Source organism: Melanostigma gelatinosum (assembly GCF_949748355.1).
Source record: "Melanostigma gelatinosum genome assembly, chromosome: 1".
NCBI classification, from domain to species: Eukaryota; Metazoa; Chordata; class Actinopteri; order Perciformes; family Zoarcidae; genus Melanostigma; species Melanostigma gelatinosum.
The window spans coordinates 6,044,144-6,187,123 of NC_136634.1; the positions used below are offsets into that span (position 1 = coordinate 6,044,144).

At 43.3% G+C, this 142,980-nt stretch overlaps 7 protein-coding genes across 8 annotated transcripts; 2 read left to right on the forward strand and 5 right to left on the reverse strand.

The window, feature by feature from the left end:
• Positions 1-4,460: 4,460 nt before the first annotated feature.
• Positions 4,461-6,620, reverse strand: cdkn1cb (cyclin dependent kinase inhibitor 1Cb). Its single transcript, XM_079278994.1, has 3 exons — positions 5,921-6,620; positions 5,653-5,770; positions 4,461-5,165 (listed from the first exon to the last, which is right to left on the reverse strand). The coding sequence occupies exons 1-2, from the start codon at positions 6,453-6,455 to the stop codon at positions 5,655-5,657; spliced, it is 651 nt and encodes a 216-aa protein (XP_079135120.1). The 5' UTR covers positions 6,456-6,620; the 3' UTR covers positions 4,461-5,165; positions 5,653-5,654.
• Positions 6,621-12,927: 6,307 nt separating this feature from the next.
• Positions 12,928-27,763, forward strand: ptdss2 (phosphatidylserine synthase 2; the record flags this gene model as incomplete). The annotated part of the gene is made up of 13 exons (XM_079266970.1): positions 12,928-13,094; positions 13,526-13,897; positions 16,459-16,560; positions 19,391-19,473; positions 21,943-22,010; positions 22,579-22,713; positions 23,377-23,427; positions 23,966-24,079; positions 25,165-25,283; positions 25,665-25,779; positions 26,191-26,336; positions 26,611-26,796; positions 27,610-27,763. Exons 2-13 carry the CDS (start codon positions 13,659-13,661, stop codon positions 27,761-27,763), a joined length of 1,512 nt encoding a protein of 503 aa, XP_079123096.1. The 5' UTR covers positions 12,928-13,094; positions 13,526-13,658.
• Positions 27,764-30,196: 2,433 nt separating this feature from the next.
• On the reverse strand, positions 30,197-36,273 carry LOC306776695 (transmembrane protein 168-like). Its single transcript, XM_079267482.1, has 4 exons — positions 34,759-36,273; positions 33,923-34,065; positions 33,380-33,654; positions 30,197-33,064 (listed from the first exon to the last, which is right to left on the reverse strand). The coding sequence occupies exons 1-4, from the start codon at positions 35,887-35,889 to the stop codon at positions 32,517-32,519; spliced, it is 2,097 nt and encodes a 698-aa protein (XP_079123608.1). The 5' UTR covers positions 35,890-36,273; the 3' UTR covers positions 30,197-32,516.
• Positions 36,274-36,823: 550 nt separating this feature from the next.
• Positions 36,824-43,012, reverse strand: samtor (S-adenosylmethionine sensor upstream of mTORC1). The gene is made up of 5 exons (XM_079270149.1): positions 42,830-43,012; positions 40,258-40,399; positions 40,007-40,135; positions 39,581-39,695; positions 36,824-39,280 (listed from the first exon to the last, which is right to left on the reverse strand). The coding sequence occupies exons 1-5, from the start codon at positions 42,987-42,989 to the stop codon at positions 38,645-38,647; spliced, it is 1,182 nt and encodes a 393-aa protein (XP_079126275.1). The 5' UTR covers positions 42,990-43,012; the 3' UTR covers positions 36,824-38,644.
• A 2,432-nt stretch (positions 43,013-45,444) lies between these two features.
• Positions 45,445-52,315, reverse strand: LOC306776383 (protein phosphatase 1 regulatory subunit 3A-like). 2 transcript variants are annotated; one of them, XM_079267049.1, is made up of 4 exons: positions 51,226-52,315; positions 50,716-50,783; positions 50,515-50,612; positions 45,445-49,825 (listed from the first exon to the last, which is right to left on the reverse strand). In XM_079267049.1, exons 1-4 carry the CDS (start codon positions 52,104-52,106, stop codon positions 46,625-46,627), a joined length of 4,248 nt encoding a protein of 1,415 aa, XP_079123175.1. In that variant the 5' UTR covers positions 52,107-52,315; the 3' UTR covers positions 45,445-46,624. The 2 variants fall into 2 exon arrangements, with proteins under 2 accessions (XP_079123175.1, XP_079123176.1); XM_079267050.1 differs by having other exon boundaries at positions 49,594-49,819; positions 50,511-50,612.
• Positions 52,316-55,713: 3,398 nt separating this feature from the next.
• On the forward strand, positions 55,714-69,984 carry LOC306782964 (forkhead box protein P1-like; the record flags this gene model as incomplete). The annotated part of the gene is made up of 16 exons (XM_079276478.1): positions 55,714-55,869; positions 58,089-58,193; positions 58,680-58,766; positions 59,216-59,337; positions 59,937-60,104; positions 60,537-60,641; positions 61,614-61,701; positions 62,065-62,202; positions 62,949-63,138; positions 63,231-63,301; positions 64,017-64,118; positions 64,220-64,341; positions 65,060-65,129; positions 65,213-65,306; positions 68,410-68,578; positions 69,801-69,984. The coding sequence occupies 16 exons, from the start codon at positions 55,714-55,716 to the stop codon at positions 69,982-69,984; spliced, it is 1,971 nt and encodes a 656-aa protein (XP_079132604.1).
• A 3,481-nt stretch (positions 69,985-73,465) lies between these two features.
• On the reverse strand, positions 73,466-98,504 carry ankrd26 (ankyrin repeat domain containing 26). Its single transcript, XM_079276490.1, has 43 exons — positions 98,456-98,504; positions 97,390-97,655; positions 96,852-96,966; positions 96,539-96,712; positions 96,221-96,327; positions 96,002-96,139; positions 95,680-95,840; positions 95,241-95,277; positions 95,091-95,160; positions 94,964-95,015; positions 94,677-94,870; positions 91,956-92,124; positions 91,322-91,383; positions 91,138-91,237; positions 90,122-90,226; positions 89,681-89,745; positions 89,526-89,595; positions 89,377-89,421; positions 88,631-88,897; positions 88,382-88,483; positions 88,226-88,299; positions 86,465-87,436; positions 85,455-85,630; positions 84,934-85,152; positions 83,773-83,791; positions 83,537-83,678; positions 83,139-83,352; positions 82,835-83,018; positions 82,426-82,572; positions 81,664-82,126; positions 80,836-81,341; positions 80,542-80,694; positions 80,180-80,355; positions 79,915-80,008; positions 79,286-79,363; positions 78,166-78,300; positions 77,950-78,062; positions 77,308-77,455; positions 76,928-77,218; positions 76,465-76,700; positions 76,136-76,379; positions 74,414-74,459; positions 73,466-74,279 (listed from the first exon to the last, which is right to left on the reverse strand). The coding sequence occupies exons 2-43, from the start codon at positions 97,587-97,589 to the stop codon at positions 74,149-74,151; spliced, it is 7,194 nt and encodes a 2,397-aa protein (XP_079132616.1). The 5' UTR covers positions 97,590-97,655; positions 98,456-98,504; the 3' UTR covers positions 73,466-74,148.
• Positions 98,505-142,980: the final 44,476 nt, after the last annotated feature.

Consider the following 142,980-nt stretch of genomic DNA (forward strand, 5'->3'; position numbering starts at 1 on the left):
CGTTCAAAACGTATTTTTAAAGAACAGATGAGAAGAACAATTCAACCAACTTTTTAAAAGTATTTTTGTTTTGACATGAAGCTGCTCGTTCCATCACGTTGTGAAACACTGTAAAGGATCTGCTTTTCTTCTGCGCAGTGTTAAATCCGATCCCCTTGATGCGTGCGGAGAGCAAAGTGAATTAGAGATTGAGGTGGGAGGCTGATTACCCCCCCCCCCCCCGTCCAACTGAGACCAAAGTCGTGATGCAAAGAAAAGGAGGAGACAGAAAGAAGATATTTGAAAAGCTGCCACGAGTTCCCTGTCACACCGCCTCCTGCGTGGATTGAGCCGTGCTCTTTGTTATCCACAGGCATGAATACTGAGTGGATGTCAAGAGAAAAGGGCCCAACAGGGAGGAAAAAAAATACATCGGGGAACGTCTGCGTCTATAAGAACCCAAAACAAAACGAAGACCTTCAACATTTCGATAAAATTGGGCTCTTCTCTTATTGATACTTTATATACTGCCCCAATTGTCCCTCGTGCTATTTAAACTATTTGACATATTCTAAGAGTATTACTAATACTGAAGCTTCTGTGGCCTCATTGTAACCAAATACTGAAATACAAAGTATTCACCATCAACATTAGTATTATTATAACATCCCAGTCCTATGATATTATCATAAGACATGACTCAAAGAACTTCAGATGCTTCATCTGCTGAAATATTCGTACGACTCTATTGATGATGTAATTGATGTAATGTATTTTAATATTTACCATGTTGTTTGGTCTGTAATATTCCAATACGGACCTACATGTGTTGTTATGATTGTGCATTATTGTTTTTGCATGGGGCTTGTTTGGGACACATCAATTCGTTTCTGACACACACACTCTAGAGAGAGAGAGAGAGAGAGATGAGAGAGAGAGAGAGAGATGCACAGAGAGGGGGGAGAAAGAAACACACACACACACTCACAGAGGGATAAAGAGAGAGAAAGAGATAGCTCCCTCCTCCGGATACAATCACCTTTATGCAAACACGTGGGCCTCCTTCTGCCCATTTCAATCATGGAGTGGAGGGGGGGGGGGCGGCTGATTGAGGGGGGTCACAGGTGTCCACCAATCCAACAAACAACCCCCCCCCCTCCCACACACACACACGCACTTTTATGTCACTGCACTGGAGATCGTGCGCAAGCATTAAGGCAAAAACGAGAAGGAACCCGTCTGAAGGTTCCGTTGAGATCTTTATTCATTGTGAAATTAAAGCGAGGCTTGTGAAAGAAACGCGTCAAAGAAATATAAAAGAGGCCTTTTGATGCGTAAAGTAGCGAGGTCAAAGGCCATGTTTGGGATATCCATTCTCTCAGTTTGATTTTCAGTCATTTGAGTTATTTCATTCCTGAAAACAATTAAAGAGCAATGGGAAATAATTCGCTCCATCCTGCCTTGGTTTACCTTAATAACTCGCCTTTATTTCAAATTCTATGGAAAATAGGAAACTGTTTGATTCAATGAAGACTTTAATTTCGCCTAAACCGACCTGCAGGACGAGATTGTTTGCTCTTTTTCAATAACTGTTTTGATCTGCAGCTTCTAAACACACTCAGACCTGAATCGAGGCCTCCATTTGTTACGCTATAGGTTAAAAAAAGAAGTCTTTTTTTGGCGAGGGGGGGTAAAGGGGGTTAGGGAGCTTTAACTCGGTGACAAAGCCTCATTTGCAGGTCAATGCGATGGCACACTCGCCTCTCCTCTCCATCCAGCTCGCCTTTGTTCCCCGTCGCCTGCGCCGATGCCAGATGGTCATGGAAAATGCTAATTCCTCTTGGCTGATTTTCCTCCTTTCTATGTATAATTGCAGCCTCCGCAGACTCTCCCGTTAATTGTTGGTTCTGAGAGGAAAATGCGATTTCGGCTTGTTATTTTTTTTTTCTCTGAAATTATATTTTTTGTTGATACATTTGCATGAAGCCCCAAAGCCACTGTATGTCAAAGTGGCTGCATCTAAGCCGTCGTTGCTTCCTCCACATGGTTGCTCCTTTATGGGCATAAAGGAGCAACCATGTGGAGGAAGCAACGACGCATTTTACTGAGAACTGGGAAGATTTTATTCGCAGTCAATTCAGGAAGACAGAAATAACAAACTCTGCAAAGGCAAGTACAGAGGACGCACTGTTCCTGCATTTAAATGTATTTTATACGATCCATTTCATTTATTTAACTTAACTCATCACGTCTTTTATCACTGTGATAAATAAAGATCGAATTGACTCGGATGTAGAACATTTATTCGTTTCTCTTTGGCAAATGCACATTTTTGTCACTTAGTTTCAAAGTAGAATATAAGAAATAAAAACAGAATACTGCATTATTTGTAAATCTTGCAATGTAGATTTAAATTTGATCGAATTGAAATGAATGATATCCGGATATAAAGTATGGTTCTTTTAACGAAAGAAATAGTTGAAACATTTTTGGTGTTCACATTCATCTGGGGTTATTTTTTCAGGATGATAACAGATTAAAAGGTCCACTTCCTTTATTTTGATGTCATTGAAAACAGCATAACTCAGATGTGCTACATATGTCACAGCATATACATCATTGTTCAGGACATTTGATCATGGTTTTACTGATGACTGAAAAAAATGAAAGCGAGTTAAAGGTCAGATGGGAGACTACAGGGTTCGGCTGACTCTCCATCAGCAGCTGGTTGTTTAATTATATTCTATTGGGCTTGTTAATGAGGTCTATATGTTAGCTGTCATCTCTTTCCTTTATTTCCATCATGCAGGGCTGAATTGAGTTATAATTGTCATGCAACATATTCTGTGTCCATTTAAACTGTAAAAAATCCATCAGGGCATAAAATATTAAAGCTTTGGCATCGAAGCTCCTATTCCTTTAGACAAAGCTCCCTTATTATGCATGACAGTCTAATTCAAATGATTTACTGTTTAAAACACAATGTGTTTTTTATCCTGAAAGAAGCTCACATGAGTTGAATTTCAGGCCTTAACCTCTGACCTCTGCCGCAATGGCTCAAATTCAATACCTTTTTGAGGGAGCGAACGCGATTGAAAGTTCTATTTATGGGGACACATTTTATAGAGTTGCACAGCTGTAGATACAAATAAAGCCAGATGACCCTTTTAACTCTGAGGGGGGACTTGAGCCCTTGAATGTGTCCAGTCTCCAACATAGCGGGGACTTCATTAAAGTAACACACGAACAGCTGTTGTCTTTAACATGTAAACTATTGAGAATTTAAAACTGCACTGAATGGCCTCGCAGCTCCCCGTGGGCATATGGGCGTTAATTAGCTGGATATAGCCATAGATTAATTATAATATTTTTTTCGCCCATTCGTATCAATAGAGCAGCCAGACAAAGTGTCTTTTGTTCTCTGATGCAGGACATTCTGTGGCTGACTGAATGGGTCTTGGCTATGTCTACATGGATTTGCCATATGGCAACAAAAAGGAAAGAATGGAGCCGCAGAGCGCTTTGTGTTGGAAATCAGAACAAGCCCGTCAGAGCTTATGGCTGCATGGAGCTGACAAAGTCACCCTGGCCATCAAAAGTCTCAATTTTCATCACAACATTAATGTCAGATAGTCAAAGCAATTCAAACAAATGGAGAAACGTACAGAAAACTATGAAATGTGCCTTTTGTTTCCTGCGCACTGCACTGACTGGCCGCTGCGCGCACGGGGCCCGCGCGCATTCAGACGCTGCTTCATTTTGGCTTCTTTCAATTAAGGGTAAACTTGCAAGTATGACCTGTTGAATGGTTTGTTTCAATAGAAGATCACAATTACAAAGACTAGTAGTTCTCTTTTTCCAGCTCTGGCAGGTGGCCTCCACGCCCGGTGTATCCACGGCGGGGTAAACTGTGTGTGTGTGTGTGTGTGTGTGTGTGGGTCTTTAGAGGGCTTGTTGAGTGCGGGTGGATGTGGGGGTGTCTTCATGGCGGACAAAGCGGGGATCCAAAGGCAGCTGCTGCTTCTTTAGAGGGGCGAAAGGGCCTTTAAATCCCAGCCTATACTCCGCAGCTGCCATGTGGCTCAAGGCTGCACGTCTGAATGCGTTTTGCCCCCGCAAGGTATATGAGCCCGCAGAGGCAGACAGATACAGGCGGAGCTCAATGAAAAGTAATGTACCTGCGCCCCCCCCCCTCCCCCGGGGGGAGTCATAAACGTCTGCGATAACGCTGCGTGGATTCTTGGTGGTGTTTCTTGTGCTTTCCTCGCAGCAATACTTGTGTGAAATATAATAATTCATCTTTATAATTGCTGCCAAGTAGGCTATATAATGAAAGCTGCTGGTTTTGTTCTAGATTAACAACAAAAACCACAGAAGCCAGACAACACAACAAGTCTCTTTTCTCAGTTTCAAGTTTTGCTTCAAAACACACAGAGCAAAAACAATAAAGTTACCAAGACAAAGCACACCAACAAATCGGCTTAATGTTGAAGTGAAGAATATTTTATTCTCATCTTTTTACAAGACATAATTATGGCATTTGTATGCAAACACAAAGAAACGGCTCAGAAACACAAAGAAACCTATATGTTTTTTTCAAGTGTTGACTACTAAGCTACATGATTGCAAAACATCACAACACAAAATGGAAATAATCAAATGAAAACATGCCCTTTGGCTAAATCATGGCATTTGAACAAATATAAAGAAACATAAATAAATTATAAGTTAGAATAGACTTATTAAAATATACATATACAGAAAAAAACAGAACAGAAATGAACAATTATAGGCTGTTGTCTCTGTAAAGCTGTACACTTTTGGCCAGTGTAGACAATTATTTTTAAAGTAATTTAGGATTGCACAGATGTTAAAACATTTAACACTGTCGAGTGGCTGTATGCAAAAGCAACAATGGATGCTACATTTGTACTGGATAGAAGTCATTCGGTCGACATGTCCTCTCTTTTCCTCCCCCAAACCGTTTCAGTCCTGAGAGTTTGGTCCCGAGTGTTCAGGCTGCGCTCCGCCGAGGCGCACCGAGCCGAAGCAACCGGCCGGTCGAGCTTCTGTCTCCCCGTTTTCTCCTCTCTTGCGTTGAAGAAGCAGGGAGAAAAACATCCTCGTCTCGATCCTCCAAAAAAATGCGCAGGCAAATAGTGCAAAAAAAAAAAAAAAAGAAACACCTGGGAGGAAATAATTGAAACACGGTCAGTTTTTTTTTCTGTCGTTCCAAAGAAAGACGCGAGTCAGCTCTCCGAGGAAACCGGAGATGGGACTTCAGCGGCGGGCGTCACCCTTTACGCGAGACTTTTCCCGCCACATCGTGACGCACTTCACCCTCCCCCATCCACTGGTGTTACTACAGCTACTACTATCACACTACTGCGATTTCGCCACCGCAAACTCCCCCACCCCCTCCCAGATAAGACCGCCTGCCTTCCTGCGCTTTTTCTTTTTTTTTTTCCCCTTTTTTTTTTAGGCTCACGCAATCATTACCAATTAACGCAGGAAAAACAAAAACAGAAATAACAGATTATAAAACAGCCGTAGACTTTAACACGAGTCTTAATAATTAACAGTTGTATCGTCTGAGGTGTCACAAGACCCCGACCCGATTTAACGACTTGAAAATGGTGTTAACAGTTTAGAAAATACGAGAAATCTTCATACCTTCAACGGATCCTCTTTCGTGGAGTTTGTTCCACCGGGATTGGAGACTTGGAGTGGTGGCAAGCGCTCGTTTCATTCGACTTTTTATCAGCAGCCCTCTTTCGTTTCACGAAGAAGTCTGTGGGAAACGAAGAAATTAAAACCATTAACACACAAAAATCCACTTGAGGAGGAGAGCGACGCGCATCATTTGGATACAGAGCGCAGCCCTGAAGCCCAGAGCGCAAACACCCTAAACAGGGAGGTTTTTAAAGGGTCGTGTATTTACCTGTGATGTGTGTATTGTTGTTGTCAGCAACGGCCGTTATCTTGCGTCTAACACACGGGACTTGTCTGTGAGATGGCCTCCCTGAGTTGAGCTTGTCTGTGCGGTTCTCCTGGTTAACCTCCACCGGGCACGGAGCGCCGCTGCTCTCGGGCACGGCCAAGCGCTCCAGTACATCCATATCAGGGGTCTCCGGGAGAACAGAGTCCGAGGAGGGCCTCTGCTTGACGGGTGTCTCGGCTACCCTGGTCCTGCCGTTCTGTACAGAGTCCTGATAAAACACAGGGGTCGTATCCACGGGCACCTCTTCCCACTCGTAATCCCCGACCAACGGAGTGTTGGCCTCGAAATTAAAGTTCCATCTCTGCTGGTCCCGTTCAGAAATCTCCCGTTGCTTGTCTTTCATCTCCCGGCTCAGTTCGTCGTGATCCACCGGTCCGAATAGGTTGCGGCAGACGCTCGTGCGTCTGTGGAGAGGGAAGGTCCTCCTGGCCACCAGCCTCTCCAGCGCGCTGCACGATAACTGGACGTTGGACATCTCCAAGATCTTGCCAACGAAAGCAACAAAACACAGATTAAGATGCCCTATTCGGCTGACCGATCCCCGATGAGAGAGTATCAGCTGTTGTTGTTTTGTTGTGCCTTAAGTGCGCGTCTCTTTCTCCACTCTCGTCTCCGCCACAGAATTCGGTTTAAATGTACCTTCTCGGTGAGACGTGGAGTATATAACCTACCGACAACTCCTCTGTCAGCGCAGCCACCTCGGGAGACCATCTTATTGGTTGGTCTTAAGCCCAACCCTCTCCAAACGAAACCCTCAACCCCCACCCTGATTTCCCATCGGCCCCCGGTGCCCACTCGGCTGTGCGCGGGGCAGAGCGCAGCGATTTCGTTTTTCCTCCCGGAGAGTCAACCCTCTGACAACACTGAGCGGACTCGGTGTCAGCGTCAAACTGATGGAGCTGCATTTTTTTTGGATCACATTTTGGGTACTTACACAAGCAGCTGCTGGTTGTGCATCGATTATCGGACTTTATTTGTCCTCCTTCCGCACTATTGCTGCCGCGCTGTGCGTTCGATAATGAACTAACAGGAGATCGATCCTCTTCCGTTACATTAAAGCACTTATCGGTTGTTTAACCACTTTGCAAATCACGATCATTGTGTTTTTTTTTATATGCTAATACAATAGAAACAACTGTAAAGGAAACATAATCTCGCTGGTCACATTCTCTGTCTGATATCTGTCTCCATGTACATATCGGCTATAGTCACTCACAACACACACTCCCCTCTTATCGCTCTCATCACAATAACACTATGAGCTCCTTCGGGTCAGATATCTTCAGCACAATTGTTCTTCAGATGAAATTACTTTATTGTTTCTAATTCATCACACCCCTTTGTGTTTTAAACAGATTATTGTATTTCAAGTTAATTGGCAAATTTAAATTAAAAGTAAAAGTATGCGTAAAAATGCAGCCATGGCACAATCTGTCACCACTGACGTGTTCGCGTGGAGGATAAATATTGGTTGGTAGCAACAGATGATTCAGCATTGGTCATGCAACAATATGGATTTAGTTAATTGTGGTGTGAAATAAGCCTCCTATACGTGTCCTTGATATCAGAACAATTGATAACTTGGAGTGTCTGCAGAGTCTCCAGTCAGTCAGGACAGGCAGGCAACGCCTTAGTAGTGGACAATATGTGCACAGTGACCCCCAGTGGCTAAAGCCCGGTACTGCACCATGAGCTCGTTAAACGTGCAAAAGCAGCAGCAGGGGAATGAGTGAGTTTACCGGCTCAATAACGCACCGTTTACAGACACCTTCTTGTGGCACCATGATGTCACATTCGACATGTGAGAGTTGCCGAAGTCACATGATGTTAAGGTGCGAGACCACCCGGGGAGGCGCGGCAGGACGGCATTGTATGCAGCAGTATGCCTAAAAAGAATTCACTCGTTAAAAGGTCAGGTGCTCTCTGAGAGTGACGTCCCTTCATCCACGTGATGTTCGGTCCCCACGGGTTGGACACGTGATTCAGCTGTAGCGATGCTGCAGATGAATCTGCTTTTAAGTTGTACGCAGCACATGGGCACAAAGGACACATATGAGTGATCGATATTGAGTATTGTTTCATTGATTGAATTGGAAACAGATTTTCTGCCTAAAATCAATGAGTGAGGACGGACAATACACTAAAAGGCTATTTGGTTATTGTGGCATATTGCAATAAGACTTTTGGGGGAATATTGGTTCTTATGCAGCTCATCTGGTTTGATTTTTTCACGTCTTTTAAATGAATGTGACACATTTACATTGTTGCTGTTTTTTTAATCTAGAAAATGACAAGATCAAAATGGTTGGCCTCTTAAATTGAGCTGTGATTAATGCCCCACCTACCTGGTGATCATTCATCATTTTGGCCCTGATCATGATCATGAAAAAAGCATTCCCTCTCTCTGCTCAAAGCAGGCAGGAATCTCTATGTGTTGTTTGTTGGCTCCCTCTAGTGGTGAAAGGTGAGCACAGAAATGTGACATTTTTTATTAGCCTATTTCAAAGCAGTATGGAGAGAGAGCAAGTTGTATCTCACAAATTATGAATTAAAGAGCCCACTTTTGATCTTATTAATATTCCTTGTAATTAACAACGTGTATTACAGGCCATGCTGATTTACAGCACCTCAGTCCATCAGTCTGATCACAAGTATGCTTTTGTTCTGACATCAAACTATCCCCGAAGAGAAAATGATCTGACTTTTCACATCTCATTACTCAGTTTCAAACGGGTCACACATTTACTTTGACAAGTTGGAGTCGGACTTCTATTCCTCAGGCGCACCCTCAAACAGATATTATCAGCTAACGTTTTAAAGGCCGTTATAATGCCGGGAGAACGTCTGTATTAGTTATCTTTCAAAGGGAGGGTAATCTCACAGCTTTCATCGCGGCAGCAACAACGATCAGACCACGAGTGTGATGTCCTCCAGCCTGATTCTCTCTGACATATGCAGCAGTATGATTCTTTTATCTCTAAACTTACACACACACACACACACACATACTTCAACTGGCTTAACTTGCTCTTTGACAGAAATGGAAGTACCCAGAGGGCTAAATGCAAAGTTAAAAAGATCCAGGCTCTCCAGACGCGTATGTCGATAGCAGACGGAGACCAAAAACAGGTTTGGACTGAGTTTATTTGAAGGTGAAGTCCGAGAAGAGGTCTGAATGTGCTGCAGCTACCGTCAAAAGACTTTCTACATGTTTTCCTCGCCTGCTGTTAAAACACAGTCAACTTCAAGAGAAGTGGTGTTGCATGCTGTGAATGAATGTGGCCATTTCTCTGCTAACCACCACTCACCTGAATAAACTCATCCTTCAGCTGTTAAAGAGGGGCTGTAGGCATCACCACAGGCCCCCTTCAGAAGGAGGATGAATGGTAATTTGACCCCACAACCACATGCGACACCTTTTCAATAGTTTTCTCTGCCTGCTGCCTTTACCTTTGAAGCTGCCCATTGTTTGACACACCCGGCTGGAGTGATTTCCTGGATGAGTTACCCGCTGTTTCCTACCAAATGATCCACTCTGCCAAATTATGCGTGTGTTTCAGTGATCTTATTAGAACTTTTGCCATGTCCTCACTACTCCGTGTCTAGTTGGATGCAGAGTTGTCAAATAGAAACGATCTCCGTCCACACGGGAGTTTCAGCATTATTCTCAAGTTGATCTGCATCCACACGGCAGCCTTCGAAGGCGGACAGCACGTGACCGTTAACGTACACTGGGCATGCGCGTGACGGTGTAAACAGGAAGTGGATCGCTTGCTTAGTTAAAAAAAATACGACAGCGTAATAAAGTCGTCTTTAATAATGAAAGGTTGTATTTGATACTTAAGATCTTCCTCTAAAATCTTCCTCGATAAACTCAAACAGACACAGTTCGTGGAACGTTTTAGAAGTTTTATTTTTCAGACGTAGTTACAGCGCTGCGGTTCTCTCTCTCTCTCTCTCTCTCTCTCTCTCTCTCTCTCTCTCTCTCTCTCACATCAACTTTACTTTAAAATCAACACTTACACGTAAACAGTGTAAACGTAGCAAAGATGGAGTAAAACTGGAGTAGTGTGGACTAAGAGGTACACGAATACGTGATTCTTTCATTACGTCTTCCTGTTTGATGAAACTTCAGTTGTGCAGAAAGAAAACTGATGAATTTAAATTCTAAGCTCATTCAGTTACAGAATTCACACGATATCTGATACCTTTCTAATATCTTATAACAACGCATGTCTGCGGGGGTCTTATCAAAGCGGTTGATTCAGTGCATGTGTCATTTAATAAGGTCTGTAGTGCCAGCAACAGCAGTGTTATACGAGTTATACTGAAGACCTGCAGCTACATTTCTGTGTATCCTCTTTGATTGTTATTACATCATGCTTTCGTCTGGATGTATTAATATAACACATCGCGGCTTTGTTGACTGCTATGTTTATATTTGTTAAGCCTTAAAGATGTTCTGATAAATGGCAGCTGGCCACCTTCTTTTTTTAATCGTGTGTATTTTTGTTCTAAAAAAACTATTGTTATTTCGCAAAAAAATATGAAAGAACCACCAAGAATTATTCATTTATTTTTGGAGGAAAAAGGCAAGAATGTTATAAAGTCAACCCTTCTTTCTAACAGTTATAAATCAATCATCCAGTTGGCGATGTTTCAGCCCAAACATGCTCTGACATGCAGTAACCTGTGATCAGTTCTTTGACCACATTTTTAGTTGCTTGGTTAAAAATAGCTCTTGGAATGTTTCCGCTCTGCTGAAGCAAATACCCTAATTGAAATAAATGATGGAAAGCACTGTTTGCACCTGACTTATGCTGTTCCTTTCAAAATAAGACTTATACTTTATCGTCTTGCTCTCCCTTGAACTGGATTTGAACTGTGCCTCTCCATTATTTGTCGCTGCATTTTAAATCATGTAAAAATGGCGGATTTGTATTAACGCTTTGCAGTTTTTGACTTTAATGACTTTGTTGGATTTAAAGAGTTATACGTTGTGCTGTTTTTTGTTTGGAAACAATAAATGTCTTCAAAGGAGCAGCATCACTCAGGTTTTTTTATATTTGAATGCTAAGTGTTTTATATGCCATAGAGTCAAACATTATAAACTAAGTTTAGACAAATACTTAAAGCCTTGGGCTTCTCCTGACATTCATTTACCCGTACAATAACAAAACCTCTATCCTCGCAGTTTATGACCTTCAGTGGCCGTCTCAAGCCTCAGTGTGCCTCATCCAGACTGTGGTGTCTTTGGCTGTGTGTGCTAATACCCAACCATTCCACACACACACACACACACACGTTTATCTTTCCCTTCCTTTACTTTTTCACAAAATAAACTCAAAGGGTCAGCTAATCACGACAAAGCAATGTGCAAAGAAGAACCCAAATCAGAAAGTGTAAAAACAGGCACTTGCATCTTATAATAGCATTTACTGTATGATGTGACTTCTACCACGCTGTTTGATTAACGATCAATCACAGCATGAATCAATGTAAAACCTAATTTTGCAAAGTAGTTACCAACAGGCCGACGATAAGTTGAGATGCAGTTGAGTAAAAGCATTAAGTCTTCCGAAATGAAGACCGAGAAAAGATATTTTTTCCTTTGACCTCGGGCCTCTCTGGTTACACAAGAGCGAGATAAAGGTGGTTTTGCAATGTGCCGTCAGCTGAGGGATTTTATTCTGAATGTATCTTTGACAAGCCTAATGTGATGGAGTCAAAGGCTACATCCACACTACTTAGTTTTTGTTTCAAAACACATACGCAAAGGTTATGATTGCCCTTCAGCGACTGCTTGGAAAGACCTTAAAAGCTTCTCTCACAATAGTTGAAGAACAGAAAGCAGTTGCGCCATCTGTGGGCAAATCAAGCTGTTGAAGACCATTGGGTGACTTTACGCCACACTGACAGAGATTAGATCTTGTGCATCTTACAGTACGTAAGTCTTTGAATCTCTAGCTTTCTAAAGCATATAAATAATGTGACCACAGTGCTATGGTGCTACAATCATGTTTCCAAAAAGAAAGAAAAAAACATTGTAAAGTGCTTGTTAAAATGTAACTAATTAATAGCTTTTTGGATGGTCAATAACTTGTGCTTTATAGATCAGCAATGAGTCTTTAATAAGAACAATATTTAGGTTGCCAGGTTGTGAAGAATTGACAAGTGTTTATGCTCTACATGCACAACATTTGCTAACTCTTTAAGCAATCCGGTAGCAAACTGCATTGTACAACTTGACCATGCCTTGACTTTGCAATTATTTAGCTCCTCAAAAAAAAAATGTTCACAAATAAATTACCAAAAACATTATAATTATAAAATGTATTTTTTTATTATTATTGTTTTTTTGCATAATTTCGCTGAATATTTTTTTCCCACTTAAATCTCATTTTAGTATTATTTTTGCCAATTTCCTTATTTATCATGGCTAATGACCAGAACCCTGTCCGCTGATGACGACTGATGTGGCGTGAGCTGAACGGAAGTGACGACATACAAATTATACAAAACATGTTGAGACTGTTTATTATCACATATTTGAGCAGTTTAACCCATTAAACGGCGGAATGTGGCGGTGCTACTTGTACATCTACGGTACCTATTGTTGCTGTGGGATTTCAAAGCTTTCTCATCAACTGTCACAAACAAATCGTTTAAACGGATAAACCTCTGTTAAACCCGCCAGATAGGTCAGGCTGCCACTACAGCATTAGTGCGGAGAGTATCCGATGTTAGACTTCCGAGTTGAATATTGTGATTACAGAATAATTTCGTTTTCATCTCAGATTACACGACTGTCTTTTATTGTGAAGAACGTAGACCGGATATGGTGTTGCTGCTGTTGTTACCTTGACTTTAAATACACTCCATGCCCATGTGATGCGTGTCTGGAGCGTAGCCCGCACAGTCTACGGTCTTGAGCGGTTTATCTTTTAGTTGCAACAGTGTCAGACAGTCACCAGGCGGAGTATGTTCGTGTTTACTTTGTAATTGTTGTCAACACGGATTTCAAACGTTTGCACCATATGTTTGCACTGATGTAACGTCAGCCGCTCCCGAGCTCATCTGGACTCCAGTCAGAGTAATCCAATAAATCCAACTGGTACGTAATGTTAACTTAAACAGGGAAGAATGCATACTTTTACACTTAAGTTAAATGTTGGAACAGTATCTCGAGCAATGGTGTTATTTACGTTGCTTAATTGTTAACACGCTTGTAGACGAGTCACAACACAGCCTGCTAACCTTCACATAACGGAGGCTAACACGGTTAGCCATGCTGTCCGACACCAAGGCTTTGCACTAAACGCAGATCAGCGGTTGTGATTTGTTTAGCAGTTAATTAAATAACGTTGCGTACTGTGTTTACTTTAGAATAAATGCGTTGGTATGAGTAGGCTGTGTCAGAGAAGAGGTCATAGCTAACTATACGTCTCGTGCTTGTAGTTGCACACTGCACATGACGGGGTTTTCAGGTTATTCTCTCACCCCGAGTGCCGTCTTAATAACGTTATTTTCCTCTGACTACCCCAGGATGCTGATAGTCACTTGGGTGGGGCTTGACGCACAGATGACTGTACACGGGAGCCGGGCCCAGTGATAAACCCAGCACCTGCACGGTGTCACTTTAACGCACCGAGGTGCTGGTTGGTTGGTGCGTAAAGCCATGACCAAGCCCGAGTCGAGGAAAAGCGGCGTGGCCGCGGTCAACACTACCGGCAAGTGCGCCACATCCGCATCCGCCGCCGCCGAGCTCGGCGAAGACAACGTTTCGGTCGAGCCGGGCTGTCCGAGTCCGAGCACGCATATCAGAGGTAATGTGATGAAGCAGACTTCCAGGGAGAGCATGTATCGGAGAAACACGGAGTGTGAAGTCTATGACGACGGGACCAACACCTTTTTCTGGTGAGTGCCTTTCTGACAATGTCAACAGTGCAAAATGTCAAAGACTGAAACGCTGCAGCCTCGGAGGTTATTGTTTTGTTTTCACCAGTGAGTACACTTAAAAACTAAATCACAGTTCCTGCAGAAATATGAGCAACACCAAGGTTCGTTAGGCTTTCAAGGTGAACCGAAAGACAGGCCCCCAAGTGACCTCCATTAATCACAACAAATGCTGCAACCTTGTTCCAAATCTTTAAATATACAGGGATTTAAATAGTAGGTCTTATGTCGAGCTGCAATGTGTCTGGGGGACATTATTCAAATGTAAAATGATAGGAAGGATTCACCAAGGTCCACCGGGTCTCAGTTATATGAAGGCTGTTGTGCTGTTATGGATGCTTACATTGCACATCCAGGCGCAGAGCTTGTTGTTGACAAGCCAATAGCCAATATCCCAGCCTGCAGCTTCAGCAGAAAGAGATCCACGTCGGTTGCGAAGTCCAGACAGATATTCCGGCCATGCGGTAAACCGGAGGAGTGAGTTTCTGCACCCACTGACACAAATGCACACAGGCTGACGGAGCGCGTTGACGTGGGCAGGATGCAGGTGCTTGCGATGTGCAGGGCAAGGGGCTGTTCAGGGATAAGTGACATCCAGTTCTTCTGCTTTAATGTTTAGCCACCATGGCCCTTCAACCTGTTGATCCAGGAATACTTAAGCCTAAGTAAGTGTGCGTGTGACTCATCTCTGCTCTGTGTGTAAAGCAAGGGGCAGTAAGAATCTGCTCAGGTGTCCGGTATCTTTGACCACACAGGAGACCGGTCCTCCACCAAGAGCAACTTTAATGAGAATATCTCATTGCTATGTTATAGCCTTACCCTCTAGATACTTGTTAGTCTAATACTGGAGGCTGCAATATGTAGATATAGTATTCAAACTTTGTAATGATCTTGACTGACGCTAGCTCAGTTGAGCCACAAATTGACCAGCTGTGGTTAATACTGCATGTGATTTTTTTTTTTTTGTGTTTGCTTGTAAGGAATTTGGCCTCACAGCGGTGGGTCGGCACTCTCAGTCTGTTATAATGGAGAACTGATAATGAAGAATGTAGCTGTTTGCCTTGTGGTCAACTTGGAATTGTGGCCACAGTGAATCACATGGCATCCTGGATGCTTATGGGCTTATATTGCACGCATGTTAAAGGGGCGAAATACATTTTATTTAACATGTGTAGCATCCTAGACCTTCCTTCTTGTCATCACAAATGTACATTCAGCAGTTTATATTTTGTCAAATATGCACTAATTCCAACCACTACCTCCAATTACACCATGATGGCCATTTATTCTCAGCGCTGAATGTGGTTAACTCAGCTGGGAATAACGTGGGTGTTACTCAACCACACATCAGCTTTGAAATGGAGGAAGTCGGTGTGGAAGAGTTGGTTGCTTGTGATGGATTTCTGATCATGGAGTCGGTGCAGAAGCTCATCGGCTGAGTTGCACGAGCCTCCCAAGTGTTAGAGGTATGCCAACGAGCTGTTTGTTGACAGTGGCACCGTCTCCCGGTTTAGGAAGGTAACAATGTGCGATCTGCCTCATTAGCACAGACTGGTGTTGAGAGAAGTGTTGTTGTTTTTTTCACTGAGAAAAAGAGGAATAGCTTTGGAGAGATCCTTAAATAGAAGTCAGCCTGATGACGCAACATTTAGTGCTGGCACTCCACTTTGGATTTTTCCCTAAATAGCATTTGCTGCCCACACGTTTCAGTTCTGAGAGTCTTCTGAGGATGCTTTGTGCATACTGACCACTGGCACTGTCTTGGAAACGTTTAGTCAGAACAGAAGAAATCTTCAGCTGGAGACTCTTAACAGGGTTTAATGTTAAGCGTCTGGCCAGTGAACTTGTGATTCATTACAAATAGAGATCATGGAAACCAGAGGCTGCTGCGGTAAAATATATGAATCTGACAATAGCTACCGTGTTAAATAAAGCCACGCTTTTTTTTTCTTTTTATCTCAGTGTGGTCACAAACTGTATTTGACGAGTGCATTTCCACCCTGCAGGACAACATTAAGCTATATAATCGGTTTATGTTGCTTCTTTTACCTGGACATCTTAGTGGTGAATTTAAGCTCAGCCTGCCTCTCGGTTGTGCCGGGCTGCTGTTGTGTGGTTGTTAGGCAGGAGAGGAGTCAGGCCCTCCCCTGTGACGTCTGCCAAACAGGGAAGGAGGTGGAACACGGAGACGACGCTAATGACACCCGGCACGTCGTCTCCGTGACTCACTCTGAGCCAGAAGGGTCGGCAGAGGAGGTGACGGTCTTTAGGTTGACGGATGACGGCAGTGAGCTCCAAACAAAACAAAAAAAATTCTTTATCGCTATAATGAGTACCCTTACCTCCAAACCTATATCGGGAGAGAAGATGTTGCGCTGCAGCTCTAATCACGGTGCATTTATATTGCTAACATTCAACCTTTCTCTCTCCAGTGGCTTTTATTGAATTGTCCTCTTTATAAATGTTATTAATATCCCTCTCTTTGTTCAATCTCTCCCTCTTTTTATTTTTTTTGACTGCAGGCGAGCCCATACTGTGACCGTGCTGTTCATATTGACCTGTGCTCTGGTCTACGTCACGCTGTTGGAAGAGACCCCGCAGGACACAACCTACAACACTAAGAGGTCAGTAGGCTGCGCTCGTCACGTCCTCCGTGTCGTCAAAGCCAAAAAGCCTGCAGAAACCAGTAGGCTGCCCAAAGAAAACCCACTCAATCCACTGAGGCGCTTTGATCGGACTGAATAATCATTTTGGCTGCAGTTTATCTTTAGAAGAAAACGTGATTTATTAGCAATCAGCATCAAGGTTTATTCTAATTCTTAAGTCATGCCGGGTTTAGATTTTGATTAGTTTTCCTGCCCCGTACAACCAGAAATTGACCGTTTTTTTTTTTTGTCTTGTTGAGTTCTGTTCGTCCTATTTCAAATAGTTTGCCTATTTGTATGTGAAGTTTAAGGGTTTGTCAATCCTCTGTGGATTATGTCAGACTGACATTCAAAGCCTGATGAATAGGTCACATAAGAAAACCAGCTAATAAGCACCACAGTTCTAATTTCACCGTTACAGCCATTTGGCATAAAGCCACACAGCCACAGCCACATGGGCGAGGTGCTGAAGTCATTGATTCAAATTGAAGCTCTTACTTAGTAGCATTCACCTTGAACCAAGCTGGCCCTCCTCCGAGGAAAACCGAACCCTGATGACCATGAAAAGGAAAAGTGTCTGGTCACCCCTTGAGCAGACTTGGAGAGTTGGTTTAATGCCTTCATCTTTTAACACAGAGAAAAGCAAAAGAGTCACCATGTGAATTTATCCTTTGGGTGGATTTCATGTCGACAGGCTTGACAAATGTTCCTGCAAAGTTGTGGGTCATGCAGTGGCTACTTTGGGTTTTGGCTTGTTTTAGTCGTGGCAAAATTGATATGAAGACTAAAGCTCCGCTGGCGTTTCTTCAAATTCTTCAGAGCAGGATTTTGGAAAATTGATATAGTTCTTCCTTTTATTATGAACCTACTGGTTCTCTCTGTTCCCTCAACTGTCAAGTTGGTTAGCAATTGACTCAAGACTCTTTGTGGAAATTTAAAAGCACGAGTAAATCCACCGATTACAGCATTACGGTTGGGATTAATTGATTTTGGTGAGAGATGTGTCCGGATGTTGTTGATGTGGTCTGACATCACTCCACGGTGAAGCACCAAAGAACATCTCTCATTTGTAGTTACTGACTTTCGAACTGACCTGGATCTGCTCACTTGCACTGACTTGACTTCATCATGTTGGTCAGGACTTGTCATCTGATTCACGCTCAGTCTCATGACAGCTGTCTGAAAAAGGCCTGCTTTGTTTAATGGCTCATGTGAACTGAAAGTGTGGATAACAAGTTCCTTAACGAGTTTCTTTCAGTTTGTATAGATTCATTCGCTTTTACGCAATAGTGGCTGTTTGTGTGGGAGTTTAATTGGGAAGGTCGAAGCAGGCCAAGTACAAGCAAGCGGCATACATTTTGTGTGCGTTTGTGGCGGAGAGGCTGATTGTAGGTTGCGTTTGTGAGGGATTGTGGGACGGATCTTAACTGGATTTGCTGCAGTCGGCGTAGTCCGGCTCATCGGGATAAAGACCCTTGAGCTTCTTCCCAGCAGAGGAACACACACACACACACACACAGATACAGTCCAAATCTCGGTCATTGACACACTGTTGGATACACTCGTCCATTCACACTCATTTTGAAACATTGTCCTTTTAACTAATCTGCCACTAGTTAACACACCTGTACCCTCATTTTGACACGTGATTGTAATCACATCAACTCACTTTCCCACCTACACACACTCACTTGATCACACACACTTATGCTCCCACCTTTTATTGGCAAGCACGAGCTGAAATCTCATTGTGTGTCCAGTTGCTAAGCCTTCAGAGCAGCGTCCTTGCCTGGTGTCCTGGTTTACAGAAATCATCACAGCAGCGATTAAAGGCAACTCAAGCTGACAGCAGCAGGGTCAGATTGGCCGAATCTCTTAGTAAACACAGAGGAAATAGTAATAGGGAGTAATTATCCATGGTCAGCTGCTGAGACGGGTCACCCAATCAAATACTTTCCTCTTCCTGCTCCTGGTAGCTCTGTTTACGCCACTGACATCACGGATCTCTTTGAACGGCTTGGAATAGTTTTCAATCCACAGACACATTCTTATTTGTATATACAGACACATCTGGATTATAGGAGGAAGTAAACAAGCTGCCATTGGCACGTCTCTTGTAAACCTGCAGATGACGCTGTATTTCACTTGTGCCAAGAAATCTGTCCAGCAGATCCTGTAGAACTGGTTGTAAAGTATGTTGAAAATATAGTCATCGCATTATTATATAATCAGTGATGTAATCTACTAAATCTGCAGTTGTCAACGAAATTTAGTCCAGTTGAAAAAGACAGCTGGCCATTTGTTCTGTGCTGTAAAGTCCCCAGCTGCTTCAACATCACCCTGACAGACACTTTCGAAAAGAGAAAAGTTAATGCCACAAGCCTGTGCGCCATGAAATCTATTTTATTTTCCGAGCTCTCCATTATTATTATATTCTCATGTTTTGATCACGTTCTGAGCCGATTGCCAATAAAGGGCCCATCAGTGAGGGCCACAAGCGATCCGCCCTCACAGGGCCGACGGGGAGCTGCTTACGCTCTCATATCTCTGGCTCAGTACTACACGTTTCTGATTTCGGAGGTCGGACAGAACCTTGGTTTTTTTTTTTTTTTTTTTTTTTCAAATTCAGCATCATAACCAATTTCACGCTCGTGTTTTGAGCCTGAAGAACCTCCACATTCACACAGACCGTATGTATATATGTGTATATATATATATGTACATATATGTACATGTGTATAAATATATATATGTGTAAAACACAAACTTAAATTGCATTTGTTGTGTGTTTCTAATTGTGGTCCTGTAGGGGCATTGTGGCCAGCATCCTGGTGTTTCTCTGTTTTGGAGTGACACAAGCCAAAGACGGACCCTTCACAAGACCACACCCAGGTAGGACTGGCACGGGCCAAAGCTTCCTTTCCCAGTTGTATTTTAACATTTCATCAGCTTTTAAAAACTCCAGAATAAGAGTGCACATCTTGTGCAAAGGTTACATTTTTTTTTTTTAATTGAGTAGGTCAAGGTTTCGTAGAGCTGTTTGGTTGGATGGTTTTATTCCATGCCTTAAAAAGCACTTCTTTACAAACTGAGATGTTGAAAATATAATTTTCCATTACAGTAATTGACGGGAACTTTACACTGTTGTAAAGCATGCTGGTGGTGTTGAGTCTGACCCTTTAATGGTGCGTTATTTGTTCCCGTAGAGGGCTAAGAGTACCTGAGAGCCGTTCAATAGCAACATTTTAGAATCTCATGTTGGCTTCTACTTTAACATGAATATCCTCTCAGTGCAGGGAATCAATACACACAATGGATAGCTAAATGTAATTGTCAAAATGAAGGCGGTGGAGGGCTTTCCTGGCAGGGGTTAGGTCCAAGCAGATCCCTTAGAGAGCAACGTAAACACACTTGGGGAGCATGTAATATCGAACGGACTGTAGTGCTCAGTCAATAGTTTCAACATGAAAAGGATGCGCGCCCTTAAACGGGTCATTCTGAGCCCAGCTTAACGCGTAAACCTCTCCCACAGATCAGCTGCTGTTTAAATGCAGAAAAGGGGACTTCTGCTTACATAGCCTCCAGACCACTGCCATGACCCACTAGCAAGGCACATTTGCATTAATTAACTGCAGTGAATAAACACCAAGGATTAACGATAGTTGGCATTACATGGTGTTGTACCATGACCACAGGGAATTCAGTAACCGGACACCTCGCATGCAGGTGTTTGTTTCCAGTTCTATTTCAAGGTGCTGAAATTCAAACTGTAGGTAAGGACGACAACAATGGGGCTTAGATAAAGCGCTTGGAGCTCGTGTTAGGCTTTGCTTACACTCGTGCAATGCATCGTGGAACGAGCGCCTCGTTACAAAAATTCAGAGGGCCACGGCGCAGCGTCGCGACAACTTGCGGAGCCTTCGGATGTGATAGTTGATCGTTGATAAGAGTCTGCAGCAGGTTGGTTCCTGTAGCAACACGCCGGACTGTCCTGTGATGAGGACCCGCTCCGAACGTAGATATAAACGGATCATTCTAGGTTAACGAAAACACAACGATTCTTATTTTCACGTGATTAAACACTAAAGAAAACACACAGGCCAATATTCTATTCCATATCTTCCAATAGATCCCCCTAAATGTTACTGTTGCTTTAATTTGCTACATTATATAAAGGGAGGCTTCTATATATACAAGTGCAGTTCATAAAAGTAGTTTGCTATTTAGGTTTTTAACCAGGTCAGTCATGCAAAAGATGCATCTCATCTGTCGCACAACATGTTCCCACTGACATCAGAAGGAAAGGAAGGAAGGAAAGGCAAGAAGGAAGGAAGACAACAGGGTGTGGAGGTCAGATGGAGAGGCACACTCTGAATGTTGCCGGTTGTTGGTGGCGTGAAGTGGCCGGCCAAGAATTTGGGCTGCTGCTGTTGCATTATTTGTGCCTTTTTGTCCTCTCTTTTTGTGGACTGAAAAACAAGGGGGGGGGGGGGGGGGTGTGTGTGCTTTAACTGATTGCGTAATACTCCCTGACCTGTTGAGCCAGTAGGTTCAATTGTTGTTTTAGATTGTTGCAGTTGTGTTGAAACAGCACAGGTTTGTACCATGACAACACAGCCTTTAGGATTTACAAGCTGCATCTCATGCAGCCCCCCCCCCCCCCCCCCCGGCTGGGTGTGTTGCAGCAAACTGAGATAATACACAAAGATTCACAAGAAGTTAGTACGACAGCGGCTGTTGAATTGAACCCCTTTGTGTGTCATTTATTACACGGTGCTTTCACCACATCCACTAACTTTAACACACTGATTTATGTATTGTGAAAGTCTTCATTGTTACATCACCGTACTGTCAACAAGGTCTGTGTGCCTTGGACATAATGTCACTCACAAAATAAACAATCACTCCCATTCTATTTGGACTGTTAAGAATAATCTGTAAATGCCGCCTTCAAACAACAGACAAAACAAAAGCTGCAGTAATTTTAATTCCCAGATGGCCTCACTCGCTGGATGAAGTCTGTGGGTAGAAGTCTGCCATTGGCTGCATACCTGACGCTTTATTGTCCTCCCCTTCCGCTATCTTTGCTGTCTATTTTGCAAGGCCACCGTCGCTGCGTCCTGGTCTTATCTGAGACGACTGTGATTAGTTTCATGAAATATTAACCCCACTCTTTGTCTCTCTCTCTCTCTCTCTGTCTCTCTGTCTCTCTGTCTCTCTCTCTCTCTCTCTCTCTCTCTCTCTCTCTCTCTCTCTCTCTCTCTCTCTCTCTCTCTCTCTCTCTCTCTCTCTCTCTCTCTCTCTCTCTCTCTCTCTCTCTCTCTCTCTCTCTCTCTCTCTCTCTCTCTCTCTCTCTCTCAGCTTACTGGAGGTTCTGGCTTTGTGTCACTGTCGTCTATGAGCTGTTCCTCATCTTCATCCTCTTCCAGGTTGGTGTGTAGATGATATCAATACCTCGATGGGCTGAAACACTCACCCTTGAACAGTCACTGATGTAGGGAAACACGTATAGCAATCACATGCACACATAAAAAAAGGGTTTCATTTACAGCTCCTTCTCGGGTACAGTGACACAATCTCCGCTCCCAGAACAAGGCAGCAGAATTATTTTCATATTCACATTGAGCTCTTGGTTTAGGTCGTGGACTGGTGTCTACAAATCAAAGTAAAGGAGCTACACCCTGAGGACAAACATCTTAAAACCAGGATTACACCAATCTCTGTGATCCTCCCACATCTGGAACCCTGGAAGCCTCTTTTCTCTCCCAGTTTAATTATGTCAGAGCCAGACCCTGAAAAATAGCAACACAGTCGGCAAACTGTACCTTAACCAGGCCTAGACTCTGTTAAAATACTTACGCCATCTGCATCTTTACTCGTGCAAGGAAAATTAGAAGTGTAGCTCGGTGAAATCCTCCATTAAAATCTGTAATAAGCTCCTTCTCAGGGAGAATAAGCACTGATCGTTTCTGTACTTCTTCCTCGCCCGTTATCCAGACGGTGCACGATGGACGACAGTTCATGAAGTACATTGACCCAAAGCTTGGGGTTGCCCTCCCGGAGCGCGACTATGGAGGAAACTGCCATTTGTACGACCCAGGCAACACCACCGACCCCTTCCACAACATCTGGGTAAGACGTTTCATGTGGTGTCACAGATGCACCTGGTTGACAGGTTGTATGTCTCATTTGTGCGTGAACAAGTTTTCAGCTTTGTCGTTCTGTTTGAAACACATTTTGAGTATGCAGTAGGATTGAAGAATTAATTATTACTAAAAAGAAAAAAGACCCAGATCTCAAATAGCATGGCAGCCTAAATGAATCTGTTTCTTTCCCTCTTTCATCCACACTCTCTCCTTTTGTCTCTCTCACTCTCTCTCTCACTCTCTCACTCACTCACTCACTCACTCACTTGAGTTGTAGACAATTTTGGACTTACGGGTAAAATAACGTAAAACACCCTGAAATGACTCGGGATAAAAGAAATGAATATAAATGTGATGTGGTTGAACTCAGCTGTTTAAACACAGAGGAGAACTGGTTCTGGATGTATTTTATTCCTGTGCTTGATGATGACCGAGTACTCTCTGGGCTCACGTCTGGTTGGTACCAATGTGAACTCGGTGTTCTCAATGAGAACATAGAGACATGTAGTTAAGAGTAGCGCTGCAACGAATGAGTATTTTCATTAATGAGTCGTCTGTTGATTATTTTACAGATTTGTTGTTTGGTATTGAAACGTATTGTGTGTAAGGACTGACTTTGTTCAATGACCATGTTGGTTTGTCTCTACAGGACAAGATGGACGGCTTTGTTCCGGCTCACTTCCTGGGATGGTACATCAAGGTGTGTATGGCGAAGGCTTAACACAACTTCAACTACACTGTTATTGTCCAATGATGTATTAAAGACCAGCCTGTCTGATTTTCACCTGCTCAATCTTAATGAATCATGAAAGCAGCTGAGCATGTGACATCAAATAAGATAAAGCTTATATGCGTCAGTCAGGCTTGTTGGCATGGGAATGACAACAATCTCTTCGCCAATGATTACAGATTACACACATTTCAATACAGTGAAGAGCAAGAGATTTTCATCAAACTGACTCCCTAAGATTGCTAACACCTTAATCATTGAACACCAACTCGTGTGTTATTCATGCATTGGGATAAAACCTGTCATTTATTGTCTGATGTTAAAATAGACCTCCACGGTGTTGAGCCTGCTGCTGTGTGAAACAGACTGACAGCGCTGGTGTGCTCTGTTGCATTTTCAGCAATGAGAGAAGTTTCTCCCTACGGTATCTTGTTGACCGCCTCCCACTCCACACCGTTCACCCCCTCCCACTCGCCCTCCCCCCCTTTTGCTCTGTTTCCATCCTCAGACTCTGATGATTCGCGATTGGTGGATGTGTATGATAATCAGTGTCATGTTCGAGTTCCTGGAATACAGCCTGGAGCACCAGTTACCCAACTTCTCTGAGTGCTGGTGGGACCATGTACGTACCAATATGGCTGCTCTTCTCCTCTGCCCACCTCAGAATCAACAGGTCTGCCCTCAGAGTGGTGTTACATTTAAATGTGCTGCAGTGAACAAGCAAACTCCCGGTGTGTGGCCACATTAGCTGGAGATACTGGTGAGAAACGGACACAACTTGTCCAAAAACGTAGACGTAAACAAACAGAAATCAAACATGGTTGCATATTGACCAGTTGCAGACATCGGAGGGTCGGGGTGAAGTGAACGAGGCTGTTAGAAATTCTTCAGTCTGTCTGGAACTCGGCTTCTCACGAGCTCTTCAGCAGGACGGATTGGTCAACTTCTCACCGTGTATGGAAATTGCTCAACTTTGCAAAGGTCACTGTCCTCCTGAGCTGGTGAAAGCACAATGTGGAGCAGTGTCTGTCGCGGGAAGTTAAAGGAAGCGTGGATATGTTTGTGATATCCTGCTACCTAATGCCTGCCGGTGCAGTGTTCTGCAAATCTGCTGTTGAGATTTACGGGAGCAATTAAAGTGGTGATTTGTTTGAGTGACAAGAACCTTTTTATTGTGCAAGTGGGAAACTAGGCGGTTGAAGCAAAAACAAGTGATGGCAGAGGAAATCACATAAAGTATTCTAAAGCAACAGAGCGACATCATGGAATGTGAACAGATAAGTAGTGGGGTATTAAAGGAGGACGCGCTGTTGACTGTAATAACACACATTAGGTAGACCGCGTCAATAGAAAGTCATTTACTAAATATGGTTTGTCTTTTCAAGAGAAAGAAACAATTCTGCACACAAAGGTCTTTGGTGCCTCAGACGACGTACATAAACCAGGTTTCAGGTGTGAGAGGCGATGCTGGGGTTTATTTTCTAAGGTCACCAAACAGCAGGGTGTTAAAGTAAAGGAATGCTGAAGTGTGAATTTCCCCTCCCAGCCTGTCACTAAACTAGTGGGCGAGTCGAGGAGATCTGTTTCCGCCGTCGCCCACCCCGTCCTGAGAAAAGCTTTAATCTGGCAAACTTGTGTAGGTGGATCACAGGTGATGTTTTTTTAATGTTCTACTTTTCTTAAACCGTTATGTTTATCTCCCTCTAGTGGATCATGGATGTGTTGGTGTGTAACGGTCTCGGGATCTACTGTGGCATGAAGGCCCTGGCCTGGTTGTCGATGAAGCCCTACCAGTGGCAGGGCCTGTGGAACATTCCTACATACAAGTACGAGTTAACATTCGCTGCACCAAACACTGGAAACAGCCTTTCTGAAGGAAGATTCATTCAATGTGATGAACTCACCATCAGAACTCTACTCTTGTAGAACTGAAACCACAGCATTTTGACAATGTATGCTATGTATTTCACTATATTTCTTGAACTTAACTCCACACTTATTGTGTCTGTTGTGTGACAGATATAAGATATAATGTTCACGTTTAAAGATATTGGCTCGTTTTTGACAGAACGTCTTTGTTGCCATTTGACATATGGTGAGCTAGTGGGGTGGTATTGCCCCTTTAATTCCAGTAAGTCCTAGCGTTGCCGTGTTAGAAATGTATGTACATTTATTTCTCACCATATCTCCTCTGTGCCTTCTCTCAGGGGGAAGATAAAGCGTATCGCGTTCCAGTTCACGCCGTACAGCTGGGTAAAGTTTGAGTGGAAGCCTGCTTCAAACCTTCGTCGCTGGCTTGCTGTGCTAGGCATCATCTTTATGGTGAGACACATCCTGTTCTGTTTATTGACACGAGAAGAGGGGACAAGTTGTCGTCATGGAAACCAAGAATAGGACTCATTACAAGGACAAATAGTGAAAATGTAATATTGAGTTCTCATGAGCTCTAAGCTTCTATGAGCTGCACAGTCGAGGGTTTTAAGACGTCACTTTGTTCTCAGCTTCTTCCTGAAGCTATTTAGCCACATCGATTCTGCATTTGTCATTTTTGATTGATTCAATAACTTCAGTATTTATCGACACATCAAAACATGAGTCGCTTCCCACAGATAAAGATATACTTCCACAGCTGGTGCAGGGCACAAGCGACGTCCTATTCTGTTATCTTGAAGTCATTCCTTTCTTAGTGCTCCTAAATTAAGACGGATGTTATTCGATCTCCTCCTTTCCCAGTTCCTCCTGGCGGAGCTGAACACCTTCTACCTGAAGTTTGTGCTGTGGATGCCTCCTGAACACTACCTGGTGCTGCTCCGCCTGGTCTTTTTTGTCAACGTTGGAGGCGTAGCCATGAGGGAAATCTACGACTTCATGGATGACCCGTGAGTAGCAGCTGTTGGGGGATAAAGGGGTTCGTAACGGAGTGAAACCTTTCAACCACACATGGTCTTCAATGCTGATTCATAAAAGATACTTTTGTTGCATTCGGAGCTTGTTGGCATTGTATGTACAGTGTTGTATAGACGTCTTTTTGTGCAGGTGTGTAACTTTGAGCGCTGCTATGCAATAATGTGTCTCGTCGGTGCTTACCTGTAAACCGTGAAAAACATTCTCACTTTTCCATAAAAACACTTTTCTATGTAATTCTCTGCACAGGAAGTTCCACAAGAAGCTTGGCCAGCAGGCGTGGCTGGTGGCAGCCATCACGGTGACGGAGTTCCTCATTGTGGTCAAGTATGATCCCAACACCATCATGCTGCCCATCCCCTTCGTCGTCACGCAGTGCTGGTTCTTGGGAATCCTCCTCATCTTTACCTGGACCCTGTGGCGGTTTTTCATCCGGTAAGAAGTGGGGTGGGTTACTATGCAGAGAGGGGGAGGAGGAGGAGGAGGGGGGGGGGGGGGGGTACAAAGCTGCTGTAAAGACATAAGACGTGGAAATTATAAAACTCTGTGCTCATTCGATTCAGGTAATGAAATATTATAACAGCCATGCAAAGTGTGCGAAACAGGAAGAGGGTGTGAGAGATACAAACTGTAAAGACATCTTTCACACACTTCAGGTTCAAATGTTTCACATGTGTGTACAGTCGGGTAACACCGCCTTTAATAAATAACCATTTCTTCTCCGTCACTGTTGCAAAAAAATACAGTTTATTTACAATAATCAATTTAATTTCATCAACATGGTTTCATGTGCTTTTGATCCCATCCGATGGGATTTCTTTTATCACTTTTTCCTCATGACCTCATGCAGCAGTATATTTTAGGTGACGTGTGCTTTGGTTCCCTCTTCTGTTGAGTCGTGTTCCTGTTGAGCATAGCCCCCAGCCCCATAGCCCCCAGCCCCATAGCCCCCAGCATGTTAAGCTGCTGGTCTATTTTCTCCTCCCACATCCTTTCTCCTCCCTGCTCATGCTCAGCAGTAATGTCCGTGTAGGAGAGAGGCGCTCCCTTCTGTCAGCACTGTTGTATTGTACAAGTGAAACGCACTGAAATCAGCTTCCGTACCTGCAGATGATTTAGATTTCAATATTTGATCTCGTTTGTGAGGTCGTTTTGAATGAGGAGGAACAGAAAGCAGTCGGGAGGAACTGTTCCCAAAGTGGGTTTTCTATTAACAAGTGTGTCGACATTTCTTCACTCTTCTCACAGGGACATCACGCTCCGTTACAAAGAGACCCGTCAACGCAAACAGGAAGTGCCCGCGGACAGGGACCGTCCTCTGGGCAACGGCAGCACGGCCGCCCCGTCTGGGCGGAGCAAACTGAACGGCAGCTCCGAGACGGTGCGGCAGCGGAAGTCCTGAGGGGGGGGGGGGGGGGGGGGACGACGACGACGCCAGAGTCGTATCCGGTCGGTCGGGTGCGACTGAAGGGGAAAGGACAAGGTTTGATTGGGGGGGGGGGGGGGGGGAACGAGACGACTGAAGGAGATTCGTGACTAAAAGACACACGTAGAGCCAAACAGACGGACACGTGTATGTGCTGTGTTGACTTCTTTCTGTGCCTACATGAACCCAGTCGTCATTCAACAGAGGCGGGGGTTGGAATCGGGCAATTTTCATTCTGTGAATTGTCAAGTTATTGTCTTACTACAGGGATTTACCTCATTCTAATTTTTAAGAGCATTTGGGAAATTACACACTGATCCATTTTTGTTTTATTCAAACAGTTTGGGCGTCGGGTCAGCGTTGAGTCAAAGAGGGAAACTAGTGGCAGGAGGGATACAAGTGACCAGGGAAGTAGATCGACTTGTGCCCAATAATACACAGCAGTTCTTTTTCATTTTCTTCGTTGCCCTCTCTATCATTGAAGAAGAAACATGCCCGCCACTGTAAATATGCTTCGTTCCGTGTGTTCTGTGCATTTTCTTAGGTTTCGTTTACAGTCCAGGTTGTCATTCCTGGGAGAACCGAGCCGAGAGGTCCTTGTAGCTGCTGGGGATCCTCGCTCAGTCTGACGCAGAAAGGAAAAACTGGCGAAAGCCTTCAGCTCCTCTCTGGTTTTGTTCTTAAAAAAACCACAAAAAACGTTGTTTAGAATAAATCAATATGTACCAATATTCTAGTTATTTAACTGCTGATTATACTTGATATACGGGGTCATTTGTCAATGTTCTCTGATCATCATTGTTATTTCTTTAGGGTAAAGCGATGATGAACACTAGATTGTACTCAATTTCCTATTTTGGGAAACGAGGCACTGAGAAATCTGCAGCACTCCAGCGAACACATCGGTGACAATCGCAGGTATAGAAAAGATGTGCTCCGTTGTGACCCAGACGTGCTGCCTCCAATACGGCAAAGTAAGGATGTGGACCTTCCTCCACTGCTACAGGATTGAATAATACAAGGCTGGGCTCAACTGATTAAGTCACATCACACTGTGACTTTAATGCCAAATTCTTTTAATTTCTTTTAATTTAACTCTTGACTTTTATTAAAAATCTCATGCTCTGCTGTGTCTGAGTTAGCTGAAACAAAATGAAAACCAACCTTTCCATCAGTCAGAGAGGGAGGTGGGGAGAGAGAAGCGTCCTTTTCCAGCTCTGGATTTTCCATATTGCACATGCAGCAAGCCAAAGCTTAGATCCCAGTCTTGCTAAAGCCATAAATGCCACTCAGACCCACGTCAGCTGCTCCAACAGCTGTTAAACCTCATTCAGATTCCTGTTCATTTCAACTGAAGCAGAGCCCCAAAGCCATCGGGATCGTGTCACGTCAGCAAACGCGTTTCTGTTTTCCAAAAAAGAAATTGACATCTGGAGGTCAGACCTTTGAAAGCAAATTGACTTCGACTGAACTCCGACCTCAATGTCTCAGTCTAAGAATGTGTAATCATCTCGGTAGTTTTCAGTTGCGAAAGTTGTTATGACTGAAAGTTAACCAGCAACTATTTTGTCTAACTGTTTGACAAAACGAACCAGATATTTGAAGAGAACGATGAATCATTAAATGGACATTGTCCATTTCTGTCTGACAAAATGAGTTTAGAAAAGAATCTGTAGATCAAGCGCTGATTAGCTAGTTGCCGCTTAAGATGTTCTGAACTTTTCAGAATGCTCCAATGCTGGGGTTTCTCTGTGTACCTGCGTCCGTGCTTAAACCAGCGCACGCCGTGAATTTGCACATCAGCTCTGAAATCGCAACATTTGGAATTCAGAAACTGAACTCATTAGTGAGCAGGTGGGACGAAATAAAAAGGACATTTTCCTTAAGTGTTTAAGGGTTCAGTGTAATTTCAATTGCATCCACATGGGGGCGATAGCTGTTCTGTTGTCTCCATGGTCATCAATGTGAACATCGTAAAGATCTTAAAAACTGAAATATGCTGCTGCACCACATCATTTTATAATGTTTTCAATAAAATGTACTGAAAACCTGAATTCAGTGATTGATTTGTATGTTTCCGTGCTGAAGGCCACGTCGTGCCAAGTCTCGTGAAAGTGATCTCTCGGGAGCACTTGGATGGGATTTCATTACATCTGGCACACACACTTGGGACTCAAGGATGAATTGCTTTGTTCAAATGTCACTGTGACCTCATAAAACACGCGTTTGGCTCGAGAACTCACACGCTGGTTATGACGATTTCATAGCGATGGCGAGATGAGGCTTCATGCGGTGAAGCTTTCCAGCAAATATTACTTTTGAATGACTTTTTCAACATACTATGATTTAAAAATATATACTTTGACTTTTTTCAACAGGGAGGGAAGGAGGGAGACACGCACAACCAAGCCAATTAACAAAACATTGTTTTATTTAAAGAATACCATAATAGGAAAACTAAACTAACAGTGACACGCATGAGTGTTAGTGCAAAGTTTTAAGGTGCAGCAACAAGACAAACATCCCAAAACCAAAAGGCTGTCTCAGGGAGGAGAGAGCCAGCAACTAAGCTTTTCCCCCTCGTGTGGTGATGACCCTCTTCCACTCTCACCGCCAGTACCTGCAGAGAAAGCAGCCACACACAAACAGGACAATACTATGACAGTGTCTATGGCATACGATACGATGTTTTTTTCATGCCTCTTCAAATTTGGCACAAGCGTCAAGTTGAATGAACAGATTAGAATTTGTCAATGTCACTGTGACCACACAGGAGATGTTTTTGGTTGTAACTAAAGCATTCATTCATTAGACAATTTGACAACAAGTGACTTATAGGATAAAATGAGGAAGTGACATTTTTGGAGTTAGTTGTACATTTTATGTCACCATGCAAGGCAAGGCAAGGCAAGTTTATTTGTATAGCACATTTCAACAACAAGGTAATTCAAAGTGCTTCACATAAAACCATTAAAAGCATCAAAACATAAGGCAAAAGAAAAGGAGATTTAAAAACAATTAAAGAAACAGTGTAAGAAATAAAATTCAGTCGTAAAAAGTAAAGGAGATTTAAAACATACATTGAAACAATAATTGATGTCTCCCTGAGACATTACGCTGCACGCAATCAACCATACACTGCCGCAATTCTGCAATTACTCGCACACAAACCACGTCTGGAAAAGATCTCTGCCGATCTGCGTTTTATAGTGTACGCCTTGCACGAACTCGGTCCCGGAGGAAATGGCGACATTTTGCAGAGAAATATTTCACTGACAAAGCAAACTGGTTGGACAGATGATCGTCATGAAAACCCAGAACCATGCACTCCACTTATACTATACCAACAGCACTATAATCAAGCTTACTGTGGCTGATTTATGTTAATATATTTTGGAGCAGTCTTGTCTTCGCAATAGTACAAAACGTTCCTCATTCTTTCAGCAGCTACAGTCCTTACCATTGAGCAGGTTTCCCATTGATCAAAGGGTTGGTGGTTCAATCCCCAGTCTGCGTGTTACAGTGGATTTAACCAAGACACTAAATCCCACCATTCCCAATGAGTGGGATGTCTTCAATGGTGATTGTGTGCATTGAATGAGGAACATAAAGTGCTTTGGTTAATCTTGGGGCTGGTAAATTGATTTTACAGTTCAATTCCAAAGGAAACTTATTGTGACGTGACTGTATAATTTGGCATTTGTTCAGTTAATGAAGCTGAAATTCATAATGTTTCTACACGCAAGTCAAAATGTATGATGATTAAATACTTACTTCGGTTTAAAAGGAGCAGTTCTTTAAAGGAAATCTCTGTTTAATAAAACAAAAAGTATAGATGTCTACTTTCCCTATAATCTGTGCCAAATGACATAGATATTGTTTTATGTATGGAAGATTAGTCCTAGTCCCCAAAACATGAAATAACCTGTTTTGATTTAGTTTATTGGAGAATGAATCCAACAAGGACTCCGTTAAATTAATGATTACATTTTGGCAGCGAAGTCCCACTTCTCCTTTATTGCATAGTTCCAAACATCTTCCACCTGAATAATCTTGCATAACCCGGTAAACTGCGATGAACCCCCACGCAGGCAGAACAGGGATCCCGTCATGAGACGCACTCAACTCCATAAATAGTTCACACAAAGCCGTGTGTAGTTTAAACTCGCTCTGGACTCCCTGAAGCAGCTGGAGAGCATTTAAATACAGAACCCCTAAAAGCATTGCAACATGCTGTTACAACAGACACAAAGCCTGGACATGAGAATGCATAGTGTGGTGCAGCGGTGTGTAACGGGAATCATTCCACAGTCACAATACTTACATGTTGGTTATCTGATTCATGCCACTTTGGTTAAAAGGTAAAAAATATATATATAATCAGCCTGGCCAGCTGGATATTCTTTGGTGATTTTCGAGTAAAAGGCACGACTGTTCTTAAAAACAAGGTGGAATCAAATCTAACAGGAAACATTACACAAATATGTGCAAAATTGAGTCAACTTGCTCAGGCTCATCCTACACCTTGAGGGATGTTAAGATCTCTAAATCACAGCTCGAAACACATTTATAGAAAAGTTTGCAGAATATAAAACCTGGCACTAAAGTAGACAAATTCCAAACCGACCAATCAGTAACTAAGTGATGGTTAGCGCGCGTTAACCATAAAAACTGCCTATTTTTCAAGGTCCAAGAAACTTGACTTTTGTAAGATAACTTCCTCATATTTCTATGAGCGCACCAGTTTGAAGCCTTGGCCAGTGTCCAGGATCGCTGGTGGAAACAAGTTTAGTTTGACTCTCTTAAGATATCGCAGCCAGATAGTGCAGAGCCACGGCTCGTCGGACTGCCACCCGCTAACCACAGAGCGTACCACTGGGTAGGTCATCCGAGGGAAGTACATGCTCCAGTAGTTGGTAACGTCGCTTCCTGTCGGTAGGTGCAGCGTGTAGTCGCTCCAGTATTTGGAGATACCGTAGGTGGCTAAAACCGCCCTGCCGCTCTCCGACCACTGGACGTTGCTGTTTGAGTTGCAGTTAAACTCCACCCACTGAGAGGTGAAGTCTCCGAGCCGCGGCGGATCCTGATGCTCGACATCGGTCACCAGAGTGAGCGTCGCTCCCTGCACGGCGACGTACAGACCCTCCACCTTCTTCACCGCGTCCACCCACGGCAAAGAGCGGTTACAGTCGAGCACAAAGATGAGGCGAGAGCAGAAGCTGCCGTTGCTCTCCCTCCACCACTCCAGGATCTGATCCAGGCGAAGAGTGTCTCCTCCTGATGAGCAACACAGAAACCAGCTCAGTCAAAATCACAATAATATTAGATACATCTATATTATATGTAGTCATAGTATAGTTTACCATAAACCACCATAGCCCAAACGCACTTGCCCCACTCGAATGAATGGGAGGACAGGATGCTGATCTGCAGTGACTGCAGCATTAGGCCCACTTAAGTTGGGCTGAGTTATTCTCATTTTATTGACAAGCTGCTCCTCTAAGTCTTGCACACTAACTTGTAATTGAGGTAACTCTGATCCGATCAATAAATCAACCTTTCTAACTGCTTCAACTTGATTCCCCCTCTCACCTGCCAGGACCCACTCTCCGGAGTGGTGACTGTGGCCGCTGTAGAAGATCACGTAGGTGTCGTGGCGCGGTCCGTCTGCCGTGCGAAGCTCAAAGAAGGCTTTGATCTTTGCCTGCAGAGCCTCCCGGGTCACCCCGCAGGTGAAATAGTCGCCGCCAAAAATCTCGATGAAGTGGTGGGCAAAGAAGCGCTGAATGTGGTTCAACATGCCCGTCGAGCGCTCGTTCAGCTCCTGAACCTGGCTTGGAGGCAGCAGCATGGGCTGGCCGTCAAGACTACGAGGCAGAGAAAAGGAAAACAGGAGGAGGATGAGTTGTGTCAAAACAACATTTTAATTATAAATATGTTTTTAAACTTGAATCACTCTTCAGGAAGCGGTACAGAATAGCTACGTCTTACTGTTATCTGACACTTCAAATATCAGGATTAATACAATTGATTCATAGCTGGGCGAACGGTCCTCATATTATGGGATGTTTTTGTGTCGACTACTACCCTGGTAGAGCCATACGGTACATCTGGCTTGTATGCTTCACACACTACCTGCAGATGTTGGTGGGGATGACCACTGCGTAGCCCACACAGGTTCCTCCGAGGCTGTTCCCGAGCTCGTGGAACAGCCCGTGAAACAGAGACTCCAGAGGCAGGACGAGCAGGAAGACGCTCAGAAAGATACTGCTGGAGGCCTGCGGAGCACAGTCACGAAGCAAATACATGTTGACGTTACACAGAGTAAGAAAGAAATACTGTGGAAGAAATGGCAACATGCATCTGCATTTACATGAAAACTGAATATAATTAACAGCTGAGAACAAGAATATGCTCCTAACTACACAGGTTCTGCATGTCTTTTAATAACATTAAATATAAATGTACATTCTTAGATCCTCAGACGTGTCCCATTGTCCAAACCAGTGGTTCCCAACCTGAGGTTCAGGACCCCGACAAGGGTTCTCAAGATAAACCTGAGGGGTCACAAAAAAATATTTTTTTCTGCTTTGCAAAATAACATTTACTTTTCAGGCTTTTCTGTCTTGTGGATTGATGGGAAATCATACAGTGGGTCCCAAGTAAACACTGGTGGTCTTAGAAGACAAAGAAAATACCCACACACTGCTAACGTGTTGTTCTTTTGTTCTTCATGGACAACAAAATTCGTGTTCATGTCCCTGTAGAAAGAAAAAGGAAAACTTAACAGATAGCAGTGTACTGGTATTTGTTCATTGTTTTGTTTAAATTCCCAATATCGTAATTCTGTTTTTGTGCTCACAGCATTTCCAAATTTGCCACAGATTGTATTTACAGAGCCCTGTGGTGTTCAGCTGATCTGAGGATCTCTGTACAAGTATAAGATATATGTCGTCTTGCTTGCCCCCTACCTGCCAACAAAGTGCGGTAACAGCAACAGTTGACACCAGCGACAACAACACCAGGTGCTGAGAGATGAGGCAGACATGTCTCATGCCCTTTGAGGCCATAATCTTGTGCAGGCCGCCGACCCCTGACCCCTGGGACAAGCACAGCCTCTGGCATTCACTGAGCTTGGTGTGAAAGCCCCACAGCGTGATGACCAACACCATGTGGCAGACGACCCAGAAGAGCCCACACAACAGAAAGCCCGGGATCGTCAGGTACCACCGGTCCAGGTCTCTCAGCTTCTGAGCGGCCAGAATGATGAAGATCACCTCCACCACCGTCAGAGGGAGGAGGGACAGCCGGCGCCACAGGCCCCGACACGCCAGGAAAGGCTGCCACCGCTCGGTCACAGAGAGACCACTGAAGAACACATCCAGCAGAGGGTCGCAGATGAGCTGACTGAAGAAGCAGGCGAGGGCGAAAGGGTTGGTGGAGCTGTTCACAGACTCGAAGAACAGCGCGGCGGCGACGGCGACGAAGCAGACCAAGTTGGGAAGAGCCAGGAAAGCCTTCACCCGGATGGCCACCATAACCGCGGCCAGCGCTGCCACCAGCACCGTCACGCTCACGGAGTCCCGGATGAGCAACGTGGTGCTGGCAGCGGCGAAGCCGACCATCTCCAGCCCCTCCGCTGAGGTGAGGAAGGCGGGACGGTACGTGGTGCATCCGAACAGTCTCTCCAGCAGCGCCCGCAGCGTCCTCAAACACATGCTGGCCAGCAGCAGGTAGTCGGCCGCCTGCGCCTTCACGTCGCTCTGCAGAGCCGGGCTGCTGAGGAAACACTGCAATCCCAGCAAGAAACCGAACCACAGGTGGAGGAGACTGAGGCTGAGCCTCTCCACGCGGAGGTAGCAGTACAGTACACTCGCTATTCCGAGGACGAGTAGAGCCAAAACGAAAATGACAAGAAGAGTGGTCTCCGCGGTCTTCTCCCACCGGGCATAGAGCCCCAACAACAGGGCGACCACAAGGGACAGGTAGCCGAGCCACCGGACAGACGGCCGCAGGCTCCCCTCCTCTACGTTGACATCATTGAGTCGGACCATCGCTGCACGGAGAGAGTGGCTGACACAGTATCGTAGAAAACGACACATCTTGACAAGAACGACTGACTATCCAAAGTCCCAAAAGAGGAAACGAGTTGCAGTCGGTTTATTCTCCGTTATGGCATTTTAAATCCGGCTCGTTAACTAACTTAACGTTAGCTGGCGACCCTGTTGAACGTGTGGCTAGCTTAACCACCGTTAGCTAATAGCGGTTCATTTTCACGCCGAAATATTTACATGTTGATGATTCACGTTGTTTATATTGCTTTTCATCTGATGTCCGATGTGGGTTTAATGCGTCTTCAGGTTGAAGCGCCCTGAAACCAGCTGTCAGGACAGGGAATACATTTCCGCTGAAAAGTTTGTCGCGTCAAAAGTTTCGAGTTGACATGACGCCATGACGCTGCCTGGCTTCGACTACTACGGCAAGTTTTAAGGGTCAAAACTGTTTTACCATCGGTAAAGGCATAAAGCGTTTTTAGATGCTTTTTAGCCCTTGACCGAAAAAGTTTAAACTCAATATTATCTCACATGGAGCTTGAGTGGAGATTTACTTTTACTTCATGCCACTTTATTTATGCCCACTGTTGTAGCACTGTAAATGGCCAATGTAAGCAGGAGCTGTTAAAGGCCCAGTCTGTGCTCAAAATGTAAGCAAATGGGGGCAATAGTGTGAATTCAAAAATAAAACCAATCCTACAGATCTGTAATCTTCTTACTTGTATTACTTAGTCTTGGACTTAAGTAAAATACTAGGGTAAGATTAATGTGTAATTTTTTTATCACCAAAAAAAAGTCTGTGTGAAAATGGCCTTAAAGTCTATGTATAGAAACAAAGTCATCCAGCCCCATATCACAACTGCCTCTTCATAACTCCATAAGCAGAGCAGAGCAGTATTGTAAGTGTTTAAAAATAAAAACAGAGGCACCATACATTTACATTCATTTATAAAAGAGAAATACAACCATACAATAAGCACACATTGTTCTGCATTGTTGAAAATGTTGATAATGAAGATGAAACAACTCATGCAAATGCGCCTAAAGACACATTGGAAGACAAAAGCACAGATTCTTCACAAAACTTCATATTCTGAATTTGTGTGGTACTGTGACATGTTTTTTTCTTCTGTTAATGCAGAGAAGATATAAGCAGAGAGATGTGCATTAACTAGGAAATGAGATGGGAACAGGAACAGCACACTGCATTACATCAACACTGGAAATATTTCTTGGTAATATGACAAAGGAGAACTGGACAGCTAGCTTACACTACGTGGCCAGAGAAACTTGATATCTTATCATAAAAAAAAAAAAGGAAAAAAAGAAAAGTAGGAGTTCCACTTTCTCCAGGGGCATGAAAATCCACTTGCAACATACAGTATATGCGAACAAAGAAGGCACCTTTTAGACTTACTGTTATCTCGCGGGCCCATCATATTGGTTGCAAAACGTCATCATAGGAAAATAATTACACTTTTGTGACACCCTTTGGGATCAATGATAAAGTGCCACTGACAATAACACAACGTAAATTCAGTCTTTCATTCACAACTGACAAATCCAACCACACATCCAGCCCGCTGAGGGACGGGCTGGAACACACACTGGCATCTCATCTGGTAGTGTCTTCAGCTAAGAACCTCCCATCGGCGGACACGGCATCTTCAGAGCCGTTCTCGCTTGCTATTGCTAAAATCTACAGTTTCTCCCCCGTCTGAGGTTCTGTATGACAAAATAGTGAATTAGTGCAAATCTCTCCTGTAAAGGAGAATTTTCTGTGAGGAGCTCATATCTGGATCATCTTGTTTAGTACTTAATGTAATTGCACATCAAAGTTACAAAATTGTGTCAAAGGATACTGGTGCTTTAAAGTCCGTTTGATGGTGTCACCGACTAGCAGTGTTGTACTACGTCTCCGCTAGAGATCACGGAAGCTAACAGGAGATAATTAAGTCGTAATATTTGTGAGGACAACGAGAGGCGGGGAAAAAAAAGTCTAATACCTACTTTGAAACACTCGTACCTTGTTACACAATGAGTAAACACAGTTACAGTTTCACATTAGTAAACCTAGTAATACTCCTACCGTATGGTTCTGAAAATGTTTAAAATGCTACAAATACCACTTTCTTGTAAAAAGATACACAAATCAGTCAGAGGATGGCAAGTTAAAATGGCATTGCCACACTTTACACCGGACAACACGTACTTATTTTTGTCTTGGAAAACTAAAACGCACATCAAGAATGTTCAGAAAGTCTAGCTGCATGACTGGGACAGAAGCAAGCGTACCAGTCCAGTCGTTCCATCTCAGTCTCTCCAGTGCAATCAAACTCCTGTCGGACTGCTGGGATTGCTGTGTATTTGTCTTTTGTACTAAGCAGCCTGCCACACTAGCTTATCAAATAGAGACCGAGGACAGAATGCAGACACGCTGACTTTAGTTATTGAAAGCTGATTGGAAGATTGCATGGAAATTAAGGAGCAGGGAGTTTAGATATCTTACGGGCATTCACTTTCCCAACTCTTTAAAAAAACCTAGATATTTATCAAAATATATCCATCTTAGTGTGTGGGTGTGTGTGTGCGCGTGTACTCTCAGAGGAGTGTGGATATGAGAAAATAATCTGTAAACTTCTCGCTTTCGCACTGTGCAAACTGCATTGTTTTGAGGAGAGGGAGGACAAGTGGGAGAAGAATGCAGCAGGTTAAATTTGGCAGCGCAGCAGTTGAAGGGGAGGTGACAGTTACGTAGAGAGAGGGGGAGGGGAGAAGGGGAGGGAGGGGTAGCTGGTTTAGCCTAGCTCTGAAGCAGGATGGGGTCTTCTAGCTCATGGAAGCCAGGCACTGAGCTGCTCTGGCTCTCCCCAGAATCGGAATCATAGGGAGCGTCGGGTAGCTCCGTGAAGCCCCACGCCATCAGGTCATCCTCGAACTCGGAGCGAGCCTGCACGGACACGTCGGCACACTCCTCCTCCTCCTCGTTGGAGTGGAAGTCCTGAGGGATGTAGAGCATCTCTGGGTAGTTGCGGGACACCAGGTCGCTGGTGGTGGCCAGAGACGCCTTACGGAAGGCGATGAGATGCATGTGGGAATACTTGACGTATTTGTACCGCTTGAAGCCCAGGGACTCCACCGCCACGCGCCAACTGCGCATCATGAGGGCATGGCGGTTTTGGTGCGAGGAGTCGGGCGTGATGATTAGCAGCAGGCCGTGCAGCTCCAGCAGCTCGTGGGCCTTCTTACAGCAGATCCAGCGCTGGTAAGGTGAGGGGAAGTAGGACAGAAGCAGAGAGAAGACCACCACGTGGAATAGCTGGGCGGGCAGCGTGTCGATGGGGTTGTGGAGCTGGCGGAGGAAGGCCTCGACCGCGTCGCTCGCCAGCTGGAGAGGCTGCTGGAGCTGAAGGTTGAGGAAGTCACACTTGTACACACTCTGAAGGAGAGAAAACAGGCAGAATGTCAGCCCTTTCAAAAGGGTTCCAATTTGATCTTTTGCTCCATTTGTCACGGTCATGTACTCTCTCTCCTTGCAGCTGCAGAATGCACGCCGCATTTTGTTCTGCTTTCTGTAGAATCTGTTCACACGTACTGTCTAACCACAACAGCATGAGTCATTGTCGGTCTTGCAGTTGCTCTGTAATGCCAGCACTGAATCACCAAGCAGGAACCCGATGCATTTTATGTGCGTCAACAAGGATTTACAACAAAGAAACAGCAGAATAAGCACCCGTACCTCAACTGCAGGTACTATGTCGATACCAACTGTAAGGAATTCATCAAACTTCAAGAAAGGGTTGAAGCAGCTTCCCACGTCAAGAAGGCGCATTTTCCCCAGCTGAGAGATAGAACTACAACACAAAAGCGGAACAAGCGTCAGTACCAAAGTGACTTTTGCATCAAAGAGTACCTCTTTGTCCCGCAACAACCACATCGTTAAAATCATCTTTTTTCCACAACAAACAAACACAACATCACAGCAAGGTCCACACATAATTTGCTAATATGACTGAAAACGCTTTATAAGAAACAAGAGAAAAACAAACGCATGTCTTATAATAAACATTGTTTTTCTGATCTATAAAGTAACATTCAGGCTAGTTACTGTAACTGTTGTCCTAGGTACTGGATGAGAGTGTAGTTGCTCTTGCACTGTGTTTACCTGGGGATGGTGCTGTACGGTTGGGCACTTACAGAGTCTGCAGCCAGACCCATGGTAAGCATGGCACTTTTCTTATCCTTTTCTACCATCCTTTTCATCCCGCCATCCAAAAAATATTCTTGACAGACACTGAAAGTAGAATCAAGACACAACTCAAACTTCACTGTGACATGTTGTGAAACGCACATCCTGCAGGTTTGGGTGAGTCAGACTTCATCGTCATGAGGTTCCTAAACTGCAGTGAGCCGTACCTGCGACACCATTCGATGCGTCCCTCTCCTTCGCAGTTTTTGGTCCAGTGGTTGTCGGCGAGATTCTTCATGGCGAGGGCATACTCACTCAACGTCTGCTCATCTTTACAGTGCTCATGCCAGATCTTGTCAAAATCGCCCACTGAGAAAAGACAAAAAAAACTAACATCAGGACAGAGCTGACAAATAAAAGACAATACAGGAAGTAAATCTCAGACCTGACAATATTGAAGTCATTTGAGACTTTAAAAGTTAGCTTAAGCTGCTGGCATCATCATGCTGAAGTCCTGTTTTTTTATCAAAAGCCGACATGTCCATCCACATAAAGTTACAGCAAACATTCACAACCTACTTGCCAACTTTGGTCCTCCTCTTTAGCACCAAAACATGACAGTAAAAAAGCTGCTGAATGAAGCTCAAGCCACATTGACGGCTGATACATTGCCTACAAACTCACTCGTCTCTGCCACCACAGGAGTGGAACTGTTCCTCTAAAAAGCATCCTCATGTAGCCATTTCACAGTCACAATAAAGTCCACGCAAAATCCCTTCAGCGTATCAAACACGCAGACAAGAGAGAAATCCCATGACTGCAAGAAAAGAAACTGAGTCAGACTTGCAGAAATGAAAGGACAACAAGAGGAGCGGTGGTAAACAGCAGCGCTCTAGAAGCATGACCACCGTGATTCTATGCCAAGCTTACCAGATCATGCTTTACTTATTAACCACTCATGAGGTCTGCTAGAAAGGACGACTTCTCCGTGCAGTTCTAGTCTCCAAAACAACCAACCAATCTCATTTATTGGCATTCTTTTTGATTTATTCAAAATAGGACTTGATCAATACATTTAAAAACAATACATCCTGGTTGTGTAGCATTTCTAAAAGGGGGAAAAGTAGGACAGAGCCAAAACTAATAACAGCAAAAACCTGACCTCTTTATGCATCGCTTTACATAACTGAGAATGTGGAAATATCCGTTACAGCACAACACTGACTCCACAAATATTACTGAAACTAATTTTCGGCATGATGGATTGTTTTAAACTAGTAACAGTTGTCCTGTGCTGCTTGCTTTATGATTTGAGGAGAGTGAAATTATCAGATGCATATTTTTAATTCAGAGGCCGTCAAATGAAACAAATGAGCCGAGCATTCAAACTGGAGACAAACTAATTCATGATATTTGTGGCTTTTATACTTGTAAAGTCAAATAAACCATAAGGCCTTCACCGTAAAAACTGAAGGCTGTTGTTCTGCTACACTAATGCTAAGCTAATGCTATTCTCAAGTTAACGGTTTTGCACTTGTCTCTTCGTGTTCCCCTCCCACACAGTCTCCAGTAGGACTATGCATTTCTTCAGAAAGAGAACGTGAGAGTCAACAACAGCACAAAGCCTCAGTGTGCTTACGCATCATAGCAAGTTTCTTTTTTTTTGTTTTAAATCCACTTCAGCAGTGCTGGTAGGCACTTCAAACCGTCTTTAACTTCAAGCTTCGTAGCTGGAATAAACCCCTCTGTATATTGTTTGAGCAGTCTGGCTACATTTCATATATCAGTGCTGATGTATTTTGAAAGGGTTTTCCCAAAAACTCCCATTTTAGATCTTGTCCAGATTGACTCATAATAGGAAAGAAGACAGATGTCCTTAGGACAGAGAGAGAGCGAGAGACACAGAGTCTTGTGGAAATCCAAACCTGATACAATCTTTACAGCTTTAAAAAGATCTATTAACGATCTTCATTTCAGTCACTGGATCTCTAGCACATGAGAGAATGAAGCTGCATCTTGTATCCGGAAGGTTCTACAGACAAATATTACATTACAGACAAATATGTGTGAGCTTGCCGAGTGAAGACAGATGAGGTGATCAGGAGCCACATCCCCCCCAGAGGAACATTGTTGTGGGAGTAATCGCAGTTTTACAGAAACAGTATCATCTTCAACTAGTTTTGCCTTTTTTTTTTGCACTTCCCCAAATAGCAAAAGCAGAAGTAAATGTATCCTGAGCTGGTATCCTGTCAGTTTTGGATCTTTATTTTACTTATGAGGAAAAGTAGAAATAACGAGTAAAAACGTCCCTCGCTGATGTACTCAGCAATGATGGATTGATTTGCCTTCAACCTTTACGTTTTATAGTTCAGAACACCACCAATACTCAGCTAATCTGGATGTAAAAGTCCACAGTTATCATTTATTGACAATGAAGAGGCAAAAGTAGGTCATTCATTGTCAACAGATAGTATCTCTCATTGGTAGCCATATAAAGCTGGATTTAGAAGAGACATAAATGCATGTTTACACTGGTGACTTCATGGCATTTCCAGTGTATTTAGCGCTACTGTTATTGTTAAGTAGCTTTAAAAGGCCTCGCTTGCTGCGTGGTGCCCTGTGGGTCCGCCTCCATAGCTAACGTTAACCGGACTCAACACGAGACAGAGTACCGTTACCGAGCACAATAACGTGTCTTTACTGCTGTTAACGGAAAGGATTTAGCTGTGTAACGTGAGTGCTAACGTTCAATGTTGGGCCAAAGAGAGACACAGAAGGGCCCACCGAGGCTCTGCTTACCCTCTCTGTATTTCCTGCGCAGTTTTCTGTGGACGTTTTTGACGACCCCGGACAGCTTCTCCTGCTCCCCTTTGCACGGCACTTCGTCTGGAATTGGCAAGTAGAATAGGTCGGTGTGGTTCTCCGTCTCCCCTGTCTCGACATTGTCCCTGAGGTCCATAGCACCGCGCCAGCCGATGCTTGCTTGCTGCCCCCTTCGTCAGTTGCGTCCCCTTTTTTCCTCAGCTGAAAAAAAAAACCGGCGAAACGGTGCAACAGGCCAACAAAACGTACGCTGATTGGTTGTCTTTGACAGACACGCTTCGGAACTGACAGTCCGTCGTCCAATCACAGACCTTGGAAGCCTACCTGTGACTGCGCGTGTCCCATGAAGCGTTCAAGTGCAGCTCGTACATTCTAAAACTAATGAAGTAATCCCAGCACCTCATGACATGACATAAAAAAGGGTTGTTTCTGGGTTGTTTTGTTAAATATGTTCTCATAATTAATGTCAACATTCATATTGAAACAGCTTCTTCCGCTTTCAACAAAAATACATTTTAACAGATGTAACTTATTTGTGTGAATGCATTTCTTAAGTTTATTTCTTAAGATTATTTTAGCTCTCACATGGTTTATTAATTAAAAATCAATTTTTATCTTTTATCTTTTTTATGTCTATTTACACAAGTAAGAGCTGAATAACATATATTCCTCTGTTGTACACATTTTTTACTCTGATTCTAAATATTATGAATCATTGCACCCGAGCCTTTTAGCACAGCATTAAGAGCATGCAACCCTACTTTTCAGTACACATATTGTTTGTGTATGTGACAAATGAAACCCTTGACTCTTTGGAAATATAATTTGTCCCGTGAACTACTGGTATATGTCTCCCCCATTATGTTCTACTGTTGTAACTTGTAAATATGAATACAGTTTATTTATTTCATACTGTAAACTGCATTTAACTGTTTTAAATGCCTTGATATTCATAACTCAGCAAAATTACACTATAAACAACATCAATTGTATACTTCTATACTTGCAAAATAGATTAGTCCAAGAACATGTTCATACAAATGCTCAGTACAACCTACGATCATTTGGCACAGATACAGCTACACAGCAAGGACGGCTAAAGGCTTCAGCAAGTGAGCTAATCAGATTCAGCCCAGAAATAGGATGAAGCATGCACAATAGATTTGGACTGGACATGCATCATGTTTTGTCCTGTTCAGAGGGATAGTGTGAGGAGAGGCACTTGGAAAGCCCAGATCAATTCTTTTTTATTCAGTAGCACTGTAGACACTTCTGGAGTCAAACTGTGCTATACATATATATATACACACAAGTTAATGAACCCAGCTAAATGTTGCTCAAGTAGGCCTTCAGTGCACGGCTTCTGCGATAAAAGTGCAGCGTCTTCAGCATCGGTGTATTCACTTGAAGTAAAAGAAAAACATTAAATATGAAAAAAAAAACATTTTACAAATCATAAAGGGTTATTTGTATTATGTTGTATGTGGTTGAAACGTTTTATTTCATTCTTGTGCATCACATTTGATTTGTACTGTGCCACCCACTGGTGTAGTGGTATGTGGTCCCCACATTTCCAAAGATTGATCTCCACTATACATATTCTTTTCAGTTTTCTAGTTCGATGACAATGTTAACATGTCTGTATATTTAAGTCTACAGTTGTCTCTCAAAAATTACACACAGCACATGATGGTAACTGTGTAGTTTTTTTTTTAGCTATATCTATTTTTGGGGTGGGATCATACTTTTTCGACAATCTTTCAGAACAAAATGTCATTCAATAAACTTGAAGATGTCTCTCATACTCTTTATGTGTAAAGACAGCACCACTGCTTCTTAGAAAAAAACTCGCTGGGTTTAAACATTGATCCACATACTCAAAGTACATTGAATTAAATGAACTGCACTCGAGCAATAAAAGTCCGAAAAGGAGGTCAGACATGTCGTCTGCTGCGGCCCGTTGGACTACATATCAGACTATGTATATATGTATATATCATATCATTTAAGGTCAGATAACAAAAAGATCTCATGTTTAAAAAAAGTAAAAATATATAACCACACCAAGTTTGTCAGATCTGATACTAAAACCTCTAAAAGAGAAGTTCATTATAAAATGATACTTGCGAGAAACCCTTGTTCCTGAACACTATAACTGGAATTAGAACGATGAGGAACGTATGCTCATTAATTCTCTTTGCACATACATGTACCAGTCAAAAAAGTTAGTGTGTTTCCTTTTGTGGCTACAAAATGTTTGAGTGGTAATCCTCCCAGTGGACTGCACTGAAATCCCATGGCCAGTACATTACTGCAGCTGTGTTCAGCTCTAAACAAAGCTAAAAGCCAAAGTTGGAATGGGGAGCAGAAGTACTTGCTATCGCTACAAGTGACCTGGTTTGTCATTATGTTCCTTCATACTAAGACACAACAACCCAACTAAAACCACTGAACAGGCATTGGAAGCTGTCTGAAGAGTTATCTGCCTCACTGGATTTATTGTGGACACTAAAGACGGTACTTTAGAAACACACATGGATCAGGCTCGAGGTTTGTTCTTTATTTGGATCAACTTTGTCAACTTTCCCGGAGAAAAGACAAGAAAAGGAAGTAATAACCCTCAAAAAACGATTGACTTCTACTCTGTTCCAGGATCTGTTTGTTAATGCGTAAATATTGATTTTCAGACAACACTTTGAAAACCCTGAACATGGCATCCAAACAGTATGAAAATACAGGTTAATACCTCTTATGGTCAGCTCGACACCTAACATATTTCAAGACTGATAAGTGGTGATAACGAGGCAGCTGATTTGCAGCAGAACATTTCAACACACTGAAAACACAAACAAGAATCCAAACTGTCAGGTCTGAATCCGGTTTCTGTGTTCTTGTAGAGTTTCAGGGTATGACCGCAGATCTCTGACAGGAAATTCCTCTCATGGCATTCATATTTCCATTTGAAAAGCACTGATTATGGGTTGGATTATCAGTAACCTTCAGAGCAAATAAAATCTATTCCAAGTATATTTGCATTGCTGCTTATTTGTTCGTGAGTAAATCTAAGTGCAGTCCGGTTGATTTTAGAAAACTCTTATGCGTGTTTGAAGACAAAATCAGTCTCTTTGCTGCTTTTCACTGATAAATGAACCAAGTTTTTAGCCACATAGACAAAAATATGTCAACATCTACCAGATACAATGCCATGACATTTTCATAAGAATATGCTAGAATGCCAGCACGCTACACTAAGATGGTTGTACTCTGAGCTGGCTACTATCAGTACTGTGAAATAATAAAAAGCCATTGTCCACATTGAATTGTTTGTCTTGTACAATTTATTCATTCCAGACTCATGAAAACTAAATGTACCCTCCACAGACACAGTGATCTATAAGTGGCATCCACATCACGGCACACTGATTGCTTTTTGCACCCCAACAATGCAATAACGTTCTGCAGAACTGATCAGTGTGAGCAATGGTCCACAGCCTGCAGTCTGAGTCGATGCTAAGTTTTATGTACAGTAAAAAATAAAGAAAATTGGTTCATACTCTTGACAACAGAGAGTTAGCATCCTCCCATAGGGAATATACAGCATTTATTCTCATATGTGTCATATTTACTTTAAATGAATGCCCATTGTTATTCACTTCTGGACATTTTATCTTCTTCTATTTAGACCATTATAGGTCTTTTTCAAATATCTTCAGATAAAGGGAAATATGAACTGACGGTATGACAGTATTACAGTTAAAAGTTTAATTCAACCTATTCTGTTGTTTTTTTCTGTTGCTTTGGCTGCCTCTCTCCTTGACAGTAGAGCCAAACCACTGATATCAAGTAGAGCCCCAAACAGGCAAGAAAATCATAACGGTAGGCCACAACTAAAAATACCACGAACAAGGTGGCGTATAACAGTGTTTTTGAGATATTGCTGCAGGAAAAAGTCTCTTTCCACCATGAAACACTTCTATCGATGCTCTCCTGTCCACTTGACGCTGGCAGAGCTGTGGGTTGGACGTCTGCTGTCTCCACGTCCTCGTGAGTGTCCAGAAGGCGGGCGGGGTGTTGTTCCTCCTGAGACTCACTGATGGATGGCATGGGTGTGGGCAGCAGTTTGCCTCTGCTTACAGAGGGCCTTAATTTGCCCTCACCAAAACCCGTGTCCTTGTTCCTGTCCGTCTGGGCCTGTGCCCCGGTGTGCACGACCCTGAGGCAGTGCATGTACAACTCCACCTCGTCGTCTGAGTCGGACTCTGCCGAAGCGCTGTCGTGGCTCGTTTGATCGTTTTCAGGTTCATCCGTGAAAATGAACGAACCTCCCTCTGCAGCAACGGATTCGTTCTCATCTCCCGCAGCTTTTGTGAGGTCATGTGTAACAGCCTCCTTGCTTTGGAAATCTTCCTCTTTGTACAGATGCATTGCAGTTGGGATGTGTCCATTTTCTCCGTCAATTACTCCCTTGTCCTGCTCATTGTTCACCGGAGCAGATAAACCATCCCCGAGCTTTTGTGTAATGTCTAACCTTACTTCAAAGCACCCTGCTTCATTTTGCCCGTCCTCTATCGTCACGCTCTCTGACTCTGCATCTATGATCTCTGACTCTCCCGTTTCAACAACAAAAATGTCCTCCTCGTAATCTGGATTCTCCTCTTCTACGTTTACCTCCCTTGGTTTTACCTGATCCTCCCACTCCACAGCTGCTTCATCGTCATCGCTCAGCTCTATTTCTATTTCTTCCTCTCCCTCTATATCCGCTTCATTTTGGACATTTGTCTTTTCAGTATCAACGTCATGTATCTCTGCAAAGTGTTTTGCTTTCTCCAGCTCAGTCTCCTCTTGTTTCTCTATTTTCTCTTCTTCAATCTCCTCAGCTAGATCTTCTTCTCCAGCTTCATTTGTGTCTTGGACATGTTCGAATTCTTTTGCAACTTCTTCCCCAACTTTTCCTGCCATCATCTCCCCAATTTCCTCTCCAATCTTCTGCTTGCCCTCTGAAACATCTGCATCCTCAGCCTTGTTATTGAACTCTCTTGCAGCTTTAATGTCCCAAACCATTGTGTCCTCTTTTTCCGCCTCTGTTGCATCTTTGTTTTCTAATGCTGTCTCTCTCCCTGCATCCTCCAACTGTCCTTGGTCATTCCCCACTGTTTTTAAACTTATTGCCTCACTTTCCTCTTCATCGGTTAATATGTTTTGCTCCTCTTCTTCAACCATCATTTCCCAGTTTACCTCAGTCGTGTCTGCTAAACACAAATCCTCCTGTTTTGCGACAGCAGCTTCTATTTCATGATGCTCTCTGTTTTGTGCGTCCTCATCTTTGAGCTCCACACACACGTCACCATGCATGTGTTGATTCATCGTTGCTTTTGCCGCTGCCTCAGCTACCTCACCAATTATCTCTTTGTCGGCTGAGTGTTTTCTTTTGTCTTTCGGCGAGTTGTTCGCTACTTTATGTTCTTCTTCCACATTGTTAGTTTCAAGAGATATCTCCGGTGCTGTGACATCCTTTTCCTCCACAATTTCAAAACAAGTAACGTAACTAATCTCAGTCTTTTCCGTAGCAGAATTATTCATGTGTTCAGGATTAAAATCATGCGAAGCTTCAAATGCTTTATCCTCTTCTGAAATGGCAGTGGTTGTTGATATAGTTACTGTTTCGCGAACGTCATCCTCTTTGTTTGATTCACGTACAAGCGTACAGTCGTCTGCTCCCCTACCGCTGGCCTGTTGGTCTGTCTCGTCACTAACACGCCCTGATGCACTCTTAGAAGGTTGAAGTGACATAAATGATGACATGACTTCTTGTGTTTCACTGTCTGCAGGTGTTTCATGTAGATTCGTCTCAGTTTGTGTACGTGTATGCTCTCGCAGTTTGGGGTCATGGGTTAGATTGTCTTCCTGTGCTTCTCCCTGGAGATGTAAACTCTCAGCGGGTTTTTGTGGATTCAACGCATCTGTATTTAAAATGTTTGCAGTATGTGAATGTACTACCGTGTCTCCAGAAATAGTTTTATGAACCTCAGATGTATTTGTTCGTCTTTGATCTGAACGTGTAACATCATCTGTATCCCGCAGAGTTTCTGTTTTGTCTGGGATGTTGTTTGCTGTCACGCTCAAACTTGTTTCTTCTTTTCCCATCGGAGGACTATTTGTAACTGAGCATCCTTGGTTTGAATGCGGACTCTTCATCACATGTCCCTGAACCTCGCCCTCGTTACCTCTCGCATCTGTTTTACCAGTGCAGCTCGTCTGTCTTCTTTCAGTGTGAGGGTATCTTAAGTCTCCAGCATGCAATGTAGCCTGTACTGGATTTCCCCAATCACTTTCATTTGCTACTCTGCCAAACACCTGATGGTACAACGGAGACACCACAGTTCCAAATGTGAAGCTGTTGGTCTGGCTATCAAGGCTTTCACTGCTCCCTTCTGAGATATCACTGCCAGCTGGCTGAGCTGCAATGTTGCCAATACATTCGTGACTCGTGCCTCGCCTCTGACTGCTCTCCTCTGCTTTCGAGACAGACTTGTTGATATTTTGACATTCTGCAGAAGCAGGCTCATCATTTGATGGGTTGTCCGGGATAACTGCGGCTCTCTCACCGCCTGTTAATGTGGCCGAGTCAGCCAAATTGACGCTCTCAGATTTCTCCGTCTCGCTGTCAGACGTGTGGTCGTGTGATGGTGATGTATCATGTGGAACATCAATGAGAGGTTCGCTGCATGCTTCCAGAGATTCCGAAACAAAAGGAGAACCTCCTGATTTACTGCTCCCCTCAGGAAATGATTGCACATCTGAGTGATTTTGCTCGGGGGTTTCTTCTTGAGCTGCCTGGTTTGCCTCTGGAGGGGATTCATGTCTTTCAGTTTCATCCGCTCCTCCATCTCTCTGAGAAAAGTAGTCCCTCACCCGAACCATCCGTGCAGCCTTTCTGCAACTTCTTTGGCTGCTGTTCCGTCTGCTCTCGGTCTGTCCATCAACAACAGGGATAGATTAGTTTCAGTTTGCTCACACAACAGTTGCTGTTTTAAGAAAAGGGAGTGAGGTTACATTTAAAATTGCATCTCACACAGAAACGTGCTCGGAGTCAATAATATCCTTGACTGCATTTTTGATTCAATACAAAAGGATAAACGATTAAGATAGTGTTAAAATAGCCTGCATGACAAAATATAACTCACTAAGTGTCCTTTAGCTGCACAGGACATTATGTCACCGGTGTCACTCAAGTCCTGGTCATGTGATATTCTCTCAGAAAGTGCACCGGGGGTCACGTCAAGTTTTCTGTTCCTCCTGTACCTCATAGACATATCGTGGTGAATTTAAGCTTGCGTTCATAGGCAATAAAACATCAAACCTGGCAAATCAAGTTTGAAAATAAGAGATTGTTTCATCACTGAAAAGGGATCTGTAGTGTCTGATGAGAAAGATTTAGGATTTCAGAACAATTAGATCTCACGGAACTTCAGTCAGTCTAGTATTCTGCTCTCTTAACCTGCAAATGCACTTGAGTTGCAAGCACACATTTACTGAATTGGAGATTAAATCTATATTTGGCTGTAGTCCAAAGGAAAATCATAAAATGTATTAGTAAACTGGACTGTTGTCCACAGAAATAAACAGAAATGTGGAGTATTTGTGCTTTTCTTTTTACTCGCCAGTAACGTCTGTCGATCCTCCTCTGAAGTTCCTGACTGGCCGTCGGAGATTTGCTCGGCTTCCGTGGTGTCCGCTATGTCTCCATGCTTTGACACATCTAGAGAAAAGCGCTATTTATACTGAGGCTGCACTATTTACAGTGTCTTTTTACGTTCCCCAATCATATTCTTAATTTCACAATCAGCAGAATAAATATTCACCTGTTGAAATGTTCTCCTGAGATGAAGCTTCCGTTGCAAAAATGTTTTCCACGGTGGAGAAGCTCTGACTGTGAATCAATGGAATTGTGATCAGTCAGACTTTTATGTGACAACAATGCTGAGGTACTGTCATGCTTTTGATAAAAAAACAAACATTTCAAATAGTTTTGCAAGAGGTGATAATTCATCATGGATTTTAAAAACCTTTGTCTATGTTCTTGTCAGTCTGGATTGGTTGCACATCCTCTGCACCTCACCACATTTGGTCAATCCATCGTTCAGCAATAACATAAAGGATCTTTGCACCAGTTCAAACTTAGAGAAAATACAGACCTCACGTCGTCTACACCTAGATGAACCTTAAGGCCCGACAGCTTTCATACAACAGTAATGAGAACAATTGCAGGCCACTATATCAGTTTTACAAGTAGCCAATACTTTTTCTGATCGTAAGGCAAAATCGTATTGAGCTTTAAAAATACTGATCAGTGAAAGACTTTATATCCTCACCTGACAGTCTTAAGGCAGCTTTTCTTGTTCAATCTTTCCTTCTGTGGCGTTTCTTTCCTCTCCTTCATTCTCCGGTGACAGAACAGCACGTAGTTCCTGTCGTCATTGTTGGCCCAGAATGTGCCCACCGAAGTCTCATATCGCAGACAAAACTCAACTCTGGCTCCCTGCTCTCCGAACGGGGGCACCAGGGTGAGCTTAAACGAGAAACGGTCCGTCAGACTGTCACTGGTACCGGGCATGTACTCTGCCAGGAGGTCAAAGTGGCTTGACCAGGTGTCCAAAGTGGTTCGGACGTATACCGCTTTGTTGAAGGAGATGTTGAGGACACGGATCACTCCTTTCAGTATCGTGGTCCCCGGAAGTAGCTCGATGGTCTCCAGTTCTATTTTCTGCTCCCGGACTCTGACAAACAGCTCCTCGGTAGACAACGGAAGGGAGAAAGTGAGAGGAGATAGGAAGTATACCTCTGCATCTGTACCTTCGCCCACAGAAGAGTCACATTGGGGCAGCTTGGGTACATCCCAAGTGTCAAACGCCTTCACATGCACCAAACTGAGGCCCTTGACATCTGCAAAGGACACTCTCCTGGAGGCAGACATGGGCGGCCCAGGCTCCGAGTCCTCGTCACTGTCAGAGCTCCTTCTCCGAGGGCGAGGAGAAGATTTGGGCCTGATGCCGATCACCACCTCACACTCATCGTCATCCACTTCCAGGGGGCTGAGGCCTGGCAGTCCTAAGAGGTTACAGGCCCCAGAAGGCCCTGGTTGTCCCACAAACTCCATGGAGCTCTCTGTAGGAGAGTCAGCGGGAAGTGAACTGCAATGCGTCTGCTTCAGGCAACTGACATTTAACAGATGGAGTCGAGTTACAGATGACATTGCTGCAAGGGTCAACACTATAAATAGGCCAGAGGGGACTTAAACTATGTACAGTGGCTCTAAGTTCAGGAAGAGACAATATCATCCAATTGCCTCTTTGAGGAAGAGAGTTTGTGTGATATAATCTACGATATCGATTGATAATCATCTAATTGTCTTACAGCAAAAAACAACTCCAACATCGAACCGTTTTGTGGACATTGTTCTGATTTAAATGTCTCCCTGGATAGTTGTAAAACAATTTGTACAACAAGCATGAGATTTACCACGGCAGCTATTTGTGTTTTGTTGCTTTTGGCCCACAGTGGGTCACATGAGGCCTGAAGCAGAACAAATACTGTTTACGCCTCCAACATAATTTCCACTGACCAATCCCTGACGGTGCAATGACTGCGAAAGCCTGATAGTATGAAAGAAACACCCATTCCACAGAAGCTCATTCTTTTATGTGCTTATAACGTATCAAGATGTGTCTTGTGTTTGAACTATTTCCTTTGTTTATCTCACACAGCTGTGACAAAGTGGCATGTCCAGCTCCAGCCATGACCAAAGCGGTTAGTCCTTAATCTTACTGAGCAAATAACATACATATTTTCACAGTGAGTAAGAGTGTTGTGTCTCAACGTGAGAGCGGAGAGCCCCTCCTGAATTGGTTATGAACAGCATAAAAGCATGTCAAGGCTGTCTGGAAGATAATAGTTTTGTCCAGCAATCAATGAAAACAGAGAGAGGAAAAACAAGTCAACATCTCTCAGATACTTCATACATGGAAGAAGAAGGTGCCTTGTGAAGGTGAGCCGCTGCGAGGACGGTCGGGGCCATTACTGGGGTGTCCACCAAGCTCGCCTGAGAGACTTCCAGCAGGGGGACTTCAGGCAGTACAAACAAAGCCAGGGAGAGGAGGAAGACGGATAGGGAGAGAACTGACAAAGCTGAGGGCTGTCTGCCTTGGATGGAGACCAGCTGCTTCCTGGGCAGGTTCTGTGAGTGCAGATCTGTGGGTTGTGTGGAGCCACAATGGCCCGTCCAGGAACAAAGGAGGTATCAGATGAGTTCTTTGGACTGGACCCCACCACGCCATCAGCCTTGGGGCGTCGAAGCGGGCCGGGTACAATCCTCCAGCTGGATGGGACGGTACTGTTTTCCAGAGAGGCTACCCGTATCAGGCTACAGCTGGGAGAGGGCACGGCAGTCAACCCATGCCCTCCAGTCTGCACAGCTTTCAGTCGAATGACCTGGTTGATGTACTGGGTGGCATGTAAGAGTCATATGACAGCAGGTTCACGACACCACCAGTGCAAGAGCTCAGTTTCCCTGGCTGCTTAAAGCAGCAATGAAAAGTAGAACAGGGACACTGCATGGAATGTTGTTTTTTTTACCTGACTATACAGAAGAAATTAATGTTACTTTTGTTTATCAATATAAAATGTAAGGCAAGTAAATACTAATCCAGTAGGTGGCAGAAGGTTACCTTTGTAACAATATCTACATTTCAATCATTAATTGCTCTATCATCTCTAAACATACAGCACTAATCCACATCTACATGCAGTAAATCTCTGCACCTTTAACATGGGTTGCGTTATTGTTGTGTAAATTCATAGCTATGCCGTGTTATGTCTTCATAAATTTTCCATGACATTGTGTGCAACTATATAAAAGGATGTACCGGTATTCTATGTTCTTTACCGTGATGTCCCTCTCGTCTCACCAAAGTAAAATGTCTCCTGATGCTATATGCAGCCTGGCCTTAGGTCCTAGTCATCTTCCTTGATCATGTACTTGCAATCTGTAAAAGACATTTTGAAATAAAGACCTGACATTACAGGAAGCCACTGCAGGAGTGTAAAAAAAACATGGTGTGCTTAGAGGAAGGAGGAAAGAATAAGAGATAAAATTGTAAATAAAATAAACGAATCGTAAAACAGAATGAAAACACGGAACAGAAATGATTAGAAAAACATGAAGACATGTTCTCCACAAAGTTTAATTTCAGTTGTTTGTCAGTGCAGCTGTGTTGAAGCTTGACACAATAGGGTACATTGCATTTATCACAAGCCACAATTAAAACACTTTATTTATTTTTAACAGATGTACTGATGTGCTATTCGAATACAAGTGTACTGTAAATAGCTCTTTGATAACCGTTTGACAGTTGTGTGGCTGCAGAGTTCTTTTCGTTGTTGACGCATATCTAAATAAAGTCACAGACAACTATACTTATCCTTTTCTCAAAGAGAACGCTTCGTTTTAATCATGAAAGACTAAATGATTTTTTTGAGGAATTTATTTATTTTATTGGATTGTTTATGTCTATGAATATCAACACATAAAAGCAACATCTGCAAAATAGGCGACTGGAAAGCAAAATATCATTTCTTTCACTATATGTTACAAATAGATTACCGGTATATTCTTTATTGCAATAGAAGTGATATTTATTGATTATGCAAAATGTAGAGGACCTTTTTGCAAATGCTGAAAAACAAATCATCACAACAAATGTGAAGACACAGCAGGTCAACTTTTAAGCCTACAATAAAAATGATTTATAGCTGAAGCTGATTTTCCGATTTTGCACATGCTGGTAATCAACAGCTATTCTCTCTGTCTAATTCACTGACGGACACGGTGACTCCTCCCCCTCAGGTAGACACACAACTCCATCAGATCGCTCCCATCCTCACTTCAAACTGCATGACGTGGAGACATCAACTCTGCCTGGCTGCTCTAAATTCGACTGTTCACCTTCACGGTATGTAGCTTTAATACGATTCTGGCAGAAATAGAGGAGTGGGAGACCTTTGAAGAGATTTGACTTTTTGTATGTTTTTAGGAGGTAATACTTCAAGTATCTGTGCTCAGTTGCAGAGGTAATAGGATGTATTTTATAGCTCTCTTGCGTACATGTTTTTTTACCTCTTAGTTTCTTCTTCATGCACCGCCCAGATAAGTTAAGACATGCAAAAAGTTGGATTTAAAAAACTCCATGCAAGCTTCCTGGATCTTCACGCCCTGCCAATAAGGAGCCACAAATACATTTACGGACTATATTCGGTGTCATACAACACAGATTTGAGGAAAGTGCAAGATAACTGTCGTGTGCATGTTCAACGTATCAAAAAGTATTTGTATGCATTTGGACACTTTCATTTAAGAAGCCACTGTAAACTTACAGTATGTTTGTTACGTTATTTGTGCATGAAATTTGATTTTGATGTAATGATGTAAATTAACAATGCTGAAATATTGACGCTGCTTTGCCCTTTCCACTCACACACAACAACATTGTAACATGGAAATCACAGATTCTTTAAGTTCTAGTCCGTGGTTGCATCTATAGAATCGCATCACATTTGAAGCCTTGTGTTGTTTACTGCAGCTGTGCAAAGGAACGTTTTGACTTTCTTATTTTTCTCTTTGTACGTCCTATTAGCCAGCACCTCAAAAAGCATGCCCATTATCTTTGGTATTTTTGTTCTTTCCATGTCTTTAACGCAAAGCCACACAAAGGTGTAATTCAGCAATGATGCTGAACTGCATTTGCAGTGTTTGAGTCTCACAGCTTATTTAGGGTTGACTGTTTTCTTTTAGGACCTGAGCTGGAATGCCTGTGTCTCCTCTCAGTCCCCCGACAGCCCGTCAAACCCCAGCCAGCAGCCTCCTCAGTCACACCGACGTCGCTGCAGGAGAGAGAGTAGCTAATGGGGACTCCTGCAGTGGAGTGAGTGCAGAAAACTGGCAGTGTCTACACCATAAACAGGTATCTTCATCCACCTCCTTCTCCCCAACCTCCCCCTCGCCCTCCTCTTCTTCCTTCGTCCTCCTGTTCATAAGCGGGAAATAGAACAGTGTTGGGCAAACAGCTGTCAAGAGAAATACACGACGGTTCTATATTGGACGTCCTCTGACAGGACACCAAACTCGCAGTCTGCAGCTCCGTTGACAGCGGCAGGGACTTCATCTGTGATCTGACCCGGGCAGGGAGTTGACACGCAGTTTGTCCTTCATCATTAGTTTGTGAGTCAGAGTCAGGGAGGAGTAATTGTCCACGGACCTAGGCCAAACAGATGCAAGTGAAAGGCAAATAAGCATGACCCAACACAATTTTATGGTTGTCCGTTGTGATTCTGTCCCTGGGAATCGTAATCTGGGGGATGAGTGAAACAACAAGATAATGAACGCCTTGTCACTGCCATTTCCTTCAGTCTGTTCCCTCATCCCGTTGCCCTTTTCTCTTAATTCACTTTCTATATCCGTGCAACACACTTAACTTGTGACCCTACAAAAAAACATTGGTGCTGTCCATTGTAAAGGAGCACTGCTAGCACAAGCTAGCGAGCAGAATTTTGAAACATGCTATTTTTCTTCTCTTTTTCAGCGAACATAGCCGGTGAAAATGTCAAAACGCCACCGATGCAAAGGCTGCCTGTCTGCAAGAGAGTGTGATTTCAGTCTTCAAAACATAATAATGGCTTGTAATATGAAAGCTCTTCAACCCGCAAACTCTGCAAAATCATACAAATGAAGAATGGTTTCCTCATTTAATGAAAGAGAAGGACCTCCATCTGTAATGTATTTCTTTTCCAACTGTAGCCTCCAATCCACACACCACGAATGGTTTCCCAGTGATTTATAAAGCATGATAATGAAGCCAGCTGGATGTCTTCTTTAAAACATAACAAGATTCAGGAAAGACACAAAAAAGGGTCAGACTGGGTTGGCAACTAGCAATTGTTTTCATTATGAATGAATAAATTGTCAGAAAATCCCAATTTATCAGATCCCAAAGTGACGTCTTTAAACTGCTTGTTATGTTTCACTAAATAGCGGAATCATGAAATCGGTACGTGGTGGGGTAAGGACATAGGTTATAGTACCCTGTGCATTTTTAGTAGACACACTGGGTTTATTGGCTGGTGTTAATTAGTTACGTGATTAGTTAGGTGAGGTGAGTAAGTTCATTTTGGCAAAGCCACTTTCTCTTTCCTTTGTATGATTTTTCTGTCACTGTCTCTGGTTCCTTTAGTCGAAAAAAATATTAGATTTGAACCGAAAAGCAGCAAATCCTCACATTTAAGAGGCTGTAAATGTAACGTCTTTCAAATTGTCAATTTCGACAATCGACGAATTAATTAGTCGACTTTTGTAAAAAATAAAACCAAATAAATAAATGCCTACAAGAAATGCACATGGTTACTGCTGCTGTGCCAAAGCATGAATCCATCATCTCATCTCCACCGTATCAGTCTCAAGAGGTATTATCTGATGACACAAATGACAAACTCGAGGTCCCTGAAGTGTTCCTCTTTCATTACATCCGCTAAGATATTACTCCAATAAAAAAAATAAAAAAAGATATTACTCCAATATAGACAAAAGGCTTCACTGTAACCTAGTCACAGCCTTTACACACGTCTGTATACAGCAAGTGACGTTTTGTATCTATTAAAAAAACGCATTGTTCATATAATACGTTTTATTTTCCCCAGCAATCAATTGACAGCATTAGTATTGTTTTTGGCAGTGTTTGTAATACAACATGTTGAATTTGTAGGTGTCGTTTCTTAATGCATTCATGTAAAGCATGATAATGAAGCCAGCTGGATGGCCTCTGTTTGAATACAAAAGGAGACAGCCGCTCAATCAGTAACAGCGCAGATCAGTTATTATTCTGTGAGTGTTTGCCTTCATTAATACCCATACACTTCTATTAGGAGTCACAACAAGCATGTAATTGTGTTGCTAATTAACTGGTCAGCCTATCTCCCATCTCATTTACGGTCAACGGCACAATCCAGCATGATGATGTTCACAAAAGGTTGACAGCACAGTTTTGTAATTGGATTGGAAGGAATCCTATTCGATGGTTATTACTGTTTAACACTTGACACTTGCCTTCTGTCTCGCTCTCGCGTCCTCCTGCCTTCACTCTGTAGACTTTGGTCCTCAATGATTTCATCCTTCCTCTTCTGCTCAAAGGTTTTTCTGGCTATGATGGCTCCTCAGCAGATGCAGCAGCTGCTGTCCCCCAGCCAGCTGCAGGCGCTGATCTACCAGAAGCAACAAGCCCTTCTGCTACAGCAGGTATTTATGCAATACTAAATATGGATACCTTACAACTAATAATAAGAATACACTGCACTGTGGTCAACCGGCCAATACCAGTGCAGAATAAAAGGTTTTTTTTTGTGTACAAATATTTATTGGACTGAAATTACTGTAACACAAGTTGTGGATGCAATAAAATGTTCACATTAAGTGTGTTGATTAGCTAGTTAGCTTGTCATTCCAAGTTCAAACAGTAAATGTTTTCATATAACAATCAAGGTAAGCTATGTGGTGAATTAGCTAACAGCTAGTCTGCTGAGGCAAACTAGCTGGCTCACACAAATATACTCTTACAAGAAAACGTGTTATTTTTTTTGGCGTACAATAATGCACACAAGTGTTTTTACTGAAGGCAATTGCATTTGCACTCTTTTACATATTTTACTGTAAGTTGTTTGAGAATTAAGCAAATGTCGATAATCATTTTAATGTAATAGAAATCGCCCGTCACCGTTTTTCCAGCAACATCTGAAAGAGTTTTACAAGAAGCAACAACAACAGATTCACCTGCAGCTGCTTCAACAAAAGCCCAGCAAGACAGTCACAGAGGTAAGTAGCAAGTAAGGAGTTACTTGTGGTCTGTTTTTTAAAATTTGTTTAACTGGTTTTGCACGATGTTTACATACCCATCTTAGCATCAACGCTCTTTTGAGTAAGATCAATACAATTAAAGACATTCAAAAACAATATCATAATATTAAAATAATGTGTCCTGAAAGTGACACAAATAATTTAAACATAGGAAGGTAAGGGATCCATCAGAAATGTCCAATCAAGAGAGAACATGTGTTTAACTTTTGTCACTTGTTTTTGAGATTTGAGAACAGTGATTTGTATCCAAAGTGAAGTAATCGTTGAAGGATGCAGGATGCAGATGCAGTATATGCTGCTGATTTTAGCCCAGGATTAAAACTGCCAGAAGAAAAGAAAGTGTGAGCAGAGCTTCACGTGAATACTATCTCACCCTTCTGTGGAATTGTCTCCCCTCCATCCTCCAGCTCCCTGCACAGCAGCTTGTGTTCCAGCAGCTCCTGCAGCTCCAGCAGCAGCAGCTGCAGCAGCTGCTCCGGTTACAGAGACCAGTCCTGTCCTCTCCTGCCCTCTCTCCAGGTCACTGTGTGTGCCGTGATGTCAGCTGCTGCATTTTGAATGTGCCGTGTTGCAATTGTCCGTACAGTATCTGTATTTTTAGCGTTGTAATTTGAGGGTAAAGTTGACGGTAAGGTTGCGTCATATCGTGAGGACACAAAAATAGACAAACGTGGACATGCGTCTGGTACTCGACCCAGGAAGATTAGTTTCTTGATTATTTTACGCTCTGTTACATAACTGCACTGACCTCAGAGGAGACGATGATGAAAGTGACACCTAAAAGTAGAAATTTGATCCTTGCTCATTTCGAAGCTGTGATAATTATTCCTGGATGACAGTGAGGAGGTAACAGCAGGTCACGAGAAAGAGTTCTGCCCCGACGCTTTGAGGTGCGAATGAGAGGAAACTGTGGAGCACAGATGAAAAAAGTGCAGGTGTAAAAAAGCACCAAGACACTTATTATAGAGGAAATATAATTCCAGAAAGACATGCCATTTAGTTGCTCCTAATGTGTTTTGAATAGATAATTAACCATGCATTGTTGTTGCCGATTCCTGAAGCAACATGAAAAGCACTACATTTACAATATACTGTATGTTTCTTGTTTTATGTTTTAGCCAGTTTCAGCCCTGCGGAGATGCAGCAGATATGGAAAGAGCTCACCAATGGTTCAACTGAAGATAAAACCACATCGAAGAGCAACCGGGACTCGTCTTCTAACAACATCGTGTCAACAAAGGTCCCGGGGAGGCAGACCGGCGACCAGCAGTCGTCTTCTCCTGACGGGGCAGAACGGTACGATCTGTCTGTTGGTGCTGGAAACTGATTGTGAGAACTGAGACGGCATTGCTTCTTTCTAAACATCAAAGACTTGTCATCCTCTCCCTCTCTCTCTCTCTCTCTCTCTCTCTCTCTCTCTCTCTCAAGGAGCGGGTGAGGAGCTGTTTGCTTTTGCAGCAAGACTAATTCCCCTCGGGACGTTATATTTTGTCTTGTTTGTTTGCTTTGTGTTCCACCACCTGAAGTGGTGAAGCAAAGAAAAAGTTTACATGAATACATGTCCCAAATCAAAAGTAAATAGTTGTCCATTTGTTTTCCACTTGCTCCCCTCCACCTCTCTCTGTCATTTCCTGCCACCTGAAAAAGAAAAGAAAAGCCTTTTATATCGGTTGTCTTGCTGTTGTCTGGCTGCTGTGGTTTTTAATCGTGACAATACTTTCACTCCAGTGCTGTCAAAGCCGATCGCGCCGCCACACACACTCTCTACGCTCACAGTGTGTGTAATTGGCCCGGATGTGAGTCGGTGTGTGAAAACTTCAGCCAGTTCATCAAGTAGGTTTTAATTCCTCATCTCTTCATTTAAACTCAGTTACAGATGAGATATTGTCTGAGTCATCAAGAACTCTTATAAACATCTGGATAAAAAAACATTGTCTACTGCACACCAGTTTGCCAAGTTGCAATTTTAACATCTTTAGGTCGTCATAAATTACATTTATCCTTGCTCATTGTGTGTGACACAAGATAAATATAAACATATTATTGTGTATTAAAATAGAAAATAAATGAAAGTAACAAAAATAGAAATAAAAGATCAAATGTAACTGATAATAACACTCTTTAACTTAATTAAAATGTCATTCCCTGCTACCACCTTTGTCCGCAAGAGATAATTATAGTCAACAGGAAATTATAGGAAACAGGATCAAAATAATTGTTTTCATTGAGCAGAAGATGGAGTATTATTTCACCCAAAAAGGACAGAATAATATTTGAGGATTCTGGAGATTCTTTTAAAGATTGCTGTAAAAATGACTTTTCTTCGTTCGGAATTTATCTTTCAGACAAAATGATGCTCATCTCAGTGACTTAAAAGTAAGAATAAGACGTGAGAAGCACAAACTGGGGCTGAAAGGTCACTCGGTGTGGCTTCATTGCATTTACAATGTATTTCAATGGTGAATAAAAGACGTTAAAAACAAACATGTCGTATCAAAACATCCATAGAAACCTCTCAAACCACTCGAGCATCATCATCCTCCTCTCCTCTGTTGATGCATTATGTCCAGAATGCTTCAAACAGGATTGTTTGAAGCGCTCGGCCAAGAAAATATCATGAAATTCATTCCTTCGCCAGCAGTTTGAACAGCAGTTTCCACAAATGTTTTGATAGATTTTGACACATTTTTCATTGTAGCTGCTGTGAATTCAAGCCGACTACAGTCACGATACCTCTGAGTATTTGATACTCAATAGACAGATTTTCAGGGGAGTGTCCCTTTAACGCCCCGCTGTGTGTTTCAGGCACATAGGCAGCGAGCACACTCTGGATGACAGAAGCACAGCGCAGTGCAGAGTGCAGATGCAGGTGGTTCAGCAACTCGAGCTTCAGGTGAGTGCTGGAAAGACAAAAGCTAGAGCTGCAGCTTGGATGTGAGCTGGTGGCCAATGCAAAGCTGACCCGTGCTGTTTGGGGTCAAACGGAATTTGAGGTTTTATGTCACAAAAATGTCACCCGTGATATATATAGTGGCAATATTAGTCCATAATATTCATTTTAGTTCGACAATATTAGTCTGCTAATGATAAATATAGTTTATTCATGTTGTGCCAACACCGCCTCCTCCCTCATGTTTGACACTTCAAGAAGTGCATTTTGCAAAATGCTTTTGGTTCACAGCGTTCCATTTCAACAATCTGTGTTCAGTGATGCTGAAGCGACACCCCCCCCCCCTTCCTTCATCTCCTCTAACAGCTCTGCAAAGAACGGGAGCGTCTGCGGGCGATGATGGCTCACCTGCATCTGCCATCTTCAGAATCTCAGTCGATCTCTGCACCCGGGAGTCTACAGCGGCCCCAATGTGATACGGCTGCTGACCCACGCGGCCTCCAGGTAGATGGCGTGCAGTAATAGCTGTGTGAACGACAGAGACAAAGCAAATGAGCCGTAAACTGTATGTGGCGTTTCGGCGCTGTAAGCAGAGCTGAGTGAAAGCAGCAAATGTCTTGTGTAGCACAGATGTAGATATCGCCAGTCTGTAATTGACCCTGGTCATCTTTTACAGTTGGATGAGCAGCAAACATATGTTGGCATTTTCATATAAACAAAAAAAACACAAGTACAGGACACACCTGCATCCGAAATATTTGAACCTGGTCAGAAAAGTGACGCCAGATCGGATCACAAATGTATTTCTTGAAAAAGTTTCATCATTTTGCACCTTTTCACCTTTACTCTCAAAATACTTTCCCACTTTTCCTTTGTTGAGATCTCCATTCTCACTGAGTGTGACTCACTGCACGATGTGAGTCCCGAGCGCTTCCTTTCGGTGCCCAGCTGTTGGTACCAGATGGCTGCCATTGTGTTTTCAGACAGCAGACATGCTCTCATAATGTGAAAGCTAATCAGTTGTTAATCTTGCAAATATTGCACCAGAATCAAAACACTCACCAAACAATTTCACCCTATAATTAACAATAATTGGCTTCCTTCCTCTTGCGATATTAGTGGAATCACCTCTGAGGAGGCGAATCAAATTGCTCTGTTACACTCTCCCGCTCTGTTTTTGTTTCTCTGTCAGTCTTTTCATTCCACTTGCTCCTTTGTTAACTTGTATCGTCTGCTTGCGTCGCTCTCAGCTCGGCTCGGTCGCTGCCCTCAACAACCTGCCCTCGCTGAGTCCGTCACACTCGCCCCAGGTGTCCCCGCGACCCCTGGCCCCCGTCAGCGCTCCATCCCAGGTGTGTGAAGAAGAGTCGCCCGCTCACACGTCGTGTGCCGGGGCCTTAAGACGTCGCCATCACCCTTTGGTCTACTCACTGTCTTCGGGTAAACCGAATACTGTCGTCATTTATATGTTCATGCAGAAGAGAAACACTTCACAGGACATTGTCCACTAACGATGTTTTGTCTTGTTTCAGAAAATGAATATGAGCTTTACAAGAACACCGATATCAGACCACCTTTCACCTATGCAACACTCATAAGACAGGTACGGCCGATGCATTGGAATAGATTTCTGTCTTTATTCAACTTTAAACATCGTATAGGTATTTTAGATGACATATGTTTATAATATTTAAATAGCTACGTAGACTAATTGCTTCATTTGCAATTCAAATGTTTTCTCGACAGTGGTTTTTACTGTTTGTTTTTATGTTTTGCATTCTCTGGTACTCTGGCTCTATGTTCTGTGTTTCTACATTCATGTTGATGGCCATGTGAGCTCATTTATTTGAATCAACTGTCTACAGCGGAAAATAGACAGAAAATAGGCAGCAATTTTGTCGATTTATCATGTTGATGAAGTAACTTTTCAAGCTAAAAATCTGCTGGTTCCAGTTTCTTAAATATGATTATTTGCTGGTTTATGATAGGAAACGTAATATCTTTGTGTTCATCAAACCAAAAAAATAAGAATATATTGGTCAACTTGGGCTTTGGGCTATTTACTGACATTTCTAACATCAAATAATGGATTGGATAAAGGATTAATCATACTTAGGCAGATTACTCAACAATGAAAATGAACCTTTTCATCTTAAAAAAAAGGTAGTTTATTCATAGAATTATAAAATAAAAAGACTGCATGACAGTTTTGAGTGTGAGACTCTTTCCTCCCTCCTTGGACCAGAGGTGAAGAGGTCAGGGCTGTAATCTGATCCTGCAATGTGCTACAGTTGTTTTTATTTCCTCTCCATCTACAGGCTATTATGGAAACAACAGACATGCAGCTAACACTCAACGAGATATACAACTGGTTCACACGGACGTTTGCTTATTTCAGACGCAACGCTGCCACTTGGAAGGTACACTGATAATTAACTCTGTGATCCCGGTGCGTGTCATACCTGATTTAGGCAGCATGTACTCAGTAATATCTCCTTCGCTCTGATTTTCTCTGCATCAGAACGCGGTGCGCCACAACCTGAGCCTGCACAAGTGTTTTGTGCGTGTGGAGAATGTGAAAGGCGCGGTGTGGACGGTGGACGAGTTGGAATACCAGAGGAGGAGATCTCAGAGGATCACAGGGTACGGTAGATGACTTCCTGTTTATCACAGGTTTGGTATCAGGTATCTGCACATACTTCAGTTCAAATATAATGATATTTAAGACATTTCTTTCATCCGTCCAAGATAATAATTGATTCCATTTCATTGGCAACACGTGCCGAAGCTAAGATACTCGAGGGTTTCTCGCTTTTCCTTTAGTATCCAAGCAGAATCACGGCGGTGTGTGTAGGTGTACGCTCATATTTATTGGAGTGTCGGCTAATTAACATGCAAATCCTTGTAATTGCCACTGTAGTGGGATTTAAAGACGGGATAAAAAACAATTGTCTATTTTATCAGACCTTTTCTTATGAATAATAATACTTTTAAATCTGTGATCGGTTTACACACCAATGTGTTGCCATCGAGTCAGAATTGACAGGATATATTGTCTTGTGTACAGCGCTGCACTGGGTGCTCCGGTGTCATAATAGTTTCATTATTGCACCCACAGCAGAGCAGGTGTGTTCTCCTTAATAAGCCTCAGGAAATGAATGATGAATAAGACTGGTGACAGTTTCAAGGTTGTAGTTGAAGGCTCCTTCTGACTTTCTGCATGCGACTGAATTATTTGTCATTATAAGTGACCTTGCCTCAAACTATTGCTGTTTACCACGTTGTGGCTTTAATATATACAAGGTATTGATTTGCTTGCCATGAATCAGACAAGGATTAGTTACCTTGGTTTATGCCACAGGAGTCCATCGCTGATGAAAAGCGTGTCCTCCAACCTTGATTTTGGGGCCGTTCTGCATGCCAGCTTACAGGTGAGAGGGTTAGCGCACACCTTCCTGATTAGAGGAGATTGAACCGGAGTCTCTGTTTGATTTCTTCCTCTTCTTCTTTGCAGACGGCGGTGGCTGAACTGTCAGGATTCAAGAAGGAGTGTGTCAGCAGAGACTCCAGGAGTCAAACACAGGAGAGCAACGCAACAAACAGCAACAGTAAACAAAACTTCCCTCCCGTGTAAGTCCAGCAGTGAGTTTTACTTAATGCGGACTCCAAAAATCTATGAAACGACTGATATGCTGAAATAATTGTTCACCCCTTGAAGGTCTCTTTTCCTGAAAGACGAAGCGCTGAATCTTGATGACCAGGAATCTCTGATGCCAACAGTGAAAGCAGCCAGTCTGCAGCACGACTCGGCTGAAGATGACGAGGAGCTTTTGTTTGGCCTTGAATGACAAGAGAAGGGCTTCAGACTTCCAGTCATCAGCTGCAAAGCAGTAAAGTAATCCTTCTTTGAACATTCAGGGATGTAGACCACAGTTTACATGTTATACCATCATGTTGATCTTCAGTGTGTTGAGCCAGGAGGCCTGAAATCAACACACCAAGACAAATATACATCAAAATGGACATATTCCATATGTGGTTTATTATATGTTTCATATATTCATACACATGAAAACTGATTTTGTTGACGTGTCTGCAGCAGAACACTTTTTCTTTGAAGTACAATATAATGCCACATACAAATTGATCATTTTCTGCTTTTATGATCAGCTGAAGAAAAAAAGGTTTAAATCTTTAGGTCAAACTTGTGATAAAAGAACTAAAAGGTGAGTGAAATATGAGATTCTATGTATTTAAAGCCGTACAGCTGCTCTCATTTGAACTATCAACATAGGAAAATTATGATTTTTTTTTTCAAAGGAGACGTGTCTAAGAAAAGTGCATCATGACAAGCATCAAGTAAACATTATAGGAGAATGTACGCAGTCAAAGATAGAGCTGGGATCTGATAGTTTGGAAGAAATTGTGTCTTTTTCACCAAAAGTAAATGATACATTCCAAAGGACAGAGTACAGACATATTTGTGATAATATGACGAGGAGAATGAATGTGTTGTCTGTTTATTGTGATAGCTCAAATGAATAGCACAGGGTGAATGTGAATGCTACATTAAAGCAAAGAGAGAGATGTTCTGTGGCGACAGCGTTCTGTTATTAAATATTTGATAACCTGCAGTCTGTGCTGTGGCTTCTTCTCTGTCGTCTTTGTACAACGAGCCGGTTGAAATGTGATTTGTCAACGTTCATTTTCTTAACAAGCAAGTAACGTCACTATCCGTCTCGTGTGTTTCTCTGTGTATGCATTCAATACGCCGCTGTTTCCACTGTAATACAGATTCTACACATTCCTCTTGTATAACATTTTGAGTATTTACAATAGAAGCTGTGCACATACAAATATCTGTATTTATACATGTTTTTGTAATTACATGTCTAAAGTGTCTGATTGCAATGTAATAAATACATCTAAGTGTTAATTGTTTGTAAATGAATGCTGTTTATTGTTATCATTGTCTCACCTGCAATTAAATGGTGTAATAAAGACATTTGCGTTCAGTTAAATGCTATGCACTGTCCGACTTTGTTACCCACCAGAATACCAACAGCACACGCTGCCACTGTGCTAACATGATACACCTGTGAGAGTGTCAACGGCTATTTCACATTGTTTTGACTGAATACAAATAGCAGTAGCAGGGTCATGTTGCTCAGTTTGTCTAATTCTAATGAGGATTAAGATCATAATGTCATTTTAAATATTTTCATACATCAGCTATTCAGTGCAATCCAAATCCTCCTGCATATTGCTGCAAAATGCAATTTTCAATGTGTATTTAGCAATGTGTTTATGTAGATGAACACAATGATAGCTGTGTCGTATATACGAGGACAGTACAAATGCATGTACGACTATATGCATTAATTAAAGGTGCCATACTGTAAAATACCTACGTCAAATAATGATGAGCATTGTTATATGAACAGCAGATTGTCGTTTCTGAACCAATCATTTTTAAACACACAATATTTATGGCTGTTTGTCTTTTGATGACAACTGAAAAATAGATTTGACTTCATTCTCCTTTTCATCACATAAAATAATAAAATAAACGAATAAACAATGGCATCACACCGTCTCCTCCACTGATGAGCACCATCAAGTGAAACTGTAGACTTCACTACCGAATGCAGAACAAAGGCCTGAGATCCTTCAGCTCCCTGTTTTGACGAATGTCAGTAATTGTCTTTGCTGATAACAAGTTAGCTTTAAGTTTGCTGTTGCCTCTCAGCGCTTCCTTTGATTCGCTGTCAGCCTATTAGACGACATTTCCTCCTGACTGCCTCTGCACGCTGCGTCCGCTGGCTGAAAGTTAGCATGGCGCGAGACAACTTCAACAGCTTCACTTATGTGTTGCTTTGATGTGCCATATACTCACTGTGAGGCGGGCAAGTCGACATGTTTTTTCTGCGCAGCACTTAGTCAACAAGCCGTCACACACGCTGTCCTCTGTTCATCTCCTCATCAGCACGTAATGATGATGCTGTCGTCCATGTGTCCAATCTCTTCAAAAACATCCTCCTCTGCGGGAAAACAACATTTGAGCATACGGAGATTTAAATGTCACTGACTGATTACTGATGGTAAAATGGTTTGAAGTTGAAATACAAACTCTGAAATAGTGATGGATCGATTACTGTGCTCTCAAAGTACATACTTAGTGTTTAAAAAATGCTTGAACATACATTTACATTTTACTGCATGTTAACGACTGTCGATGCAAACTCATATTCATTATATATGAGACCACCTCCTATATTTGCATCTTGTTTGTTTATATATGTGGTTATTTCACCTATTTCTCTCATCCACACCTTACAAATATACATGATTATTTTATTTTGCACATGCATACCCATCTGTTTATGAACTTTTGATTGATGTGTTTTCATGTTGTACATTTTTGTTTTTTAAGTTTCTGTTTCATTTGTTTATTCTGAAATTATTTGTGCTTGAGCTTGAACAGTGCTGTATAATTAATATTAATATTCCTGGGTGCGAAACGAGGGTTTTATGCTCCAAAACTGGTTTACAATTACCAGTCTGTTTCAAATTTTTAAATTCCAGATTGATCACAGCTTGACTCTGCTCTGTGCTCACTCAGAAGCTTTCATCACAAAGGAATTCTATTCCTGTTCTGTGACGATGTAGTACGACAACCTTCACTGGATGCGTGTCTGTCTTTGTGCCCAGCCCAGCCTCAGCCTGCTGCAGCCGCACCAGCAGAGGCCTCACAGGAGGCAGCGGGGTTTAAGGAGCCTCAGTGTGACCTACAGACCTGCCTACGATGTGGCCTCACAGGCCCAGACCACAGACTCCCCCCTCCGTCACCGGGCCTGAGCCGACTGCAGGGCTTCAGCTTGTCGGTCCACAGCAGCAGCAGCAGGAGGAGCAGGAGGAGCAGGAGGAGCAGGAGGAGCAGGAGGAGCAGGAGGAGCACCAACCTACTGCTACACCTGCTGGTAGGAACAATAATGTGCCTTCACTTCCACGCTGTGTAAATTTGACTGGCCAATATGATCTACAATTGATATCCTAATAAATTGACACATTTATCTCGATAAAGGTAGGAATTAAATACGTTTTACATCGATATAAAACATTTCCGTTCCTGATCTTACCTTTTCTATCTACTTTTATATGTATAAATGCATTACATACTGAATGGCAGTACATATTCTGGACTGAGCCTTGTTAAATTCACCGTTATGGGAAAATAAGTTACAGTGAGGGCAAAAAACATTGAATTGATTTTCTGTGTTCCCACCAAAGACAATCCATCTCCTTACACAAACGCAAAGTTTCCCTTGAAGACTTTCAAACTGCTGCACTTTCCTCCAGTTGTATCAAAGCGTGCAGCGGGCCACTCCTTGTTTATCCTTGTGTTCATGTTGTTATCTCTGAAGTTATGCATTAAATCAATACGGTAGCCACACATAATGCTCCTTTTTCATCTACACACATATATATATATATAGATATTAGCATAAGTTGTGTGCGGGGGTGTATAATTCGAGCTGCTAAGCAGGACAATGCTGAACCCCACTCCCCAGGGAATTCTGCCACCTGCTTTTCATTTACTTCCTTGAGTAAACAGGATAAAACAGCTCAATTTGCATGAGCTCACTCACTTTCTGGTCCTTGTGAGGATGAAAACGGGAGCTGAGTAACAACACAACGGTTAGGACTCGCAGGAGACGCACTGTAACACACCAGTGGGGTTAATGCATGCAATTTCATCTGCGCCTAATTTGGGTGGGAGAGCAATTATCTCGTGACAGCTTCCTCCTAGTTGTTGTTCATCGCTGGAAACCTCGCTGGCCTTTTTCCTTTTCCCCTGAGGACTGAACGGAGCTCTGTGATTAAGTAAACACAATCACACTTGATCACGGCAGTGGCGTAGTTTGTCTTTTAAGTTCTAGTTGGCACGACAAATAAACATGCAAGAGATTAATTTGGGGTTAATAGAATCGTTAATCCCCGATTGTGATGGTGTCTGGCAGGCTTTTAGAACATACAATTGCAATTCTGTGACCTCAAATGTGATATTCGTGGCTAAATGCTCTTTTTTCCCTCACCCACAGACTCCTGTTTACACCTGCTGCTGGCATGCCTTTCGTGCCAGTGCTCCGTGCTGCTCCTGGGTCTGTTGGAGGCCTGTTCCTCCTGCCTGGACACCCTCTGCTCCTGCTGCTGCCGCGCATGCGCCCGCTGCTGTTCGGCCATCCAGGAGGCGCCCGTGGAGGAGCTCTGAGGACTAATCGATAAGACATGTGGCAAGACTGAAACGAAAGACATTAAAAGCCAACGTGGAATTCATTCGGACGGCATTGACATTTCTTTTGACTAAACGTCTTATTCTCAAAGTTGGGGACAGCGTCAAACAAGCAATTATTTGTGATCATCCATCTGCTGATAATTCTTCCACCACATGCTGCTAACACCTTTGACGGTCGCTTTCCAAAGAGGGAAGATGTTATTTTAGTGCTTCACACTCTTCCTCGTGACCTAAAGCACTTTTAAAATAATAATAACAACAATAATTGTCCAAGAAGCAGATAAGAACATTGCTATCCACACTTTGGCTTATATGGTGTTAATCCATGCTAAAGCATGATTAAACAAACGAGATACAGTTTGTTACTTATGTGAGATATAGAGGTGCTGGTCAGCACAATTCTGTCTATTCCAGTCTTTATGCTAAGCTAATCACCTCCCCTATCCATACTTAAAAGAATAGTTTGACATTTTGGGAGATACGCATATTCGCTTTTTCGTTGAGTTAGACGAGCATGTTGATCCCACTCTCATATTTGTCCGTTAAATATGACGCTAGCAAGAGAAAGATAGTTTAGCATCTGCCTATCGGCACCTCTACAGCTCAGTCATTGTTCATTGTGCACAGACCACCAAGGGGCTTATTTGATGGACTCTCTTTGTGGCATGGAGCATTGACTTCCTGGAGTATTGTCGTCACCATGAGGTTACCAGGCTAGCTGTCAACCCCTGTTTACAGTCTTCATGCTAAGCTAAGCTAACCGGCTCCTGGCTCTGGTGCCAACGCTCCAGTCATGAGAGTGGTGTAAATCTACGTATCTGACTTGCAAGAAAGCAAATGAGTGTATTTCCTATTCCTTTAACATCTGTGCCGTCTCATATGATTGCAACAGCAACCACGCTGAGGGAAAAGGATGCATTATTTATCGCCTGGTTGATTTAGTGGAAATTAGATTCAAGGACCTTTTGAAATGTTAAAAGAAATGTGTCAAGGTAATTTGTTATGCTTGTTAAATTCCTTTGGATAGACAGGGTGAATACAATTGAAGCCAGACTGGGGCTCAATAACACTCAAACAAACAAGAACAGAAACTTGCAGCATGTACAAACTACAGTGCATTCCAGATTCAGGCTTTATTCTCCAGAAACACAGCTTTTTGTTTGTACATCAAGTTGCATTTAACGACTTTGACCCAGCAAGGCCCTGACCCTGACCCTGCCTCTTTGCTCAGTGTTGTACGGGTTCTCATGTTGTAAGAGTGCAGGTTTGACTTCTCCCTGCACAGCTCTTTGCAGCTGAGGAACAGGGCGACACAAAACTTGTCAGCTCTCTCGTGAATCCTTTTTCACAAAAAGCACTTGGAACATAAAAGGATGCTTATTCTCTCCAGATCTTGGAAGATCGAAGCCGGCTCCTTTAAAGTCGCCGCGTGAGATGACAGCAGACAGGCAGTGTAAACAGCCAAAAATAAAACAAAGCGGCGACAAAGACAGCACTGTCAATCTGTCCGGGCGAGCCAAGAGGCTCATTTAAATCATGTTAGAGCGAGTAAATCAAATTTAAGTGTCTCTTTTGCCCACAACACATTCCGATTCCGCCAGTGACAAGAAACAGCAGTGACGTCCAATTTAGAGCATGGCGAGCATTTTGAGGGGGACAAGTGGAACAAACACTCTGGTTTGTTCCACTTGTCCCCCTCAATTTGTTATACCCTTTGCCCACAGCTGACGTCTACCTCCACAGTAAACAGCCGGCATTGTCAGAGTGAATTCAGAACCACAGCCACACAGCAATACATTGTTTTAAGAGGGATGTATATTTTTGCTGTGGAGTAATATATAATTTTAAAATATAATTTTGACGAAAATAATGCCTTTTCATTTTATTGCGGTACAAATAGAAATAAATAAACGAGCAGCTTTTGGTACAATAGGATGCAGGAGACGGAGACATTTCTGTTCTGTAATTAGGTCGACCAAATGGCAATTAGTTGGTAACTATCGGGTCAATAGATGTCAGTCTATCTGTCTGGAATGACAAATATTTCCCCGTTCCAGCTACTTAACCGTGAGGATTGTCTCATGTACCCGTAGATTGAGACCCCTGATTAGGACCGTCATGCTGGGGAATACAATTCACACTAAGTGTAAATGACCACTTAAATAAATAGAGGAGCATTCTTGTTAATGCGGCTTGAAAAATGTTTGACTTTTCTTGTGTTGTTTTGTGTCATTTGGGTTTGAGAGATGCATTTGCACATTCCTATCATGGCAGTAAAGATATATGAATAAAACGGCTCGTTCAGTTGACAACCTCATGACGCGTCCTCGGCTTGAGGTTGAACACCGACACCTTGTTCTTTCTTAAGAGTTGTCGGACTGGCAGTCTGAGATAACAACACTGGGCATCTCAGCTGGAGGATGACCCAGTGAGCAGCGGTTTGCTTTAAAGCTGAGCTGCTTTTCACAAACAACCCTTTCAACACGTCCTCTCTTCAGAATCTGTCTGTTAGTATTCTCGCACGCCTCCAAAGCTTTATGACAATGGTTGTAACCTGCTCAATCAAAACGAGCTTTTCGTGTAGTGTATGAAGTGGCGTCCATTGAAAAAAGGGGAAATAATAACACCTAATAGTCAGTCTGTCAGATGTGCCCATCTGCTGTAAAGGAAACAAAAATAAATGTAACCAGATTTGAATATCTAACATTTGAGTCTGACGCAGAGAGGACGGATCAAAGGGAAGAGAGACACACCAGAGGGGGGCAGTCATAAACACATTGTCTCATTTTAATAAGTGAGGGGAATGCTTTCTAAACCAGCGCGCATCATCAACTTTCATGTGTTCGGGAGTGTAGACGTGAAGGGGGGGGGGGGGGGGGGGGTGTAAAGTGAAGTACATCAAAACATAACTAATGAGGGGTGGGCTAAAAATGGCTGTGCATGAAATATTGATGGCAAAAGCTGCATGTTATCTTGCATTTCAGATACCTGGAATCTAAAGCACGTTCTGCACAGGACAACAAGAACACAGAGCGATTCAAGCACAAGAGAGGTCAGTACGAAACGTATACTCTTCTTCTACAGCTCAACTGAATCCAAGAAGGCAATACTTTCATCAATCATCTTTTCACAACTATTCAGTCAGATACTTGGAATCTATCTGTCAGAGGTTTTAACAGGTGTAAGAAGCGGGTTAAAAGGGGGAGATTTATTCTGTATTTATCAGTTTCCTTTTTTTTTCTTTTTCGTCAATATCTGAACTATTTTGTTGAGGACATATTAAAACCAAATCACAATCAGTCACATTTCAGACCCCTTCACAACAAACCAAGTGATGGATTTATGAATCTCTGCTCGTTTTATTGTCGTTTCTCATGTCCACTCCAGACACCGATGACTCACTCAAAACAAAGGTTTTTTTTACTTTTATTTTTTATTTGCAACTTTAGTCTTCTGTAATGTACAGGCGTCATAAACGTTTTCCTATATGTAATCTGTTACAGTATTTATGAAATGAGTGAACGAAAAACAAACAAAAAGAGTGTGTTTTACTTTTGGTGGCCCTGAAAAGCAAGCGAACCAAAAGCTGAAATGACAGTCGTATAAATGTAGTCACCCTGTTTCAATAGCCAGAGAGTATTCCAGCTCGTCTTATTCAAGTATATCATGTTCATAAAAAAATAATAATGAATAAATAAAACAAACACAATACTCCAATGAGGCTCGACAGACATTGCACCATTTGATGGCACGTACCAAATGTAATATCTTGGCCAAACGATGAATGATGCAAACATCAAATACTTAGAAATTTAAATTCAGCAACACCAATATTCACAAGTAAAAATCCAAACCATTGTATTGTCCGAATAAAAACAAAACTCAGCGATTGAATGGAATTAGTCAGACGGAACAAATACTTGAGGTTCTCTCTAATTGTACCCATCAACGATGCAATATATATGTACACATATATACATATGACTCACGCCCTTTGCTCCTGAGTGGTTAAGTGCAATGTGCATTATGTTTGCTTTCTTTCATAAAAGCAGGGAGAGTAAATACATACAAAGTTCCATTCTTGGTGTGAAATAACTGGTGTTTTTTTTAATGGCTGGAGTACAACGATGGCTTCGAGCAGCTGCGAATCGTGTTCACATCATGTTGTTCTTCTTCAGTACCTCCAAGTACTGCTGCGTCGCCCTGCTGACGGGGTCCAGCTCCGCCCTCGAGGCAGAGCCCACGGGGGACATCCGGGCTGAAGTCACGTCCAGCTCTGCTGTGGCTGACGACCAGAGAGAGACCACAGTTACCATCAGTGAGCAGCAGCTACAAGTCAAATACTGCTCGCGTCCGATTCATCTTTAAGACATCAAAGTGTTATGATGTGTGCCTTGTTCACAGCTTCAGAGCGCTCACCGTTGTTTAATTCTTTGGATATGTTTCTATCCAACTCACTCTGCATCTGGAAAAAAAAGGCAAAGATGTCGTTCGATTTCAGATCGAATGTTTTTCGTGGAAAATATCAGCCGACATAAACTGAAAGAATATGGCCTTAAAAATAAAAAGACAGAAACAATGATGTTTCACCACCAAACACAACACTATGGTGAATGGATAGTGGGAGAAACACACTGCAAGGAAATCAGGACTATTATGTGAAGCAGGACATCCAAACATGCAAGCTCTGCTTTAGAGTAGAGTTCTGATGCTGTCTTTAAATCTTGAGTCACTACGGTCAACCGATGACCCAAAATGATGCAAATAGTTTGACCAAGGTACACTGGTACATTCATAAAGCTCCGCATGCAACATATCAAGGATAAAGGTATTTCTCTAAAAACTGTTATGATTCCAGAATTGTATTTCTCTATGCACGCACAATTAGATGTACACACACAGACATGATAAACACACTGTATGCACATGGTACATGTTTACTCCATTTTAGTTTGGTATTATTATTCAGTCCTGAAATGTTTTAATCCTGGTTCTGTGTTCGTCGAGCACTTTGTAACGTTGTTTTGAAAAGTGCTGTATAACTATTATTAATATAGTATACACACAAACATAGAGACATGGACATTTCTTTTTTTATCAGTTCAAATGAACATGTTAAAACACGTTTATAAATTCAACGGTCCCGTTTATTCATATGTTTTAAGTCCTATTATGAATATGTCCATTTTGTCGCTCCATCGAGCATTTTTCCAAACAACATTTCTCTTCACATTGTCTTTTTGTGGCTTATTAAATCTGCTTTAGAATAGACAAATTATCAACAGTACAAATGATCCTTAAAAAGGCCCACTTCATCTCTACTCTAGCAGTCAATTTAGAGCATGGAGCGAGTCAAGTCGAAGCAGAGCGTCAGACAGGGTTTGAGAGTTCAGCTGGTGTCAGTCATGTAACTAACCACACAATGCAAAACCCAGGCTTCAAGGAGGTAATCCCTGAAACACGAAGCAGGAAAAAGCGCCGCAATTATCAGGCCCACTGTAATCATCTTTTTAAAGTTCACATTCTACAACAACTGCGTTTCCAATGTGCAAACCCTGAACATCGTGGTTGGCATGTGAACAGAGCTATTCATGTCGGCCCACCAGCAGGGTGAAGGGAAGAGCAGCCAATCAGACACCGAGCTAAACACGTCTACAAACCTGCTTATGGGTCTGGCTGAAGAGAGGAGAGATGAGAGACAGACTTTTGAGCTAGAAGCTATAAGAGTGAGAAATAGGAGACAGGTTAGAAGTAAAGTCCCACTCCTATAAAGGCGAGAGATAGAGTGAGGAAGAAACAATGTGCAGGAGGAAGAGAAGGAGAGGGGGAAGAAACGACTTGTTCTTGTAAAGGGAGAACAGGTGTGAAGCGAATTTAGAGTCATGAGATCAATATTTACTTTCGTTTAACAATGTCTTCTCCACAATCTGAAATATGCGATGTGTAATGTCTTAATACTGACAGATGAACATGTCTCTGTATGACAATACAACAACACACTAACCTGTGTATAACAAGCAACATCTGTGAACAGAACGGCACCAGTTACACAATAACAACGCTGACAACCATGACGCTATGGAAAATGAAAATGGCCTCGATAAAAAATATGTAATCACCATGACTAATGGCCGTACAGACCTTGGCTAGGTAATCCTCCACTCTGCTGTTCTGCCCGTTGGTTACAGGGCTGAGGAAGGGGAGGCCCAGGCCTAGGCTCCTGTTGAGGGGCCCCAGTGTGGCCCCGTAGTGTGCTGGTGAACTCAAAGAGCCCACGTCCAGCGAGGGCCCCCCGAGACTACCGTTTGCGATGCTGCTGGCGATCAGAGACCTGCTGCGCTCGTTGAGCAACTTGGAATTGGCATCTTCGAGCCGGCTGCTGGCCCTGTGGGGGAAACCATTGACACAATACAGGTTTGTCAGCATCAGCACCGTTGATGTCCGATTGCTCCATAGAAACCTGGTCTCACCTCTCTAGTTTGGCAGCCAGAGACTTGCGATGGCGCAGCTCCTCTGTGTAGAGTTGGCGGTATCGCTCCAGCTCTGTGCGGGTGGAGTCTCTTTGGTTGCGGCTGTCATGATGGGTGGTGCGGGCCCGGCCCAGTTCCCCCTCCACCTCCCGGATCTTCTGCTCCAGCTGGGAGCGCAGGTTGGCCTCATTGGTCGCTTTGATCTGATCCAGTGCTTCTTGGGATGCTGCCTGGGACTGAGAGACAAACACAGGCAATCATATTAAATCAGGCTTCGTGATGTTTTAATAGACATAAATACACAACAACTCACTTATTCAGGAGATTGATTATTCTGACTTCAGTCTGTTTCATCATTTCTTTAAGGTTCTATTATATTTCTGTTGTGTACGCTGTAGAATATTTGCTCAGGTATGGACTTCGTTCACATTAATCAATGAAATTCACCCGACAGAGCTTTTACCTGCAGGAAGATGTTGACCTGCTCCAGTTTCTGTTTTAGCTCCAGACGGGCCCGCTCCTCTGTGTCATGGCGGTACTGCTCCATCTGGCTCTGCTCCATCTGAGAAGCCTCCATTCGGCGTCTCAGGTCCAGCACTTCCTCCTCCAGCTGCCTCTTACTCCTCTCCAGTTGGTCATTACTGCAGTTCAAGCTCTTCAGGGAGGCCAGCTGATCCTTAAGGTCGCCGTTCACCTTCTCCAGCTGGCTGCGATGGGACCCTTCCTTCTCCAGCTGCCCCCGCAGATCGTCCACCTGGTAACAGAAGAAAGGTTAGCGCTAGTAGCAGTATATTATTTCGGGGATTTATACCAAAATCTCAACGCTTTACCACAAAGACGAACCTTTTCTTTCATTCGTCCAAAGGCCCCCTCGGCCTGGCCGTGCCTGCCTTGGTCCACCTGTAGACTGCTCATAGGAGAGCCAAAGTCAGCTCCACCTGTTTCCTGATCCCGCAACTTCCTCTTAGCAGTCTTCAACAAAGTACGCAACCTAAAACACATACACAAATACTAGAAATAAATACATACAAAGTGAATATCTAATACAAAGATGTTCTTTTGCAATCGAGAATTAAGTAATGACCTAATATGGCTTTCTCAGAGACTCCATATCAGCTTAACTAATGATATGCAAAATGATTCACCCAATGAACAAAGCTGCAACCAGTTTTGACTACATGTAACTCATTTATACCAACTGTGACAAGTTCAGATTAAAAACATCAAAACAACACACACACAGAGAATATTCGGAGAATACACAAAGCATTAAGTTTAGCACACAAAAACACCAGACAGACACAAACTTCAGGGACTTACTATGCATTGATAAAGGTAAAAAAAAAATGAAACCCTTACACCAGATACACACATTAGAGCACCACCGCCACATAAGCCGGGAAAGACTGGGCGCTACTGGATCTTAGTCGTGTCTAAATAGTAGGAAGGAGTGCTGCCGTGGGTGAGGAGGAGGCTAGGAGTCACCTGTGCATTTCTTTTTGAAGCTCTGTGTTTCTATTCATCTCCTGATCCAGCCGGGTGTCCACAGCCTTCTTCTGCTCCGATATTTTCTTGGCTTTCTTCTTTTCTATTTCCATCTGGAACACAGCCAATAACTCTTGAGGCCCAAACCACGGCATTATGTTAATGAATCCATCATACACAACATTAGCCTGTATACGAGCGCCTCACTATGATCACCTGGGTGCTCAGGTTGCCCTTTTCCTTTTCAAGCTCTGCCAGGCGCAGTCCTAACTTAGAGCGGCCCTTCAGCTCCTCCTCCCACAAGGCCTGAGAGTCCTGGGCTGTGTGAGACAGCATGCTTTGCTTCTGGACCTGAGGAAGAGAAAGACACAGGTGAGAAATGTAAGCATCACACATACACATATTATTTTAAAAACGTCCTGTCAGCTTGTTACAATGATCACATTTCAGATAGCTGGTTAAACAGAAAACTGTCCATCTCACCTCATTAGTTTAACCTGCTCTAGTTCTTCATTAGAAAGTATCAGTTGAAGTTTAAAAAGACTTAAAACGTTCACGTGGTTCTTATTTTCCAGAAAGGGTTTGGGGTGTAAATTACAAGTTTCGCCACGATGCAATATCATATCGATTCTTTGGACAATGATATAATGTTTGCTGATATAGCAACGACACGGTTTTGATTCGATTCTATTCAGAGACCTTCGATCGTTGTTACATGATATCATACTGTATGTCCATATAACACAATCAGTGACATTTATATCAACGGCCAAAAGCAACTAAAATAGGATTTGACAATTCATTTTCTGGGCCTTTCGGAAGGAGGTGCGAGTGGACAGAAATGGTGCCAAAGACTTTCCATGGGAATTTCAAAATAAAGGCATATACTAAAGATGATATGTTGTGATTTGTCACTCATTGATAATATTGGATCATTGCTCATTGAGTAGATTTATCAATCCACATCGATCATAACACCCTTTTGAAACTTTTAGCTGCAATAGTTGTATTTCGGAGGACTCATTGTTTGACACGGCTTTGCGTCAAACAGTCACGGTCAAAATAGTTCATCCAGTGCTTTCGTTTTCTCAAATAGGGCCACTTTTCTGTTTTATGTCTGAACTTAAAATTGTGTGGTATTCTAATGATCTTGTTTGCACAAACAACACGCTTTAAAAAAAGTCAGATTATTACCCTGTCAGTGATCAGGAGAAGAGAACATTTGTAAGGAATGCTTTTGTAGGAACTCCCTGCTCAGACTGGTCATAGGTGAAAGTAAGAAATGGAAATCTAAGCTGAAGATTTTCTTCGTGAGGAAACAAAATATGCCACCAACCTCCCGAGTGAGTTGGTCTTCCAAAGTCATCTTACTGCTTTGGAGGTTTGTGACCAAGTCCTCCAAATGACCTCTGACCTACAGAAATAAGGAACGTTTAAAACATTTAAACATGACGTAGACAGGGTGCTTTTGTTTGTGTTTCGATTGTCTTTTGTTTATCATTTTGGAAAGTTGAGAGGACAGTTTAGACTACAGGAAGTAACATGCATCATGCAGCTTGAGTGAAAAGGAGTGAAAGACCCCAACACCAGGCTAAACACATGTTGATGTCACCAAGAAAAAAACCCAAACTGACACAAAGCTTTTACTTCCTCCGCATGTTTGATTTCTGGTCTGGCACCGCAAAAAGCCCACAAAGCCCGAGTGCATTTCATTTTGATTTCTGGTGATTTATACAGTAGGAAAAAAACCAAAAAAGTAAGAAAACAGAGGTAAGCCCACACAAAGGAACACAGCCTAAATCCACAATACCAACCCCTCCTCCAGGCGCACAGTCAGACAGCTGGAAAAAGATCGAATACCTTAAAATGACTTCACAACGTAAAGCCAGCTATTTGATGTCACAATACTTAGATATTGTACTTTGCTTGTTTTTTTAATGCCAAAAAAATAAACAGAACACTCACCATGGCAGACTCCTGAGCCCCTTTCTGAAGTGCATCGATTTTGTTGGAATGTTGCTTTGCAACAGCTTCCAGCCGGGCGTTCTCTATCTCGAGCCTAATTTAACATCACAAACACTCACACACTGTATACTGAAACACATCATCTAGCCTCATGGCTGACAATACATTTAACATATTGTCGTGAATATGTGGTAGCTAATAAAATAAAACAACTGGATCTAACTTTAATCCAAAGCGCGTGTGTCCAGAATGTGTTGGTACATACTGTTGCACAGCTTGCTCCAGCTGTGTGATGGTGGTCTCAGAAGCTGCTGAGGCTGACAGCGCCCCCTGGTGTTTCTGAGCAGCAGTGGTGAGTTCCTTTTCCTTCTCGTCCAGAATGCTCTTTAGACTGTTGATACGTTTCTCAGCTTGCACATACTGGTCTTCGCTTTCCTCCAGCTGCACGATAGAGACAACACATCCACCCCATCAGCATTGCTTACAAAAGGACTGAACTTAGAACACAATGAGCCATCTCATTTCAGTACAGCTTAAAAGTGTTTGTCTCATAATCATGACCACAGCTGGAATCGTCGATGTGTTGAAAATATGCTGCCACGAGGTGTCACTGTTCGCTGCCGTTACCTTTCCTTTGACCCGGTCCAAGTCTTTAAAGAGCCGGGCCTTCTCCTCCTCCAGGTCACTGCGGTAGCGTGTGTTGACCTCCAGAGTAGCCTCGCTCATTGACAGCTTCTTGAGTGAGTCAGCTAGCTCTTGCTGCAGCTGCCTTAGACTAGTCTGTGCTCAGACATATTCCAAAGAAAGCAGGGTTTGATGAGAGAAAAAAAAGGGAGATCATAAACTGGCAATTGCAAGAAAGGCTGAGATTGGGTCTGGGAGAAGAGGTTAGGTAATCCTCTAAAAGAGTCCTGATCTTACCTCTCTTTCCTTCTTCTCTTCCTCTAATTTGTAGATCTGATCTCGGAGATCAGCAGCCTTGCTGGCGAGCTCCTTAGTTCTCTCCTCCACTAGTTGTACTCGCTCTTCGCTGTCAGAGCGCAGCTTGGACAGACTGTCACTGAAGCGCTCTTGGGCGTCTGTCACAGCGCGCTCTTTTGCAACTCCTTTGTTTTGGGCCTCCTCCAGCTGTTGCCGCAGTAGCATGCCCTCGCTCTGGGTTTGGGCTAGCCGCTCCTGCGCGGCCTCTTGGCGCGCTCCGGCGCGGCTGATCTGCTCCCTCTCGGTCTGAAGGGACGATTCGAGCTCCTTGAGGCGTACGGCCGCCTGGTCCTTCTCCCGCTGTTGGACCTCCAGCAGTAGGCTTTTCTCTGTCAGCTGCAGCGTGGCCCGATGAACTTCATTCTCCATGCTGTTTGCACGAGTCTCTGCCTTGGCCAGCTTCTGGGACAGGCTGTTGACGGCCTCGCGGTGACTGGCCGCGTCACCTGTACAAATAAAATCCTTAGGAGTTACAAACCAGCTCCCAGTTAAGCAAAAAAGATGCGCATAACAACAGCTGCTTGTACAATTAAATTAAATTGAAACTGAATTGATTAAAATCTGCTACAGTCAAGCCTTTTTCACTCCATCTCCCCTTAAACAGATATGCATAAATGAATGAATCACACATAAGGTCACAAACAGCTCTTCCAAGCTGATGTGCCTGTTTGATTCATAACCTTCACGTCTCTAAGCGTGGAATGTGTCTGAAACAAAGCGCTTGGCCTGGTTGATGGTCGGAGCTGTCCATCCATTCCTTTCTCTGACCTGTGAGTCTGTCTTTAAGACGCTGGTGTTCCTCTTTCTGCCGGAGCAGAGCTCTCTCTGTGTCCGTGCGAGCTGCCATGCAGAGCTCGGCCTCCTTTACGGCTCCGGCCAGGCGGATACGAGTGGACTCAATTTCTGCGTCCAGTGTTTGGCGGGTCTGCCGCTCATTTTCCAGACGGGTTGTTGTCACAGCTATCTCGGACTTCAGGGTGGTCACCTGGTTGTTGCAGTTGAAGACAGTTTGGGTCAGGGCTTCGGTGTTGAGTTTGAGATCTCGCCGAGCATCCTCCAGCTGCTCCTTGAGAGTCTCGTTCTCATCCAAAAGGTGGTCCTCTTTGAGACTGCTGCTGGCATGCGAGCGCTCGAGGTCCATTCTCAGGATGGTCAGCTGCTCCTGGAAGGTAGCGCTCTGCTGCAGCAACTCCCTCTCCCTGTCACTGGCTTCCGTGAGCTGAGACAAGGCCTGAGAACAGGAAGTAAACTTGTTAAGTTAAGATTGCCTCGAGTCTGCAGGTTTTCTTTACTGATTTAATTTCTAAATGTATGATTTATTATCAAAGTATTATAAATACTCATATTCTATTAGCAGAACCAAACTATAGCACTCTTAGTTCATTTTCAAAACCGAACCGGCACCAAATGTTTTCCTGTTCACTTCCAGCCACTTATAAAGTAACACAATATCAACAGATGCAAAATGATAGAATATCATCTCAACCATAAACCAGACTAAAGCAATGGATACCACTACGTGAGGATTACCTCGTTGCTTCTGCTGATGTTTCTCTTGTTGTCGTCCTCTATCTCCTGCTGCTTCCGGAGATGGCTGCTGAGCAGATTCTCCTGCAGCGTCCGAGCACTGCGCTCCTGAGCCAGCAGTCTCTGGGTCTCACTGTGGTCCTCTTCAAGCTGGGTGGTGGACATTTAAAGCACCAATCAGTCACCATCACACATACACCACCAAACAGCAGCTGGACAAGCTGGAGACTGATTCAACTCTCGACAGCATCTCTTCACCATGAATACAAAACAATGAGCATTACTTTTTATTCAAAGTAATCTAATCAGTAAAGATATGTCAACTCAATATCAAAACACAACATGAGCCGACATCAATATCGTGAAAACACACGTTGAACGGAAAAACAAATGAAGTTTAAATGGGGTGTACCTGTTTCATGTTGTTGACCAGTGTTCTCATATCCAGCTCCAGATTCCTGAGGGAGAGCTCCACCTGCTGTCTCTCCTGTACCTCTAACTGATGCTGCTCCTCCATCCTCCTCAGCTTATCTCTGGTCGTGTTGTACATCATGGTGGCGTTTCGGCGATTTTCCTGCTCCTGTTTCAGCTGAAATCTATACCAAGTTTCAGACAGAGAAATAGGCAATCACATAAGATGCAGTATGACGCACATACACATGAGAATAAATGGCTGGAGAGCATTCTAGCGTTTGAGAAAAGGAAGTTGTTCTCACTTGAGGTTTGTGACTTCGGTCTGCAGCTCCAGCTGGTTGCGCTCAAAGGCAGATTTAAGGTCTTTAACTTCCTCCAGAGAGATCTTCAACTCAGCCCTCTCCATTTCCAGCTGGCTGACTTTGTCTGCCAGGTACCCATGGCGACTCCTCGCCTTCTGGATGGAGCGCTCATATTCGTGGAAAATGTTCTGCAGCTTCACCATGCTTCTCGCGTCTGTGAGGGATAATATGGCAAGTCTTACGAGCTTACACCAGATCTTGCTTTCAAAGTTGAATTATCGGCACGCATTTTGCAAATAAGATCAACAAACTGACTAAGTTACAAAAATCCTGAAAAGACAGAAATAATTACTTGTTATTATTGTATAAATTAGCATTTGAATCGGCTGAATCAGTACCCAAAGTGGCTGAGTCCAGCTTCTGAATGAGGAGGGCCGCGTGGCGATAGCCTGAGGTGGGAGAGTCGACGTCCTCTGTTGCCGTGTCGGATGACTGACTAAGTTCATCAAAGTCTGCTGCCAGCCCGACTTCCTCAGGGTTCTGAATGTGAAACCAAAGTGGGGTGTTTATATTATTCAGTTTCTTATTCTGTACGCAAATTTCTATCCAGTTAATAAAATATATTGTGTTTTACCTCATTTTCCTGTTTTTCACTGGTTGGAAACCAGAGCCCATTAGAATGCAGAGAAGAAAAAAAAAGGGTTATTTGGGAAACTGATGTTCACGTTCTCAAGATAAGAGAGTTGGAAGTGTAATGGTATAATGCAGTATACTATTGATTTTTTTTTTTTTTTAAATCAGAGGTTAGTCATGCAACTATGTGGGTAGAAAATCATTAAAAATCAAGAAGAATTGCATCCTACTGATCACCCACCACCAATATTGTAACGGTTTGTTTGGACTGAATGCAAAGTTCTACCGTAAACAGAGACCTTTCTCTCTAGAGCAGGGGTCTCAAACTCATCTTCACTCCGGGCCACATCAGCATCACGGTCGCCTCAAAGGGCCGGTTGTAACTGTAAGACGGTGTAAATGTAACTACTCCCTAACATATTGGTAAATAACTGTCTCTGCATTTGATTATTGTTTATTCAAGTGTAAAAATATTGTACATGCAGTTATATAAATGTAAAAATATATTTAAGCACATTTCTGTTACAACTTAAATCCTTTTAATTTAGGGTTAAGAAACCCACATTACTCTATCAAAGATCAAACTATTATTGAAAATATCAAAGACAAATATCAAACAAGTTATTACAATAACTTCGTTCAAAGCTTAAAATCCTTTCAAGGGTGCATTTGCACAATCATGAAGTATTTCATGTGTTTTTAAAGCCACGTTTAAAGTAGTCTTCAATATACTCACATACATTTCCATTCCAAGTGTACAGTAACCAGCCAAAGAGCTGCTTCTGTGACTGTGTGTTTAAGTATCTCATCATTTTGACTTTCTATCATAGTTATGACTTTCTATCTCATAATTTCGACTATGGCGATATTTTTATTATCAAGTCTAACTTTATAAAAAAAAAAAAAAATCTTCTTTTTTTTTGCTGGTGGATTCGCGGGCCACATAAAATGACGTGGCGGGCCGGATTTGGCCCGCGGGCCGGGAGTTTGAGACCCCTGCTCTAGAGCGAAGCTGTGACTGTTCACGTCTACTCACTTCTTTCCGTTAGCTTTGTGAAGTCGTGCTGCCTGTCTAATTAACTTTGCGTTCAGTCTGAACACACCGTACGAGTTAGTGACAGAGAGGTGAAATTGACACAAAAGAAGCATACTGCATATATACCTTCCTTCATCGTCGGACAATTCACTTAAAGGGCTATCATCAAACACCGACAGAGGATCTCCATTGACATGAGTGTTGGTCTGAGGGGCTCTGCTGTGCCGGGCCCCTCTGACCAGCTCCAGCTGTAAGGTCTCCTCTACAGCTGCTCCCTCCTGTCTGTTGCTATTGTAGGTCTGCTGCTGGGGTGGGAGATGCAATTGCACTGGTGCCCCGTTGACGCTATGGAGAGCAATACACCTGATAGTCAATACGCTGCGACATCTGCACTTTGGGCCCTTGGACTCAGTTCCTTTTGATGAATATGTGAAATATAAATGTAGCAAAAGTGCATTTATCAAAAAAAGAGCCATATGAAAATTATTTAGAGAACAACTATACACACACACGCCTAAAAGGACAACCTTTTCTTGTAGACTATATCAGATTTCTACGCTGTGGAGGATTTTGGATGTGTTGTTCTGAAAGCAACAATTAAACTCTGTAATGATAACTGCCAGGGCCTAAAGTAAAACAATGCATACCTCTTGGTGGCCACAGACTGCTGCTCCTGGTGAGTTGCTCCAGCTCGACTTGACAGGGATCCTAACCTGGTCTCAGGTTTCTCAGCACCCGCTTTTTCCAATGCCATTCCCCCAGTATCACAGGAAGTTGTGGGTTTTTGCTCCTCCGATGCAGTCTTTGTCGCCTCCTTGCCAACCTGAAAAGACAAGGGTAAACATTTGACAACTGGACTTGAGAGATTGTTCCTCTCATGAAACCGGTTGGGGCCAGCCTTGGAAGATGCGTTTAGGAACAGGGACTTGTGCTCTTTGTCATGCATAATTTAGTGTCACCCCTCCCATCGGAGACCGAACACCTTAGTGTGGTTACTCTATTTGACGTGGCAATTTGTAGTTTACACTGTATGTCTATTTACATCGACATCTCACTGTCCATTGCAGACATTAGTTGTTGTTGTTCTCTCTGTGACTGCAAAAGCCAAACAGTGTAGCAACAACAAAGCACAAAAATATGTTTCCTTCTATGGTTTCTTTCCAAAAAGAGTAAATCTATTCACCCCGTGTGTATAAAGACTAACTTAAGGAACAATTCACCCACAAAATGACCAGTTCTATGTCAAATGCCATATTATCACAACAGCACTTCTTTTTAGGGCAAAGAAGGCTTTTATTTGTACAATCTTCACACCACATAACCTAAAAAGAGATTTCATACAACAGAACTTATTCAACATGAAGATACATGCGAGGTCCATGCATGATGAAGGACAAGTCACTGTTAAAACACACATAAGAGTGAACGTTTAGTGTTGGAGCACACTCAAGAATGCCAAACAACCAAGATGTTCCAAACTGCAAGTCAGACACAAAAGATGTAAGGAGAGCATGCAAGATGAGCTCTTCTACTTGAAATAGAACCTAAAAAAAATCAAAGACATGGACAATGAACAACGTGACTGATTAAAAGAAATGGAATGAAGGGAAAGTGAGGCGATCAAGAAGGGAGTATAGGAGGGGCGGCCATCCTCTACCTCTTTCTGGAGTTGTGCCTTTTCTTTCTCCAGATCCAGGAAGACATACTTCAGGATCCCTACCTCAAGTTTAAATCTGTCCATGTCCTCTTCCAGCTCTTCATCCGAAACACCTGGGATAGAAGCTGAACATCTGCTTCGTGAGGCGGGGTGAGCCTTGGTGACTTCCTCAGGATCCTCTTCTGAACCGGCGTTGTTCCTCTCAGCCTCATCTACTTTAGCAGCGCTGTCCCTCCAGATTAGCTCCAGATGTGGCTTCTGGAATGGCCCAAGTTTAGCCTCCTCTTTTAGGGATGTGCTCCGGTCAATACCAGAGACGGGTATGCATTGATCATCAGTAAAAGCTGCGGTAACAGGATCTATGCAGCTGCCTCCCCGTGCTGTGGCGGGTTGAGGTGAAGGAGAGCTGCACTCCTCCAGAGCATCATCAGTGAGTAGATCTGGCTCTCGACACATGTTGCTCTCACTCGCCGGAGGCTCGTGGACCTGCATCCTGTCCTCGCATAGGGAGTTGTCGGTTGACTCCGTCACAGAGTCTTCCAGCCCCGACTCCCTCTGCTCAGGTATGGTGAGAAGGACGGTACTCCTCGCTCTGGCTATGGGCCGCACAATGACTTCCCCTTCTTCCTCATCACTCGAGTCTTCTTCTGCGGAAGTAGATTCAGCCGTGGCCCGTTCTTCTTCCGAGAAGTCTTCAGCAGAGCGTCTCGATTTAGGCAGTTCTCCAAACCTCTCTTTCAATTCCCCGGCAACATTCTTGAAGGTGGATTTGACCTCCCTTTTCTCCACTTCCACCCAGATTTTCTCGTAACGATTCTCCCATGGAACGTTATCCCCCGCTTCATTTCTTTCTTCAGGACTGCGCTGATCTCTAAAGTCTGAATCTCTTTCTCGACCGTCAGAGCTCACATGGCCGGATGGACTTGGGTTATTCAGATCTAACTCACATGCATCTATTGCATCATCTATCTCCTTTGATGGCATGGGTGGACAAGGAAAAACACAAAACAGAGAAGACAAAAATGCAAAAAAAAAAGAAGTTTGGACTAAATACTAACATACATACATACATATATATATGACTGACATATAAAGTAACACAATATTCAAATAAATATGAGGCACTTTAAACATCACATTCTCAGATCCTTCTTATAATATGAGCAAACTACATTCTAATTATAGAAAAGACTATATTTACAAGAATGATATTTGGGATAAGTAACAACTTGTTTGGCACTTTCAAACAGAACTTTTGATTTCTGGCACAGTCAAGATTTGTTTTTTTTCTGAACAAGTTGTCAAAGGCCAGAACAACAGATGTGGCTGTCATGCGTTAAGAATTTAAAGCTGTGTCCCACAATGGCAAATGCATATTCAAATGTTTTAGCCATTTTTTCTGCCAATATTTGGGATAATTACTTACAACTAGCCAAACCTAAAACAATTGTGAGTCTTCGATCTCGCTCAGAGGTTCCTAAATACTGCATTTTCACGTGTCTCCCTTGACACGGACCAAAGGGGAAACACACGCTTTGAGGACCCCTAAAGCCTCGACGAGCAATGTCACAAAGTAGATCATTTGATTAGATTTGGACAGGTTGCTGTTAATACAACCGTACTTTTAAATATGCACATATGTACAATGAGATATGACTGGGAAAGAATGAATGGTGATGTTGTGTCTGGGACAAAAATGTCAGGAATAAAAAAAAAAATAAAAAATGGTGGTAGGAATGGAATGCGGTGAGTCTTTCTCACCTTTTGTTGCTGCTTGTCCGACTCTACTCTGTTACTTTTGCAGTCTTTTGCCATCGGTGAGAGCTCAGGGGAACCTAAGGAGACAGAGTCTTTATCCAGAGCACATGTGCACACAAATATCTGACGGCACACTTAAAAAGGTCCAGTGAGACTTACCCGATGTGACCTCTGTCTGAAGCTCAGCTATATTTTGTAACTGATTGTCAATGTTGGCTGTATTGCAAGAGGACACCACATTGTCTGGCTCCCAATCTGATTCTGAATGAGAGCAAGAATACGAAGAAAGAGAAAAATGATGTGAAGACAGAATTACTCCCATATAAATGCTGTTAAATCATTCCCTTGAGAAAAGTTGGGAAAGAAAATGGTTTTGCCTCAGACAGTCATGATCCCGATATGCCTTACCTTCTTTACTGTCTGGTTTCTGAGGCACCACCTTCCTGACTCGAGGCTGGGGTTGGGGCCCGGGCTGAAGGGGTGTGCTGGGCATCGTCTTGTCGGAGTTGATGCTCCTCTGAGGTATCAGGGGTGCTGCTGGAGCAATGTCTTCATCCTGCTCTTTAACAGATGGATAAGAGCATTCTGGGACCTCCTCAAGTCCAGGGGAGGGCATTCTGCGGCCAGGCAGGGTTCTCCTACTGGCAGTACTGGCCGAGTCCCAGTCTGACGCATCTGTGTCAGTAACACAACAAGTTATAGGTTAATGATGTCATTGATGGCATTGATGTTGATGAGGGAAGGAGGTCAGTCAACATTGGGATAACCGCAACACACGACAACACCACTCAATGGAGCAGATCAGGGAAAGGCTGTAAAGCTATTGGACTCCATCATACTGAGGTCTCAGACGAGGATCTACAGCGACCAGAATAAACTGTTCATCTTGTCTAATCCACTACTTCATGTTTACTGACCTGCTTTTTTAGCTTCAAAAGTTTTGATGACAGGAAAATACAAAGGGTAATGAAGCCAGTGTTGCATGCAGACAGACAATTTTATATAAAACCTTAAAAAAGACAGTGGGTCCTACTACCTGCTCTGTAGGTTTCAGGCAATTTACCAGAAGGGACAGTGGCTTTAGATGACCAACTACCAACTGTGATTATATAAACCAATTCATTTTTTAAATAAGAGAGCTCATTATTTCTTACCTTCAAGATCATCAACATCACCTAGACCAAACTCTTCCATTAAGTCTGTCAAAGTAAAACAAAATGTTCAATACAAACAGCTCTTCTTCAAACACATTCTTACATTTGAGATCAACAGGAACCCCGGTGCTCCAGGTGACAACATGTACCTGTCTTCCGTTCGCTGACTCCTTCGAGTTTGCTCAGAACACGGAGAGGTTCCCATTTTGTCTTCTCAGTCTGGTAAAAAGGAACAACGTTGCTATTTGATTCCAACAGACCAGAGTTTATTTTACCTTCTACGGCATTGAGTTGTTGAACCTACTTCTCTCTGTATAGTATCGTCTTTGTCAACATCTTCGCCTCCATTATCATCATTATGGATCTCAACTGCAAGAGACAATACATGTCTGTCATGTTAGACACAGAATAGACTTCTTCTGTGAAAAACTACAAGACATTCTAGTGAAGCTGGGTGGGTTTGGCAGAACATTGTGCAAAGCATTCCCATGCAAATGAGCTCATGGTTAATTACCATGAAGATACTAGGTAAGGCATCAGACTAGCATTTCAATTCCTTGTTATATATTTGGACACCAATGCAGCATCAGCCAAGAATGCTGATAAGTGGTAAAATGAATGGGGTTCAAGGAGGGCAGCAAGCAGGGTGGAGTAGTGCATTCTGCATGCATTCTCTTATGGTGATCATGGGGTGATGGTCAGACTGCATGCTGTTCCTCAGACCTGTGAGTCAAGACATTCATACCCTCTCCCTGGCTGCCTCTTGGCCTGCCTACACTCCTCCGAGCTTCTAGATCTGCCATCCTATTGCCTCCTTCTCCTCTTACAAAAGAGGGGACATAAAACAAGTCTACGAAAGAAATTAACATGTTGTTGGAAAGGATATTTTTTGATTGATAGAAATTATATTATATATATATTATATATAGTGCTGGGCAACGATTCAAATATTTAATCGCATGGATTTTTTGCGATTAATCGCATTGTTATGGCAAAGTTCAATAATGAATTCAAAAGTAGTGTATTGCGCATTTTATTTTAAAAGTACTGCTATATGAACAAAAGGGCAATAACATTTGGTTCACGAGATGCAGGTAGCATGTTTTATACTTAATGTGAATATAATTCATACTTTGTTGGCATCTTATTCTGAAAACCGGATGTTCGGCTGAAGAAACCGGATGTTGTCTCACGTTAATGTTTCCGCTAACTTTCAAAGTCCTTCGCTCGCTCCCGATCTGTACCGTTGAAATGCGTTTACGGTGAATTTCAGCATATAGGTGCACTAAAATGACTGACTATAGGATGTGTGCTGGCTTTTATCGCACTGTTCTTGTCATCCTCTTGTTGTTATGTATATGTATTGTCTCTTGTCTTTCAATTAAAAAAAAAAAAAAGAAGAAAAAAAGAATTATAATCAATTAAAAAAATGCATTAACGCGCGATAAAATAATTGTCGGCGTTAATTAATGAATGCGTGAACGCGAAATAAACGCGTTAACTTGCCCAGCACTAATTATATACCATATGGACTCATGAGTCTGAAATAAAAGTCGATTATATTGCATTGCACGTTCTTCGCCATATCTAGAATGAAAAGAAGAAAGCCGGGAACCATTACCGGCAGACAACTGTAGTTCATGCATACAAAAGCGCAGTTTCTGTTTTAAATAAGGTCATAAGGCATGAAATGGTGCCTGGAATGGTTTGATTGCTTTGAAAACAAAAACAAAAAAAAAGGAGTAAATGAAATAGACCTACTTCCTTTACTCTCCTCCTCAACAGTGGACATCTGTTCTTGATCCTGAGTGTGCAAGCTTTGTTTCTCTGCACGGGGCATATCGGGGTTATCGGAGCGGGACTGAAAGAGAAAAGTCCCCCTGTGAGAATCTGTGTGGCAAACATCTGGTCCTACAAGAAAGTCCAAAATGTGTCTCTACCGTACCTCAGAGTCCCAAGAATCCTGCTCCTCCTCTCCCTTCTCCAGACCCAGCTCAGACAGGAAGTCTATTTCAACAGGTGTAGATTAATCAGGTGTAGATTAATTACGACGATACAAGTGAAAAGTGGGCTGGGTAGTTGCAGAGCAATACAGGATGTCTGGTATAGGAGTTTACCACAATTTGATTTGAATTCCTGGTGCTATGATTCAAATCAAAACAATTCATGATGCATCCCCACTGTATCATCATAGTTACAATAACATCAGTTACAGAACCCTTACATTTAAATGCACTAAATGGATTTAGTTTTAAAAAATAATATTAATATATACCAATGAAGCAATATAAAAGTTATATAAAAGGAAAGAAATGAGTTGTTAATTGTATGACATTTGTCCTATCTTCTCTATATTTACTATATTAATAAGGCAAAGGTAATCTGATTACTCAATCAATCACATAATCTGTAGAATACTTGATGACAATAATAAATAGCTGCAGCCCTTGTTGTCAGTAAGATGTTCAAGGGTGCCTCAGTAACTAAGGAGAAGACGGCCTATAGATACCTTGAGATCGTATTCGTGGAAATTCAGTTGTTAGTAACATGTCAGAACAGCTGTTATAAATGCTCCTTACCTCTTTTCTTATCTTTAGAGACTTCTGTCTCAGGAACAGGTGAAATGGCCTCAAGGGAGTCTCCGCTCTCTTCAGGTTCATCATTTTCATCAGAGACGTCGTCTTCCTCTTCGTCATCTCCTTCCTCCTCCTGGTCATTGTCATCCTCGTCCCCAGTGGAATCTTCTTTCTGTGTAAAGAGAAGCAATGTACTCATAACCATGTGCTTTAAAACCTACCTCTACGAGTGAGTGCGTCCATAAGAGGCACCTCTAACGAAAGGGGAAGCAAACTGGGAACAAGCAGATGAAAACAAATGCTGTGCGAGGTGTTGTCAGAGGGCTCGAAGAGCCCAAACTACATTTCACAAACTGCTACACTACACCTAAAAACGAGCTGTTTTACCTGAAGGACAGGCTCTTGGATGTGTCTGAGCTCTTGACTTCTCATGCCTATGCTCTCTGCCTCATCAGGTGAGTCTACGTCAACATCATCGATGTCAGTCTGAGGCAACACTTCATCAGAGGATGTGCTCCCGTCCGAATCGTGGCGATGACCAGCGGTGAGGCGGCCTTTGGTGGCAGGGCTCAATGACATTTTTGCCCTTTTTGGGTCTTCATCGAGGTCCTCTGATGACACTCTTGGCTGGGGACCGACGGCACCTCTGTTTTCTAGAGGAACATAAGCAGTTAATCTAGCTTTGTGTTCATCGTCTTCGTCAGACACCTTGACTGTGGCGCTGGCAAAATCGTACTGCAGCTTTTGGTCCAGGCTGTCAGAGTCCTCACTTGTCTCCCCGTCTATGCTGGGATTGTCTTCCTGAACACTCACCAGCAGTTCCTCCTCCGGCCTGTTACCCTCTGGATACTCATCCTCTCCATCAATTATGGATCGAGGAGCCTTTTCATTGTCTTCATCTCCCTCTGACTTCCTGCCTATTGCACTTGTGGGCCTCGACTTAGCTGGGGTAGAAAGACATGTTTTCAAGTCATCCCCGCAGGCTGAGACTGCGTCTTCTTTTCTCACTGATGTCTTCTGCTTCTCTGACTCATCACTTTCATCTTTGTCATCCCAGCTACTATCGTCGCCTTTCTCATTCTCAGAGTATAATTTTCCATCCGTTTGTCCAACTGATTCAACATCATCGTTATCTAGTGTTTGGCCTCTGGTTGTTTTTTCCTCCTCAGCTACTGGTGACACTGCAGGGGAGGGGTCGTTTGACTCGCTCTCAACACTTTCTTTATCTTCTTCTTCCCAAGAGTCACCAGAACGCTGCTGCTCTCCAGTCTGGTTTGCGGTTCCAATATTAGTTTTAGAAACTGGTGACTGCACATCACCTTTAGTAAAGGAGCCTTTATCATTCTGGTCATTATTTTCAGAAGAGGAATCCCACTCTGATTCATCTACTGCTGCTTTTGCGGCCCTGTTTTTGGACTGAGGAGTGCTTGTTGAACATAATACCATCGTGGGCAACGGTTCATCTTTCACTGGCTGAGGTGAGACACATTTCGGAGATGTTCCCACCGCGGATGAAGAATCCCACGAGGTATCCAGGTGGTCTTTGTTTGGTTGAGGTACTGAGCATTTCGAATGCAGTGGTGCTGCTTCTGGTTTTAAATGAGATGATCGAACGTCACTTTTCTGATCAAGCGTCTCCCTGTTTACCTCTCCTTCTTTGGGTAGTTCTGTGTCGCTGTCCTCCAATGAGGAGCCCCATGAGGATCTGCGTCTGTCCCCTTTGAAAGCTTCGGTGTTTGATCCAGCATCAGAGGAGCCTTCTGTATTTGGAACTCCATCCTCAGGCGCAACATTTCTCCGATTAGCTAGTACTGTGCTGCGGCCGAGTCCCCCCGTTTGATTCTCCTCTTCATCAGCACTGTCCTTGCTCACTGTATCACCGCTGTTTTGTTCATTGCTCCAGAAGTCGTCAGCACCAATTTCCATCTCGGTTTCAAACTCTTCCTCCTGAACCGCAGTAGGGGAACAAGTCTGCGTGTGATGCCTGGATGTTGTGTGGATGTTTCCTGCTGAAGCCAGGTCTGATGACCACACGCATTCCTTCCCATGGCTGTCGTCTTCATCAGAAAATTTAGATTCCACCCTAATGGCTGACACGACACAATCCTCCTCTACATCTAATGTTGCCGGCATTGCGTAACTTGCTGTGCCAGCTGGGCAGACCGTGTCGTGTTTTTGAGTCTCTGTTTTGGCCTCTACATTCTCCCCCACTGTACCAGGACCAGTTTCGCTGCTGTAAGCGACGTCAGTTCCAGGAGTGTTTTGAGCGTCAGCACCGTCGATAATGTTAAGGGCACTGGTAACGGAAGCTTTTTGTATATCTTTAAATTCATTAGTGTTGGCCTCCACAGATGTAACACATTTGTCATCGTCTTCCTCATCACATTCATTTTCTTCTTTATCCTCTTCACTTTCCTCCTCCTCTTCATCATCATCATCCTCCTCCTCCTCCTCCTCTTCTTCATCCTCCTCATCTTCATCCTCCTCCTCCTCCTCTTCGTCATCCTCCTCATCTTCATCATCATCATCTTCTTCCTCTTCTTCTTCTTCCTCCTCAGAGTCCTCCGCTTCTGGGCTTCCCTCTTGAGAGTCGGACCTCGCTTTACTACTTGAAGGCTGCTCCATGCGTTTGCCTTTCTCTTGCTCCTCTGCTTGTTATAGGCATTTGGGGGGGGGGGGGGAATAGAAGGAGAGAAAGGTGTCATAGAAACACAAGTATTTTACCTTTATGTAGCTGGGACGAGGGGTAGAGGTCATCTGGGGTGCTCTGGAAAGGAAGGAAGTGGGAGCAGGGTCTACCGGGTGCTGCAGAGCTGTGGATGGTAAAGCCTTCGCGAGGGATGGGATTCTCTGGACTCTATTCTCACTCTCTGGCTCAGATTCTGTACCGCTCAAGGATCTGTCAGGCACTGCGGAAGCTACAGGGCAGGCAGGGACAAAAGATCACTTCTAAAAAGCACAAACGTGTGAGGGACACTAACAGGTGAATAAGGTTAAACATGTCTCAGTACCTTCTCCTCTTTTAGATGCAATCATTTTCCTTAGGTTTACCCTCTGTGGTTTCTGAAAGACAGCATATGAGATGAAGGCCAGAGCAATATTTGAAGAACACAGTTGCAAAAAACAAGTAGCACCAACCTTTTCGATTAAAACCAATTCATCATCATCTTCTGATGAAGCCCATTCATCTGCAGCACTTTTTGAAACCCTGAGAAGGAAGGAAGAAGGGTTTGAGCCGGGCAGCCAATTGTAATTGTGAGTTCCTCACCACAAGAAGATTATGCTCACCGACTTAGTGACTCCGACTGGGAATTGTCTTCAAAATCTGCAACAAAGCGGCAAAGCTTATTTTCAGCCTCACTTCAATACATTTTAGAAAAGGTACAAGTCATATAAGAAGCAGAAAAAGTACAACGCACAAAGCGCTACAATCTAAGCAGCATAAAGAAGTGCATTTCCTGAAGACAGGAGTAGGTTAAGTATCCATTCTTAGTCAATATGAATGATCTTTACTGGCACAAAACTGACAGCTTTTGACTGATTTTGCTAAGAAAGCGCATCTAAGCAAAGTAATACCTCCCCCTGCTTCATTTGTTCCATGCTCTAGATCCAGTCAAGAGGTAATGCATGAGGAATAAATAAAATAATCACAGTCAATAATTTACACACAATAATATCCTCCCACCCCTTTCATCCACTAGTATGTGATGAAAACGTATCTCCTTACCATCTTTGTCAGTGGCTGGTCCTCCCAAAGAGAAGCCTGCTTCTACGGCTTGGGAAGGACTGCCCAACGGCGCTTTTTTCTTCTTTTTGATCGGACCTTGATTGGAGAGGGAAGGCCCATCGTTCCTCTGGGTGCTGTGCTCGATGATCAGGAGGGAACAACTGCACGAGAGACAAGACAGCGACAATGCCATAAGCCTTAACAAGAACAAGAGGAAGAATTAAACACCAACTCTGTGTTAAGAAAAACACCATAGATGCATAAATTACAGAAGACATAGAACTGTAGGGACATATGTTCAAAGAAAAGAAGCACAGCTTACGGATGATGCCCATTCATCACTGCGTAGTCATCAGCTGACCATCCTTTGGTATCCTTCAGCGTGATATCTGCGTCAAACCGCAAGAGCAGCCGCAACATACCAATCTGTCCATTACCAGCAGCGATCATCAACGCGGACCTGAAGGTAAAAAATCAATGACGTCAGCAACATTTCAATTATTGGAGATGTATCGCAAATGTGTCCTTGTTTCGTACTGACCTTTGGGCTTGGTCCATAACATTGACACCAGCACCCTCCTTGAGGAGAAACTCAGCCATCTCGATGTGGTCCTCACGCACTGACACAGTCAAGGGTGTGAACCCCTCCTGAAAATGAAATCACAGTCAACAACCTCATTCATTGGACCGGTGTCTTCAGAACAGCAATACCTCATCGTACGCAGAGTATCAAATATCATAGGTGGCATTTTTGATTTAATATTTTTACTGAAGCCTAGAGAATTCAAACACATCTGGTAACATGACACTACATCTGTATAGACTGAAGATCGGCGTGATGTTTCACAGACAGAATCACCTTATTTTGTGCATTGATGTCAGCCTCGTGCTCCAGCAGCAGGACAGTAGTGGAAATGGACGGGATGTTCGCTGCCAAATGCAGGGCCGTATTGCCATTGGCGTCCACTAGGTTCGGCTCGGCGTGGTTCTCCAGCAGTACGCTCACGCAGCGCTCATGTTGACCCTGCACTGCCTGATGTAGAGGAGAATGACGTGATTGCAGAGGCCTGAACGAGGCTTGAAACAATACATGAGGAACTATGATCATGACAATTATATTTGAAATGAAATGAAGAATCACTCTGTGGTGGAGTCTCATCATCCAGGATTACCTTCATTAAGGCAGATCTATTTTGATTGTCGCATAAGTTAAGCTTAGCTTTGCTCGCGATGAGGAATTGCACCACCTCGACATGTCCACTGGCGCAGGCAATGTGAAGTGCAGTTCTGTAACAGTAGAGGAGAGATTTTCATATGCAAGCATTCCTATTCTTAATAAAAACACTGCCATTAATCCTTAGAAGTACTTCTATTCGAGGCCTTACTTTGCTTGTATTTGTAACCAATCAACCTATTGCTTCCATTCTGTAAATTGCCTCAAGTACTATACGTACACCACTCAGTTACTTCTGACACACACTAATTGTGAATGGTAATTAGATCCTACTTTGAAACATAAGTAGAAAAGAAACAGTGGGGTATCAAGTGCATTTGCTGTTAACACTGCATGGCTGCAGTCAATGGATGATTGTGGAAGGTGAACATCTTATGAAACAGTGGGGAAAAGGCTCCAAAATAAGGTGTTAAAGAAGATATAGACGGATCAGACACTGTTAAGGATGTGAGAACAAGTGCTTTAATCCCACTTACCTATTCTCCTTGTCAAGTTGATTGATATCATTCTTTTTAGCCAGCTGCTTCAGCTTTGCCAAATCACCCACCGAGGCAGCCTTGTGAACCTTCCCGAGGTCCTTTTCTTTAAGTTCATAGCCAGCAGAAAGCACACTCCAACTGTCAGGAGTACCAGACGGGTGCTTCTTTCTCTTGGTGAAGCTGAATATCTTCTTCATTTTTGCACCGTCACTACCTGCCACTCATCAGGTGCTGGAGGATCAACACAGGCGCCTCTCCCATCCCTAGAATTAAGACGTGCAAAGCGGATTAGAAGCCTATAAAACACTGCGGTGTTTCTTCATATAACGCTAAGCTATAGCGTTAACGAAGTACTGTTACCACAAATACTGTTCCTCACACAGCAACATTAGGTGGCATAACCTAGTTTAGGCGCATAGAGATCTACTGCACATCTAGTGAGATAATAAGCATGACGTTTAGTATCTCATTACTTCAGGTGACTGTAAAAACACAGCTGTCATGCTAACGGCAGCGATACATCCACGTAAGAAGGCTATAACGTTAACTACGTAAGCTATAACGTTAACTAAGCTAACATTAGCCTCATTTTCTTGACCATACCTTTACGCAAAGGACGTCGTCTGCGTTATCTTAAGCCTTTCATTTCAGTACGATTTTGATGCGATAACGATGCATATACAGAGCAAGCTAACGTTGTTTTACATGAACGTTAGTTCGCCGTATATATCTTGTGGGTTGTTACCATGGTAACTGATTGTAACGTACTGGTTATCCAATCCGTTTATGTTGGAGAATACTGTTTTGTTATATTAACGTACGCAATGCCACACTACCTTCATTTTCTTTCATCATACATATCTTTTTGAAAAAGCTTAAGTTTTAACCCCGCTAACTCAATGCTAATTAGCAAACTCTTAAAAAATCAGAACCGAGTGTTTGGTAACTAAGAACGATAACTTTAAGACGAAGGAAGTACGTGAGGCTTTAGCTAATTATGTACGCAAGCTTGTGTGTGTAATTAATGCAAATTACCATACAGTATATTAACTTAAACACCAACCTGTTGATTGTCCGAGTCAGACTTTTATCATAGAGCTAGCTAATGCTAGAGAGATGAGCTCGAGGTGACGAGGGGTTTTACTGACCAATAGGCGGCTTCGTTGTATGCAGAGGGTTGGTTTACAAGTTATGGAGAGTGAAACGAAAGAAGGCTTGTTGGTGTAATGGCAAACGTTCACCACTTGGTTGCGACATTTGTCTTGCAATTTAAATGTTAGTGGACCCTGCTTCAAAATACCCTAGTTTCATACAGTTCTCTTGGTCAACCCAATAGAGTAATTTAGAATATGAATCAAAAATAGAAACAAAAAATAACAAAACTAGTAGATAATTAGATTTCTTTTATTGAGTAGATTATTTTTCATGTTAAAAATAGGAATTCAGGGCATGTGCTCATTCAAACAGACAGACTAAATACGCAGAGATTTTGGGATTTTGACTAAGATGCTTAGATCCAGCAGGAAAATATAGAAATCAAATGCAATATTCTAGCAATAATAATAATCTTTCCAAGGTCACAATGTTGAATTGCTGTCAGGTCTGCCGTCCTATTGTGAAGTCTTTCTGGTGACAGATGAACAGAAATACCTTCTTAATATCTGCTTATATTTAATCCCCATGTGGAAGCACAGAGGCATCGAACATTTTTCTAGTGCCATGAAATTTAGGCTTTACCGTCAATAACAAATACTTTCAGTGTCCTTCCATAGCGAAAACAAAAAACAACAAAATGATTACAGAAACATTAAAATTAAAGTGTTTTTTTGTTTGTTATTTATTTAATCCAAAAAGCACACATAAGCTTCAAGGTAAAGGTTATAGCAGAGACATATTTAGTTTGCTTGATGAAAATATAATGCTCCCTTCTGTTTGAAGTGTGTAGCAGAGGTCAATTCAAGCCAGGTGAATTGAATTATTGCTTTTAGCAACTGTTCAAAGCTTCATCATAGTGTATAGTGTTCATATTTGAGATCCAGGACAGGGATTCACAGTCTCATGTCTCTGCCAGTTAATGTTCTGCTTTCTAAACTGTAATTTGAGAGGTTTTCTCAAAACATGAGGTCACAGGCGTATCGCTTTTTCCAGAAAAGCAAATCATTCACTTGAATCTCATCTGTTTATGGCCTACCATCTTGCCAAAAAGCCTCTTGAATATGAGAAATCAAAAACAGTCCTCTAAGACCTGTTTTTATTTCCAAGTGAATAGTTTGATCTTCATTACACTCGTGATATTTAAATTGTGCAGGGAAATAATTCAGATTTGAGTATGCAAGCATTTTGGATACCAAATTATGCGAGAATCATGCCACTGCACTGTACATAGTACGCACGATAGCAATGTGATATGTACAGGTTGAGGGTTTCAAATAGGAAAGATTTAAGTAGATTTAAGTTGTCTCAAATGACCCAAATAGATTTGCTGCACATAATGTAGCCCCATACCGTAGAGTCCTCAGTTCTGTTGAACTTCAAATGTACGGAGTACGTATTTAAAGCCAATTACTTTATTATTATATATTTTTAAAGGGTTATGTTGCAGGAGGTACTGAAGGACATTTCCAAGCAGCAAACCCATGTTCTCTATTCTCTGCTGTTTCTATTGTGATTAACAAGAGTTGATACTTGAGAAATTCCGTTCATGTCTTTGCAGGTCTTTTGCAGATCATGGATGATGAGCAGTTACCCTGGTTTGGCCCCACCATGCTTCTGCAAATATAAGGTTTTGATGCAATACTGAGCTGGACTTTCTAAAACCCCACGATTTATTGCTGAGATCGGGGACAGAGTCCAGAGAGTCGGCTTTGTTATTGTCACACTCTTGCTCAGTTTGTCCCTTGCTCTGCTCGGACCAATTACTCGCCTCTCATCATGGCAGAGTTGCGACGTGAGCGAAGACCATACTTATTCTCCCGTGGTGTTGTGCTCTGTGTCATCATTGTTGATGGGACACACACTCACACGAACACAGATGCACATCATTGTCACGTCTCTGGGTCTCTTGCCTGCCCTCCTCAAACTGAATTGTTCACTGCAGAGGCATTAACCACTTTCACTCTTCCAGCTCCTCGGCCTCAATCACTAACTGTGCTCTCAAATCGAAGAGGACTTGTTTCGAAGCCATCCATCCCCAGAAGTCCTTCTGTGTCTGGTCTACCTTCGCTGAAGGTACAAATCTAAAATCCAATCTGACTGATCCTTAAAGATTTGCTTCAAGTTTAAGGGCTGATTAAATTCAAGCTTAAAAACTATTAAAAAGACAAGTATCACACATGAATTATGAAAAACACACAAAACAAATGCTTCACACCCTCCATACAAACGATATGTCACGCTACAACATGAGAAGATCTGGCCCTCATTAGTCTCCATTAGCCAGAGGAATATCTCGTCTATCTTCCTTGCATGTCTCTCGACTCTTCAGGATGCTTCAGTTTAATTAACATTCTCATTAATTCGCAATACAGGAAATGGAGGCTTGGAGATTGTTTTGGCCTGCCTGCTGATTATCAATGAATGGATCTAAAAAATAAAAAGTAAAAAAGCAGGAAGTCAATGATGTCCCTTGTATAGACCATTTGCTGTTTTTCATCAGCTGATGTCATTCATGTTGAACGGCACTTTGCGGTGCAGTGAATTAAAACAACTCAAGTTGCTTTGGAGTGAAGGGCGCTACATCTTTAGCTCAGGATGGGGCAAGCTTTAGGGAAGTGCATGTAGAAATATCCACTTCCACAAATTGTCTCCTATTGCTCCCCTCTGACCCCGAGAGTGCATGGAAGGATATATCATGAATACTCATGTATACAACGTCTGGTGAAGTACAGGGCAAAGAGTCATCTGCGAGTCACACTGTGTTTGTGAATAAGTTTATGGGAAATTTTAAAACAGCTCTTTTTAGTGCTAATTTTGCATTAGGCAAGCTGAATAAAACGAGGTCTTATTTGATGAAAAAAACATCTAATCATGTCTAAACCAGAGGTGTGATAAGAAATACATTCAGACTGAATAAAAATATGTCACTTCAACTGATTTTAGTTTTTACACTTCAACAACTGTCACGTTGTTTCATCGCTTCGCTTCAGGGATATTTGACTTCTGCAACACTTCAACCACTTTAACTTCTCTCAGTGCTTTACCCTCAGCTTCAACTTGAATTCCTTCACGTGCTTCATTCTGGATCGTAATTCAACAAACACCCAACAATAAAGCCTACCCTGTCCCATTTAGCTGATGCTCTTATGCTCATTCATGATCCAAAACATATCTAAATATCTTCAATAACATTTTTGACGAGCAACTCCAAAGTTCAGTCAGGTTTTTAGGAAAATTGAGAAGGAAAAAGATAAAATAAAATCACACTGCAATTAGGACATACAGAATTGGAGCATGCAGCAGGTAGTTAGGGGGATTCTTATTTGCTACATAAGCAAACATGGGATGAGAACAACACCGACATGCTTGTACACTGGCTCTACTCCCTCGTCATAGTGCTTTCAAAGCTAATATTTCCCCTAGTTGGTCATTTAAAAGAAGCTGGATTGGATGTCATTCATGTCAAACAGAGTTATCTCTTCATGCAGATGTGCATTTCTTTCATTTGAGCAGGCTGACTGCAGTCCCAAGATAGGTCAACACTGCACGGTTCATTTTCTGAACAAATAAATGATCGCTGCAAGCTCACTAATTGTTATCAATGCTAAAAAAAACACATTTCTGTAACAAAAACCAGCCCCTGTGTATGCAAATGTCGAATAATGAATGTGAAATGTGTTTCCAGGATATGATGTGCAATCTGCAAGTATGAAATAAGGAGCTTACTGATGAATTTAAGAACTTATGTTTTCCTCATGTTATTTTTAAAACATTTAAATAAATATTTGGGCATATTTATTTTATGGCAGCAATAACCAGAACAAATCTGGAAAAATCATGGGATTTACCAGGGAATCCTGCAAGACATTTAGTGTAAAATCTGTTGTGGTAACTGTTGCTTAAATAGAGAAGTGAGATATTAAAGTGTAAGCTGCTCCAGCAGCAAGGAGAGTTAACGAGGTAAAAGCCAAGAGAGCGTTTGTCATGCTGTATTTAGTTTGGAAGAACGTCTTTGCTTTGTCACTGTCCATGACATGTTATCCTAAATACTCAGTCTTTAATAATCAGTGTAAAGATGATTAGCATGCGTTGTTTTGAAGACACACTAGCCCAAATAACCAGTTGCGGTCTACTCTGACACAAACAGCTTCAATTAGTCATGGATATTTTCAATATTCACAGATGTCGTTCTTGTTCGTTTCTGTCTGACAGCCAACACAGAAATACACATGGTGTCAAAAGGAGCAGTCTTTGTTTTGTTTTTGATAACTTTCGATGAGATGAAACCCTGTGACTAATAGTTAACCAATTTGTGAAAGCACGCACGATAACAATGGAATTGAGTAACAACAATGCAGTGAAAGGTTGGGGGTTGAATAAAGCTGAGCTGAGCTGAAATGGTGTCACACAGAAATGACTGATGGAGTTACAACATGTGCGGCTCGTCGGGCTTCGGGAGGCCGTCCAAAGAGCGACGATGAGAACCAGTAGCAGCTGTGACGGGTCCTACGAGGCGTCGCGTGCAGGATTAGGAAACACACGGTTCCTTTCTGGAACATCCTGATCTGAAGCAGGAGTCGCTTTTCTTGCACACACATTTTAAAACATTTGTGCAATCAGGCATCAACTTTTAAGTCAACATGGACAAGATGAACGTCTACAATTCCATGACTGCAGATGCTAGATCTGCATATGAAGATGACGCGACATAATAGAAAGCTCCAAAACAGCTACTAAATAGAGCTAGTGGTGTGAACTATAGGAGTTTTTAAAACTAGATGTTGAGACAGAGTTTTCTACAAGACATGACCATTTTCATGATGCAGGGCCTGCCTTAGGCAAAGCACGTTTGTAACTGATGAATATGCCAAAAAACATCGATATTGCAGTGCAGCTGTGACTGAAGGGACAATAAAATCACCATCAATATTCCACCAACATCACTACCGCACACATTCAACGTGCCCATAACTCCCTAAAGCTGGCCGCTGAATAACATCCACCATGCAGCCAAGTCTCTGCACATGTTCTGTCCAACAGAAGTGTGAAAAGCTGCTTACACTTCACACTTTTCGACAGAAATGTGATTCCACATGGGAGTGTAGCAGACCAACGTGGCTTGTACTTAGCATTTCAGTCATCCTTGCCAAAATTCTTTCAAAATAACATACTGTGTTTTGGGGGAAAAATGTCTTGAATTGTTTGTTTCTTTGATCAACTGGATTCCTCTCCAGTGATTTGGGTATTATGTTTTAATAGCATTTAAAGCAGCAACATGATCTTTTTCATTGTAAGAAAACAGTTTGCACACTTTCCTGACAGACGTATGGTGGCCGGCATGAGTGAGGGAGGAAAAGGAAGGAAATGTAGCGAAACAAGCTCAGATAGTTGTATCGCCACCGAATATAAGGTTTACTTTTCTATGAGATGTATGATGCTTCTTGACTGAGTCCAACACAATATTCCATTCAGTCCGATCTGACAGTCAGATGTGCTTTCTTCGTTCTCTTCTTTATTATGTAAACAGTGTCTAATGGTAGCATACATTTAAGCGCCTAGCATTGACAGGGTAGTGCTATTTCAATTTATGAGGGGGGGGGGGGGGGGGGTCAGTGAGTGAGGCCACAAACATTGATTGGGGACACCACGGACAAGGGCTTCTGCTGTAGAATGAAAGGAAATCGGCCCTGTTATTTTGAGCCGATAAATGATGGCCGTTGGTAGGAACATCTGGAAAGGATTTTGTTTCTCATCATCTGCTCGGCTGGGAACCTTGGCTTGCTGTGAGGAAAGCACAGCAACAGCCCGAGTCCCATCAGCTGAGAAGGTGGGAGGGAGTGAACGGGCACGCAATTCCTCAACGTAACAGTTCATGTTTAATGAGTCGATGCCAACCATGAGAAAACCCATTAACTCACACACATTAGTTCACAACAGAGCGGCAGGGTCTCCCAGTAGTTAAAGTTGTTGAGATGCTGTCTAATGATACAGCATTGTATTCTGAGTTGTCAATTTATAAGCTACACCTCATAACTACAACAATGTCATCTATACAACACTGCAATAAAACCTAAATGAATGAAGGGTATAATGGTCAGTTTTTGTTAACATTGTTTTTAAGGAAGTGTTGATTCCATTTTATTGTTATTTTGGAAGCTGTAATTCTCAGTGCTGTTGAATTATACTGAGAGGTGTTTCTAACATTTTGTCCACTCAGAGGGTTGACGAAAAATAAGAAACACTACTTGTTTTTTTTGTGCTCCAAAATCAAAACCACATAATTTCCAAATGGTGAAAAAATATAAACACATGTGAAACATTGCAATTTTGTTTTGTTGTTCCAACCATTTTCAAAAACAAACCTTCACATCACTTACTCACTGATTCACAGAAACAAACACAGAAACACAGTAAATCCATGGCAACCAAAACATTGAGAATCCTGATAACATAAACACATTTGATGAAGTCCAACTGTTTCCACCTGTCGTGCGGAGTGTTCAGGGAATCATTCACAGTGAGAATCCTGGCTCAGTGAAGGAGCTGTTCATCCTCACATGTTCTCACTGGAAGACAGTTTGCGTGTGTCTGCCATTCGTGGGCTGAAATCAGAAGATGGAAGAAGACAACAACTCTGTTAACAAGTGGGAACCAAATGAATTCCCATGGAATGTTATGACGCACAGTGGCGAACGGAGAGAAGCGGTACAACACACGATCACGCTCAGATTCAGAGTTCAGTTTTTAAGATAAACACCGGGAAAAACATTTATGATGAAGAAATATCCTTGTTGAAAAATGTTGCCTTGCGTTCATGAATACAAGAGCCTCTAGCTGTTTCCCAATGGGGTAAGGGTCATTTTACAAATGCATTTTTTTTACCACCCGTACAATCTGTACAATCTGACTTCGATGAGACGGTCCTACACTGCTTCAAGTTTCAACTCGTATCTTTAAACTGCTTATGAAACAGTCTCAATATTTCATACAAATGCCTCTATATGACCTACACATAAGCAAACGAGAACGTCAGCGAGAACATTGGCTATTTCTACATAGTTAACCAGTTTGATGCGGATAAATGATCCATTTGTTCAGTATGTTTTAAACAATCAGTTATTCCAACACAAAGTAATATATTTAGCGATGCATTGTTGAAGCAATTGTTTGGAATATATTGAATAAACAGATTAACAGCAGAAAAGTGGATTATTATTATTTATTATTTTGCAGTGACCCTGTTGCCATTCAAATCCCTTGTAACTGCAGTCGATCCAAGTTGTCGTCTCTCACAATTGGTCAATTTACAAACCTCTCAGACCAACTTCTCAGCCCAAAGGCAGTGAGTATTTGATACCTTTAAAGAGGGTTGGTCATCTTGAAAACGAGCAAGAGTGGAATAGGTTTGAACACGTATCTAAACAAAGAACCGAGCCCACTGCGGCTAACTCTTTCCTCCTGAAACTCGCAGCACTCGCTCCAAAATTTGCTAAATCTGTCAAGGAAATCGGCAAGTCGACAACGCTGACAACACTGCCACTCACCCTCAAATTATTGTTGTGATCTTAAACATATGTTGAAAACAAACAACAAACATGGCTATTGTTAGTTCTCACAGCTGTCACGCTAGCAGCTTAGACTCTGGTGAGAATGAGTGCAAGGGCAGAGTGCACCGAGGTAAAGAGGCAGGTAGCTACGCAGGCAGGTAAACTGTCCAATCACTGTATTCGGCCCCATCTGGGAAAAACAAACTGACTAACTTACTGGACGCACTGGGATACAAACCAAGCCATCAGTATTAAACACCTTTTGCTGTATGAGTGCCACATTACTTCCTGCTGTGGAACTAAATGTTTCCAGTGAAAATATATCTTCATCTGCAAATGAACTGCATATGTGTGTGTCAGTCCTTTGAGACAGGAATGGTAAATGTTCACCCAGCTATTATTTTTAAGATATAGCGGCTACATTTCTGCATTTTTTTGTGTACTGTTACATAAGACCTATTAAAGCAGTATATGTCTCACGTATCCTATTTGAAAATGATATTTGCCTGAGGTCATACAAAAAATTGCTCGGCAATTAGGAAAGTCTAAGCCACATGTATGTATGACCTGTGGTCAGCTTCACCTACTATATCTCTTACCACAATTTGATTTCACCATTTAAAATGACCTTCATATCATATACGAATGGCTGCTTTTGTGGTTCACACAGTGCCAAGAGTAAATCATCAGAATTTAATATCGGGCACATAAACTTGAGAATGTCACAGCTCAGTGTGTGTGGAAAGTGACTCATCGAAACAAATGAAGAAGCCAGACAGAGTCACGGAGAGGCAAAGGCCGCTCCTCTAAACCAACATAATCACTTCTCCATTCACGTACAAAACGTTATCAGTCAGGTCAAATGTGATGTACAGGAAAAAGCACGGATACATACAACATTCATAACTCAGACTGTTAGCACTGAAGCTTGTTTTATTATTACGCATTTATAAACATAATGTACAGAAAGTAAGACAACATTAATGTTCAGGTTTTGTTGGACAGTGCGGCTTCATGTGTTGTGCAGTGTAGCCATTAAATACTCCCTTCCATTAATGAAGTTTAATGGCATCTGAGGCCATAATGCAAATTCCTTTTTCTGATGTTCAGCCTGCCAAACCTCTTTATCATCAAAGGTTTCTTCAGAGGTATTCCAATCCTGTTTTCTAACCTGCAAAAGCTAAAGTATTACTGCAAACTTCCTATTTTCTTTTTCCTCTTTACTGGAGAGGAAATTTCCCTGGTGATTTGTGATTTCCATGCCGTTTTAATCTACAAGAAGACAGTATAATCTCTGGAATGTATTGCCTCTGGAAAAATAAACACTTGAGAATGAGGCCATACTGCATGTTCGGCAGCTGGCAAAAGACACCGTGCTGGGACTGGGAGATGTCGGTTATGTCAGTGAAGATCTGAAGTGACAGGGTAGATCGGAGCGATGAAACCGGTCATCTGGTTTCTCCTGTGGTAGGTTGCTAAAGGGTTAATTTAGTAGAAGAATGAAAAATTGAATGTCTATTGCAAAAAAAAGGAAAACAAAATAGATATCAACAAATGTATAAATAGATATATTTTGCTCACACTTAATTGTATTTGTGTGGCTGGAGTAAATGCTGAAAGGTTTACCTCATTAGACCACGGAGCAGGTTTTTGGTTGATGCAATTCTCTAAATCTCTCAAAAGGGGCCATTTACGATTTATTTATTTAATTTTTTTATATTTATTTTATCATATGAATATATATATATATATATGCGTGTGTGTTTATTTGTTATTATCTTAAATACAATGACTTCAGTTAAGTTTGAAGGCGCTCTTGATTTTATAATTATTGTCAAAAAAAAGAATGTTTGGCATCTTGATTTGAACTTGAAATAACATTCTCAGGCACACTGAGGAAATAGCATGTTTGACTTGGAGAAACATTCAACCAAATCACATGCATCAATCAAATAATTCCTGCAATTGACGCCTTTGGCATGACGCCTGACACTAATTTCCTTGTAAAATGGATATTAATTATCAGGATACAATAGATGTAATTTGACAATGTTTAGGCATACATTGCATAAGACTCCATACTATTTGCCCACTTGTCTGGTTTCTAACTGGAGGAAACCAACACATGGCACAATGGCACATGTGAACACACAATACACCACAAGGGCATCAATGAGATCGGACACTAATGTTGGGTGACGCCGCCAATGTTCCAATTCATCCCAAAGGGTGTTGGATAGGGCTCCATCCCTCCATAACCAACACCCGCGTATGCTTTGCAGAGTGGTAGAGGGCTTGGGTGGTAGACCAGGTACACTTTGGACAAGTCGCAAGTCTGTCACCGAACTAACACATATTGGTAGACACTTACATCCACAACCGCAATTTAGAGTCACCAATCAACCTAACCTGCATGTCTTTTGACTGTGGGAGGAAACCGGTGCACCGAGAAGAATTGTTTGAACCCAGAATCTTTTTGCTAGGAGGAGACATTGCCATCAATTGCAACACTCCAGTGCCAGGGGTGCTTTGTTCTCCAAACATATCTTCCCTGTTACATTAACTTCTCACTCAAGTGAGACAGACAGATTTTTGCCTGAGAGTCAGAAGCATGGTATTCACAGAGGAGCAGCTCCCAGCTGAACACTGCTGTGAACTGACAGATTGGAGTCAGGCTGCCTGATTTTTTTTGTTGTCTTGGGACAGTGTAGTTGGCTCACTCATTGAGCGGGAAAAGAACGATACAAGTGAGTAATCCCCATATTTTCAGAGCCAACACTGAATCTATTGAGGAACCAACAAAAATGTGTCATCTATGCAATCATCTATGAAGTGGCGTCAACAGCACAGCAGAGATCTGAGACGATCGGTATTGATTGACCCAGTTTTTCTGAAGGACCACCTGCAAACCTCGAGCAAGTAGATATAAAGCCAGAGCTTCAGTGACCGCAAACAAATGACATCAATATAGAAGTAATTAATCCTTTCATCTGGAAACTCTGGATTCATCTGGATATTCTGTCGGTAAAGCTATTAATCAATGCTCTTTTGAATAGTATTGATTGCTGTATGTTAGATAACATGTTCTTTTTGTGATGGATGGTGTGGACTTTCATTAATTAGTCGTGTAGTCCAATATCTGACCCATAATCAGAAGCATAACAAATATGATTTAGCCGATCACATTTACAATAAAAAAAAATCTCTGATGTTCAGCAGGTAATATTTTCCATATTCACCACAGTCAGCAACCTGAAAACTGAAGTAAAAACACAGAAGTACAGAAGACACATTTGCAAAAATGAGTCTGATTGTATGAGTCTGTGCGTCTACTGTTTATACACGGTTCTATCTTCTTATCTTTAATAAATAGCTTTAGAATACGTGAATATGGTACCTGTATACAGTCATTAAGTGAACACACTTTGTTACTTTCCATCACTAAATATGTTGTTTATTGCAGCTGTAAATGAGGAAGCCTCCATTTCTCTGGTATCGGTTCTCCACTTACAGAAAAGGGGGGAGAATAGGAAACATCTGCACTGAAATATGAAGTTGAAAGTAGTCAAAGACTGTATGATACACATGCTTTCTTCTTAGGTCTCTCCGAAATTCAACCTTTTCTCAAAGCAGCAGGTAAGGTGACTCACATCATGTGTCATTACCTCGTGCTGAACCAAGTTATGATTAATGGCAACCCTGTGTCGACCTCTTTTCTTGGCCTCCCTTTGTGGCCTGTGCGTGTTTCAGGTTTCAAACTGAAGTTGAGCAATACCAAGTGAGGGTCCAGGATTCACTCAACAACCTCACAATAGCATGAATTTACAATATGTTCCAACATTCAGGTGAGGGGGAAGAAAGGCCTTAAGAAAGCCTGGTTCAAATCCCACGATAACCATATTAAATGTCTCTGTTGCTCTTTCCACTAATGCAAGTGGAACAATCAGCGTTCAACTCATATGAATGAGGGTAAATTGACACTGTGTGGTAGACACAGGAAGGTGATGGGCATGAATCCTCCTGATTGGAAGACCTTGGAAGCCAATCTGCTTCCTGTGTTTGCTTGCTGCAGCCCTACACTGAAGACTGCTGCCGTCTCCTCCTGACAGCTCATCTGGAGTGACCCGAGAGGGCAGGGATTAAAGGGGATTGTGTTTGAAGAGGATGGAATGCCAGGATGGTGTCATCATGTGCAAGCATGTTTCCACTTAGCTTGGCCCTTTATCTGAAAGTAACATAACTGGAATGCACTGCTAATGATTTGTCTGTCCACATACAGAAAGATGTGTGCACATCATAAGATGAAAAAAAGAGCGGGCAGCAGGAGTCTACAGGACTTCTATAGGAATGAATGAATTGAATGACAAATCAGATTTTGACGAAGGCCCTTGTTCATCAGCAGCTTGGTAGCTAATACTCAGTTTTGCCTGTCGATCGCTCCATGATAATATCCGCCAAACACATTTATTCTGTTACTACAGAGGTTTGCCAGAAATACGGGGGTGTTCATTTTTGCCAGGGTGCGTCAACATGGGCTCTGCATTAACTCTTTTCCAAAGTGTTTCTGACCGTGTAAATTGGAGGCTGGGATGGATTATCCTCTCCTCATGAGAGCAGACTAAAATACACTGCTGAGAGTTTGATTGGTGGGTTTGTCATTGATCACTAACAGTGATGCAATGATTCTTTTGCCAGATGCTGAGACTTGTGTGTGTGTGTGTGGACTCTCTTTGCGCCTCGTATTCTTTGTTTGGAAGAAGCACGCTCATGCATGTGTTCTCGAGCCAAAGAAAAGGCGAATATATTTGTATTAGAAATAACTTTGTATTGCAAAATTCGGGCCCTTTGCAGATATTTCTGATTCCCTCATGGGTCTCTGCAGTATCTACTCCCCAGGATTGTGAAAATGTTACTTGAGTATTTGAAACAAAAACAAGTTGTGCCAGACACCTTGTTGCAACGCAAAGGTCAATAAAAATTATCGATTACTTGATGGCTTTTCAAAGGATTTTTTGTTGGGTGCATCATATGGTACTCACGAAAAACCAATAAGTCACAGTGTTTCTTGAAAAGACTGATTTGAGGGTTTTAGTGTGCTGTGGCAGCCGGAGGGGCAACCTCAGAGGAGAAGTGGTAGAGGGACGATATTGCCTGACATGGAGGCGGAGCCCCCATGTCAGGGAGTGGAAAAGAGCGCCAAACCACCATCAGCCCAACAAGCAACACCTGAGGAGGAGAGACGAGGGAGCGACCACACCCTATCAGAGGAGGAGGAGGGGACTATAAAAGGGCCCCGGACACAGGAAACTAGGAGAGAGTAGGAGTGGAAGGAGACGGAGAAAAAGCAAACCCATTGGAGACAACTGCCTTACCCCTTGATCACCCTGGAACGTCTGACTACCCGCCCGGCTCCCGACCCCTGCCTGTACGACTACCCTGCTCCTGCCCGCGCCCTGGACCGTATGAGGAATACCCGTTGTGCACCGAACCGTGGAAGTGAACACCGACCATCCCTCTGGAAAGCGGACAGTGTATTGTTGAGTGTCTATCCTACCTCTATCCACTCTCTATATTCAGTAAAAACCTCACTTGCACCATTTATCTACCGACTGGTTGTGTTTATTGGTCCGTGTTGTCGTGAAACCCCCTTGCCACCCCGGGGGCTGTCACAATTTGGTGGAGAATGTGGGCACAGTCCGGTTCTGGCAACACTGACCGATAGACCGACCGACCCAGTAAGCATGGCCACCCCGGTGCCATTTCAAGAGCTGCTAGCGGGGCTAATCGCTAGCAACCAGGAAACCCAAAAACGCCACGAACAAGCCATGCAAGTACAAATGCAAATCCTCCAAGCACAGCAGCAACAACAATACCAACAGCAAGTACACATGGAGAAGTATATGGAGGTACAAACCGAACGCGCGGAGGCGATGCAAAGCGAAATCAAGGGCATGTTACAGACACAACAGGAGCAACGTACCGTGGAGAAAGCCAACCCAGCGCGCTTCCTTCTCAAGCAGACGGCCGCTGACGATGTTGAAGTGTTTTTTCAGATATTCCAGACAACGGCACTCCGGGAAAAATGGCCAGAAGAGCACTGGGCTGAGTTGATAGCCCCCTTTTTGATCAACGAAACGCAAGTAACGTATCAGGACTTAGAGCGCGCTGGAAAAGTTGACTTCCGGGTGTTGAAAGCGGAAGCGTTACAGCGATGCGGGGTCACGCTGTTAATAAAGGCACAACGATTTCATGAATGGACATATGACACCTCCCTTTCTCCGCGAGCCCATGTAAATAAAAATATACATTCATTCAATGTTAAACACAGCTTATACGCGGATATGTGAGTTCTAGTACAAGAAGGTCAAAAACGCCAGGTGGGGCACTCCCGCACTCGCCTGAACAACGTGGAAATTACTAGAACTCTGAAGGATAGCTTTTGCCCCAGTTAAATGTCACATAGTCTTACAGAGAACCAGTCTCAACTGCCTGCTCCATCTTAGAGATAGAAAGAGGCGCCCTTGCATATCTAGCGCCTAGCTTATCTAGTTGGCCGAACATAACAATATGCGGCTCAATCAACATCTCACACACTGACGTTCCAGAGAAGGCGGATCCCGGACGTGAGCCAGTGTGGGCGGAGATGCTCAGTGCTCCATCAGGCTATTTGAATGCTAAAAACAAATCCGCCTCCTACTATTGCTTTGACCAATAGGCTCCAAAAGGAGGACCTAATATATGAACGCATGCGCACTCTGTTTAAGCGCCTTCTAGCTTTTCATTCACTCCTACAGAGTGAACTTTTTAGGTCCGTGCACGTTTAACTGCTGGACATAATACTTCTGTCACAAATAAACCTTATTGCTTGAATTGAGCTAAACGCCTCGACCTAAGTCTGTTCACCTGAGTTTTCTCCTCAACATGAGATTTATTCTCAACATGGTAGCAGCGATGGTTCTTAACGATCAGTAGGAGAGACATCTCGTGACGGACTTTTTCTTCTGTCAACAGACAAAACAACAGGTGTTTTCCCGAGAGGCTGGGGATTCCGGAGGCCTGCCGGAACGATTCTTATCACCTCGGGAAACTGATCAAAGCAGCTGCAATCAAAAGGTAAGCGCAGAGCCTATTTAAATGAAATCTGCAGAATTGTATGTAGGAAAAACCAAATTGAATTGATCAGAAGTACCGGGTGTGAGTATGAATTGCTTTGACTAAATTTTTAAAGATAAATTGACGAAGCATTGTGACAGGATTGTTATGACAGCAGTGGGGGTTTTGTAGCATAGAATGTACATGTGTGTGAGTGGATCTAACAGAAATTAAGGATTGTAAGTTCTATAAACTGGCATCGTGTTCACCGTGTAAGTTTTGATAACTGTTCGGAGGTTACACAGCCGTGGCGAAAGCTTCGGTTCGCTGACCAATGACGGTCTGAAAGACTGAATTCCGGGCCACACTGTTGATTTATGCGAAGTTGCAAGCTGAGATTTGGATCGAGTATATAGAAATGTTGTTGAAATACGCTGATGTGACTGTAGTGTGTCTGGAGACTGCAAAACGCCATTTCCTAGAGGGGACCACATTCATGCAATGTTGTACACTGTAAAACGAAGATCCATCCAGAGAATTTTAATTGAAAAAATAAATTGATGAGGTCAAATTGAGGTAATTGATGAGGTTTGTGTACCAGTATTGCAGAAGTGGCAGTGTATGGGTTTGCATGCAGCATAGATGATCTCAGGGAGACATCGATTCAATTGTAGCACAAGAATTCGCCATTTCCTTAGGGACCGTGTTCGCACAAGGCGTACACTGTAAACAATAAGGTCAATAGACCTTTCCTGACGAGGTCTGTGTGCGATTATTTGTGGAATCACGGCAGTGTATGGTCGATTGAGTGTTGAGTAATGCCTATTAGGTATCCATCTCCTTCGGGACCGTGCTCGTGAAAACGCTATAAGAGCAGATCTATATGTGATTTGTGCGTATTTCAGCGACGGCAGTGTATGGTGTCAATCTGGTATGGATGTGAGTGACTGTGTGAAGCGTACAGGTGTTAGAGAGTACATGTGTAGTTGTAAAGTTGTAGTGTTTTTCACCAGGTTGGTGTGCTTTTCAGAGATTGACGGTCAGTGGAGCAGAGCACACGCATAAGACATAAGCTTTGCACTCAAACACAGAACCACAAACACTAGAATAGAAGAGGAAAGCTGAGGGTTAATATATGTAATAGATATCCATAAGAACCGTGAACAGAGTTAGGAGCAAAGGCACAGAGGCAAGGGAGTGAACATCTTAGATAAGAAAGACAGCTGCAGCCAAAGCAGGGAGAGATAACAACGGACAGAGGGCAGAAGAACATTCGACAGGAGCTTTGGCTCCCTCTGGTGGACATTCGGGAGTACTGCATCCAAACATTTTATATTGAAAAATTTGAAAAAAGAATTTTGAAAAAAAAAAAGAAAGAAGATTGGAATTGAAGAAAAAAAAAGAATTTTGAAAAAAAAAAGAAAGAAGATTGGAATTGAAAAAAAAAAGAATTTTGAAAAAAAAAAAAAAGAAGATTGGAATTGATTTAAAAAAAAAAAAAAATTAAAAAAAAAACTTGAACTGAAAAAAAGAAAAGAAGAACACAAGAAGACATGGCTGGAGCTGTGGCTCCATCTGGTGGCTACTCAGAAGTACTGCGTGCAAAACTGAAAAAAGCTGTAACAGCCACAGGAGGCAAGGCTGCATGGAAAAGAGACAAGACACATTGGGATAACTGCATGAAACGATGGCAAGAGGAGGGATGGTGGAAGGCGGCCAGTCCACTACCTCCATCGATCAACGACCTCCTGCTCGTTACCAACGATTTGACAAAACGAGTGGCCTACGCACAGACTGCAGAGAGAAATCAAACGACAAATCAAACCAAGCGATGGGGGTTCGCTAACCCACTGAAGCAAGCCCGCAAAGACAGAGAAGAGGAACATCGAGTGGCGATGATAGCATTAGAATTGGCCATGACAGATCGGATACAGGTGGACATGCTGACCGGAAAAGAACAAACCAGGCCCCATCAGTCACTCGACATCACCCCCCTTGACATTACCCCCCTCGACATCACCCCTACCACTCAAGCCCCGGTAGGTCTGGAAAAGACTGCACAGGAACCGGGCCAGGCATCTCTGGCCTCGGCCCCTCCCCCGCCCTCAACTGGCCTCGGCCCCTCCCCCGCCCTCAACTGGCCTGTCTCCAGCACTTCCTCTGGTTCCTCCCCCCCAGTATCACCTTCGGTCCCATGGCCCGCCCCCCAAAGCCAGAAAAAGAGGAGCACCTGGAAAAAGGGGAGCATCCTATTTCTGCTACAACTGTGGGAAACCGGGACACTTCGCAAGAGACTGCATGTCAGCACTGCAGCAAGCACAGAGAGGAAGAGGACAATACTCCAGAGGAGGAGGCGGACATGGCTATGACGGACAAAGACCACAGCAAGGGGCCCATCAGGCTCCTTGGGACGAGGGACATGGTCCCCAAGGCGGGGCTCATGCCACACAGGCAAGTAGCCAACAACAATGGCCCGGAGGTTACAACAGTCCTCCCTATTGACACGCCCCTCAATCACTGGCGTCACACACTCTACATTTCGGCCTCACCAGCGAACCCTTAATCAGGTGCTCAGTAAATGGACAGGATCACACCTTCCTCGTCGATACTGGAGCCACCTGTTCGAGTGTGATGACTACGCAACCGTTGTGTCAGTGGTGGGAGTCTCTGGTACTCCAGTTCGACAATGTTACACCACCCCTCTCCCCATCACATTTCAAGATGCAACCTTCATGCACAGCTTTCTCTCTGCTCCAAACTGCCCTGTCAACCTGCTAGGACGCGATCTGATGACTCGCCTCAATCTGATTATCTGGATGAACCAAGACGGTGTCCATGTCTCGTCCAACCCACCAACTAGTACGTTGTCCATGCCAGTACGCATTCTCTCCCTTGCTCCCATTACAGAGACAGTGTCCCCCACAGACGAAGAAGTTTACTGGCTACGCTGTCTCCAAACTGGCCCCCAGACCCCTGCCATCCAATATTGGTTCAACATTCTCAAACCAAAAATCATTCAGCTTTTCCCATACAGAACTCCCCTGGACCACGTCCATTGCACTCTAAATGTCACACACGCACAGGGCCACCATCTTGCAACATCCCCAACCGCTCACTGTTGCCACTCTTCTCTCATTTCTGGGTTTAACAGGCTACTCACGAGCCCATATCCCAGACTACACCAACAACACCACCATTCTCAGAGAGATGTTGAAGGAAGTGGGCACCAGAAATCTTACTGCCACCCTCACATGGAGAAAAGAGGCTGAAGCAGCTTTCTCCCACTTGAAGCAAGCACTTGCACATGCCGCCGCACTCATGTCCCCAGACTACTCCCTACCGTTCCACCTTGATGTTTCTGAAAGAGACAGCCTACTCAATGCTGTACTCTTCCAGAAAAAGGGGGGTGAGAGACAGGTACTGATGTATCATTCTTCAAAACTTGACGCTGTGGAAAATGGTCAATCCATGTGCGCAAGATATGTTGCAGCAGTGGCAAAAGCGATTGAAAAGACTTCTCATATTGTCACATCCGCCCTGAGCTCACAATCGAGCACATCAAAGAACATCAAAAGAAAGCAGGACCTTAGGAATGGTCCGAATGGACACGAAGAGGAGCCTCAAAAGACAAAGAAGGTCTGTGGAGAGCCCACGACGGCAGAGTGGTTGCCTCAGCAGAACTGTGTGCAGCACTCCTACCAGGGGCCCACGGACCTACACACGAGGGAAAGAAACGGACATTGGACAATTTAAAACAACTATGGTGGCATCCGCACATGGAAGCGATATCTTTCCTCTTCTGCGATGAATGTCAAATTTGTGGAAATCACAACCCAAGAAAACCATTCAAGACACCGATGGGATCTTATCCCGTGCCCTCTGCCTGTTTCCAAGACATCAGCATAGATTATACAGATATGGGACTAGAGAACAGAGTGCAGGGAAAGAGGTACATCTTGGTATTGGTAGACAGATTTTCAAGATGGGTGGAAGCAATTCCCACCAAGAGAGAAGACGCGCAGACAGTTGTAAGGTGGCTGCAGACAGAACTGATTCCCCGTTACGGAGTGCCGAGATGCATCCGCTCTGATAACGGATCACACTTTAGCAACACCATGCTCGCACAGGTAGAGCAATCTCTGGGAATCACACACCGATTCGGGTCAGTCTGAATTTTATTTCTTACACTGTTTCTTTAATTGTTTTTAAATCTCCTTTTCTTTTGCCTCATGTTTTGATGCTTTTAATGGTTTTATGTGAAGCACTTTGAATTACCTTATTGTTGGAATGTGCTATACAAATAAACTTGCCTTGCTTTAAGGCCAAAATTGCCAAAGTTTGCGCGGGCTCCAAATTAACATGGGTTGAGGCCCTGCCCCTGGCCCTTATGGCCATGAGGTCCGGAAAAGGGGGAGAAACACATCTCTCCCCACACGAGATCATGACTGGCCGGCCGATGCCAGGTCCACCCAGAGATGGAGGTCATATGCCACCTCTGGATGTACAGCAGATTGAAATGTCTGACTATATGAGTGCCCTAACTCCCCTTACTGAAGCTCTCTCCAAACAGATCGAGAGGACTCGAGCAGTACCTGAAGCAGCGGCAGCTGGAAAGCAGATACAAGTAGGTGATTGGGTCAGGGTCAAGGTTCACAAGCGCAAGTGGACTGACCCCAGGTGGACTGGGCCGTACGAGGTGAAGGAGGTTACTTCACACTCGGTTCAGGTCAAGGGCAAATCAGGCGTCCCTTGGCACCACCTGACACATTGTGTCCCAGCACCGGTACCAACCAGAACACTAGGAGAAATTCGCACTAATTTGGAAAATGCATCAGGAACTTAGACGCTGTCTAGGGGACCCTTATGCAAACCCCGCCGACCGAGGTCGGCAGCGCTTCACCTGGGAAGGGGTGGGATGTGGGAAGAAAACTATAATGGGGTTGGGCATGGGCATACTAGTTGCCCTCTTGATCTGGGGACTAGAAACCGAGGATCAGACACACCAGCACCCATCTCATTCAACTGCCCCTCTTCCCCCTCCATTCCCGAATCGGACACACACCCGAACAAGACGTAGCACCCCAACATTGGACCATAACACAGCATGTGGCTCCAAACTCATTCTGAATTACACGGCGGGTTCCACCAGTGCATTCACGTTTGATTTGTGCAATGTTGTAGACTGCAGGGGCAACCCAAGGGATTGGCAGGGCTATGATGTTTATCTTTGTGGCACACCCCCAGTAGTGGAAAGCTGCGAGACTAGCGGCAAGCCCCGACCAGTTACGGGCGGGTGGTGCAGTCATTGGGGTCTTGTAACGAAGTACACCGGAAGATGGGTCCCCAATGGTTTGACAACCACCAGCCAAGCGTATAGGTGGTGGAGCAAAATTAGCCTACAGAGAGATTTTAGCGCCGCAAATAACCCTCTTACCCTCTCGATAAACAACATCACAGCAAGTCTTTACGGTAACACCAGGGCATGGATCATCTTAGGCGTCGACATCGCACACAAAGATCCCATCGGCAGTATCCAGATCAACATATTCCCCCAGGTAGAGAAGTCTGCCCTAGCATTGGCATCTCCAGATGCCAACACTCCCGTAGTGTTTTCTCAAGATTATACAGAAATGACTCCCCTACAGGTCTTGCGAATGTCCACAGGCTATGGCAACGATAATGTTTGGTTAAATTGGATCACCGATAATGCTAAAAGACTAAAAATGACAGGGTGCGTGGCCTGCGCCTCCGCCCGACCAGCCATGTTCACCGAACCAGCCCCTCTCTACCCGCAAACTGACCCTCAGGGCTATGGTTGCATGATAGGTCTCACACGGCAAGCTACGCCCACAAATTGTACCACACTTGGCGCGATATTTCCACCTATCGTAAATGAAACAAAATTGGGCCAATTTTCCGCCATTAGAGGTCATGCTAACAGGTACATCTGTTTTAACTTCACAGCCGTCAGACCACAGCTGAATGTGGGCAAAATTTCCCCTGATTGGTGCAATGAGACCCGCAATGGCTCAGACATTGGGCCCTGGGCCAGAGCCGGTCTATTCTATTACTGTGGAGGTCTGCGCTTAATACCTAGAATAGAAGCGACCAAAACCATTGGAACTTGTGCAATGGTCAGGCTCGGAATGCCCCTTACCCTAATAGGTCGCAGATTAGCACGAGCCGACGATCAGGCCACTTCTCTCACCAAACGCAGAAGGCGACACATCATCAAGAGAGGTGTTGCCTTAGGTACCTTCTCGCTCACCGGAGGCCCCACTTATATAGACTCTATAGGCATCCCAAGAGGCGTTCCTAACGAATACAAACTAGCAGACCAAGTCGCAGCAGGTTTTGAAAACATCCCCATAATCGCAGCCTTCTTTCCAATCACGCCCAACAAAAACGTGGACCGCATAAACTATGTCCATTACAATGTCTTGCGTCTTGCTAACCTCACCAGGGACGCCATTGGAGGTATAGCCGAACAACTCGCGCCGACCTCTCTTATAACTATGCAAAATAGAATGGCTTTAGACATGTTGTTAGCTGAAAAAGGGGGTGTTTGCTCAATGTTTGGAGACTTGTGTTGTACCATCATTCCCAACAACACTGCTCCTAACGGTTCGGTCACCAAGGCCTTAAATAGTCTGCGCACCCTCTCGGAAGAAATGCATGTGGCCTCAGGTGTAAGCAACCCATTCTCTGATTGGATGGACAGTCAGTTTGGTAAATGGAAGACTCTAATTATGTCCATCACAGCTTCTGTCGGCATTTTTCTGGCCATAATTGTCACTTGTGGCTGTTGCTGCATCCCCTGCATTCGCACCCTATTGGGCCGGGTGATTACTACGGCCCTATCAAAAGAAAAAACTCCTCCTCCTCAAGGGGCTTATCCCCTCCTCTTCAATGGTGAACCAGCTTCCGATCCAGACGATTCAGATGATAGGGACCTAAACCTCGAGTTACAGCCATTGAATGAGTAGTTCCAAAACATAGAAGTTCACACCTAGCAGGTGTGAAAAGGGGGATTTGTAAATAAAAATATACATTCATTCAATGTTAAACACAGCTTATACGCGGATATGTGAGTTCTAGTACAAGAAGGTCAAAAACGCCAGGTGGGGCACTCCCGCACTCGCCTGAACAACGTGGAAATTACTAGAACTCTGAAGGATAGCTTTTGCCCCAGTTAAATGTCACATAGTCTTACAGAGAACCAGTCTCAACTGCCTGCTCCATCTTAGAGATAGAAAGAGGCGCCCTTGCATATCTAGCGCCTAGCTTATCTAGTTGGCCGAACATAACAATATGCGGCTCAATCAACATCTCACACACTGACGTTCCAGAGAAGGCGGATCCCGGACGTGAGCCAGTGTGGGCGGAGATGCTCAGTGCTCCATCAGGCTATTTGAATGCTAAAAACAAATCCGCCTCCTACTATTGCTTTGACCAATAGGCTCCAAAAGGAGGACCTAATATATGAACGCATGCGCACTCTGTTTAAGCGCCTTCTAGCTTTTCATTCACTCCTACAGAGTGAACTTTTTAGGTCCGTGCACGTTTAACTGCTGGACATAATACTTCTGTCACAAATAAACCTTATTGCTTGAATTGAGCTAAACGCCTCGACCTAAGTCTGTTCACCTGAGTTTTCTCCTCAACATGAGATTTATTCTCAACACCCAGATGCATGAGATCAAGAGGATTACGACGGCCTGGCTGCACGCAGAGCCAACCGAGGTGTCGCCCACCGATCGTGTCGTCATGGACAAATTCCTTAGATCCCTCCCGTATGAGGCAAAAAAATTGGCCGGCCAGAGAAACCCCCGCAACCTCGAGGAACTGGTAGAGATCATGGAGGGTTACCACGCAGCACAAGCGTTAGTGCGTGGGGGAAGAAACCCGAAAGTGGAGGGGTCCACCCGCAAAGAAAAGATGAGAACGGAGGAAACTACCTATGTGTCTCCCTCCTTTCCCCCAGGCTTTCCCCGACGTCGGCCGGCGTTTGGACCGGAAGAGAGGAGGTGCTACCACTGCGGCGAGATCGGGCACATCGCCTGGGAATGTCCTCACCGCCAGGACGCACCCATGCCCACGGCCAGTGAGGGGAGTCGCCCATGCGGACTGATTACCGGATGCTGGGCCACTCACGAGGACCACATGCCCCTCACCCCGGTCAAAGTAAACGGCCGCGACGCCTCCGCGATGGTGGACTCCGGGAGCGCTATTACCTTGGTGAGACCTACGTTTGCTCAGTACCCGCTCCTAACCGGCACCCGAGCGGTCACGTGCATCCATGGGGAGACCCGCGAATACCCCACCACCGCCCTCGAGATATACACGACGAGGGGTAGATACGTCGGCACTGCAGGAGTAGTGGAAGGACTCCCCGTAGAGGTGCTGGTCGGCCGAGACCTGCCCGTGTTCCAGGAGCTGTGGCGCAGCCTGGTGGTGAAACCAGGTACGACCCCTCACCGAAAGTACACGAAGAAAGCCATCTGTGGGCTGGGGGAGGAGATCTCCACCGATCCCCTATCGGAAGGAGTCGCCAGTGCCGTGGCCCGGGCGTTGGTGGAGGCCACCCAACCCAACCCCGAGGACGTATATGCCACAGCCGTCGAGAACGACGGACCCTCCAGCCCCAGTGAGCCCGAAGGAGAGGCGCCGCCCATCCCCGAGGAGGCAGATACCCCCTCCCTCGAAGAAGAGGAGCTGGCCGGGCTGTTTCCCCAGGACCCGGAGGAGCCCATCTTACCCGGGCCCCTCACAGGGAGGTTTGGGACGGCCCAGTTGGAGGACCCCAACCTAGCCCACGCCCTTCGGCAGGTGGCCGCCGTAGACGGACGACCACTGGACGGGGTAAGAGACCTCCCTCCCACACATTTCTCCATTTATAACGGGCTCCTCTACCAGGTAGTAATAAGGGACGGGGCCCCCCTCAGGTTGTTACTGGTACCCCGTCCTTTCATACCCTCTGTCCTCCAGTTAGCCCACTCCCATATCCTAGGTGCCCATCTAGGAGTGGAGAAAACCCTGGAAAGGGTGAGGGCCAGGTTCCACTGGCCCGGAATAAAAAAGGCCGTGGAGGATTACTGCCGGAGCTGCCCCGAATGTCAACAAGTGGCCCCACAACCCCATCACAGAAACCCGCTGGTGCCCCTGCCGATCATCACCGTCCCCTTCAGCAGGATCGGGATGGACCTAGTGGGGCCACTACCCAAGACCAACCGGGGACACAGGTACATCCTGGTGATAGTGGATTACGCCACCCGGTATCCCGAAGCCATTCCCCTACGCTCTATGGCCACCAAGGGCATTGCAAGGGAGCTGGTGATGTTGTTTTCCAGGGTCGGAATACCGGAGGAGATTCTCACCGACCAAGGAACCCCGTTCATGTCTAGGATCATGAAGGATCTGTGTGGCATGCTGAAGGTGACCCAACTGAGGACGTCGGTGTATCACCCCCAAACGGACGGACTAGTAGAACGATTCAACCAGACACTGAAAAAAATGTTGAAAAAAACCATGGACCAGGACGGGAAGAATTGGGACCAACTGCTACCCTTCCTGATGTTCTCCATCAGAGAGGTGCCCCAGGCATCTACCGGATTCTCGCCCTTCGAGCTCCTGTACGGTCGACGACCCCGGGGGCTACTCGACCTGGCCAAAGAAGCCTGGGAACACCAACCCTCCCCCTACCGCACCATGGTGGACCACGTCGAGGAGATGAGGGTGAGGATGGCATCCCTCTGGCCCATCGTCCGAGAACACATGGCCGAGGCACAGGCGGCCCAAGCCCGCGTGTACAACCGGGGAACCCAACCCCGAGTGTTTAACCCAGGGGATCGGGTGTTGGTCCTGGTACCCACGGCGGAATGTAAGTTTCTAGCCCGATGGAGGGGGCCGTATGAAGTGATGGAGAAATTGGGGCCGGTAAACTACCGAGTCCGGCAACCAGGTCGGAGGCACCCGACGAAGGTTTATCATGTGAACCTGCTCAAGAAATGGGTGCGTAGGGATGCCATGCTCTGTTTCTCTCTCTCTACCCTCCCAGGAAAAACGGAGCCAGTCGAGGTACCCGTGGGAGAAGAGTTGACCCCCCGGCAGAAGCAGGACGTCCGGGAAATGGTGGATCGGTTCCGGGACGTGTTCTCCCCGGACCCCGGATACACCACACTGGTGCAACACCGGATAATCACCGAGCCCGGGAAGAAGGTGAAGCTAAGGCCGTACCGCATCCCCGAAGCCCGCCGGGGGGCGATAGAGAGGGAGGTACAGAGTATGCTGGAGGCCGACATCATCGAACCCTCGACGAGCGAGTGGTGCAGCCCTATAGTGTTGGTTCCGAAACCCGATGGCTCAGTCAGGTTCTGCAATGACTTTAGGCAGCTCAACGCCATCTCAAAATTCGATGCCTACCCGATGCCCCGGGTGGACGAGATGATAGAGCGCATCGGGAGGGCCAGATACATAACCACCCTCGACTTGACTAAAGGCTACTGGCAAGTGGCAGTAGCCCCCGAAGACAGGGAAAAAACGGCCTTCACTACTCCCATGGGACTGTACCACTATAAGAGGCTGCCGTTCGGTCTCCACGGAGCCCCCCCCACGTACCAGAGACTGATGGACCAGGTACTACGTCCCCATCGAGAATACGCGGCAGCCTATCTGGACGACATCGTCGTGCACGGGGAGGAATGGGGGGCTCACCTCCAAAGACTGGAAGCCGTCCTGAAAGCTCTGCGAGGGGCGGGGCTGACAGCCAACCCCAAGAAATGTCGCCTCGGCCTCCGGGAAGCTGACTACCTGGGGTACACCATCGGCCGCGGCTGCGTCAAGCCCCAGGTAGGGAAAGTCGAGGCGATCCGGGAATGGCCCCGCCCCCGCACAAAGAAACAGGTACGAGCATTCATTGGGCTAGCTAGCTACTATCGACGGTTTGTTCCCCAGTTCTCTGCTCTTGCAGCACCCCTGACGGACCTAACAAAAAACCGGCTGCCAGATCGGATCGTATGGACGGCAGAGACCGAGGACGCCTTCGAGAAGCTGAAGGAAGTACTCTGTTCTGAACCAGTGCTGGTGACCCCGGACTTTACGCAACCGTTGGTGGTACAGACGGATGCCTCCGAGACCGGGGTGGGTGCCGTCCTGTCCCAGCTGAGGGATGGAGAGGAGCACCCGATCACATACGTAAGCAGAAAATTATTACCGAGAGAAACGAGATACGCCACGGTCGAGAAGGAATGTTTGGCCATCAAATGGGCTCTGGGGGAGTTGAGATATTATCTGCTGGGACGACACTTTACCCTGGTCACGGACCACGCCCCCCTGGTATGGATGTCCCGTTCAAAAGACAATAACGCCCGGGTCACCCGCTGGTTTTTATCCCTTCAACCGTATGCTTTCTCTGTTGTCCACAGATCCGGGGCCGCTCATGGAAACGCGGACGCCCTGTCAAGACGGGACGCCCTAGGTTCCTGGAGCAGTCCTCCCCCCAGGTCGGATTTAAGGGGGGGGGTATGTGGCAGCCGGAGGGGCAACCTCAGAGGAGAAGTGGTAGAGGGACGATATTGCCTGACATGGAGGCGGAGCCCCCATGTCAGGGAGTGGAAAAGAGCGCCAAACCACCATCAGCCCAACAAGCAACACCTGAGGAGGAGAGACGAGGGAGCGACCACACCCTATCAGAGGAGGAGGAGGGGACTATAAAAGGGCCCCGGACACAGGAAACTAGGAGAGAGTAGGAGTGGAAGGAGACGGAGAAAAAGCAAACCCATTGGAGACAACTGCCTTACCCCTTGATCACCCTGGAACGTCTGACTACCCGCCCGGCTCCCGACCCCTGCCTGTACGACTACCCTGCTCCTGCCCGCGCCCTGGACCGTATGAGGAATACCCGTTGTGCACCGAACCGTGGAAGTGAACACCGACCATCCCTCTGGAAAGCGGACAGTGTATTGTTGAGTGTCTATCCTACCTCTATCCACTCTCTATATTCAGTAAAAACCTCACTTGCACCATTTATCTACCGACTGGTTGTGTTTATTGGTCCGTGTTGTCGTGAAACCCCCTTGCCACCCCGGGGGCTGTCACAGTGCACTGAAAGGTATTTTAGATGGAGACAGTTATGTAACACGCAACAAAAGCTTGATCTCACTAACTTGCTCCACACTGGAATACAAAAGAACAACGCTGTTGTCTTTTAGCACAATATCAGGTCAATATTTATACCTTTTCACTCGAGTTTTCATTCAGTGTGTAAAAAGTCAGCTGCAGAAAGGTTTTTCTAGCAAACTGCTAAAAGCTGCCAGTGTCAGTCATCATCAAAGTCCTGCTGCAAGACGTTGAGTTATTTGAAAAGAAATGAAAGCATATTGACGGGAAACTGAACGGCAACCATTTTGTAGACTTTTCTACTTTCTGTACTCTTTTCTGAAATACGAGAAAGTTATTTTCTGGCCACAATCTGGAACGATCTAAGAAGTTGAAATCACTGGACTGGATCACCCTCCTGCCCTTTCACTGACTATCAATGATGGAGAAAAAATGTCTTGAGATCTCTGAGTATGCCATTGACTTTAGAACTAATTCCAAATATTTTTTAACATGCAAAACTGCAGGCTCGCTGCTATCTTACAGCTCTCCTAAAATATGACAATAACGAAAATAGTGTATGTGCAGGGCGAACAACGCTCAGCCTCAACTCCACAAGATGAAGGCTTTGCTCCCCACAGTCCTCATATTGGAAGTGTAATGAAAACTGATTGGATCAATTACAGCATCAGCACCGACTCAGACGAGAGGCCGTCAGTGTCTCATCTCCTCTGGGTCTTTGTCCATATAGCTTTTATCACAAGGCATACATTTATAATGAAACTGGAGATGTAGCCAGATGAATGCAGAACAGACTAAATGAAAATTAAAACATGAATACTTTACAAGCCTATTGGATTGTGGGAAAAGGTTGACCATTCTCACGGGGCTTCAGAGCATCTCACTTGTGTTGTTCTGCCTTGATGACAACACTCTCACTGATTACGAGAAGGAAAGTGTTAAGTTCAACAAAAACAATTATCTTGAAAAGGTCTGGTGCTGCTTTTGTCTTATTAGTTGTGGGAGACATGATTGATGGCAGATCTGAAGCTTTCTCGATCATAGAAATATATTCAAACCAGGAATTTGTGGTGGGAAGTGTACGGCTGTACATTTCTACAGCTGCAGGTGCTTTCCTGAGACATGTTAGAGACGCAAGGTATTGCTTTGGCTTCACATCAAGGAAGCATGATCAAAAACAAAACCTCAAGTTTCCTTGAGATGAAAGGCAGCTCTGACGTTCCCTGAAAACGAATATAGGTTCTTGATCATCCGTTCTATGGAATGAATGTACTCACTGTGATCATTGTTGTTTTTTCCCCCATGAGCGTCAGCATTTTCCTCGAAGGGCTGTTTAGAATTTACATGACCCAATTCAAGTAAGTGCTGTTCATAAATAAGTCAAAGGAGAGGTTTCCTTGATTTCATTATTGGTCTTCAGTTTGGCTCTCTTCCCCGTCTGTTCTAGCCTACGCAAGGACATCTGTGAGCTTTTTTGCTGTTTTTATAGATGAAATTGCAGCATTTCACAATATGTATGAAATGTTTCTGCTGTGTGATGTGTGGCATTATTGAGTTCATGGCTTCATGTTGCGGTGTACTGTTTCGGGTGGCATTCATCATTACAGCTTTTAACATGGTAAAAGTGGGGTAATGGTTTGATAATCAAGAGGTAAAGTGGTAAAGGTGTTTGATGAATAATAAGTGTCACTGAAAACCACCCACAGCAAGATTTGTGGTACAAATAACTTCACTAAACAAACAGGATTAGGCTGACAACAACAAAAAAGACAAGACAACACCTTTACTTGAGACACATCAGATTTGTCTTACGGAGCAAAACAACATTTGTTTGTTTGTTGTGGCGTGCCTGCTCCGGTCTATGGAGACTAGTCTCTGCCCCCCCCCCCCCCCACACACACACACACACTCTCTCTCTGCTGTCATTGTATTGTGGGGAGTGACGAGGTCACAGCCTAAACACTAGTGCCGTACATTTTACACATTCACACACTAATTCCTTCCATGTGAGTTGGCCGACACAACTGACTTCATGGTAACCTTTTATGTATAGCACTCCCAAAGGGGCCAGACTGGAAAACATGTGTGCGTTAGTCTAAGATTATGACTTCAGTGAAAACAGTGTTTCATACTGTATGTACACAGAAAACAAGTGTCTGTTTGTTTGTTTTTTGTGTGTGTGCAAATCCCTTCAGGAGGATTGTTTGTCAAGCTTGGCTGTTGTACATTAAGTCTTGGTTACAAACATTTTTCCACTTGATTTATTGGTGCCTTTTATATTTTAACCACGAGAGCTGAGAGCCCAGATGGATGAATGTGTGTGGGACATTCATGGTATTTCGTGAACTGGACAATAGGATGGAGTAGATAGTGTGGGGGTCACATTTCCTCTGCAATTCAAATCGCTTTTAAAATAGACTTGTAGTTACAGAATTACAGTCTTTTTAGTGTGGGTATGCAATTTTCGAGCAGATGCCAAAAATAGGCTTAGGGCCTAACAGGTTATGGTCCCTAGAGATCTGCACAACATCCAAATTCCATATAGCTCACTTACTCACGCCATGCTGCCGTTCAACTCATAAACATATTTAAACGCACCGACGATGCATCATGTGAACATTGAGTTCACCCTGTTTAAGTTTACATTTCTGAGATTTTAGAGGCTGGTGGGTCTTGCTACATGACAACAAAGTGTAAGCATAGCTACTCACAGATTAATACTTCTAAAACAAACACTACAATTGAGCACCTCTCACGAGATGTCAATACATTTAAACACAAGGATGTCGTCACAGTATTTTTAAACTGCAATCGAGACAGATGAGTTGTTATTCTTACGGTCATATTTATTCAGAGAACATTTTGATGTGTTTTCGTTAGCTTGCGTGAAAGTGGTGAGCTCCTTGGGACAGATAAAGCAGATGAAAGTGTGTTCAATAAATCAATATGTCTCACTTAATGACACAACATCAAATGTCTGTTTATATGAATTGGACTTGAAATTACATTTTTTGAGCGAAACATTCCCGTGTATTATCTGTTCCTCAGGATACAAATACAATCCTACATGACTGAAAAGAAGCAAAAGGCACATGTAGCAATGAAATGATGCTGCCGGATGTATTTCTAAATATGTGAGGTATATTTTGATTGTGTTACTTTTGATTAAACTGGAAATGTAAAGATATTGGAAGCTTGATGATTGCAGCAACAGAGAAAAAAAAGGATGCTGCTGTCTGGAGTGATGCTCGTCTGACGGATATTCTTATACATTCGCCTCTTGTCAGGCAGGGAAAAAACCCGGATTTTTTGTTCCCTAATATTACAGTCACCATTACTCATGTAAAGTAAAATTATCCACACTCATCCATCATTTATGGTGTTTCAGTAACATGTATATCATTATTTCCCCCGTTATGGAACGGGGACGATACTGTATTTGTGCTATGAGACATAATTTCATGAATTATTTGAAGACCTGTGCTGTGGTCCTTTTCTGTGGCATCCTCAGAAGACCTATTTTTAAAACTGGGTAAACAATGCCCTCGCCTGCCTGTGTATTCCCAGTGTCAACACAGATTGCCCAAATGCATTTGCACAGGATATATGCCAATGAACAAAATGGGAACACTGAGAAAACACAAGCAGAAGTGTTCACTAGCTTTCATAATGTCATGTCTGACATCACAGATCAAACTGGCCCTTGGTTTACTTCTCAATATGATACACCAGTCAATGAGATTATGTACTGGAAGTTTACTGGTTTTAGACAATGAATGTGAGTGCATCAGTGTCTGCATTTGGCTGGAGGTAAGTGTCGATCACACATCGACAATTGATGCGATTAAAAAAAGACATGCTGTAGAAAGATACATCTCTGACCTTTCCCTCCTGTTTTAGGAACCTGCCACAGCTTCTTCAGAAGATCCTCGTCTATGAGGTGACTTTTTTTCTTTTGCTGCTCTCAGATTGTCTCCTTCATCCACAAAAAAAAAGCAGCATGCCACTTTCATCTATCTACATCCGATCATTGTAAACTGTATAGAACACAGTGCTCCTCCAACTTCCTGTTTTCTATTATCCTTTAAATCAATAGTAATAATATCATAATCTCTATGATCTGGGCCAAGTGTTTATGCATTGAGGAAGCTAACTGTTAGCTGTGATTACATATTGTGTTTGTCAAGGGATTTTATACGATAATGCAGTCTTATCATCACGTGTACACATAAAGCTCAATTCTGATGACGCAAGTCGGTCTAACCTCCTTGTAATCTGTTTAGCTGCATATTGAAAGAACGTGCTATCACTTCAACTGTATTCATCACTGGAAAAACAAGTGGAATACGAAGTGGAATTAATAAAGCCATGTAACTAATAAAGGCTTTAAACCATGGGCAGTCTCAGGCACAGTGTAGCCAGAAAGTAGAAGGGTCACTGCTAATGCAGCATAGGTTCACTCAGATGAGCCAGATGGCCAGCACGACTGTCGTGCTGGCCATCTGGCTCATCTGAGTGAACCTATGCTGCATTAGCAGTGCCCACTGCACCCATATTACTGTGACCTCAGTGTCAGTGCCTCACAACCTCAAAATGCACGGACAAAACCGAACGGAAGATTTGCTGTAAATTGTTTCAAAAGCTTTTATGGCATATTGTAAAATCATCGATGTGTGCATATGTGATGTGCATATATGATATGTTCCGATGTGAGGGTCCCGGGACAAGAGGATGTCAAATGTGTACATATTGTAAAGCTAGTACAAAAAAAAAAAAAGACCACCGCAGCCATGAAAAATTGATATTCAGCAGGTAGATGTGGTGACAAAAGCAGCCGGGACCGTTTACATTTTTCATCCTCTCAGTTCAGACGCTGTAGCCTAAACCTGAAGAAGCACACACAAACACAGACACACACGCATAATGTTCCACTGCCTATTCAGTCTCGTCATTACCCGTACCTGTCCTAAATCTGCCACAACTAACAAATAGCTTCGATGTCTTTGTCACAATAAAAAATGACTGCAAGTGAAAATATTGTACTCGGTGGAAATACTTGCTGCAGAGTGTTGGTTCAGTTTACTCAAAGTGTAAACTGAGATGGTATTCATGTAGAACCTTGATACTTGATCCACTCGCCTCAGATGGACTGTCTTGTAGGAAGAACCCATTTCTTGAGTTTGTTAAAGGGGCTAAATTAAAAAAATCAGGTAGACATTACTCCACTACATCTCAATGCCTCAAATATCATGTATTTGTGCAGCTGCTTTTCACATGGTATTGTGCATATGGGATATAAAAAAGAGCGATACCATTCGTTGACATTCTTTACATGGTGACCAATGGCTTTAGTAACGATTGACAAATAATTTGCTCATGCTTTATAGTCGGTTAAAGTCTACAGTTAATAATGTTAATAAGTCATCAATATGCAATCTGCAGTTGTAAATGTTGCTGAATGGATGTTCGTCCCGATTCTTTACAAACATATTTTAGAACATGCAATTTATTTATCCAGACTCTCCTTTAATTATGTGCAAATATGTTCTAGTCTGTATGTAGGTTGTCAAAATGCATGTACAATACAGCCAAGACAAATCCCTGTGTGGCTGGTGTCCACAATAAATGAAGTGACTTCCATTTTGTGGCCCTTGATAAGCTTGATCTCCTCTCTGTAGTTGGGTTGAGTGAAGGGTGTTAAAGTGTTCAGCACCATGTCCGCTCAGTGCTCCTCCAGCCCGGGCGCATCAGGAGAGATGTTGGTCCCGATTACAGCTACATTACATTGTGAGAGCAGCTTTCCCTTTCTGCCTTGGTGACCTTGTTTCGTTCTGTCACCGAAAGATTAGAAGTGGTCACCAGTCCGCATGAAAACACTTGCTGAACAGGAAGTAGGGGGGGAAACAGATTCCCCTGAGGCCAAGCACTTTCATATTTTGTGTCTTTGTGTCTTTGTGTAATGATCTGTAGAACCTAATTTGTGAACAAATGTCAGAGGAGAGAGATGGCATGGTTTTATTTCCCATGCTCTAAATTGTTCTTTAATGTCAGCTGGGAAAGGAAGGTGGTTTTGATGAATGAAATTCCCCTCGGTTTTCAATACCTCAAAGATATTAAAAGGGCCCTAGGCCAATGAAACAGACAGGCCTTGCTTACCGATCTTTATTGGCTTACTCTCTAGAGTCACGATGAGAGTGTGAATCATGAGGGTTTCTTTTTCAATATGAGCTATGTTTGGGCTGCCCTCTAGAAGTCTGCAGCTGTTTCTGGTCAATGTACAGCCATTTAACAAGAACAGTTTACTTCATCATCCACAGAAGAATTGGCCCATGAGCAATAAGTCAAAATAACACCGAATTGATGAGCTACTAACAAGCCTAGACAAAATATCAGTGCTCCTAAAGGGTCACTCTTACAACACAAAAAGCAACCTAATCAAGCCGTTGAAATAATTCTATAAACCTATATATTTAAACTTCTGGCATGATCTGACCTAATTTATATTTATTTCTCCATATACATTGAACATGAGTGAAAGTCTCACACTGGTAAAGTCGAGGTTACACCGTGTTGTAACTCTCTGTAAGAGTAACTCCAACAGTGATAAATTCAGCAGTGTGAAGGCAGCCAGAAACCAGACCGATTTCAGATCAGCCAGAACAAAATTGAGTGGCTGAGATTTGAAGAAAGAAGTCACACTTGCATACAGACAAAACCTGAAAAATGTCATATATGTAAGGAGCTACATAACCAGGGGTATCTATGATAAATGTAAATGTCATCTTCCAAATATGATTTCAACCAAGAAAGGACACATAATTCTACGTGTGTGTGTCAGTCTTTGTGTACTAATAAACTAGTTTTGACACTTCAGAAAGCTGTATAGTACCATCATTGTGTTGTAAACTGTTGTGTACTACAACATCAGGCTCCTAAGGTGATTATAAATCTTACACTGTGTTTTGAACTGTAAAATATGCAACCCAAGTCCGGTTGGAACATAATCAGCCAGGCGGACAGGTTGGACCTTAGTCCTAGTCATTAAAGGAACAGTCACTGTGCCTACCGCACCCACATTACAAAGGCATTGGTACGAGACAATAAAAGTAGGCTATGCCTTTAATAACAGAGCAGTGTTTTTCCATTCAACTTCCTGATACAACTGTTGGTGACCGATTGCTGCATTGCTTTACGAGTTTATTATCTGCAGGTATGAGAATACATAAATCTTTTAAAACCAATAATGATTTGTCGGAATTCAACTGTAGGGGAAAAGATTGAGGAAATGTATTTGAATATCTGTACTCTAATATTCACTTTCTGTTGAAACTGTTTGAAATGGGTATGGTGGAAGACGTGTTCATTTTGGAGGCTGTGTTTTGTGGTCCCTTACTGATATGTACTGTATGTCTTTGTGTGTCGATTTTAGCAGACAGGATCAGTCTAGTGACTTCATGCATTATTTCCAATGCTGTACATATTGGAAAAACAGAAGTAGTTATTTATTGTGCTTTTGCAGCCATACAATAGATAATAAAATTCAATCAAAAGCATTTTTGTGAACCTGTCTGTCAAAAGAAATACAGATATACTGTAACATGTGAGGCAATTCACTTTACCATTACGTTGGACAAACGCCTTTTTGACAACGTGTTTTCAGCCCCTGTGATTATCTTAACTATTTTTTCGTCCATCCTCTTGGGTAGTAAATATCTCATAACCACACTGCTAATGCACTGTGTTTCACTTTTAAATACACTCAGTAGCTGTACGATAATGGTAAAGAGTGTTCTTGTACGACATTTCTACTTCTTGTAATGTTGTTATCACTGTCTTCTCTTTAGATGATGGAGCCAATGTATTCACCAGAGACTGCAGACATTGTGTCACAGCCTGCTGACCCACTGTCTCCCTCTATTAATGATCTTCCCACACTGGGAGATGGTGAGTGTTACCATGTCTTCATTAGCTACAGCAGCACCGACTGCCAGTGGACCCACTCCCTCATCAACCAGCTGGAGTCCTGTGGCCTGCAGGTCTGCTACCATGAACGGGACTTCACTCCCGGCCGCACCGTGTTGGAGAACATGTCCGACTGCATAAAGGAGAGCCAGAAGGTCCTGCTGGTTCTCAGCCAGGAGTTTGTGAGGAGCCGCTGGTGTCTGCTGGAGGCCAACATGTCTTTGTTCAGAGACTGCCTGGAGAGGAAACCCATCGTCCCAGTGCTGCTGGAGCCAGGAGTCGCTGTTCCGCTCCACCTCTGCCACCTCACCTACCTGGAGGCCAACGACCCCGACTTCAAGAACAAGCTGCTCAAGGTGCTCTGCACCCCCAACCAGCAGCTTCAAGGGTCCACTGTGGTGCCCTTCCAGCCTCCTTCTATCTACAATGGGAAGGCCCTGCAGCCTTTGACTGCTGTCAATGAAGAGGGGCTCAACAAATGGGATTGTGGTCAGTTCAGTGACATGGAGGTGCCAGACCAACTGCGTCTGATCATTCAGGACCACGAGAAGTACAGAAAGGCTGTGAGGATGATCAACAGTGTCTCTCAGAATAAAATGCTCCCACTCTGGCTTAGATTTCTGATGCTTTGCATCAGGGTAATTTTGCTCCCGACTTTCTCAGCTCTATCCGCATTAGCAGCAGTTTTTTTGTATACTGGTGATTGGAAAGGCGTGAACCTAAATCTTGGGAGCGTCTTTGTTGCTTGTCTCGGCTGTGTTACATTGTGTTTGATGTTTGAGATTATTTTCTGGAAAAAAGATCAATTGAAGTACATTGTGAGGGAAATGCAGAAAGCTATAGGCCAGGCAAACATAATCCTCTCGGAGGAGAAAGTGTTCATGGGCTGTTGTTCCAATTCAAAAATCTATCTGGTGTACGTTAATCTGAACGGTTGCAAACAAGAGTTTGCAGAAACATTTCCTGAGCAGGGTTGTGCGGAGGATATGTTTCAAAGAGCCCTGGCCTACTTCTCATCAGGTTATGCCTGCTGCCTTGCTAAAAGACACTTTCCCTTTTCTCACAGCTCCACTGGTCACCTGGAGGGAGGGGTGTGTTTCTGTCAGTATGTCTCCCAGCAGCTGAGAACAGATCAATGGGAATAGCAGTAACAGTAGTAACTCAGTGCTAACAGTGTTTTAAGTTGGAATAGTTTATGAAGCTTTCAAAGCGGACGATGGTGCCACCTCATTGTTTTTTGTCCAAAATGTCCATTGACTGTTTATATGAGGGGTTTTATAGTTGATTGTGAGGTTATGACCAGGTAGAGATGCAGTATAATAAGTGTGAGAATATCATGTAGAGATGTGCTGAATGGCAGATGCTCTCTGCTGATTCTGAATCAGTTCAGTGCCGATTTAAATGTTTTACAGACATAAAACACCTTATCAAATCGTAGATATAAGTTTGAGATGGTTCCATACTTAACATAACTTAAAGATTAAAGAGGACTTTTTACTCAGCAGGATAAAAACACTTGTTAATGCATTTATTGTCAATAGATTGTACTACTGTAGAGGTATCTATTTGATCCATCAGGATTTCCTTTGGGTTTGCTCTCAGCATGCAAGAGTGGTTAAGTGTGCAGTCCTCAAATCCTGTGTTTTTTGTACACTGTGGCAGAGGCATCATAATTATAACTAGTTATATAATCTTTCAATATAAGTCAGGTCTGGGGGCAGCTCCAAGATTATCTTATCTCTTGCCATTTTGACAAAATGTTGTTGACCTTTCCAAACTGATGCCACGTTATCAGAAACAAAGACTTGTTTGAGATGTGAGCGCCGCCATGTACCACAGAAGAAGGATCAATATTTGCTGTCCTTTACGACACTCGGCGCCGGGATTCAGTATATGAAACAGAGACAGGACACCGTTGCACGGCTGGTAATATCAACCAGACCAAGATTGCATGTTGGGTGGATCACACTGAACACATTCAATTCTCCCTGTGCCTGATGAGACATGGCCTGACTGCAGCACTATAACCAAAACTGAATTAGGATGGATTAAGCGTACTTGTCTCAGGTGAAAAGAAAAGAAAAGAAAAGGACCTTGCTGCCATATATTCATGTTGTGTGCACGCACGTTGAAAGTGTAGTGTGGCGGTATAATTGCCTCCGACATGCTACTGTTACACTATATGGCATGTTTGGAATTTAAATGGAGTTAATTAAATTCCTCTGTGTTCACCTTTAATCTTAAACTCATATGTTGTTGAATTACGTTTTAAAAGAAATGACACGCACGTCATGAAGCTCAAAGTTGGCATCGAAAGTCATCAGTTTCCTCCATTATAGAGAACATGCTGTTCTCAGTTTGAAGTTAGTTCATCCATCGTCTTTTGTGGATGAATCACTGGCATGCCAAATATAGCTCTGCATTGAAATACGAAGTAATTATAGAGTTTTATTAAATTAAATTGCCGCTGACGATAAGATGTAATACTCCTATTCAAATGGTGAAGAGAAAAAAATTACTTTAAAAGTGTCTCTGAATTCTCAGTCACCAAGCCCATGTGACTGTGAGGAAGTTAAAAGTAACTGAACTTCATGAGTTTTAGAATTGGGGAAGCTTCTCAGATGAGTGGTGGGTGACTGAGTGTAAAATAGTGCGACACCACAACTTGTCATTTTTGCACCTCCGTTTTTGTAGGGGTTTAACAAACAAGATATAATGCATTGATTAGTGAGCTTTAGAGCTGCCGGAAGAACCATACAAATCATTACAATAACAGGAGAATAAGTCGTAGCACTTGCAGCAGCATGGTGGGCCACTCCAGCTCCAAGTGGTATTACAAGATAGGACATGCCGGGGCTAACTGGTTAGCATGCTCAGTTCATTAGATCTCTCTGCAACACAATAGGCCCCTTTCACAGCAGCCATTTTGAAAAGTAATTGCAGGGTAAGCACAGGTGTAATTGATCAAACTGATAAAGGTCCCATTCTATTGAGCGTCACAGCCATTACAGTGAGCCAGCATGCAGAATACCAGGGCCCCAGCCCACCTAAATGAAAACAGGGCCGCAATCTTTTTTTTGTTTGTTGTCACACCTGTGTTTACCCTGTAATTACATGCCAAAATGGCTGTTGTGAAAAGGACCAGTACAAAGACGTCTTTGAGATAACGTCAACACTGTAATGTCAAGTCATTTTTGGTTTTCATGTTTTAAACTGACATTGCACCTTTAAGCCAAAGGTGGAAATATTGATGGGCCGCTGACATGATTTAGAAGCCTCCCAATAAGTCTGTCCCTCATTAACAAGTTCTGTGATCAGCAAAATGAAGCAGTCAAATCAGCATTGTATAGGTTTAAATTAAATCAATGTATCTGCCTTTAGAAATACAGGTGAAGCGGCACACTTCACTCCAGCGTGCTTATTTCTGCCTCCTCGCCATAGTGTTTGCTTCTGGAATGTCAGAACAAACATGATAAGTGGCCTCCTGAAACCCGTCAGCTGAGACAAGAATAGGAGCCTTTCCATCCGAGTTCTGTTGTGTCGAGCTGCCTGCATGATATGCATGATAGGCAAAGGGGGGGGGGGGGGGGGGGGGATTAGTGCCAACAGTGGCATTATTCATTTGAATTTGGCATGCTCGCATTGAACCACTAAATAAATAATAATAATGCAAGTCGAACAGCCTGAGCTGTAACGAACATTTTCCATGCTGAATAAATGACCCTACACTTAAAAAATGAGGCTCTTGAAAAGGAGGTGGAGGAGCTGGAGGCTAAGCTGCAAAGTGCTGAAACCCTCAGCGGCTGTCAGGAGAAGAAGGTGAAGCAGCTTACTACCGAACTAAAGAGGCAGGTGATTGAAACAGACACTCCTCAGAAACAAATAAGCTCCTACAGGAGGAAAACAGCACCCTGCACGAAGACGTGAGGGAGCTCAAAGCGGCTCATCAGTCGAGAAAAGTTACAGAGATCCAGGTTGATGTAGATAAAAGTGAAGCTCTCCAACAAGAACTTGAGAAGCTGAAACTTTCAAATGTGATCAATCTGAGGTATGAAACTGAGCTTGAGGCTGAAAGAGAAAAAAAGCGACAGCCTTCAGAAACAGCTTGAGAAAGAGAGCTGAAAAGGTCAAGTAAGACCTGGAGGCCCATAAGTCAGCTGATTTTATCCAGAGGAAAAGTCTAGAGGGGGAGATTAGGACCCTGAAGGACAATGCTTCTGAGAAAGAGAAGACGTATTTCAAAGACTTGGGGAGGAACTGAAAGAAAAACAGGCCTCAACCACTAAGCTCCAGGCTGACGAGGTCTGTCAGGGCCTCCAAACCCCCAAAGAAGAGAAGCAAGACAAGACCAGGAAGCAGAATATGCCCTCCCTGATTCACGAAATCTTGAGGTAAGAAAAAATGTAAATGTTCCATGGGTTTAAGTAAGAATCCTGTCACGTAACATAATGTACTGCAATATAATATAATAAAATCTATATTAATATAATATAATAAAAATGTAAAAAAATAAATAAAAAATCAGCTCACAAGTTCCTCTACTTTTAAGCAACAAAATGTTAAAAGGTGACAAAAGCTGTTTATCAAAAATAAAAGAAGAAAGCAAATCTCTTATCAGCAGACAACCTCGTGCAGTTAGAGGTCTATTCCACGCTGGCAGTGACCGAACGCAGCCACTCACTCTCTCATGTTCCGTTCATTGTGACTATAATCTGAAAGAACGTGTGCCTTACAGCGCTTGCCAGCAATCGACATTGCTCGTGCCAGACACAGAAACCAGAATCCAGCTCAGTTGGCGCACGTATTTGGAGATATAACGCATAAAAAAGGACAAAACTGAATTAGTTGTATATTACAGTTTAGAGGATGGTAGGACACTCTAAAAGAAATTAGATGTAAACAAAACAACAACATGCACGATAACATGAGATAACGCCACTTCTCTGGCTCTTTGCTGAAATTCAAGTGCTTGAAATCTATTTCATTTACCATTTTCAACTTAAGGAAAAAAACAAACATCTTACTTAAAGGGCTCCATGGATTTATCATGCTGTCTTATCATGTCTCTGGCAGATTCCTGCACGGTTAAAATTTCAATTTATAGACTCTGAGATGAAGAGCCCCTTTCGTTTGCGACCCTTAAATCACTCACAGACACTTTTTATGGAAGTTTTACACAGATTCAGACGTATCGGTCACAATGACCAACCAAAGAATCCTAACAATTTGGCGTGTACCTGTCGCATAGATTTATCATCACCGAATGAAAGCTCATAATAAGCCAAGTGAATCCTACAGAATCTCAGGTTGTAAAGTTGTTATTTCAAAGGACATGGGTCTGTTTCAGGTTCCCTCAGAGACGGGTCTTAAGAGAACTTATTCCCAGATATGGACATGTCTGCCACTGAAAAACTAAAGTAGGAGGAAAGCAGCCACATGGACAGATAAGGTAAGAGTAAATGAGATGTCTTGTTGTAATTATTCATTGTTTAAAAATCACTCTGAACATAGTTATGAAAAACAAATCAACATTGTTTCTCTTTCGCCATCTTTTTGCTTCGTGAGCTCTCCCACAACATGAAGTCAAGGCCCCACGTCAGCTTTTCATTATCTTTTTTTTTTTTTTTTTTTTTGGATACAGGCATGCAATGTCTAGAGGCTAAACGGTTGCCGTAGTTCACAAGCTACATTCTGCAGTATTCGGTTTTTAGCAAGCTTAGAGTCCAACTCATGTGTGGTTCGACTAAATTCTCAAACTCCCGTGGCACGCACTGAAATGCCCACTGATCCAGCAGCAAGCAGAGCTGCTGCAGATCTAAATGGCAGACGCTACAAAGGAACATCTTGAGCTGAGACTTTGCATGTCTCTTCTTGTGACAGCCGAGTCTTGTCGCGTGAGACAAAGCAAGAGCAGTAAAGCTGCTCGGCTGAGGTGTCGTGACCGCCGGCCGACGGCTCAGAAGACTTTTATGTGGTTACCAGGAAAACCAACAACCTTCATCTGGACTCAGAGAGCTGGAATGTGCCTCGTATTTCACTGTCAAAATTCGATCTGCCCTTAAACTGTTCAACACTGTGCCATTGAAAACAGAATAGTAGAAAACACTTGGGTGGAATGGACACTTTGTTTTGGAGAAATGAGAAAACTGATTCAGGAACAGAAACACTGCTGTTGCTCGTCAGCTGACTCTGGCAAGTCAGTGTCTCCAGCTGACCGACAAGGATGTGAAAGTTTCGCAATAAACTGTCTGCATGTGTCTTTCAGATTTCAACACGTCAAAGATCATTTTTTAATTCCCGCCTCAACATGAGCTATTTGAAAATTCATAATTTATATGATGTCCACATATTTAAAAAGGGACAGTTCACCCTAAAATCAAAAATACATATTTTCCCTCTAACCTGTAATGCTATTCAACAATCCTGAATGTTTTTGTGTGAGTTGCCTAGTTGTGGAGATAATCCACAGACCTTCAAGATTTCTGGAAAGAGACATCGTCGTTGTTGTTTTTCAGGTGAAACTCTCGGCGCTTTGAGCTGTATAGTATCATTATATTTGAGAGAATACAGACATCTCTACAGCCAATATCGCCAAACAAGGCAACTCACACAAAATCAATTCAGTTTGATAAATGGCACCAGAGATTTCTACCAAATAATCACGTTTGTGCCTCAGTTCAGCCTCTCGGGGCCGCTAGCGTAGACTTCTTATCTCATTATTCCCCTTAAAGGGAATGAGGGATGTTCTCCTCTAAGGATAATGTGGGGCGCGAATACTGAGCAGTTTCCTCTGCGAACCGGATCTCTGGGTCTTCCATGATGGAAAGCAGAGTCACCGGGAACACAGCGGCTGCTTATCCTTTCACTGTGACCAGCCTGGGTCCAGTTCACCCTGCACCGGCATCTTTACTATTTCAACCAAATCACTGTTCTGCTTTGTTTTCTGTATTGGAAAAGCATGTCTGTGCATGAATCAGTAGATTAGTCTTAAGAAAAGTGATGCTGTGCTACCATGATTGGAACATTACAGGCTGAAGAGTGTCCAGGACACTGTTGGATCACGAGGAGATGCAGAAAGGCCAGGAAAGGACAGACAGCTGAGTCAGTGAATTAAAGCATCAGAGTCACCAAAGGCCGACTGGGTGATCGGTATGATACGACCGTCACATGTTGAGCAGATGTACAAAGAGCAAACGAGGAAAACTTCCTCAGATTGGTCTTTCCATTTTAGGCAAAAGAAAAACAAACACGGTCTCTGTGTCGACACCATAGGTTTCTGAATGTGAGACTTTGAAACTGTTGCTTTATTCAGTTACTGTAGTTGACCCCCTAAAAAAAATTTAAAATCCTTCCAAAATGTTGCTTTAAAGAAAGGCGCCTGAATGGAGTTGAGGTGAGACTTAAGAGTTTTGGTGAAGGAGATATATGTTTCAGCCAGGTTGGACTTCCAGTTTTGATCTTTAATGCACTCATTGTTTGTCCCTTTGGACAAAAGGTGTCTCCAAAATAAATACAGTGATGTGAAGGTAATGTAAAGGTTGTCAGTGCAGACTTTCAAACTGATTTAAGTAATCATTTCTTTTTTGTTGTCTATTCTCTTGGCTGCTAAATTAATCGATAACATGACTGAAGTTTTGTCCATATATTTAATTTCAATTTTCAAACGTCATACAACTTTACTTCCTGCAGCTGTTGAACTATAAGTGAATTGAAACCCTGACTGGTGTCTGCATTGGTGGCAACATGCACAGTTTACACACCAGGCTGTGTGTGTGTGTGTGTGTGTGTGTGTGTCTGTGCCATAACTGTGTGGGATGCATGGAGCCATCTGTTGCCCTATGGAGAATGATTATGAGAATGTAAACAAAAACTGGGATGTTTAGTTGTGCTCCATCCCAAATCTATTTTGAGTATCAACATTTTTTTTATTATTTTTCAGTTTTTTTTTTCTTTTTGATAAATCTACTCAACAGTCAAGTTGCCTTCTCTGGAAACTAATGGATGAGATCAGAGGGAGGCCTGCATGTCCCCCAGAGGGCTGATCTTATTCGGTCACAGTGTGTGGATTCAAAGAAACAGCAGTGAGAACATTGCTGTCTAACTCTCCTGATAAATGTTAAGTCATGTTGATGCCTCAGAGTTTCCCATAAGCTCTGATTGCAGGACAGGCATGCACACAGGAACCGCCACATGTACGCACATCTGCACAGAAAAACAACCCAAACACGCCATTGAAATTTCCACTCATAACATCTATCTTCATATAAATAACTCAGCATGATTTAACTGTTTATAGTCGAAGTAACTTTCTCAACAGAAAAGCGTGACATGTCGACTGTTTGATGTTTTCGAACACGAATCACAGCCACGAGCAGCAAAATTACAACCTATATGAGGAATCACGTGCTGCAGCAATAATTGTCTTTCACATTTTGCTTCAAAGATCAAGGTTCTGTTCATTCCTCCTGTTTAAGAATGTATTATTTCAACCAAAACCTGTCAATTAAAACAGCCTTAGCTTTTTGTCAGTAGCAGCGGTTTCAAAATATTTTCCTGGGAAACATAATGGTAGTTTTATTCACGCAGAGAACAACGTGATGGGACCTCAAAACAGATGTTCTCAAAGCCAAAAGCGCAAATGACTTGACCTCATAGCTACACATAAGAGTAGATCACTTTCTTATCCGTCTGCTGTACTAATGTGGCAGTGGCTCAAGCACTACTATCAGGCTACTATTCAGGGGAGTCAACTAACCTCCCGGTGAAGGTGTAGTTTTAAGGAAAGGCCGATTAAAGTACACAAAAATACTGTACACAAATATTGTGTATTAAATACAATGAAGTCATTGGATCTTACAATAAACCAAAATGCAATGAAATGTGAAGAGAAATCTATTAATGTGATGCTAATGCTACTTTAGAATCACATATTAGTAGGTTTGGAACGCAGCACGGCACAATGAAAGCTGTCCATATCGTCTTATTATGACAGAGTAAGATGATGTTGCTTTTCTACACCTGAAGCACAATCATCGTAAAATGACTTTTACCAAATTGAGTTAGAAATAACGCATCACAACTCCATCAGGTCTTTGGAGGTTTGTGAGGAGTAGACAAGATCATCCAGCGATATCGTTATTATATATATGAGGAGGTTTGACATCCAGCTGTTGTGCTTTTTATAAGAAGATTTACTTTCTTTTTCTACACTGATCTCAGATACAAGCGGTCACTGGATGGAAGTCTTGGCATAAATACCAGCGTTCTGAGGGTCATAACATAGTTTTTGTTGAGATTGTGTTGATTGAATTCTGTGTCTATGTTTAAGGGTTTCACAATACGGCCTTTTTGTCTCTGGTATCTTTATTGGTGGTGGGTGTTCAAAGCGCTCGAAACTGGTTTCCCAGTCGGACTGAGGTTCAGCTAACAACGGCACTTTGGTTAAAGTGAGGGAAAGATCTTGGTTTACTCACATATTTTATCCTGATTACCCAACGTTTTGTGTCAGTTACTTCTTGAACCTGAATACCCATTGAGATAAAATACATCGTTTTTTTAATAGTTCCAAACATTATTAGCTATTGCAACTGTCTATATTGGAATATGCAATCTGAATCACTTCTACATGAATAGTTATGGCAGGTTAGAGCTCTAAAGATTACAAAATTGCACGTGATAATGACCTCAATATCAGACACTAACATAAGCAAACGTG

Bases quoted from the DNA above. Each gene is read 5' to 3' on its own strand.
- cdkn1cb (XM_079278994.1), bottom strand. From the start codon at position 6,455: ATGTCCAACGTCCAGTTATCGTGCAGCGCGCTGGAGAGGCTGGTGGCC. The intron at 5,771-5,920 runs GTAAATACACGA...CGTTTCCCACAG, and splicing joins CAACAATACACACATCACAG to ACTTCTTCGTGAAACGAAAG.
- LOC306776695 (XM_079267482.1), bottom strand. From the start codon at position 35,889: ATGTGTCGTTTTCTACGATACTGTGTCAGCCACTCTCTCCGTGCAGCG. The intron at 34,066-34,758 runs GTAGGGGGCAAG...TGTGCTCCGCAG, and splicing joins TTACCGCACTTTGTTGGCAG to GCCTCCAGCAGTATCTTTCT. The intron at 33,065-33,379 runs GTGAGAGGGGGA...GTTGCTCATCAG, and splicing joins CGGAGAGTGGGTCCTGGCAG to GAGGAGACACTCTTCGCCTG.
- samtor (XM_079270149.1), bottom strand. From the start codon at position 42,989: ATGGACCTCAGGGACAATGTCGAGACAGGGGAGACGGAGAACCACACC. The intron at 40,400-42,829 runs GTAAGCAGAGCC...GTCTTTTCTCAG, and splicing joins GCGCAGGAAATACAGAGAGG to TGGGCGATTTTGACAAGATC. The intron at 39,696-40,006 runs GTAAACACAGTG...TTTGTGTTGTAG, and splicing joins CCGTACAGCACCATCCCCAG to TTCTATCTCTCAGCTGGGGA.
- LOC306776383 (XM_079267049.1), bottom strand. From the start codon at position 52,106: ATGTCATCTGTAACTCGACTCCATCTGTTAAATGTCAGTTGCCTGAAG. The intron at 50,784-51,225 runs GTGAGGATATAA...ATTGATTCACAG, and splicing joins AGCTGCCTTAAGACTGTCAG to TCAGAGCTTCTCCACCGTGG. The intron at 50,613-50,715 runs GTGAATATTTAT...GCTTTTCTCTAG, and splicing joins TCAGGAGAACATTTCAACAG to ATGTGTCAAAGCATGGAGAC.
- ankrd26 (XM_079276490.1), bottom strand. From the start codon at position 97,589: ATGAAGAAGATATTCAGCTTCACCAAGAGAAAGAAGCACCCGTCTGGT. The intron at 81,342-81,663 runs GTCAGAGAAAGG...TTATTTGTACAG, and splicing joins TCTTAAAGACAGACTCACAG to GTGACGCGGCCAGTCACCGC. The intron at 80,009-80,179 runs GTATGTACCAAC...ATGTTAAATTAG, and splicing joins CTGGAGCAAGCTGTGCAACA to GCTCGAGATAGAGAACGCCC.